Source organism: Hetaerina americana, unplaced genomic scaffold, assembly GCF_022747635.1.
Source record: "Hetaerina americana unplaced genomic scaffold, ioHetAmer1.1.p SCAF_2, whole genome shotgun sequence".
Lineage (NCBI taxonomy): Eukaryota > Metazoa > Arthropoda > Insecta > Odonata > Calopterygidae > Hetaerina > Hetaerina americana.
The window spans coordinates 66,543,554-66,687,732 of record NW_027286763.1 but is presented as its reverse complement, the minus strand read 5'-3'; the positions used below and the strand labels follow the sequence as shown (position 1 = coordinate 66,687,732).

General features: G+C 38.2%; 4 protein-coding genes across 4 annotated transcripts; all 4 read left to right on the top strand.

Annotated features, from left to right (window-relative positions):
• The first annotated feature begins 6,130 nt into the window (after positions 1-6,130).
• On the top strand, positions 6,131-19,602 carry LOC139688125 (uncharacterized). Its single transcript, XM_071585553.1, has 6 exons — positions 6,131-6,142; positions 7,579-8,388; positions 18,436-18,748; positions 18,782-19,141; positions 19,244-19,273; positions 19,385-19,602. The coding sequence occupies exons 1-6, from the start codon at positions 6,131-6,133 to the stop codon at positions 19,600-19,602; spliced, it is 1,743 nt and encodes a 580-aa protein (XP_071441654.1).
• A 9,196-nt stretch (positions 19,603-28,798) lies between these two features.
• LOC139688124 (uncharacterized) lies at positions 28,799-51,053 on the top strand. Its single transcript, XM_071585552.1, has 3 exons — positions 28,799-28,921; positions 34,951-35,283; positions 49,824-51,053. Exons 1-3 carry the CDS (start codon positions 28,799-28,801, stop codon positions 51,051-51,053), a joined length of 1,686 nt encoding a protein of 561 aa, XP_071441653.1.
• Positions 51,054-59,149: 8,096 nt separating this feature from the next.
• LOC139688123 (uncharacterized) lies at positions 59,150-73,114 on the top strand. Its single transcript, XM_071585551.1, has 5 exons — positions 59,150-59,161; positions 59,788-60,073; positions 60,524-61,138; positions 68,158-68,234; positions 71,744-73,114. The coding sequence occupies exons 1-5, from the start codon at positions 59,150-59,152 to the stop codon at positions 73,112-73,114; spliced, it is 2,361 nt and encodes a 786-aa protein (XP_071441652.1).
• An 11,163-nt stretch (positions 73,115-84,277) lies between these two features.
• On the top strand, positions 84,278-88,005 carry LOC139688122 (shematrin-like protein 2). Its single transcript, XM_071585550.1, has 2 exons — positions 84,278-84,289; positions 87,163-88,005. Exons 1-2 carry the CDS (start codon positions 84,278-84,280, stop codon positions 88,003-88,005), a joined length of 855 nt encoding a protein of 284 aa, XP_071441651.1.
• The last annotated feature ends 56,174 nt before the right edge of the window (positions 88,006-144,179 follow it).

Below are 144,179 nucleotides of genomic sequence, written 5' to 3'. Positions count from 1 at the left end.
CGAGCGGATTAGCATGAAATACAAGACGTGGTAACCTTAAAATGAGCATTAATGATATGGTTCACATGTAAAGAAAGTTTTAAATAATTTATATTTTATGAGATAAAAAATATCTCTGAGAACTTTGCCACATCACAAATAATTTTACTACCACTTAGAATTCATCTAAAACACGGTTTGTCAAGTGTGTTACAGGGACGCCCAGTGCATGGCAGTAGTATTGCCACATATTTAAAATAGTCCACTAACGAGATACTGCCATCTAACCTGGTCACCAAGGATTTAATTCAACTCTAGCATGGATAGGAGTAAATATTGTACCCACATGGGTGGACGTCAAGCGTCGGATTGTACTGGGAGTATTCTACCCTTACCAATAAAACAAAACTTTATCTCAATTACTATGCTTAGGACTGTAACTTACTTAAATTATTTTAGCCGTTAAGTTTCTAAAAGTGAAGAGAAGGGAAAAATACAAAAATATATTTTGCACGAGCGAATTTGGAGAAAACATTTGATGATGTATGCGTCTGACAGAACAGAATATTAAATATTCTGATAGTCATTTGAGTGTCAATTAATGGTAAAAAAATAGCGATAAGAGTCAGTATGAATACCACAGAAATGTAATTAAATCTGGTTTCAGCGGAGGAGCAGCAGAAAAAAAAGCAAAAGAGAAAGGCAAGAATGTGAACAAGTAACAAGAATGCCTCACACGCTTGCATCTAGAAGGAAATGAATGCAGCTAAATATGATGATACTACTGTTTGCATCAATGAAAAATTATAAATTGTGCTTTGGATGATATATGTGTGCATTGGTATTTGGAGAAATTGATTCAAAGAGCAAAGCTATTAAAAACCTACACACACTTCTGACCGTTCCCTTCCGTGGTAGGCACTTGCAGGAAAAACTCTGCTTCAGGTTACGAAAGGAAATACTTTCTTTCATTAATTCCCTCCATATGTTTCCCGTTCCAATATTTCATACTATTTTAACCTCCGTCGATTTAATGTATTTTTCATAGATGTTCCTCTATTCCTAAAACTATTAATATGGCTAATTGAATGCCTTCGATCACATTCATTTATTAACTCGATTAGTAGTAGTTTTAGGGGAGGCGACCGACAGCTAAGTTACTTAGCGCTATTAGGGAAGGACAGGAAATGATGAAGGGTGGAGGGAAACCCTACTCTTAACGAAAGGCGCCAAGGGGTCCGCAGCTTAACGCTTTTAGGTGCTTTGCAGAGACAAAGCACCTCAAGTGGGGATTGGGATACCACTGAAAAATATCTACCGCCTCCGGGATTCGAACCCGGGCCCTCAGGGCGGGAATCTAATACGTTAGCCACCGCACCATCCTGATCCCCTTATTAGCTCGAGAAAGGTGATTAAAGGAATTGCTTGAAGATAAGTACAAAACCTATGGGCTGCAGAGGAATGGGAGAAGGAAACACAAATATAAAATTAAGACATCAAAACATTTAAGATTGAAAGTTATATTAGAAAATAAGAAATATCAGCCACAGAAAAACAATGGAATGGAAACAACATGGGATGTGAGATAAAGGATGAAAATAATCAGTGAGAACAATTTTGGAAGCAATGCAAATATGGAATTAGAGCCAGAGGAGTAAGATGAATCGAACTGCTGACAAACAAATCCCACGAAAGTCTAAGACACAGGGGAAATGGAGAAGCCCATGAAAAGTTGGGAAGAATTGGGGTTACCAGATCCTTGGAGATAAATATAAGAGATTGATTTGTGCATAAAGGGAGGAATAATGTAATATAAAACAATAGGATTTAGTACTATAAATAGCTATGCATGGACCGCAGTTTAATGTTTCTAATGGTAATCGCTGCATGCAGCACGAGCTGAGAGCCATGCTTACGATTCATTGCGTACAAATAATGGTTAAAGACTAAAAAATCTTGTATATCAAACTATACTCCGCGACCGACTTAACCACCAATTATTCCGATCTTTTATTACCTCCGAGAAAGTGACATTAAACATCTTCAGCTTATATTCCTTATCTAATTTTCATTTTTTCCCTTACCGTAGTACAACGGATCTAGCACATTAGATACACGCTCCTGAATATGTCGGTGGAAGAGGAAGACTGAGATGGAAGGAATTAATTGAAACTGAGCTGAAATATCTCGAAGATGATTTAATGGTAAAACGAGGTCGAGGTGAACGAATACGATCAAATCCCAAATATATCAATTAGCCCAAAAAAAAGGCTCACAGAGAAAAGAAATCGAAAGTGGAGCAAAAACCTGCATCATGGTGTACACATGCCAACAGTGTACTTATTTCATGATTGTGCTTGGTAGTAAGACATCCTATTTACAAGAGAAACAATCGAATACAGTTATGAAAGTATAGCTATAGAGATTACCGAAGGATTAAGAGAAGAAAGGAATGATTTTTGACACGTAATTCAACGACAATTGAAATTTGCGAGTATCCGAAGCATTTCAAGGTAAACCAATACAAGGCATAAGACACAGACAGTGTTCCTACTCAGACTAAAGTTTGGGATTGTTAAAGACCATAAGAGATTCATTGAATGAGGAATTCGTGGAACTGGAGGTTTTTGCAACGTTGGAAAATACAAGATGTTCAGATTATTGGAATGGATTAAGCCAGGAAAATAACTGATCAACTCGTATAAATCCAAGTAGGCACTACATGACTGGATAGATTGAAAATAGAAGCTAAAATAAATAAATGGGATGAACATTGATACAGATTTTGTAGGCTACGAGATGTTACCGATTTCCATTATTTTCATCACATTGCATTATCTGCCGTCAGTGTGTACGACCATAAAAATTCCCTCGATGTCACGGGTAAACTAAAACCTCCTGGAATTTGTTTTTATTTTTCTTTGCTCATTTCGGCTTCGGGCGACCCATATCCAACCTCCTATACTCATAATCATCTCATTTCGCAGTATTTTCCATATTAGTTGCTCTTGAACTGATCCTTTAATTAACTCTCCCCTAAAGGTGTCACAACAACGTTTTTCGAATTACCCCATTCGATACCGCCTATAATACAGGTATATGTATATGTGTGCGTGTGTGTGTGTGTATATATATCGATGATATAGAAACACTCACACGAGCAGTATAATATTTGGACGGCACCATAGAACACAAATAAAATAGTAACACTTAAAAGGACACTCACATTGTAAATAGTTTAAGCTTTCGGCTTTCTCCGAGGCCTTTTTCAAGTAAGGCCTATATATATAATATATTATATATCATATATAAATTACGTATTGAAAGAGGATGCTAATGATAAAATTAGGAAAGAACGAAGAGGAAAATATAATATAGAGACATAAAGAGAAAGAGAAAACCAAATAGTTTAGGCACAGGTTTAAGTGTAAATGGTTTTCATAAAAGTCAACATGAGATGTAGAAGAGAGGGGAGGTCTTACGACAAAGAGAATGGGACGATTAAATAAGTGAAATAAAGAGGGGCGTCAGACGGAGAAGATTTTAAGCGCAAGAGAATCAACATATAATTGGGAAGAATAGAATTTCGCAGTCAAAAAGTGGAATCTAGCAGATGGCGAAAATAGCTGACACTTCAAGACATGAAAAGGAATTAACTTAACACAAAAATATTAGGTAAGAGAAAAGTGATGTACAGAGCTATGACGGTTGTATGAGGATGCTGACTAGTGTTGATGAGAAATATTAAAGCCTTTTGTAAGTCATAGGAGAATACTCTAACATACAGCCTTACTGAATAGTATTTTTCCTGATTCTATCGACGGAAAGTTAAAGGGCTACAATCTGTGGTCATAGCCGATACAACGGCGTTAGTGAGCAGGTATAACAAATATAACAGCAAGCGTGAAGTTTGAGCAAGATGATTTATTAAATCAAAACGGGATTATTAATGATCAATTCATTAACAGCTATCATGTTGGAAATCATATTTAAAAAATATTCAAAAGCGTTTGAATAACTACGCCGTTTTATTTCTTGGACCGAATCTCCCATCCCAAAATCATTTATATCCCTAATATTTCATAATTGGTATACCATCCTCGCCAGGAATAGCCAATTAAAACCCAAGTCATAAATATATACTAACGATGAATACATTAAAAAAATATCACCACAATTTCGACGTATTAGGAGGAATATAAACTGCTCTTTGACCCATGGTAGTCCATATTGCATTGGGCCATAAAAATTTAAGGTTATGAAATATCTACTCAATATTTTATAAGTATGATTAGAAATTTACACCAACTAAAGAATGAAAAACGCTTCCCACAAATTGGGAAAATTGAACAACAGCTTCTATGCAAAATTTCCAGCAATCTAAATACACTCGTATTTTCCGTGGGATGCAAAGGGATTATACCGAAATAAATACGTAGTATCAGAAGGATAGCATTTTTGAGTGATAGAAACTCTCTCTTCAACTAGATATCAACTGTAATGAATGACATAGTTGCGTGTTCCCTTAAAACTCAACCCTCATTAGCAGTCACCTGAAAAATACAGGCCGAAGGTATATCATGAATAATTAAATTAAAATCATTAAAATTCTTTCATTGGGCGAGTAAATTCTTTATAAAACCCTCTCTAGCGCCTTTCGGTAAATGTTAGTGTTACAGATGTAACATTTTGTAATTATTCCATACTTTACTCCAGAAAGAGCTTTTTATGAACAATCTACGTTAAACATAATTTCAACCAATGGTTTACTTTTGTTACCAAATATTTGACAGCAATCGTGCGACATCATTTAAATTACGCTGGCTAGCACCAGTGTCATCGCGAGGGCGGGTCAATGATTCCCGGGTGGAGAGAGAATAAAATGAGAGTAACTTATGAGAGCTAATTCGAATTAAATAATTATTTTAACCGATCGATATGGAACCACCGAGTCTGAAACAAGAGTAAACATGACGTAAAATCTTCCCACACCCAAAATGAATTAAAAACAATTTTTTGCGAAGATACTGAAGAAAATGACCATTCATGCCGTAGAGTGAATGTACATTCGGGTCCAACGACCATTGTTCGAATAGGAACAAGGTCGAAAGTAGCATCGTATGTCGCTACGAGGTAACATAAGGTACAGAGAGGGGCAAACCTAATTGTGTAGAATAGGGAATGACTCGCGGCGACAAGTGCGGCAAAGGTCAACTTCGTAATACCCGAGCTTTCCAAAACGAGCAGGTCCCAAGAGCTCTAATTCAAATCGATAGAAAATTCAGGTCATTTTTGAACGCCTCCTTAATTTGGTTTGGTCGTTCGTCGAGTTTTTACGAGCAGACCCTTGTTTTTTGTCCAAAATGAAAGCAGAGTGAGCCATTCTCCGAGGCCTTAACCTTAAGCATTATTATCCATGCAGCGTTTCGTCAGCGATGACTGACACCGCAACCACTTACATCGTACTATTTTTAGTAGTGCGAAGTTTCATTTAATATTTATCGGGGCGATCCACGCCACGAGAGACAAGAATCTGGTGACGGTGACGAGATTACCCGAAGTATCAAATATTTGGCATCTCGACGGGTGATTTTTACTTATATTCAGAGTAAAAATGTTTATCTCCCTGATAAGTCTTATTAATTTTTCCCCTACCATTGAGAACATGATCCACTGATACACTGGAATCTTTCTGGACTTTAGAAAATCAAATTTCACGCATTGATTTAACCAACTCCGTTCGTTCCGTTCGCCCTCGGATAATACTCGCGTACCTCTCGCGAAAGAAAGAGCAAGTGTGTTTTATCTTAACATAGCGCCGCTTGAGCGGAGGGCTATCACAAATTTATTTACCTAAATAGGTTGCATAATAATACCATACGAGAGAGAGAGAAAGGTGATTTGGTAACCGTGAAACAGCATATCTCGCCTAAATGGGAAGGGGTTGATGTCGGAGCGAACGAACGTCCAATGGCCATCCAGTGCGGGGACCGAAGGCGTGCACTTATGCCGTGGGTGACCTCGGTATTCGACGCCCCTCTTGTAACAACGGGAGCCCTATTTAAGGGACGGTTGTCTACCTATTCGGCACATTCACACCAGCACCACGGAAAAGCAGCCATCAAGTAGCGAGTGAAAGGATACCGTCAACATGAGGACTCTGGTGAGTGAGATTTATCGCAAGAAAATGATCGTTGTCTTAAAAAATATCATTCTTTTATTCCCCTTCGCTCCGCAATACGCACGCCGCGGAGCTCGAATCGAAGTGAGAGAACGGAATGCTTGAGTGAGCGACGGATAGTGTCGGTGCACTACTTCCCGATCTTGTTTTTGCTGCTCAAGTCCCACTTCTTACTTCCGTGATGTTATATTTCTTGAATATGCTACCACATTAGTTATACATAGCTAGCCGATTTAGTGTATGTATACAGTTTCACTGTCGAGAACAAACATGTACTAATGGAGATCACTCATCAAGCAATCAGGAATTGCATGATGCTCTCGGCCGAAATTTATTTTCATTTATTTAATCGAGGAATCACTTTTGCGCTTCTCCAAAAGCCTGACCTCATGTCTCAACCCAACACACAAAATAGTGATTTATAATTTTATTGTCACATCGATTAAAGTACTTCCATATGTTCACAGTATAATTTCCTCGCAAAAATGTACGGTCCTTCATGAGTCGTAATTTCTACTGTGTGATGAATTTCTTTCAGACTTTATCACTTTATGGTAGCAGAATACTTATAGCCACAAAAATGTGATGTATTTGATATTTTTTTGAATTTTGCAACTAGGATCGGAGCATCCTCCATGGATCTTTAAGTTGACATATTGAGGTCATACATAAATGAAATACCTCCTTATGGATAGTTGGATTGAATGTTAAAGGCTCAGGTTTAATAGATAGTTGAAGTTTCGAGACAGTAATTATTAATTGAATCAAGTATCGTAAAATTTTAAGCTTTCTCATGCCAACTGGATTTCCAATATTTTTCATACGCATACATTAAGAAAGCATGAGTCGTCACGTCTTCTGAAAACAATAAAAACTGTTATCAACAAAACTTCTTGGTCGCAAAAACCGCTGCAATCTTAGCAGTTGAAATAAAGTTTATTTACAAAAACAGTTTTATCTATGACTATTTCATTTAATAGACCATTACCAAGAGAAAGTATGATTGTAAATCAGTTCATTGTAGCTTAAAACCACTCACACCATTACGAGAAACTGATATTTTTAACCTTGGAATCAAAAAAAGGATAACTTGTTCCGTAAACTAGATTTATTTGAAGAGGAAATATTCTCTTTCCTCTCGCAACTTTCCTTTGACCAACTTCGATTTATTTTTCGAGACGCTACGCTCATATTGTAAGTAAATATCGAATCTTAACACGTGTATTAGACAGAGTAGCATTTATTATTACATTTTTTCTTTTGAAATACTTTACGTAAATTCCAACCGGCTTTTGATAATAATTACATAAAACTCTTATCGAATCTTTTCCATCTGTCGAGAAAGTAATCCCACGAAGCAACGCAGCTATTTTAGCAACATTTATATCACTTGAAACTTTCTCTCCCTTTCCCATTAGATCTGCATCACCCTCCTGGCACTTGCCACGTTGTCTCACGCCGAAGTTGAGAAGAAACAAGATAAGAGAGGCGCTTTGGGGCTCGGCTATGGTCTTGGCCACGGATATGGTGGCGGTCTTGGACTTTCTCAGGGAGTAGGACTTAGCTACGGTGGTCTCTCAAACGGCGCCGGTTACGGATACGGCGCCGGTTACGGCTACGGCGCCGGCTTGGGATACGGCGCTGGCTTGGGATACGGCGCTGGCTTGTCAGGAGCCGCGCTCGGAGGTGGAGTCGCCCTCGGAGGAGCGACCGTGCAGACTGTGACCGTGCCCCGCCCCGTGCCCGTTGCGCAGCCGTACGCCGTCACTGTCAACCGACCGGTCCCCGTGCCGCATCCAGTCCCCGTCCCCGTAGCCGTCCCTCGCCCCGTACCCGTCCACGTCCCCCAGCCATACCCCGTCGAGGTTCCCCGTCCCGTCCCCGTCGCCGTTCCCCGCGCCTTCCCCGTCCCCGTTCCCCAACCAGTCGCCGTCCCCGTCCCTGTCCCTAGGCCCGTCGCCGTCCCCCAAGCCGTTCCCGTCGCCGTCCCCAGCCCCGTCGCCGTTCCAGTCGCACAGCCGGTCGTGGTCTCCCAGCCCGTCGTGGTGGGACGTGTGGGCGGTGGCGGAGCTGCCCTTGGAGGTCTTAGTGGAGGTCTTGGTGCCGGCTACGGACTCGGTGCCGGCTACGGACTTGGTGCCGGCTACGGACTTGGTGCCGGCTACGGACTTGGTGCCGGCTACGGGCTTGGTGCCGGCTATGGAATTGGTGCCGGCTACGGCAAAGTCGTTGGTATCGGCTACGGAAAATTCCATTAAGCAGACTGAAAAGAACATTTCTCAGGATTCTCCAATTGCTTCATTCTTGTCATTGTACACAACATATTCGCGTCGAAAGTTTTACACAGGTTGTGCATCACCTTTTTAATTTAATTTTAATGGATAATGTTATTTCTTTGAATAAATAAATTTTTAATTAAAATATCAATTTGTATATTTTTCTCTTTCCTAAAATACCGAACGATCCCAGAAGAATAATTATTTTGAATAAAAAAAATAGTGCTATTATCTGCTTCCAATGACATGTTAATACATGTAATATTTTCTATAAAACTTCATCAAACTACAGGATTAACAAGGATTCATACGAGTACTAAACGCTTATGGCTGATATCAATTGACTTCCATCCACTTAAAATTCTGGGTAATCAAAGGGGCGCGTCATTTTGTGTTCCGTATCAGCCAATCTTACAACCGCGGAATCAATTCTATAGATAATGAATCTTCATGGAATTGTGAAAATGACTGAAAATTTTCATCGATACAACTTTAAAATCCCTTCCTACGTTTTAATGGCTACATACCCAAAAAAACAAATTCTACTGATGTGCGTCATATATTGGCCTAAAGTTAAGACTGATACAGTCACATCAAAGATAATTAAATAACAATTCAAATTACTTTAGTCTTGGTTTCAATTTTTAGGTGCCAATTACAATACATATATCAGAATGGTAAAAAATGAGATAATTATGCTCTAAATGTAAATATATCATTGTTTCGATCGGTTTTTCAAAGCGTAGGAAGGATTAGACTCTTTAACATTCATACCAACACTAGGGTGAGACAAACTAATGACCTTCAAAATTAATCTCTGATTCGGATTGAACAATTTAAATATCAATAAATTCATCTTAGGATGAAGGAACTCCAATAAATATGAGGATCTCTCTCGGCATTTTACATTTTCAAAAGAGTTCGGCTGTATTATTACTAGGCACGGAAAATTTGCAAATAACCTTGACTCACACCGTAATAAGAAATTTAAATGCATGGAGATGGTATTGGAGTCAGCACAAGTTCAAGATGAGCGCTTTCTATTCCATCAATCCAGGGCAAACTGGAATATTCGTGACCTAGGCTGATTGATGATCATCCAGAGACACCATGAAACGAAAAAAATAAAGTGCGTTTTGGCCGGTTATCATTGGACATCAGGTCACTTTCCTTCGTGGCATCCAAATTTCGTTAAGTTTTTATATTCTTAAAGCTTGCAATAAGGGCCTTTTGTGCTTCTTAGTATTATTAAATCACGTTCAGTATATTGACGTATCAGCTTTCACTAAACCAAAAACTTTCCCCAATACCTGAAGTATGGTATAAATATAAATTAAAGTAGAAGATTAAAACATGGCAAATGCTCTTATTCGGTGATTTTTCATTTGAAAATCCACAGTTTGGTTTCTTTATAATTGCTGATAACATAACACTCATTACATATTAAAATATATGCATGGTCCCTCAATGAAAATTGTGCCATTTGACATGAGAATTTTCAGCGGGCTTAGCATATCCCTAGATTTTAGAGTACGCATCAAAAGTGTAGGACCCGCATGAAGATCATCTTATTGCAAAATTAGAAAAGATACAGAGAGACTCTGCCATATATGTATTGGGGAAGCCCGCGAGGACGAAGATTGTGAAAGCAACGTTAAAAATACTAGGTTATACTACTACTAAGCTATAAAATAAAGGAGAAAAATAAATATAATCTGTAGAATACGCCATGTGGTTATGGGAGAAAAAGCTTGGGTAGAATAAAGGCAGGTTGGAAATGCTAACTTTAGATGGAAAAATAATCGTAAATACTTAGTGAAATGCCGGGCCCAAGGAAAAATATAAAAAACTTACATTTCTCAACAAAACGATTATTGACTGGAACAGTCTACCTGCAAGGCTATTCGAATCCTTCCCAAGCAATGTAAATACAATTTTTAAAAGTTTATGCCATGATTAAATGCGTGTGATATTTTATGCACAGATGTAAACTGAATATTTGTTACCACGTGGAAAATGCCAAATTATAACACTTTCCCAAATAAAAAAATACTCATTCAAGTAGTGCTAGCATTAGATATAAAAAAATATGGACTTAGGGCCGAAAATACCGACTAATTTAAGTGAGAATCACATTGGAGTGGTTAGTTGCAAAAATATTTTATTGGAATTCAAAAGAAACTTGTAAGGTATTGATAACAGTAGCACACCCCTGCTTTAGTAGAGAGTTAGAGGTGAGGGTGAAAGAAAGAGAAAAAACAACTTTGCACTTCCACACACTTATTTAATGTAACACGACCATGGTTTCGATGCTGCGCTTCATCTTCATTTCGATGCTGCGCATCATCTTCCTGTAGATGATGCGCAGCATCGAAACCATGGTCGTGTTACATTAAATAAGTGTGTGGAAGTGCAAAGTTGTTTTTTCTCTTTCTTTCACCCTCACCATGAAAGAATTCCACAAAGTTAAGCCTGAAACTGTTAGCTTTAGAGAGTTAGAGGGAAATACTTTCACATTTGAGATTATTATTCTTAGCGTTATCCCATTCTTTGAGATTAAGAGTATTGTTAAATTACAAATAAAATGTTTGATCACCGAAAAACAAAATGAAGACTATTGAATCGAATATATTCTATAAGCAGACAAGGTAATTCAAGAAGTTATTACATTTTCCTGTGAAACGCAGTTCATTGACGTCATATATGAAATATGATTATTTTTGGCCATTTTCCAAAATCTCAACTTTTTAAGCTTCATACTCCACAACTTGAGAGTCAGAATCTCCCTTCCGCTTGAAAAATTTTCTTTCACATTTTCCTCATCACAGCGATGTTCATTCACTTCCAGGCACATTACCCTTGCATTCGAACGGAAATGGTTACGTCTTAGTAATCTCGAAGGATTTGAGATATTCACGTCAGATGAAATTCGATGGTAAACTTCCCGGCGGAAGGCAAGGGATTCCTCATCCATATTTTCCCACAGACATTCCCTGTAATTTGAGAACCACCTTCCAGCATTTACAAATCCGTGAGAGAGTATGATCATTATCTTCAAGATATTTGGCTTAATCACAAAAATGTTCAGCTGCCGTACCCACAAGACAATTTGCATCCGGATAACACGTTAAGGCATGGTTACGTCGATCTGGTTGTCGCTAGAAATCATAAACACCGAAAAATTTAAGAGAGACTACGTCTTTTCCATGGAATTTCCTGAGTACTCTCACCTTCATGTGTAAGTACAGCGCATTTAAATATTTATGAAGGGGTAACAGGCATTCTTAACAGATAGGAGGGATTCTTAATCAAAAGTATTTTACACCACTCTGTCACCGTTTTCCTTTTAGGCATGGAAGGAAATTTACAGCGTACGATTAACTTTACCGCTACCGACAATTTTGGAGTAAATAGGAATACTAATAAAATATTAATTAAAGAATTGCACGAACTGGGCCACGGCAAGATGATTATCAGGAAAAAAATGAGTAAAGAGATGTAACACTTAGTAGTTGTAGCTTTGAGGAGGCGACCGATAGCTGAGGCCATTTTCACCCTTTAGGGATGGATGGAAATAGGAGTAGGGTGGAGCGAAAACCGGCGTCGGCATCAGTCTATTATTAATGAAAAGCGCCAAGGGGTCCACAACTTAACACTTCATCCGACAGATGGCATACTCAATTAAAGTAATATTCAAAGCACCTCTTATAGGGAAGGGGAAATCACTGAGGATGTAATACTTCTTCCTCTTTCCTGAACAATATTTCAGCATAAATTCACGATTTAAACACAAAAATATACATTATTCCTCGAATTCAGGAAATCTAATATGAATTTTAAAGTATTGAGAATTATGAAAAAAATTAAAAGCTAACAGAAAGATCTTAATCGACTGAATTATGAACGGGATAATCAACTATACCCCCGGGAAATAAATAGTGGCACTAGTGCCGTTGGGGGTATACTGTAAAAAGGGGTCGGAGGAATTCCAGAACGTGGAAAACGGAGAATTGCGGCAGGTAATAATTGCGAATGAAGCAAGAAGATAAGGGCAAAAGAATGACTGCTGCAGAATTGGCATCGGAAGAAAAGGCAAGCAACAAAAAAATTTTCTCAATATTTTCCGTTGTATTCAATTATCATTTCCCGTTGCCTCGGATGACACATATGTTGGGGTAACACGCTGAGAGGCCAACCAATGTCAACATACGTACTATTATGATGAAAATTTTTAGCACATTACATATACACAACAGAGAAAAGAGGGTAACAAATTATAATACCATAAGTCAGAAGAATCATGGAAAATGAGTTCTAGAGACAAGTTTGAGTAAAAAAAAAGTAAATTTCAATGAGGAAAGTATAAAGTAGATGGCTCTAGATAAAACTCTTGAATCCAATTAAACATGTAATGAATGAACTTTGAAACAGAAAAACTAATCACGTACTATCTCGGCACAGACTGAAAATATATTCGGAGATATGTCCAAAGATCAATGCGTCATAATAAACGTAGTTGAAAACTAAAACTGCATAGGAAGACCACATAAAGAACATAACAATCAGGTTTTGCGAAATGAGTACAGTTGTGACTATCATCTTGTGCTACATTTTGTCTTGATGATTAAGGTGATGGGGAAAAGGATCCCCTACGAAATTGTTGGAAACCAAGGCAAATATAAACAAATTGCTACAATAAATACCAACCAGAAAGTAACAAATATTATCCATTAGGAACTACACAAAAGTATTTCCATATTTAATCCTCTCGGTAATGGACACTAGGACTGATTGAAGGAATGAAATGGAACTAAAGAGGAACAGAAATGACACTGCCCATTTTTGCCTTCCAAGTACAACGCTTGTTCCAACGCCTAAGTATAATTATCAGCGGTAACAGGTTGCGCAAAGTTACTGAGAATTTAACCATGAATTCTGTTCCATTTCCATTCTTCATTTTTTCAATACATGCCGTTTCATCACATTGCTCCAAATACTACATTGCCCCAAATATTACATCGCCCCTGAGTTGATAAAGGAAATTTTAACATAATATGTAATTGACAATTATTAATCAAATAAACCACACCCCTATTAAAGTTTCCACCCGGGATTTACAACTGAAATTTTGGTTTATCTTTAGAATAAAATTACAAGTATGACAATAATTTCTCTTCACATGGGTACAGTACGCTACCCAAACGACGACCAAATCTACGAGCCAAGCAGTCAACATCGAAAAAAAATACTTATAAGTAGTTATTTCCACCGATTTAAGAAAACCGCACGATTTTAACTACACATACACTGAGTCTTCGTTATCCGTCTTGGTTCAATTAACACACAGTGCACATCCAAAAAAACCTAGATGATATATAAAACAGTAAATGCTTATGTCACTCCATCCTTGCCACCTCGATCCAACGTTACCACTTTATAAAATGCACTCACTCCTCTTTTTTACATCCGTTCAGTCATCGTAGCGAGCGCTAAAAGCAGTCGTGAACCACCTATCAGTGGCTCATTCACGTGAGAACAATAGACTTCGAGACTTCCAAACGAAAGAGTAGGAAATATGAGACGTTTTCACCATCATGATTGCCTCACATATTGCAAGTTTTCTTAGCTTGGGTGGGAAAGCAATTACATATCCAGAACGTTTTGAGGCACGAACGAAATGTAACTCTTGAGATTAAGAGACAGAGGAGGCTAGGAGAAGTCGAAGGGAAAGGGTAATGCTAACGTTTCCATTTAGCGGAAGGTGAGAAACTGACCAGCTCTAAGGAAAATCAAATGGAGAATCGATCACATGACGGATACATTTGTACGATATGGAGAACGAAATTACATGCGGTACCTACGTTTGAAATTGAAATAAATCGAAATATTCATGTTCATACAAACAACTTCGAGTGAGTAAAGATGAAACAGCGAGATATATACTTAAGTGATTATTATGTATTTACTCGTATTTGTTTTAATTCTGTCGCGCTCTTCCAGCTAAGAGTGTACTTTTCCGGTTCATCAAACTTGCTAAAGGAGAATTGAAGCGCACCTAAAACTAAAAATTTAAAATTACGTCTGCAGTATGTTTTAAGTTCAATTAACCTGCAAGATTTAATGCGCAAATTGTTCATTAATTAAACTATCACGCAAGCAATGATAAAATAATGGCGTATTGATTATAGACTACGGATGCTACAAGGGGGAAACACCTGGTATCTAGAAGGTTTCTCTAGTGTAGGTCGTAAAAAAAAGTTATCATTTATGCTCACAGACAACCGGAGTTCATTATATTCGTGCACGTGGCTACGTTTACTTGACACTTCTTCCCACATCTATACATTTACCAAAAGTAACCCTTGAATAAAAGAATGTTACTCTACTACATTTTGTGCAAAGAACACTACCTCGTGCAGTACGTCGCAACGCAGGAAGGTATTGTTTTATCTTCTAATTGGAACACTTGAGTGAACGATGAAGGTTGAGTATCGAAAAAGTTATCTGGGCATGAAATCGATTTTATCGATGGATGCGAATCGCCACATAAATGAACAATTCAAAGTAGTTATTACATCGCAACACCCATCACATTACTACATGTTTTTATTACACCGGTATTACTTGGCTACGCTACGTCAAGTAAAGCATTACATGATCTCGGCGGTAGTATAAACGACATGTATCGTCGTCATCACGATAATATTTGAGAATCGAGAAACGAAATTTAAAATATCGCATCTAATATTTGATCATCAAATTTGACATCAGCCATATTATACTACCCTACGGCTTATTTCTGCGTCCCATCATCGCTCGAATATCGAAATCCTATCATCATAGAGCATTGCAGGGGACAGAATTCGATATCCCAGTCATAGGATCCTAGACATCCTGTATCCTAGGCATACAAGAAAACCTTTTCGAGAAGTGCATGGGGTGAGCTTTTATTCTCGCGCATAAAACCTAGCCTAGAGTTTGATTCTTATGAAACTCCGGAGATGTTCTCGCCAATGTCTAGGAAAGAGGGCATGTTAAGCTGACGAAGTAAGTAATACAGTCGGCGGGTCGGCGTTTTACGTTAATCATTGGAAAATTGAGCTGATTTCATGCGCTGATTCATCGCTCATGGAATATCCCGTCGAAATACAAATCTCGAAGAGAAAGAACTATAGTCGTAACCGGAGCACATGATTTCAGTATGAACATGAAGTGGAAGCGAGTGGATAACATGGGAATGGTAACTAATAATTAGGTATTTAGAAGAATCCATTAAGACTCAGGGAAATTTGAAACAAAATTAAAATTATTTTATGACTTTGGAAGACAATGGCAAACGGTCGGTGAAACTTCATTCAGAGAAAACTACGAGTCTCATGAAAGCCTATCTCTGCAGTGGTTATCAACTTTTCAAAATGACAATAAATTTTCATTGAATTCATCCAAATTAATTGTTTCCATTGAAATGTTTTTCCATGTGGGTGATTTATATTATTAACCATTATTTTCTCTAGATTAATACATTTTGATAAAAACGCAAAATAAATTAAACAAATCAATTGCCAACGCTTAAGTACATGTACAGCTGTTTCTTATCACCAAAATGGCAACATTTTATTTTAATGAGAAAAACTATCACAACCGCGCCTGCTTGAGAATAAATGTTATCTGTCACAAAGATATTCCATTCCCCAATTTGAAAGCTTAGTAATGTCCATTATACATACATTTCAATATTCCCTCCTTAAAAAGTCGTGCAATTTGCGTTCGCCGGTCAATATCTGGACCGCAATAAAATGTGCTTCCCTTGATACTATCACCATTGTAACCCGATAGTAGTAAATTCTTTTCAAACAAAATTTACTCGGTAAATTGTTTTGAAGAAACAATGGAAAATTACATAAAATGTGATTTCACAATTGCAAAAAATCAGCATGATGAACCGTTTATGTCCGCAATGGCCATCTTAATAAACATTTCGTCACCACCTTTTCGTTCACGTTTGCCACCTTAATAAACAAATATTTAACGGCCATATAGAGTAATCAGCTCAGCAATTAATAATCTAACCTTAAGTTACAATTATTGAAAATTAGCACAGAACTGTCATTTGAAGATTTCCATGTTAATTAGAGCAACCCCCTAAGGTTCCACTCAGAAGTTCTAAACAACCTAGGGACATAAAGCTTAATTTAATCTTTTGAATGTATCTTATCTACTCAACTTTGGTTCAAAATTTCTCGGGGCATCGCCCAATAGGACGACAGAATCTTTCTTCTGCCGGACACGTTATGCCACGGGCATTAAAAATAACGTAAGATTCTGAAAGTTTGACATGGGTAAGCGAGAAAAAAAATTAAACTTGATCTACACGGTTAGCGGAACTTCGACATTATATTAGCAACATACAAGAAGTGGCAGGGAGAAATAGCAGTAGGTTCATCTATTAAACATTGTCTTCATCTTCTTGTTTTAGAGCTATGGTCTATCCTTCTGCGAGGATACCTCCTCCGGTATTTCTTCTTCAAAAGGAGATCAACGCTCTTCTTTACCAATCAAAATTCACGATCAAATGATACTTTAAAAAAACATTAAAATAAAAAAGGGCTGGGCTGAAATAATTAGAAAGTACATCGCGCAAAAAATGAGCAAAATAAAAAAACAAGGTAAAAGAATCAAGAGTCCGAATCGAATGGAAGCGGAAGATGTGTAGAGTCCCTTCTAAACTCTGATGATGATGATGGGCTGAGGAGGGCCGTGGTTTCCGCGCCGGCCCCCACCATGATCGCTACCGGGTGAGCGGGCGAATGAAAGTATGTACAGCAGAGGGCCCCTCCCACTACCGCCCCTCCCCCGCTTCCCACCACCCATTGCGATGATTTCAGCGAGAGCTTCCGTCCCTTCATTTTCACGAGCCTGAGGTATATAAAGTCCGATGCGCCGCTCCTTTGGCACAACCACCTCACTGTCTCTTCCGAGAACCTTCAACTTCGAAAGCGCAGGGAAACGGCTACGCCATGAAAATCCTGGTGAGTATTGCCTGTTGGGTGGTGATCGCTCCCTTAGCGATTATTATTGCATTATTCTCATATCTTTCAACCCTTTCATTCCAAATGGTACCATTCCATCCGAGGTTCCAATGACCTCGATGTTACCCCTTTCCCTTTTACTTTCGGCCGTTAACTCACCTTTTACTGATTTTAGGCCCCGTTTTCCCGTTTAAAAGTTAGTCATAGCTATCCTTTCATCTTTTAAGGCATTCAGTCTACTCTATTTACTAATTTAATTGTACTACAAACGCTCATGCTATTTCAAATATATTCTCTACCAAAATTTTTTCCCGATTAAAAAAAAATCAGTCGATTTCAGGATCGTGAATCGATCTATGCTTACCTAATTAGCGATTCCAGGAGAACGTTGTTTTCGGAAAAACAATGGCCACTAATTATGTTTCCAGAATGAGAAAGGACTTCTATTTCTATCTTGTTTCCGCATTTAGAAGTATTTTCCATTATCGAAGTAAGAACAACCTCGGCTTGCTGTTTAGAGTTCCATGCTAAATATACTGAGCTTAATAAATTACCTAATTCGTATTTGTTCAATTTTTTCGCGATGCTACATTTTAATCACATGCGCTAATACGTTGCGGAAGAGGACTCGTTTTATTCCGCTTTGCTGAACTTTTCTCGATTTCCAAATATTTCATCAGGATACAAAAATTCCGGCTAATATTTGTTAAGAAGCAACGAAGAGTGATAAATTTATGCCTTGGGTAACAAAAAATGTGGTTACTCGGAAATTCAGTCCAGTTCCTCCTCGGCATGTTAATGTCCGTACTTTCTTTGAACTTTTAATGCTCTAAATATTCAGATAAACGGAGATGTTACATAATTTTCATTAAATGCATTATGCGGATATAAAAAATCGTTTTCGGTTTGCTGAGCTTTACGACTTGGGAGTTCCTTAAAGCACTGAGATAAAAACATGGTTCACTTTCAGATCTGCATCGCTGTCTTGGCACTTGCTTCTTCGGGGCTCTCCGAAGAAGAGAAGAAACAAGAAAAACGAGGCTTGTTGGGACTTGGCCATGGCGGTGGAGGTGGATTCGGTGCCGGAGGTGGACTACTCCAAGGAGGTGGAGGATACGGAGGAGGGCTTAGCTACGGGGGCGGTTACGGCCATGGCGGCGGATTAGGTGGTTACGGCGGAGGACTGGGAGGAGGATACGGTGGAGGATACGGTGGAGGATTCGGCGGTGGACTCGGTGGCGGATTCGGCGGAGGACTCGGAGGAGGACTCGGTGGAGGATTTGGCGGCGGTCTCGGTGGAGGAGCCATCGGCGGAGGAGGCAGTGTCTCCGTGAGGACAGTGACCGTCCCACGACCAGTCCCCGTCCCACAGCCATACCCCGTCACCGTCAACCGACCCGTCCCGGTGCCACAGGCCGTACCCGTTCCCGTCAACGTCCCTCGTCCCGTTCCAGTATCAGTACCCCAACCGGTCCCCGTCACTGTCCCACGACCAGTTCCGGTAGCAGTCGAACGCCCATATCCCGTTCCAGTGCCCAGACCTATCGCCGTCCCAGTCGCCGTCCCTAGACCAGTACTGGTACCACAGCCGGTCCCAGTCACCGTTCCAAGGCCTGTTGCCGTGCCAGTGGCACAGCCCGTGGTGGTCCCTCAGCCGTACATTGTTAACGTTGGAGGTGGCGGAGGAGCCGGAGGAGCCGGAGGCGCCGGATTCGGAGGTGGAGCCGGAGGCGCCGGTTTTGGAGGTGGACTGGGAGGTGGTCTAGGAGGTGGTCTAGGAGGTGGTTTTGGAGGCGGTTATGGAGGCGGTTATGGAGGTGGTTATGGAGCCGGTATCGGAGGCGGTTATGGAGGAGGTTATGGAGGCAGTTATGGAGGCAGTTATGGAGGCGGTATCGGCGGAGGTCACGGACTCGGAGGCGGTCTTGGAGGCGGTCTCGGAGGCAGCCTCGGAGGAGGTCACGCTCTCGGAGGCGGTTACGGTGGAAGCATCGGAGGGGGTCACGGTTTAGGGGGTGGATACGGAGGTGGTTACGGAGGGGGATACAGCCTGGGTAGTGGAATTGGAGGTGGCCACGGACTCGGTGGAGGCCAGCTGTCCATAAGCAGTGGAGGGTACGGAAAATCCAAATATTAGTGACTCCTCATTGTCGACCATCTAAATGGCAAAGGAGCTGTGAGACTGAATCTAATAACAAAATAAGTTCCTCGTGTTACACGAAGCGCTTCTGTCGTTCCATTTCTAACAACTCTCATTAACTTTGTACATCTTTCGATCATCTCAATAAAAGTTACTATTTTTTCATTAATACATTCTCTTATTATTTCCAGCTTTATTATTGTACGTCTACAATTCCGATATTAAGGAATCAATTAATAAAACACGCTTAATTAAAAAGGCGCAACTCAACTGCTTTGGATCTCGGCACAAATATCCCATCATGCAGCTCCACGGCAGTGCCTCAATGCGCATTAATTCTCTCTCACTATTCAACTACGTTGGATGTTTTCTCCTCGAAATATTTCACGTTTGAAGAACCTTTCCCTTCACCCTCAGGCAATGGGGCTTTAAATTGCAATTTAAAATGGGCCAAAAAGAAGGCAGTGTGATTATTAAGTATGTCAGTTCCTCTCATGGAAAGTTAATGCTTATCAATACGTAAAAGAAAGCCAGTACATCATGGCATAATTTTTACTTCATTACTCAAATGATAGGAATGACGAATTGTTATCAAATATGCTGCCCTATTTTTAGGTCTTCTTTCATAATACGTACTGGAAGTTATCAGCAAAACTGAGAGTAGCATCATGCATGCCAAAAGTTGCTACCTATTAGGAAAATAATTTTGAATACATTCAATTAATTTTAGGTTCCAGGAAAGGAAACAATGAAATATGACTTCTTTCTTAAAATTAATATCAAAATAAAATAATCACAAATTGCTTATCTAAACGTATTACACAACTTTATTCGATTTTGTTGATTTTATAGTTTTCCAAAGATTAACATATTATATTTAGTGTCATTGCAGAGGAATTCAAATGATTACCCTATCTCACTTTGATCAGTGCCAAGAATTCTTAATAAGATGATTAGGAGTATTTATTTCAACTGAGTCTTAGTTTCTTCAACTAGCTTTGAAGTCTATTAGTTATAAGTCCTACAGCGTGTGAAATTCTCACATCAGGCTAGAGCTGTTAATTCCTTTCCTTTTTTCGTGACTCTCCTTAACAATTGGCAAACTCAAACAGAGTATGGTCTACAATTGAATGCAAAAAATGGCCATGTTAGATCCCTCATTGGGCATGAACATTTTAATGTTCTTTGATGAATCCATATTTTAACCATAATAAGGATTGAGAATCATTGTAGAGGAAACATTTACTACTAAAAAATGCAAATTCGCTGTTTTTAAATAAACAAAGTTTGATTATTTTCTGTTTTCAACGCAATGCATCACCAGCAATCATCAAAATCATCAGATCTAAACCCCAATATTTAACTTGGAAACGGAGTACCACCATTGAATCTTAAAGAAAACCTAATTTATGCAACGAAACTTAATCTATATTTACAGTAGTTTAACAGCGCACAGATTTAATTTCAAAAATGTGTATACATTCATGGGAAGGAAATGGTTAAAAAATCTAAATCTGCAGAGCATGTTTCTCTCTTTCAGCAAAGATTCTGAATCAGAATTTGATGAAGCTTAAAATGTAGTTCTAGTCACCAACGAAATTGTCGAGGTGTAGCTCTTTATTAGAGAAAGAAATAAATTCACTGGGCTTCTTTAAGCATACTAAATTTTGGACTTCCTTTCTCATAAAGCCCAGAAAAAAGAACCAAGTCCTGACCTCAGTTTCCCAATTTATTTCCAGATACTGTATTTTTTCATGCTTAAATGCTCTAAGGAAATATACTCAATAATTTAAAGAATAAACATTATTAAATATTTTCCGATTACATGTAACGACAACATAATCGTAACATTAAATTCACCCCACGATTCATCAACCATCTTTTCTTCTCTCCAATTCCGCTAGCAGGTTTCTCAGTCATTACCACCCAAATATTAATGGTGAATGTATCCCTTTGCAAAATTTTTCTCACGACCAATAGCTTCCGTCACAACCGTTTCTTATTCGAGGGACTAGAAACTTAACTCTTATGAAGCAAGATCACCTCCAACGTTTTTCTTCGCTATAGTGAGCATATGCGTGTGAAAACTTTCTATTTCATTCGCACAGAGTCCGGGTTTCCACCAGGCCAAAGGGGAGGAAAACGTCGAAAATTACAATGGCAAGTGAAAGAAAAAATTCCTTGAAAACACCAAGTCAGCAAGAATCCAGAGTAATAACTACCTTGATTTTTCCCGTTCGTTCTTTTGTGAAGATAAAGGGTGTTTCGAAAGTATATGTGCAGTCAGAAAAATCATTGATCTCAGTTTCTATCCGTGCTCAAGGGGCAAGAAAAATCACGTACCAAGAAAAATCGTAGTGATATGCGTTCTTTCAATATGCATCTTTCTCCACCTGAACACCATCATTTGAAGGAACAATAGTTCAATCCATGACAATGACATTGAAAAACTTAGATCCTTCATAGATGCAATTAAATATCCCCAAACATCACATTACACACATACACACCTAAGAGTCTCTCTGACAATGACGACAGAGTACCATCAAAGCATCGAAACATCGGATTACCTGGCCTGCTTGAAAACCCGCGAAGTCTTCACCTTAATTGTATTTTAAAGGCCTCATTTGGTTTTCACGCCCCTCTATAAGGTCACATCCAATATAGAATATAATGAGTTTAATTTAGTCCTATTTCATTCCAGCATTTTTTTTAAATAGCTTAAAGGCATCATATGTACATACTGACACAAGGAATTTATCAATGTATACTTCGTGACTAACTCAGTAATTCATGTAAAAATACTAGGCGTGCATAGACAAATAGAGTTGCATACGTTCCTTGATGGAGCTAATTCATTTACACTAATTTGAATAAATTCCATGGCATATCATCTGAATTAATTGATTTGGAACTCAGTCCACCGATATCAACCGACAACAATTCCCATTGATCTAACGCGTTATGATGGCCTGAATTCGATCCTTAGAGTAAATTGATCCACGCACAGAATCTAAATTACATCAATCGAATGAGTCATTGCTGTGAATTCATTTTAATAATTTTGTGTAGGAGTTTGAAATGTCTCGTTTATCACTTTTCTAAAATCATATTGGCGTCAACTTAAGTTTACTTACGAATGACCGAAAGCATCACGTTTCTAGAAATGACTCAAGATTTTTCTAAATGATTTAGGTAGAAGTTTGTACAAGGAGTTCAATAGTTTAATCGGTTGATTTTCAAATACCCGTCCATGAAATTTCTATATATTATTGGAAATCAACCTTTAATACTTAGAATAAAAATATGGAATTCAAGTTTTAAGAATTCTTTTAAATGGTGATTCTTTTACCCGAATTGAAGATAATGTTTCCGCTTTCCGTTGAAAAATAATTTGAAATATACAATGTCAGCAATGGTAAGGAAAACATATCTATGCCCTCGAAGGCGCTAAAGTATTTCCAATAAGTGTGAACTTAGAAAGAAATGAAATACATTTTTTTTCAATCAAACTTCTTGATAAGATTACTTCTTCGAAATGAATATAATTTTACTTTCGATGGGTGAAGTGTGATATACCGTAGTCAACTTCAAAAGAAATCTTTTTGAGTTCGACCGGACTTGAGCTAAAAATAAATGGTATTTATAAATTAATTTACTAAAGTTAATCGAAAATTTCAAGTATAATTATATGCGAAGCACATTATATGCCTAATCTAGGTAAATAAAAAAATTACAGTTAGTCCCCCAGCATGGTATTAGAGGTGACAGGTCGAGAATTCGCTGGACCACAATCATCACTCCTGACATCACCTGCAAAGTCAGGATTTCATAACGCATATCTTTCAATTAAATTGTGCTTACTTCGACCATAATAGCAAAATAGTTCCGATGAAAGTTAACAAATGCCAATCAGAGTCCTGAAGATTTCTCAAGCAGCTTATGCGTGTTAAATTTCATCTATTTCTCCTGCAAACTGCACCATAATTGCTTATAAACACGCTTTTGAAATTGTTCCTAGGAATGCGCCTGTAATCCTTGAAGAAAAAAAAACATCGTTTTCTGAATTCTTACTACCTGAGAAGTCTTGGCGTCACCCTCGCCGCTCTCGACTTTCCTCAAGAGCCGACTCTGCTTTGCGTGATATCCGCTCAAGTGGGGACGCATTCTTGAAAGTTTTTGAGAAAGAAGGAAAATCTGGATTGCATTTCAGTGACCAAGCCCGCCGGCTTCCACCCGTTTGCTCACTCTCCGTGATCCAAGCTGCAATTCGGGCACGATGGGGAACCCCTTCTCTTCGCCCTCCGTTGTTACTTCGATAAAATGAGGCTAGTAAAAGTGAAAGATTTTTTTGTCCAAGATAAACCGCTGTCCCACGAATCTCGTTTTCAAAAGCAAAGAAAAATCAACGTTAAGTGGCGGAAATTTATGGTTTCCCTCAAGAGTGATTTCAGACTGTGAAGTGAAGGGTATTTCCAGAATGAAGACCTTCTACGGAAGTTTCCTGCAGTATGATTTCCCACTTTCAAACATTCTGTCAGATGACCTTTGGTACCGGATGAGAACAATAGTTAGACATAAACCTGTGGCAGTGACGCTATTGACCTTTTACTTTTTCCATTGTTTTTTTTATTTCGAATAATGTTGAAAGTAAAATTTTTAATGGTATTAAATGGCAGACATTAGCTTACATTTTCTATTCTTCTTTCCCCTTTTTACTTTTAACAGCCGTTTTTTTTCGTTGTAAATGCATTTCCTTAAATGCTCACAGTTGCACGGCCTTAAATACAAAATAGATTAGCCAGGGGAAATATATGCTTAAGAAAAAATAATGTTCAATTTACGATGACTTACAGTCATTCCATTTAAACTACAGAAGGATTGAGTGTAATTATATCATCTGCTTTTGCAAGATTAGATTAACAACACACAATGTCCTTTAATGATCCTAGATCCACCCAGCCTGGAGAAAGCCTAAACTTATCCACTTAATTAAGGCAATCCACTATTTTAAGACAATGAAAAAAATCAAACTCTCCACCATTTGTAGACACTCGAACATCTTTGTTCATTATTATTTTTAAAACTCCCAAAATTCATAATTTTACAATTTTTCATAAAATCAGTGTAAATTCAAATTAGATATTTCTAAGTTTGCATTAATACCCAACCGCTATATGAATTAACAGACTGTTTTTCATCAATGAAAATTAAATATAATTTTCAGTTTCCACACTTCCTCAAATAATAATTGCAAAACAATCTTGGTAGTGGTTTTTCGTCAAGTCATTACGTCCAAAGTTAAAATCATTATTTTCAAATTATTGCTTAATTTTTTCTTAATGATCAGCCGAAAATAACCTAATATCAATTGGCTACATGTCTCCATAACGAATCTGCGTTGCTACTTCAGACATTTGCAAAAAAATTTGATTTACGAAAAGCAATATTTACATATATATTTATAATTATATAATCATAAAATATCCTCATTGATGTAAACGCGCGTTCAAAGGAAGTAAGCAGTGCATTAAATTTCTAACCAGATTCAAATTTTCTCTGCTGCTTTACTCCATTTAATGGTGAGGACTTTAAATTATTATTAGTTCTAATCCACGATTATAACAGGAATAATATTTGAATTTTTCAGCAAAATGAATGCCTCTTAACCATAATGTTTGCATTACGGAACACTTCAAGGTACTTCCGATTGTTATGATAATGGGCATATCAAAAACTTTCGCCGTCTGATACCAGTTAACATTTTGCTATTTTTGGATGAGCATTTTTAATAGATTAGTTCACGGAGGTTGAACCACCTGGGGAAGCATGATATTAAGGCATCAATTAAACTAAAAATAAAAGTAAACTGCTTTGTTGCCATTTCATCAATTTAGACTAAGGCGAAGATCTCCAATCCTCTTGCGCTTGCCGAATGAACACAGAACGGCCGCGAGAACCGAAGTACGAGTCGTATTTCATGTTAAAAGAGTGTCCAATTCCATCAAGATATTCATAAGAGAAAAAAGGACTCGAAGAAAGTGGGGAAGTGGGTGGGTGGAAATCGTTCGTGTGAGGAGGAAAGAAGAGGGAGAGGGAAGGCCTGTGCACTGAGAAGGAAAAGGGAAAGGTAGTAAAAAGGTAGGTATATAGTACATCATTGAAGTCACTTCAACACTCGAGATTTTAAGAAGTCATGAAAGACGGGGAGGATTCTGAGGGAGGAGGTCTGCTTCGCAAAGTGGAAGATCTAATACCCACCACTTATTTTGACTATTATGATATCCCTTATCAAGTAGAACTTTGAACCAAGTCAGCGGTTTCATTTTCATATTTCAGCACAAAATTGTTCTCTTTATCCATTTCACTTTCTCTAGGGTTATTGCACATACGGTGTACTGTTTTGGCGCTGGTAAAAGTCTATTTTGCACGGAGGGGTCTCCTCAATCGTAATTGTCTCACTCCATTCCAGCAATGCTCAACTATTTAGAAAGGATTGGAGAGCAATTATCAGCGTCAAGAAGTTTCTAAATGACCTTGTCATAGCAGGCAGGTTTATTTTGCATTAATCATAATGAATTTAGCTACCAGAAAGTGATACTGACAAGACGAATCAGATTTTTTAATTGCCATACGTATTTGAAAATAATAAAATAATGCGGGTCGCGGTAGTCCAGGGGTAGAGGGTTGGACTACTGACCGGAGTGTCCCGGGTTCGATTACCGGGCAAGTCTCTGGGCACCTGCAGCTCCACCCAAGCTATGTGATTTTTCGGATACCATATCTTCTTGGGAAACCATAACCGAAACAGGGAAAGGAACTGGCCCTCTACCCTGATGTGTGAATTTCACAAGCTGTTAGGCTCGGTACTGGGTGAACTCTACCATCACCTACCAAACCGACCTTCGGGTTGATTACTGCTTATGGCATATGAAAATAAGTTTCCCTTTACGAATGGCAGCCTAAAAATCGTTCATATATGAATTATAGAGAGTTCTCTCCTGCAAATGGCGCTAATCCGTTTGATATTATGTTTTAGAAATTGGTATACATTAACAAATGATATGTCATCAGAAAACTACAGCTGGTAAATGCCCTGTTAACGAAATATTTCAGCGTCTAACGTTTGAATCCGTAGGGATTTTTAGGGCACAGAATTTTCTTTCCTCTGTATTTAAGGCCCGAGTTCAAATGATTAAATTCCACTAAAAATATCAGAAATTAAAACCAGATTTGGTAACTAATGCAAATATCATTTTTCTTAACTGCTTTACGTACACAGTCCTTATGTCAATGCAGTAGTCCACCCCAAGAAATTGTAAAATTAGCGAAATGTAGTCCTAATTTGCAATATTTTTTCAAATTTTAACCTATTAACGCTTTATTAAATATAGTCCATTACCACTTTATTACCATTGCCATCATCTGCTTAACATCAACATTGACGAAACTTAAGAAAACCAATCACATTAAAACATGCCAAAAAAGATTTGCCTGGGGTTATCAGTCTAATAATGTTAACTGGATCCACAAGAATTTGCAAACAAAAATGTTTGTGAAAAAAACGTTGACAAACTTGGCCATTACAGAAATAATAAATCGACATTCCTCCTTTCGCAATTTAAAAAAATCCCAGAAAATCTGCAAACTTTTCTCTGCATCTGATTGTTATTTAAATTAAAGATACTTAAGGTAAAATGTTGACAACTTTTTACTCGTGCTCCCTCAGCCAATCTGCATGGTTTTCCAAGTTCTACTAGCCTTCCTGGAAAACCACATGCAATATGGAGAGAGGTATCGGTCGCCTAACGGTAATACGTAAACGTCACACGCAAGTGGTCTTAATAATGTGAGCTCCACCCTCATCTAGGAAACCAACCTTCGAGTTGATTAGCGTAAGGAGGATTCAGATTTATATATCCAGAAATTTCAACCAATTCCAGACTTTCTATGCTTGGCGAAATGCTATTACAAATATCCGCTTATATTCTTTAAGATTTCAAATTTGAGCTGATTACTCTCTCATATAACCAGTTTTCATTAATTGCTGTGACGTGAGTTGCCATTAAAATAGCATTTGTTATTAGTGATCTATGATGAATTAAGCTATCTAGGAAACTACAGGGTACAGAAATTTTTTCTCTGATAGAGAGACAGAATTCACAGCTTCTCATACATTTCTTAAATTTCCTATTTATCAATCTCAATCGATTTGAGGATAATGATTATGCACAAAAACACAAGGATGAGTATCAAATGAAAACTTTACAAAACGTAATCATGGCCTCCATAAAATGTATTTCCATAGATATCCGCAAGTGCACTTATTCGTGAATAACTCGCGTTTACCCATTACAATTATAGGTAAATCAATAACTGCGGTACAGTGGTAGATCTTTAGTGGATGTGAATAATTAATACACACATTTATACAGATATAAAAACCGAAATATTAAATCTTTTGTCTCAACCTATCAGTGAGCACCGAACAAGGATGGTTAATTTTTAATTTGGCAAAAAAGTATCTCCTGGATGATTGCAGCTAAAATTAACAAAAATTAATTGGAATAAACACTCACGGCTGCCATAATTGAGTCAACGCCGCACATCAACCGAGAACTCCACACATGACTAACCAGCAGCGGGACTTTCAGCACGAAGATAATGACTGCTTGGAGACATAAGCACTGAAAGGCAAAATTATAAGAGCAATGATAGTTCAGTTCACCTTCATTAGGGCTATGCTATACGCTGATTTTTTCAGATTCATTTTCAGATGATATTCTATAGGTTTTGAGGATCGACCAACAATGGGCGTGAAATTAACAGTGGGTTATTCTAGCCTAAACATACTCAAGATTCTCAGTTCTTGCAGTTTCAAATCACTGCTGTTGACTTCTATTAGGTTTCATTAAACCGTGGTTATTGCGCAACTGGATGGCATTAAATAAGTTAGGGAGTACTAAAACAAATAAGTAATAATTGATTTTAACTCTTCATCATACAAAACAAAAAACGCTTCCACTAAAGGACAACCTATTTCTTGGGCAATAAATTTAATTACAATTGTACATGCCTATCGGAAGGAAGAGGTGGATAATGTGAATGAACAAACGGAAAAAATAATTTAATATGTCACCATAAGAAACAAAAAGATGATGGGGGGTAAAAGAGATGATGAGCGCAAGGAGATATGGGTGTGATGAATGGCCATAGTGTACAGAAGAATGACAAGACGGTGGTGAGAAAACAATTGAATTTTGTGAGATTAAAGATAGTATCTGGCTCAAACATCAATTCACATGTTAAGTTCAAGGTGAGACAGAAATATATCAAATACATAAGAATCGTTAAAAACACTTCCTGACGAAAGAATACTTTTGTGCTTTATAAAATTTATCTTTCAATTTTCAAGAAAATGCAAAAGGAAAATGGTACAGAGATGAAAATTAAAAGTTAATTGCGATAAAAAGGGAATATTAAGTACTATTCGATTATGTACAGTTTGATAAGGAGGTTTTAAACAAGGATTAGAAAATCTATAAGTTATTTCTAAAGGCAAAAGGACTTCGTAGATATAAGGAGATTTAGATAACAGGAAGGCGTATATAATGCATGGCATATCATTTTTATGTAAATATTATTACTGAGGTTATTAATCTCATTGCTGAGATGACGCCAATAACCCCAAAAATTTGCGCAGGGATTTGGAAAGTTTTGGGAAGGGTGAAGGAAGTGATTTTAGACTAAATATTGCATTCAGTAGGAAGGTTTGTATAAAATATTTGAGATATAATTCCGATTTTTTTGATCAGTACTATTTAATTACTATTTACCAAAAATGTACCACTGCGTTACAAAATGTTAGTACTAAGTCCGTCTTCCTAACGCTCTATCAACAAGTCTGTACTCTAAGCGGCGCTATCTTAAATTAGGTCCTTAAGTCAAAATTCACATTTTTAATGCAATAGATTTAAACTCGGTTCAAATAACCGCCATTTAATCATGAATAATTGACTCCTTGTATTACTTTACATTTTGCACAACCGCGCATTATTGGGTATTTATGACAAAAGACACAGCCAGCGTATTCGCTAAGGAACCGTTTACCAAGAGGAAGGCAATAATAGTATGTAGTAGTGTAATAGTAAAGACGAGAATAAAAGGTACCTTGAGAGGTAGACAGTATTATTTTTATTTTCCCGAAATCCTGGTCTTCTAATGGAAGAGAATAAGCACAGACTGAAGTTTTTTGATATGGGGAGTGAAGAAGGACGCATGAAATAAAGTCTAAAGAGGGTAAAGCAAACGAATAATTTCCGTGCATGGTAAAAGGGAGGTTTTTCCTGTTGCTGAAGGAATTTCTTATAAAGAAGAACTGTATTCAGGGGATAGAAGTAGGAGGGGTAGCAGATAGCGGGTAATTATGAGGAAAATGCCACCTTAGCAGATGAAGAGGGAGTAAAATCATCAAAATTTGAGGCATAATCAATTCAAGAGACGGTATTAGGAAGAAGAAAATAATGTGCGATAAAAAGATTTTATGCCCTTAATGCTGTTTGAAAGTCCATTTAAACGTTAAAGCGTTGGGTAAGAGTTAATTAGGAACGTATAAAACAACCTCAAATTAACTGTAATAAGATGAAGATAAATATGTATGTACTCCAGGCTGTCGACGTACTTCTTTTTTGATACAACATAAAGTGCTTCTGTTAAGATATTCCTTATTGTTAATCGCAATGCCACGGCTGCCTACACATGTAAAATTTAGAACAAATACCTGTGGATTTACGGACGACATTTCACATTTCCTGTTTTACCTTTATTGAATATTTAAAATCTCATACATCGAACTATGAAAGTGTGACTTGGATAGTAACGGGATGCGATGCATGGTGAAGTGAAATCTTGCTGAGTAATTGCTTGCATGCGCAGCAATCGCTTAATTTGTAGATTTTCGTCATGGTAATGAGCAAATGATTTCCGGTCATTTCTCGAAAAATTTTGTGCCAGACGAGGATTTCTGATTCCCTCCCATGATCCCAATCCGTCTCATCCATAAAACGTCTTCCTGCGATTCCTCTTTGGGCGAGAGCAGGGTAAATGGAACGGGAAGGACTGCGGCATCAAGCATTGATTATGGCATCCGTGAAAGCGGAGGTAGACAAAGATCCAAAATTTTTATTAGCTAAGGCTCACTAATGAAACGACGCTTTAAAAAACCAACAGCAAAGGATTTATATGAGTTAAAATCTATAAATATAAGAGAAAAATTCATCAACAAAATAAAGAAATAATATTTCTAAATTTAAAAAAGTATTCTTTATTTTCTTCTGTCGCATTATTATTCCTTCCTTCCAGTAGAAAAATTAAACAGCAATATATTAATCCGCTTACAATTAGATTCCTTTTTCAATCGCCTCCAATTTTAGCAAAGTGAAATGCTACATTATTAATCCATCACTGAATTTTCGCAATGAAAATTTATGCAATAAATTTATTATGTAGGAAATAATTGCAAAAAAATGATAGAGCTGCAGACTCGCATTTAGATACTTTCGAAAATGTAGCAAGTCAACAAAGACCTAAAAATTTTTTAATGCGAGTTAGTGCCATTTTTTCAGCTAGTAAGTTGTAATTTATACCCATGATAATGTCCAATGATAAAAATTATTGATATAAATGCATGCACAAGGATCATACAAAAGGTATGCGGTACCACAATCTTATGAGCAGGGAGTCATTCAGCGGACGTCTAGCTGAACGTTCGTTCCTGAGCTAAGGTTGGTTGAATCCCAATTCATAATGGGGTAAAAATTCATCCTAGTAACTATATTTTCCTACTCAAAAGTAATAACGTTTTATCACTTGAGAAAAAATATGACGTTTTCTTTAAAACTTTTTTGCCTAAACAATACTAAAGACATGGCAAATATGGATTACTATGGCCTCGGAGGTCTTGATTCTCGTTACTGATCAGATGAATGTTATATATTTCTGTTTAACCGTCCATTGCTAAATTATTCACCATTTTCTCTAATTGTTCTTCTCATATCCCGATTCTCCGGGATCAAAAAGATAGCTTTTTTTCAAGACCCCAGTTTTTCATTTCACTCCTTATGAGAATATGGAATATAGCTCACATAATGAATTGTAAAAGGGAGGGAAGTTTCCATTCCTCAACGTCAAGGAAACAAATACAAGTATGCCTAAAAAATTTCTCAAATTTTGTTGCGTTTTCCCTTGATATATCTTTTAAGTTACTTAAGGAAAATATATTTGCTATCTCAGGGAAAAGGTTTTTCAGGAAGAAAACGCTTGATTTTCCGCGTTTAATCTTTTTCTATTAACATAATTTTCATAAATTTGTCATCATCTTCGCTCACAATCGAATGAGATCGACACTAAGATAACGGTTCTTTTATCCTCTTCATTTTGGGGGTGAACGAGGTGGGTTAATTGGTGATCCTTTCGTTGAGCTCCGTTTCTCTATTATCATCACATGCATCTTACAAGGTACGCCTTGGTCTTTTCTCTCTCCACCTACCGGATACCACCGCTTTCTTTCTGTTCAGTCTTCACTGATAATCTCAACACCACCGCTATTGTAACATGCTATGTCCCTTATGCTCTGGATGCCAGCATTTTAATAAGAAAACCATAATTGCTCTAACCAAATGCCTGTGTAATATAAGCCGTAAGATAGCATCAATTACTCTGTTTTACATCAACACGCTCGAATGATTGGCATGAAATATCGGCACCATCACACAAAAACAGAAAATTCCAATCAATTAAAAAATAATTAAAATTTCAATGACCTTGTGAACACTAAAATTCAATATCATCAAAACTTGGCTGGAAAAGGATCTAGAGTAAATCAGTTAAAATAACTTACATCTGTAGAATTCCAAAGGACTACGCCAAGATGTGTCTGCTGTTTAACCTGATCCATTCTGTTCCGAATAAGAGAGACGCATAAAAAAACGAAGGAAAGAATATAGCCGCGGTAAGTGACTGAAGTTAGCCTTCTCGTTGCTTTTAGCGTATATTATTATAATTGGTGAAAATACTTGTTTTAGTATAGGAACAGGAAATAAACATCATAAAGACTATGTATAGACATGAATGCATTCAATGAAATGAATTTCAGCGACTTGCATTGTTTTCTCGGCCGGGTGTTATCGATAGCCTGTGATCACTTTGATATCCCAATAGGCTTATACATCTAGGCAGCATTTATATGTTCGAAGCGTTGCATGTAATTCTCATTGAGAACTCCGTAAGTTTGGCCATCCAGTCCAACGTAATATCATTATGTATGTAAGTATATATAAGCCCTCATCTTCTTCATACATTCCAATTGTTATGGAACCCTTACAATTAGTTAAAGTGTGAGAACCACGGTAGGTAATCGCCGGAATGGATATCAGATCTATCCTAAGAATTCAATGGCATAAAGTTGTATATTGTTACTTTTTCTAATCAGGTTACAAAGCATCAGATGAATAAGTTTTTAACAATAAGCAGTGATATCTCGGAGAATATTTATAATAATTTGCGGGGTAAATGCGAGCGGTTATACCCCTCAATTACTTCTTGAAGTCACTTTTTTGACTCAAACTATTAGTTATTTTACCCCACAAATAGCAAAGCATGACACAGCCAAGAAAGCAGCAGCTTCGAACGGTCTCTTCGTTCCCAAGAGTTCATTTTCGTCCCAGGTCGATACCTCTCACCAATAATTTCGTACTGGGACGAAATGATACACATACCTACTAGTTTAGTTTCATTTCAAACCGGGCCGAAACGAAACTCATTCGTTCCGTTTCGATTGCCATCCTTGATTTATCAACGTGGCCGTCTCCGGTGAAGTTCCTCGGAAAGTAATACATAAGGCACGTGGGCTATAAACTAATAGTGATAAGATCAGAACCCACACAGAGTCACAAACCAAAATCTTTCCTTAAGATTAAACGCAATACAGCATCCATTCTCGAAGTTCCACTCGAAATCCTTCAATAACGCACTATAAAAATAAGTTCGACAGTTACAAATGGTTTTCTCTAGTTTCTCCCTTTTGGTGCTAACATAATTGAAATTATCGATAAATGATTGCAAGAAGAAAAGGTTCCGTTTCATTTACTAAGGGAAATTTGGCGTAGCTGAAGAAATTGTAGAGAAAAAGATCGAAAACGTGCATCATAATTTCAATCCAAGACTCAGGAGCGAGATTTTTCATATAACTTAATGATTTAGTTTAAAAAACACAATCACTCGCATCTAGTAAACTTCCTTTTAGCTGAAAGTATTTTTCGTGAAACTTTCAATTCAGTGAGAATTAATGCGGACGATGATCTAGGAAAAGAATTTGTACTAATTATAGGCATAATCAAACAATTTCGACGAGAAAAAACAGGCACGCTTTTTTTCCATTTCATAAACTGCAAACAGCTAATTACAAGCACAAAGATGACAAGAAAAAAAATGCTAGATGAAAAGTTTTTCTCATTGCCCATGGTCTACAAGAGCTATCGTAACAACTACCGAAAACCGATGCAGAAGGTCTGCAGAGATATGGATTGCGCACTCAGGACTATGTATAAAATTTATCCTCTCCATATTATTATTTTATATTCACAGTATCATTAATAGGTGCATATCTGTCTCCGCCGAAATAATAATCACTTACACCATCTTGTGTAACTTTCTGTAAATTACGCAAAAAATATCACACATTCGGAATTATATTCAATAAGAATCGAGAGAGAATTTCTTTTAAGATAACCAAAGGGTGATGTTTAATACTATAGTTACCAAAATGTCAGAAACCAAGGTCATCGAAAAATAAATTCGACTGAAAAATTCAGAGAATTATATTTTGAAATAGTTCAATTTGAGCACTTTTAATGCTGAAACCCCAATAATGAACACGGATGTGAGTACAAATACGAGAATAGCACGCCTAAACCTTTTATTATTATTATTATTAATGACCCATATGCACTACTTAACTGCTTGTAATAGTCAAAGTTCTTTAATCATTATCCATAGAGTGAACACATAATGTGTTGAACAACACCCCAATGCTCCAAATAAAAATCAATTAGGCATTTACAGAATTGTAGTAAAAAGCAGCTAAAGTGAGATACATTCACATTTCACTTTAGCTAAATTGCGTGAATAATAATCATCAAGTCATTCTACATAGGTTAGATAACCTATGAAAACTCACATAAATCCAAACGCTAGAAAATAAAACAATTTATCACTAATGCACGAAGTAAAATAGCGTAAATATAAAACAATGTGAATCGAAAATAAGAGGAACTATACTCATTCCAGATTTTCCTCGCTGTCTTAGCAAATGCCTCTCCAGGATTTTCCGGAAAAGCAAAGACACAAGAAAAACGAGCTATTCCGAATTTAGGCTCTAAAGACAAGGATTTGGAGCCGAAAGTGGCTAAGAACAAAGAGGTGAAGGTCATGGCTATGGAGGAGGCCTTGGCAACGGGGGCGGTTAAGGACAAAAGTAGCAGTTTCGGCGGCGGTGACAGTTTAGGCGGTTTAGGAGGAGGAAATGGCGAAGGATTCGGCGGAGGACTGGGCCAAGGACTTTGCGGTGGCTTCGGCGGTGGTCTCTGTGTAGGAGCCGTGGGCGGTGGAGGCGGAGTCAACGTGAGGACAGAGACCGTACCACGACCAGTTCCTGTTCTGCAGTCATGCCGCGTCACGATCAATCCACGTCCTTGTGCCACAGGGCGTACCCGTCCCCGTCGCTGTCCCACGACCAGTTCCAATTACTGTCGACCGCCCATATTCAGTTCTAATTCCCAGATCTGTCGCAGTTCCCGCCACCGTCCCTAGGCCAGTAATCATCTACATCAATACCCTGCGAGCCACCAAAAAGGTGAGTGGCAGGGGTTGCAGCACCAGGAGGAAATATTAGGGGATGAGGGGGTTAGGGTTTATCAAATAGGCGGGGAAAGGTAAGGGGAACCTATAAATATATATAACGGGATTCTGTGCCGATCTCTCAGCCATACATTGTTAAATGTGGAAGGCACAGGATTCGGATGTGGAGCTTTCGGGGGTGGCTTTGGAGGTGGTCTCGGAGGAGGTCATAGCCTCGGAGGCGGTATTATAGGAAGTCATGTTGTAGAAGGTGGCATCGGAGGGGGTCATAGGCTTGGAGGTGGAATTGCCCAGAATGGGGGCAATTAGGCGACAGTCATAGATGTGGTGGTGGATTCAAGACCGACTACAGAGACGGGAATAGGTCAGGAAATGGTATCGAAGTAGCTCACGAAATTCAATTTGTACAAAGCGATTCTGGAAAAACAAGCTCTGAATAGAAAACAACCGATCTTTCAAATAATCACGGCTAATTCATGAGATTGAAAAAAACTCTACCCAAAGTCTTGTTTTATTTAGTCTCATAAAATAGATATATGTAGTGTATTATCTACGCATTAAGCTAGTATTCGGTTGTACCATAGTTCAAATAAGTGTTACCCTCTAAAGGCATAATTGCGTCAATCAAATGTGGTGCTATTTATTTGAAATCGATGTCTGCCATTTCCCATTTATTAAACGTCGGCATTTATTTGAAAAGCAATACTTGTTTATTGAAAACTTAGAGAACGTTGAAGACAGCAGTACATGCAAGGTGCACAATATATAAATGGAAACCTGATATTACTGAATTCAAATTGACAACGTACCTTATACATTTTTGGAATTTGAGGATATTATTTATGGTTTAAAAATAGTTTTATTGGTGATATCAATAACAATATTTTGATTTCCAGAAGTAATTCCAATAATTAGTTCAAATAAACTTTCATTAATTCCATATGTTTTTCTAGACACCATCTGCCCAATCAATGTTCCATCTAAGGTAGTATTCAAATCTGCACTTATCATTTACCTACGGGGGATGCTGATTTTCGAAGCATATGATATTCCTGATGGAGGAGTTTCATGAAGCATTATGTGATAACATAAGGATATGATTTTCGCTACGGAGGAGGGAATTGGAAGGCATAGAAGCGGTAGGTTTCTAATTCCGAGGTAAAATGTATAACTGATTTTAATTGTTTAAAAATGATTAAAATGTAATAGGATATGTTAAAAATTAAACATGCTTCTTAAGATTTTTCTACATTTCATAGTTCCCTTCAAGATGTTTTATTCTCACCAAATCTTACATCCTGAAATCATCTCCCCAATACTGCTTCAGAACTCATACGAGGGTTGCTATTTATGTTTTCAGACTAATAATGAAAAGAAGGAATTTATTGTGGAAAATGGCTTCATTGTTTTTCGAAGTTTTCTCCATGATAATCAAATAAGACATTTGCATGCGCTCGGACCAATTTTCGTAACACTTTTTCTACTCCCGGTTGAGTTCCCTTCTAAACATGGTTTTTGGATGTATCAACGGCTTCTGCAGGCAACGTAAAACGTTGGCCACGCAATTTTTCCTTGATAAACGGGAATAAAAAGAAGTCATTTAGTGCCAAATCAGGGCTGTACGGAGGATGGCCCATCAATTCGACGTTTTGGATAGTCATATAGGTAGTTGTTTCAGCGGATCTGTGAGAGCTTGCATAGTCATGATGAAGAGTGATCCTTCGTTGCCGCTTCTTTTTCTGTATTTCACCAAGCACTTCTGGCACACAAAAGCTCGTTTACCATTCAGAACTCACGGTTATACGTCGCTCTAACGGTACGGTGGTTACCTGTCCAGTTATTCCGAAGTAACAGGCGATCATTTCCTTCGATTTACTTTGCGCACGAATCACCTTTGTCGGATTTGGCTCGTCTTGGAACACCCATACAGTGGATTGCTGTTTTGTTTCGGGCTCATACGCATAGATCCAAGATTCGTCACCTGTGTACATGTTGTATACTCCTTTTGATGCACCGCGATTGTATTTGTTGAGCATCTCTTTGCACCAATTGACACAAGCATCTTTTTGAGCTTTTGTCAAATTATGCGGGATCCAACGCGAACAAATTTTGTTCACAGATAAATGTTCATGTAATATCTTATTGATACTCGTCATACTAATCCTCAAGGATGCCTCATTCTCACGATAAGTAAAATGAAGATCTTCATTTACTAGTTCTTGCACAACATCAATGTTTTCTGGCACAACAATTGATTTTGGACGGCCTTCACGACTTTCATTGCTGAGCGAACGGCGGCCATGATGGAATTCGCTTTGCCAGCGTTCTCCAGTGGCAAAGGATAGAGCTTCATCGACAAAAGTGGAAGTAAGTTGATCGATGCAGTCCTGTCTTGATAACCCACGTCGAAAGTCGAAAAATCATCACGCGAAAGTGTTCACGAGTTAACTCCATTTTTTTCGTTGAGAAAAACGTTTTGAGTCACTGAAAGCAACACAAGTTATGATCAAACGATAAAAAGTGCTGTAAAAAGGTTAGCGTTAAAAGGGGCAAACTTTCAGATGGTAACATCAGATGGCGCCTAAAGCACTTGTTAGTGTTGTTAATGGTCAAGATGTAAATAGCAACCCTCCTAGGATTAATGAGCTCAAAGGCATCTCTGAAAACACCTAGATTCAATCAAATTGTGAAATTTTCGGTTGAGAAATCATCCCACGGAAGCAGAAGCTATACATGCGAGGGAAGTTTTGCCCACATACTAATCTTAGGGGGCACGCGGCTTATTTTAGCACGAGCAAATCCGACCTATCCTAACAAATAAGCCTTCGTCTAAGATTTCATTACATTTCCCCTGAACGATATTCAAGCAAAATAAGTAAGGGTAACACGAAGAAAATACTTAGGGCATCTACTATTTATAACTATTTGCAGACAAGTGCGGTGAATTAATTGGAGTTATTTTGGAATATCCTACAGAGTCCGAAACCTTTGCCTGGATTGAGCTGGCATGATTTTGCAGATGAGACAATTTCTTAGGTGGCGATTTCTATCTTTTTTACCCCTTGTGACAATAAGTATTGTAAATAGTAAAAGTGAATGAATTATTACATCCAAGTCTTTGACGTTGTGCAATGCTGAATGCATACATCTTGACCACGTTTTACGATAGTTAAATTGAACCATTATTCAACCAACCAGGGAAATTCCATTATTCAAGACAATGTGATCCTCTACAATGAATGCAGAGTTATTCACTGAGATTATTCCAATAATTTTTCCGATATTTATAACGTAATAGAAATTAGGTCAAAACTAGCATGGCTAAAGTACTTGAAAATCCCTTCTCCTTCATTGATGTAGTCTTTGAAGTAAAATCGGCAAATTTAAAATTTCTACTATTATTACTAGCGTTTAAAAATAATAAATAATTCTGAGGTATATATGCTTAGAATGGTTTGCGGTGTCACTTTGTGGAAGCGATTCATATCGGAAAAGAAAATGCTTTGTTCTTCCACATATATTTTATTATTAACGACCAAGGTTTCGACTAACAAACCCATGCACCAGGCACACCTGATGATGACTTTGTAAGTTGAAACCTAGGTCGTGAATAATAAAATGTATGCGGAAGAACAAAGTATTTTTATTTTCCGTTACGTATGCTTTTACAAGCTGAAATTCGAGGCAGACCACTAGAAGAGTTGAAGTTTTTATGATGCTAGGATATACATCATTTGCATAAAATAATGGTACATTTAGCGGCTACAACAAGATAGCTAACAGAGTTCAAGTCTCCTTCTTAGATTCCACCCTTGTTTAATAAATACGTAGGACTCATAGTTCGCATAAGTCCATAATCCGTGTTACCACAATCTTGGCGGGCTTAAGAATACAAAAGCAGCTATTTACGTTGTCCATAAGCACGCCATGTTAAATATTTCGAAAATATTAAGTCCATGTGAAGTACTTTTATCCCGAAGGAAATTTTTATCTTTAATGACCGTTATTGTGCTCTAAAATTCTGGTACTGTTTGGCGCGTGCTTGCTTGAAATAATGGCAGAAATCATGCAGTAATTAGAAGAGGCAAAGAAGTGACGCAAGGCGGAAGCAATGTACTTATTAGTGGTGAAGCGTTGCCAGAGGCATCTGAACTCGGCAGCTATTTTCACATTCATTATGAGGAATCCCAAAAAAACGAGACATTTATTTAAAATCCTTTATTTAGATCCTGAAAGATCATGCAAAGTCATTTTTTATAAAAAAAGACAACTTAATCCTTGAAATTATTAGACTTTAATAGGACATGGGTTTATTTCATTACTTTTAGCAGTAGTCTACCAGCATAGGATAGACTTTTGAAGGAGCACACACTGCTGCGCTCGTAAACCCTGACTCACATGGCACAAAATATCTTTAAACCTCACAGAACATATAAAAATAATTCATTTTTAAGCTCTGCATACTTTCTGCCTCCCTTGATTCCATCCAAAATGCAGGTTTATATCCTCCCTCTACCTCGTTTTTCCAGCATCCTCCCCTCTATTACTGCCTTCAGCACCCCATTTCCTCTCAGTATCTCCGGTATCCAGTTTTTCTGACTCCTTCAATTTTCTTTTCACAAATTTATTTCTCTCCCTACTATACCTATAACTTCATCATTAGTTTTTCTTTTCGTATTTTATTTTTCCTATTTATCTCCACACCAATATATTATTTGATTTGCATTGAAATGGGAAAGGAGTTACATAGATTTTCAAAATGGCTATTCAATGAAACAATTTGAAGAAGTTTAATTGTTATATCTAATAGTGAATTAACTTCTCAATTTAAAATTCAGCCACACAAAATATTATGCATGTCCGAGTACGTATTGATATTTCACTGCGTCGCTAATTTTTTCCTGAAATTTTATATTTCTGATTCCTGCTAATCATCTGTAATTATTTAAGATTTTATCTTCTTGAGGGCTTTGAAATGTTTTCCTAAGCTATTTGTAAAGATGGTACATGGATTTTTCACGGAATAGGTTTATAAATTATAAATCAACAATACGTTTCTCTTTAGTCTAGAAAATGTAAAATGCATATTTGTCAGCCAATTTATAATTACCATTTCATACAATAGTAACATAATTTGAATGGAATGGAACAAATGCCGGGAGAGTACTTAGCAAGAAATGTTTTACCTCATACAGATAGCGTGACACCATACTTTGACACTCGCACGTGCTGCAAAGGTTTCTACTTAGTAACAACTTGTGTCACGTTCAACGAAATCCAAAATAATCGAGGACTCAATGCATCAAAAGGGTAAGAGACATTCTCAAAATACATTTAACTATTTACACAGTAATCCAACCAACACTCTTTAGGAGGAAAAGCCAAAAGACCAGTTACATACTGAGGCCATTACAGGTAAGTGGATTTTTAGGTCTTGGTATCATTAAGGTGAATGTTGTAACGAAGTAACAAGTAGAAGAAAGGAAAAAGTTCTGTCTCGGCAAAATCCTGATTTCGAGTCATAGTTGTTTACTATCATATGACGTACTGAATTATGAGCAACCAAGCTTATATATTTTGCGCTGCATACAATTAAATAATATTCATAAAAAAAATGAAATATGAAACGTTAACATTCTTTTCACATATCGAATTCCCACATACAAAGAGATTTAATTGGCCCTATGAGACGTTTAATAAAGAAATAAACGGAAAACCTCTCAGAACAACGAGTAAGGTGTGATTTGTTCAATACTTTCGGAAACATAAATAAATAAACCATACCTATCAAACGGAAAACCTCTCAGAACAACGAGTAAGGTGTGATTTGTTCAATACTTTGGGAAACATAAATAAATAAACCATACCTATCAATCTGTAGACTCTTAAATTATCCGGCTTAGAAGGGTGATCGCGCCAAGGATAGACTCGAGATTACGCATTCAATGTTGAAAAATGTTTTGCACTTAGAGACGCATGCTACAAAATAAGGGAATAACGGTACGAATTTTCATCACTACAATGGATATTCAAAAACAGTGCAAAAATTCTTTCATTGCCAAAGAGTACATGTGACCACTTTAGTGCAAAGTGACACTAGACAATATTTCTGTTGAATAACAAAACAAATACTTTTCGAGGAGACTAATGCATTATTATTGGATTTAATAATTCAGGTACCTGAGGTCACTAGCATCAAAATATTTCTTATTGAGGGCAACATCAAAATATCCACTGGGCAATAGAATTAAAAGTGTTATAAATAATTGTCTAGCTATACCTATGGATATATGACATTAATATATTATCAAAAACTAAAATATCGTTACCAAAAACATTAAAATCCAACGCCGTATTCAATACTGCATACTTAGATGAGCTACTTCTTTAGAACCGGACTAATTTTAAAATATTTGGGCATCAACTGCGGTAAACCAAAAGCCCATATACACTTCACAACTGAAAGAATTTGGGCCCACCTTATCAGAAAATAAACAGAGGATGCAACCACGTATTTCAATAGTAAAACTGTGGACTCATAACATAAGGGCTTATCGTGCTCATTTTTAATTTCATATCAACATAGTTTTTACTCGAGATTTGTTTGGACGAAAACGATGACCATTTATTCAATACTTACAAATGATGGCAATGCACCTTTAATACAGAGTACTAAATAATTCATAACCTAGCACTAAACAAGAGAAACGGCACGGGCGTTAAATTCATGGTCATACCAGTAAAGGTTTTGCCAATTATTAGAACTTTCAGAAAATAATAAAAAGAGTATAACATCGCTACTTTGACGAGTCATTGGAATAAACAATAGTTACAAAGGAAAATAACTGGAAGGAATAACTGGAGGAATATATCTTCGAATTATAAAGTAGAAACGTCGTGACCCTTACTAAGGTTTTTCATTTTCAGATATGATTACGTATCTACATCCAGGATCATTTCGCTAACTTATCCGTAGCAAACCAAAGTGATGTAGCCGTCCAGACAGAGGAACAAATTTGCCCTTTCGCCCAAATTGGCAGGAAAGTCAGGGAAAAAAGTCCAAGGAATTCATACCGCCGCGTTGCGGTATGATCACGAAAGGCATCGGTCTTCTTGTGGACAATGCACTTGCTCACACATCTCGAGATGCGGTTAAGGAATCAAAGCGATGTGGCTGTCAAATTTTGCCACATCCATTCTATTCTCCGGAACTCGCCCCAATTGATTTTTTTTTATTCCCAGAGCTCAAAAAACCATTTCGTGGACAGAGATTTAATAACAAAAGGACGTCATTCAATAGGTGTAACGATGGTTTACGACGCAATCTGCCGAGTTCTACAATGATGAGCTTCGCACAATAAGACCAAGAAACTCTGGGAGAAATGTTTAACTCTGGATGGTAACTATGTTGAGAAAATTTAAGAATAAAAAATGAAAACTAAGTTTCTATCTAGATCATTCTAGGGATAATCAAAAGTTTACAACACCCCTATTATTAGCGGTCTCTTAGCACGCTGGCTAATGTAAGAAAGACCCCCATAAATTTCACAGCCAAATGTTTTACAAGAATTTCTTCAAAAAATCTGTTTCATAAACTTTGAAAATAATTGATGTCGCAATAGCATCTTTATGCTATGGCATAAAATAAACTAAAGATATAATATTTGTACAACACGCGCGAAAACATTAAAATGCTGGTGAGTAATGTGTACGAATTAAATGCAATTTGTATAATAAATATCAGGGATCCATTTTATGTACGTATTAATACAAATTACTATTCTCTCACTTAATTGCATAATCTCTAAGACAAAAAAATGTATTTTCTTTCGGTTCTACTCTCTCTTCTCTCATTGTGCATTAGCGTCCACAACCAAGTCATTATTCTCATCAACAGATTCTTTGACGTAGTGAAAGTCACCATTTAAGTCTACCGCCACGCTAGGTCGAAACGTAAGATACTTTCTGGTCAGCCCTCGTTTATTTGCCACAATATTGCATTTGATGCATTTGCGTGATAAAAATACCACTTCCAAATGCATAATTTTATACACTTTAAAAGAAGCTGACCACGTCCTTCAGAGCCCTCGAGTCACGACGAATAAATGAGCTATCGCAATATTGTACAGATATCAGGAAACGTGTCCAAAGGTTCAAGAAAACAAAAATCTTCTGATCACAAGACTTGGATTAATGATATACAATTTTTAAATATAGTATAGTCAAATGATAATCTACCAGAGGATCGTTTTGTATTCCCCTTTCCTCTATCATATTAGATTACGCGTTCATGTTTCTTCACTTTCACGACTGTCGTAATCTATTTCGAGCATCTATTCCAGAGAGCTTTTTACGTATATACGTACGTAGTTCCTCCACCATTCTTCAGCGAACTACACGTGTCATGTCAAATTATGCGTCAGGTGAGTTCATTGACTTCCCTCAAGGTTCCCCAAATACTTCTTACTTCATGCATCTTCTACACTCGTTTCACTTTTGCGCACTCACAGCATACGCTACACTTTTACACACTCGCTACACTTTTGCGCAATAGCTAAATAGTTGCAAAAATTTGGAGGCAAAACAAGACGGTATTGAATATTTTGAAATTTTAATTATTGGCTGGAAACAATCATAGAATAGCAAGGGCGCTTGGAAAAACATTTTTAGTCGCTAAATATTTAATTTATTATTAGGATTATTCTTTTTCCATTATTTTACAGATAACTGCTATATTTATGCATTAGGAATTATTTATCTAATAGGACTCACACGATATACACATGCTAATCCCAACATTGTTTAATTCTTTAAAAAAATCCTTAACTTCTCTAACGCACGAGTAGTTCTTTTCAGTACCAACGTTTACATCACCTCAGTTTTCCCTCTCAAATATTTCCTTACAATGAGGTGAAAGGAAATTGATATTTTGAATAAAGAATTTCTAGAGCTTTTAATTTTTGCTAAAAATTCTTGCAACGATGTACATTTTAACAGTTGATGTCTGGCGGGAATATGTAATTTCCTTGAAATACGATGTAAACCTAATTTCTATTTCCCCGCCTCTCAAATTCTATACCTAGACTCTTTTTGATTTTAATATGGTCGAAACTCTGTATTCCGCTATCCTTTGCAATCGTTTCCCTTCTTACCCCCCTTTTAACCCTTGCTCTGCCCTTCTCCCTCCCTCTCTCTCTCTCTCTCTCCCTCCCCTCGTTTCCTACCACATCCACTCCCCTCCTTCCGAAATGTCAAATTTATATGTTACACGGCAAACAACTTCATTTGGTTACCTGATGATGACGTAATACATCGAAACCCGGTCGTTAAATAAATTTTATCAAGTGGAAAAGTACTACGCTAAGTTATTCATTAAATTCTATCACTTTAAAAAATATGTTTGGCTGAGACGCGTAATATTGGTCGTAGTCAAGACCCCGTAGTAACTTCATGGTGCTCCTTTTTGCCAAATACGTGGAATAGTTCACTTCGTTAATTTCCCATCCTTGGTTGTGGTTCCATCCCCACCCAAGTTTCAAGGACATTTCTTATCTCTATATTAACAATAAAAAAATAAACACACTGGACTGAACAGAAACTGAACTTCCAGATGCTGAAGTAGCTCTGTTGAAATATAATTATGATTTTTGATGAGAACAATACACTTAACCTTTAGTAAGAACCTCTTCAACTTGACCTCTTAATCTATTTTAACTTAAAAAGGCTGCACTTTTTCTTCGGTAGAAAACGCGGTTTTATATCCCAGTTTAAAGTCCGATGAAGGAAATCGAGTCACTTCCCTGTAGAAAAGAGCAAACTTTTTTCTCACTCTTCTAATTTCATTCGATCTAATTTTGCTGCATTAGTTGGCTTTTCTTCATTTCGACCGCAAAATGATTGAATATATTTTATCGGAACTGCTATTTGCGGGTCCCCGCCTCGGCTTGACTTCGGAGTTAACTGAGTTTGATATATCATTTGGTCTTCGATTAATGTCCCTAATAATAAAAAAGTCCTCTCATTGTCAATCCGTTTTTTTCATAACCCCGATATGCTATGGTTCGTTTTTCTCTTTCGCAAATATTTATTTACATCCGTATTACTAGGTTTCGATTGACCGACGCTCATTCAAAATCGGTGGGTAAAATACCTGCTGCTCACCTACGGTCACTTCAATTTTTCTATTGCCAGTAAACTCGTTGAATTTTTTTCCATTTGCAGGAACCTATTTCCATCAGTATGAGTTAGAAGGTATGGAAAAATAAGATTTCCAACTGGTTTCGTTGCCTCTTTCAACATCGAGAAAGAACATATATGTAAATTCATTACTTTTTTATAAAATGAATCAAATATTCCGTCAATTATTGAAGAAATGGAAGCAATGGATGGAATGAAAGAAAAATTTACAAGTAATAAGCTCAGACGGGACTCATTTGAATTATTTTCCTTTTTTGGCTCTTAAGTATGTCTGATGAGAGGATATCGCTGATTGACAAATATGAAATAACAATGATAATGATACAACACGAAGTATTTGTCAATCAAACAATGATTTTATCCCGGACAGGAGTTTTTGATACATAAAATGAATATGAGACTATCGCAGATTCTTAGCACTTTATACCATATTTAAAATACCACGAAAAACAAACGACCACTTTCGTTTCTTTTTTAGATTTACTATGAAAATGATCAAATATATCCACCCTAGCGAATGCCATGCCATGGCTATTTGAGAAATATTTAATTCCCCCTCCTGAATCAAACACAACTACTTAACCATCGTGTATTGTTCCTAGCAGTTGAATCATTGATATAATTATATATTGGAAATCCCATACCTATACCTGGCATATGGACTGCATGAAGCCGAACGGCTTCGAAGTGGTGAATGAACAAACGTTAAATCACCTGGAGCTGAATAAGAATGCCTAAATTCTATATTCATTACTTTTCCCCAGAATTTTTTACATTTACGACTGATTTTCAAACTTTGGAATTTGTGTATTTCAATGCATATGCATAAGCGAGTGAAAATGTACTGTCACTGCATCTCCCGCAGTTCTTTGAATGGTGTCTAACAATTATAATATTCGGTAATGACGCACAGTTCCTCTTACTTACAGGTATTTCATCTATTTCAAGGCCTTCAAGGTAAATTATGGCAGCTGCCGGCATTGGGCCCCTTTATTCTTTGGAAAAATTGTGTAAGTGGAGAGCAATAGACGGGAGTTGAAAACGAAAAAAAATTGCTCATGAGAAACTTTTGTGTTATTCGCAGAAAGTTTTAGGGATTTTAAAACATGAATGTGTGTGTTTGAGATTTGAAATGTGGCTTTCTGATGAAAACAAAGGTTTGAAGGGAAAGGGCAACATTAAATGTCAATATTAAGCATCTGAAATAGCCATATAATTTAAGAGTACCATATTTTATAGAAATTTCTTCGCCATTACCTTTCCAGAGTTAATATAATTGAAATATACAAACCCTACAACTGAAATACACAAACCCATGCCGTCATCAGTGTAATCTTTAGGATAAAATCACTTTTACGATAAAGCCCACCCGCGAAAAAAAAGCATTTTCATAGGAATGTAGGAAAGTGATTACTGTTATCTACAGAGGGCCCCAAAAGTAATGGCAATTATTTTTAAAAGGTAACTGAGATGTTCATTTTTCATATTTTTTCTATCTTCGCCCTTAATACCTGGTTCACGGATCTGTGGAAATCAGAAAATTCTATTCAATGCCTCTTCTATTACCAAGAAACCAACTGTTTTTCCCAGATAAACTCTGGTTGTAGAAAAGGGCAATAACATCATGACTTATTTTTAAAACACTGTATTAATCATCAACCAATAAGCAAATGCCTATTTTCAAGAAAACCTGACGGATGCTATTTAAATATATCAGAAACGACTCGAAAATTCTTTTCAATTATAGCTATGCTTCTATTTCTTAACATTTTAAGTTTCAGGGATAAGATCAAAGTTTTAAAAAATGTAGAATATTGAAAATTTCATTTCACTAGCACAGGTCATAGTGTTTTGTTAAGAATAGGAAGTGAACCTGATGAAATACTAAACTCTAATTTACATTCTTCGCCCATGTCCAAATACCCTGGGTTAACATGGCTTCCTCTAAAGCTGGATTATAAACTCTCAACTCTGCTTCATCAGTTCTATCACTATGCTTCAATGATTCAAAATTTGAGATTTCTTAAATTAATGCCAGAGATTTTCTTCATGAAATCAAATAACTGGCATTCAAAACTGAAGGTTTTACGAGAGTGAATTTGAGCAAATATCGAAGCAACCCGGATACGTGACATATTTCAATTGCATCCTTAACAAATATATAAGCAGTGAAATTATTAATTATAAATTGTAAATTATGCATGGAGCTTTATTGTTTCTCCAAAAACAAAAAATTTAGAAAAAAAACATCTTGCCATTTTGGAGATCAAATGCTAGCTAATCAAATGGGAATACCGTTAGTTAAAGATGTTTCTTTGTAATTTAGAGTTAAAATCAAGGTCACATATACCAGATATTTTATCAGGTAAACGTTTTTCATTGCGTTGGTGAGTCTGACAAAACGAGGATAATTGCTTGGGAGAAGATTTCTCGGTATGCCCACAGAGTGAGCGAGCGTCACTTCCGCTGTACATTTGATGGAGTAGTCACTCACCGTGCCCCCTTCTTTAAGGCGAAAGTATTGCTCCCAAACTCCCCTCGTTAATAACCCCCTCTCTCGACAACCCCTAAAATCCCCACTTTAGAGCATTCTTCCGTTCCTTCCGCCCGGTCCTCCCTCTTCTTTTCCCTTCCCCTCCTAATTAGTTGAACTCACATGCCGGTATATAAACGGGCAGAAGGTATAGTGTTACCATTACCACCCCGGAGTTCCCAAGTGCGATTGAACATACATCCACCGTCGTAGCACGTGGATACATCAACGCCATGAATACCCTGGTAAGTATGCTCTACCACAATCGGTTATATGTTTGTGCTTTCCCTTAAACGGGAAATTTCGGACTAAAAACCTTAGGATATTTTGTTCGAACAATCAGAAATAGAGAACACCACCGTCAAAAACTATTAAGAGTACCAGTTTTTTAAGACATTTAACGAATTATTATCTTAGATACTTTCATGAAGTGGTTTTCTCAATTAGGTTTTCCAATCGTAAATCTGCAAAGTTACTTAGCTCATGCTCTTTTGATAATAACCCTAGGAAGTGTAATGATTTCAATGACATTTTTGTCAACCTACACAAGTTAACACGATTTTATAAGGGAATATTCAGGGGAATATGAATATAAGCACCAAATTATTCCAGTTTTCAAGGTTTTCCACATGGATTTCTTGATAAACAAACATTTTCTTACCTATTATTGGACTGCCGAACCCATATGTTTTTATAACGAAAGGTTTTCATAACATGCACGCACAAAAACTCGACTTCGAACCTAGTCATCTCAAAGGGGTGACCAAGTCCTACACCTGAGAATCCGCATCCTACATCCGCCGGTTCTTTCAAGAAAACTAACTACGACATCAATAAAATCAGTAAAGTAGAGACCTTCATTTTCATTACCAGATATTTCCAGTGGCAATATTGAGTTTGAATTGAAGTGCATTTACACCAAAATTATTTCATCATGAGTAGGTTCTTCATTCGAACCAAGTTAGATTTAACTGATAGTCATACAATGGTTGAATTATCTGCATGCCCCTAGTCCTCAACTAGAAAAAACAATGAATTTAGATTAACGCTGATTTGACACCCAAAGGAATATTACCGAGAATTATGCCCACTTATAAAATAGTACACCATGAAAAAAACTCAGAAATATTTCCACTTATACACACGTAAGACTCTTGGCTCCGTTTTGATGTAAATCAATGCTTGAGAAATGAAGAAAAATACTAGCTATTTTCCAGGAAAAAAGTTTTCTTCGGGACTACTAGTTTCAACACTCAGCCAAAAAAGTCTTTCTGTAAAAACAACATAATTGTCCTCTTCCATTAGAAAATAAATGTACAAATACTCAAGCATGATACCTTCGAATGTATCTACTGCATTGGTCTAAAATATCAAGCATGTAATTGTGAACATTGCGGATGATATTTGCAACCACGCTGGTGGTAAGCTATTAACTACCAATTCATCAGTTTGTGATATTTTGTGAAAATCGGATTAAAATAGAATGATTTATGAGAAATGTATGGATAAGACATTTACAAATAAGCAAATAAATAACTAACTAATCCGACGCTAATTTCGTTCTCCTTTCCAGATTTGCCTCGCTGTCTTGGCACTTGCTTCTCCGGCGTTTTCCGGAGAAGAGAAGAAACAAGAAAAACGAGGTATTCAGAATCTGGGCTCAGGACACCAAGGATTTGGAGCCGGAAGTGACCTGGGACAAGGAGGTGGAGGTCATGGCTATGGGGGAGGCCTTGGCCACGGGGGTGGTTACGGACAAAGTGGTAGTTTCGGCGGCGGTGGCCACGGCGGCAGCCTAGGAGGTTTGGGAGGAGGACATGGCGGAGGATTCGGCGGAGGACTGGGCCAAGGACTCGGCGGTGGATTCGGGGGTGGATTCGGCGGTGGTCTCGGTGGAGGAGCAGTCGGCGGTGGAGGCAGAGTCAATGTGCAGACAGTGACCGTACCACGACCTGTCCCCGTTCCGCAGCCATACCCGGTCACCATCAATCGCCCCGTCCCCGTGCCACAGGCCGTACCCGTTCCCGTCAACGTCCCTCGTCCCGTTCCAGTGTCAGTACCCCAACCCGTCCCCGTCGCTGTCCCACGACCAGTTCCAGTCTCAGTCGAACGCCCGTATCCCGTTCCAGTGCCCAGACCTGTCGCCGTCCCCGTCGCCGTCCCTAGACCAGTACTCGTGCCACAGGCGGTCCCAGTCACCGTCCCAAGGCCCGTAGCCGTTCCAGTGGCACAGCCAGTGGTGATTCCTCAGCCGTACATTGTTAACGTGGGAGGTGCCGGTGGAGCTGGAGGCGTTGGTGGAGCAGGAGGCGCCGGATTCGGAGGTGGAGCATTAGGAGGAGGCTTGGGAGGCGGTCTCGGCAGTGGTCATGGGTTCGGAGGTGGTAATGGAGGGAGCCATGGTTTCGGAGGCGGTGTTGGAGGTAGTCATGCTGTAGGAGGTAGCATCGGAGGCGGACATGGCTTCGGAGGTGGGCATGGTATTGGCGGTGGGATCGCACTTAAAGGAGGACTCGGAGGAGGTCATGGTCTTGGCGGTGGATTTTCGGGTGGATTCGGCGGAGTGCAAGTTGCCTATGGAGGTGGACATGGTTTCGGGAGCGGTATCGGAGGCGGCCATAGTGTTGGAGGGGGCATCGCTCTCAAAGGAGGATTCGGAGGAGGTCATGGTCTTGGCAGTGGATTCGGGGGTGGATTCAATGGAGTACACAACGTTCAGGGAGGTGGATACGGTCTCGGCGGCAGCACCGGAGGTGGCCACGGTGGAGAAACTTCGCAGAGTGGTTTTGGGAAGGGCCATTGACCATTGCTCAACCAGTCCATCTAATAAAAAACCGATGAAGACTATCTTTAAAAGGGTTCCCATTCTTTTGTATTTCATCCCATTTACTTCATTTCATATAACTAGTACTCGTAAACAGTCATTAATATGTAACACTTACTATAGACTCTCAAATTAAACACTTAACACTAAATCTACACTGTTTAAATATTTTTCTGCTCCGTTTATCTAATATACTAGAGTTAAACGGCTAAATATTGCAATATTCACCACGTTCAAATACGTGATGAAAATTGATGAAGGCACTTGATCATGTCCATTACGTGGAAAGTTAATACGAGAAGGACACTACTTATGAATTTTCTTTAAATTGATTGAAGTTGAATTTTATCTTAAAATACCTTTGTTCTACTGTTTTGCAAAATATCAAAAGATATGGAATTAGGAAGTTTTAACGAACGCAGGTCAAAGTATTCTTGACCTCTATATTTTGCAATCATTTGTTGCTTGCAGATGGCTAACAACTTCGAGTGAAAAATGATGAGACGATTAGACAGCTATGACGCAAGCTATTTATTCATAAAATGAATTTATTTTGCTCAGTTCTGTTTGAACCTTCAGATTGGATCAGACGGCTATCACTTGTGCATCAGAGAGTTGAAATTAGCATGTCTAATTTGGCTTCTAATCTCGTGTTTTAGTGGCTATATCTTATAATTGAAGGATAAGAGTGGGAAAACTATTTCTTTTTTATTTTTCGATTTTCTACGATTACCCTTCGATCATTAAATATTTTACATCATATTTTGTGCTCAAGGCGATTCCCGTTATTGCCTTGTAAGATTGCCTTAGCCAGGGGTAAACAAAATGGCGGGATGTATTTTCGCCGTAAAAGACTGCAACATTCACATCGAATTTGTTAAATCGCACATACTGAATACATTGCTGAGGATGAAGGATAGTAACTGGATATTTTTAGCATAAAAATAGTCAAAGTACTAAATTTTATGCTCGTCACATTTCGTACAGAAAAAATGTTAACATTGATCACTGGTTTACAAATAAAACTATAAACTGTTACATTCAAAAGAATTTTAATGTTTTTCGTATATCTGAATATAGTATATTTCAAGCTAAGAAAGATAAATTTTAAAACGCACGATGCACGGCCATCATGGGTTCGCAATCTTAATTACAGAAGTGAAACGCGATTGCAAACCCAGAAATATTCTATCATTTTATTCACCCTCGGAGAAAGAGGAGAGGGCCACGTGATGGCTACATTGCGTAGTACGGCATTGGTAGCCAGTGTTCACGAATATCCAACATAACTCCTGCTGATGCTCGTAGTCTTTACAACAGAATAATTTCAATGTGGAACTGTAAGTTTTTTCCACCATCGGTCGGTCGTTCTATTTTCTATTCTATGTGATTTTTAAGCATAGTCAGTGCATTTTTGAAAAGGGACTAACTTATCGAAAAAAAATCGAATATGGGGCATAAAAAGTAGTGTATAATTTTTCGAATATATGGGAAATAACTAATGAGCTTTACTCTTGAAAATCAAGTTAATGACATAAGTAAGAACAGGTATGCCTCTCTACATTAAAATATACTTGGATAAACACTTAAGAGAAGAAATTAAAATGCTTCTTAACTGCGTACAAGAGAGGAAAAAGCTTTTATCAACTGAAAATTTCGTGTAACTACTGAGTATCTGTATACCGAGTGAAAGATTGAAACACATAACGTCAATCTAATAATTCAGAAGTTTATTTACATCTACTTTACTGTTTACTGTGCCTACTTACAGATGAGGTTAAGTAGGAAAGCATGCATGTCCTCCACCAACGAGAAGATAAACTATGATCCATTATATCTCTCAAATATGAGTATGTAGAGCCGAACGGATATTTTTTTGTCATAAGATATACAGGGTGAGTTCCTAAAATAATGCAATTAAATTTCCCGCGCCGCTCCAATTAGTTGGAGAGGAATCGAACCACTTCACGTAGGTGGGGGAATGCTAAGCTTTGCCACGAAACCGGTCTCAGTGCTCTACAAGCTGTGGAAGTGGCAAGACATCAGTTATTGTAAGCCTCTGCGCGCCGACGGTATCACGAAAAAAATGGAATCGACGATCGAGCAACGTTACGCGATTAAGTTTTGTGATAAACTTAAAAAATCTATCGAGAAGACAAACAAAATGATTCGTGAGGCTTATTGGGTATCTGCTCTGTCCTACTCACAGGTTTCGAGGAGGTTAAAGACCTTTAAGGAGGGAGGGTCAAGCAGCAAAACCGACAACAATGTGGCTCGTGTTCGGCAATTGCTGGACTCTGACTGTCAATTGAGTATCACGATGGTAGCCAATGAACTGAACTTGTCGTCGACTGTTTTTTTTCGCATTGTTACCAGTTAAAATGGCCATCAGGACGAGAAAATACATCCCCGCTACCTGGCAATTCCATCACGACAACGCGCCTTGCCACATCGCGCTACGAGTCCGCGGATTCCTGGCCAAATACCAGGTGCCAACGCTGCCCCCCCCCCCCTATAGTCCTGAGGTCGCCCTAGCAGACTTCTTTTTATTCTCTCGGATTAAGGCAGCCCTGAAAGGAACCCGTTTCTCATTCATAGAAGAGATTCAATCAGCCGTGATGAAGACCTTGCGAGACGTCCCCAAAGACGCCTTTCAGGGCGCGTACCGGTCATCGCAGAGTCGCTGAAAAAATGTGTAGAGGCCCAAGGACAGTATTTTGAAGAATTTTAAGTGTTTTTGCAAATATGTTCCATTCATTACAAAAAATTAATTGCATTACTTTCTGAACGCACCCAGCATAATGTAATACTCAACAATTACACATAATTTAAATTCAATCAAAATAATATGAAACTCATGTTTTTTCATGCATACATATTCGGAAAATGTGTCAAAGTAAAAGGAGAAAACATTTTGATACATACTAAATCCTCTCCATGAAATATTTGTCTTCCTATCAAATAAATTAAAGCTGTGGACTTTTGGCCTACCCTTTTTGAAATATTCTATTGCGACGCAAAAGAAGCGGGCAGGAAACAGTAAAGAGGCAGAGAGGTAATCCGAAACTGTTATAATAAGAACTTGAAAGCACAATACTGAGTTCATAAAATTTTGAAATCATCATCCAAGAGAGAATGTAAGGGTTTGTGAGTATGTGATAGCACTGGAGTGATGGGGGTTGAGATTGTGGAGGTATAACTGCGACAAATATACAGAGTACTATTTATCGGAGAGCAGTAGACTCAACGTTTTGTAGACGGATAACTGAATACGAAAGCAAGGAATGGGATTGCGACTAAGAAAGAAGAGTGTGACAGAAACTTTTTAGTGCACATAAAAGCACCAACTAATTTAGTGTAAATACAACTGCAGCAGAAAACAAGCAGACATAGGGAGGAATAGTGATGAAGTCTATTTGATCATCTAGGCGAAATATTGTGAAAGCTAACGAGAGAAACGCTAAATAATTTCGCAAGATTGGAATTCAGCAATATGTAAATGGAGTCGTATGGTTTAGAAAGAGGAATGACTGCGGGTATAAAGCAACAGAGTGTGCAGGACAAATAACTTCATTTTAATTACAGCTGATTTGAACAAAAACAGGCGTTGGCATACGCGAAAAATGCATGCATTATATGCGTTTAGATTACATCATAGTTATGATGTAGATGCAGCCTTATCAATGCGCTCAGTTTCCTGGGAATTGATGGTAATCTGACCATAATTTAGTGCTCAGGAAGTGTAAAGTCAAATTCAAGCTGATAAAAAAGGAATGCGGAATAGAAAAGGGAATGGAAATCAAGCAGTACCAGAAGGCAATTGATAAACTTCTGAGGGAAGACAGGGGATGTATACAGTAGATGAAATATGATAATATCTTAAAAGAAATGACTTAAAACTGCAAAAAAATGGAATTGGTTTCAGAACCCCGGAGGGCGATGACCGAGTCGGTTTTCGACACCTCGGTAGCTATGGCGACACTAACTCGGTGAAGGACCCGAGAGGATTTCACCCAATAGAATTAGTAAATGGAAAAAGATGAAGAAGCCAAGGATTACAGAAGAAATTATTAGATATATAGATGAGAAAATTAAATGGAATAATATAAGCATATTTTTTAAAATTAAATACTAAGAACCAAGTAATAAATAAATGCACTAAATTTATAGGTGAATAAAACGAGGTGAAAAGCAGTTGCAAGGGTATAGAGAGTTTACAGAGGCTACGCGAAATAGATGCACTGTTCAGGAAGGTTTGATATATCTCAGGAATAAGAAAGTAAAATCGGTTTACTCGATAAAAGATCCACAGGAAACGTTTAATTGAACCAGAAGAAATTCCGGCTGGATGGGAAGAATGCAAAGAAGAACAGCATGATTTGAATATTAGGGAAAAGAGATACAAACGTTTTACAGGAAATTTGTTAAAAAAAATGCTATGATTAGAAATAAAATACTTGCAGAACTACTCAATAATTCAGAATAAGGGGAAGGGAAGAGTTGTAGGCTCTTTCGTAGCATTTATGAGGACTGATTTTGGTCAAAGACTTTTAGATAAGTATTTTTAACAATACGAAAATAGTGAAAAGCAGCAACATGTGAGGAATATAATACAAAAAGTATAATTTCGCACGCATTGAAGTTATTAATTAGGATCGTCATTAAACTGCAAATGAGAGCAAATGATTTCTTGAAGGAAGATCGGCCTGAGTTAAGAAAGAGAACAAATACCCGTAATGCCACAGAAATTAGAAGAACACTTACAGAAAAGAAAAGAGAATATAACTAGGATGCATTTATTGCTTCTAGTATTTCTTGAATGCATCCGGTAGAGTAAAAGGGTACCATTGATGAACGTGTTTTAGTAGATAGAAAAACACTGAATCGTTTGGCAAAATACCTGATATTACACTTCTTTAATTTAGAGAAGCGAATGAAGATTTAGGATGGGCAATGATAGAAAAGGGATAAGCCATGTTTCTCCATCAACATTTGTGTTTCTCAATGAAAACAGGTAAGAAATTTTGAGAAGGCATATTCATATGAAGCACTCGATGCAAAAAGAAAATGAAGTAAAAAGTTCATCAAAAATATTATATTTGCATATTATCAACCTTAATTACCAGGTCATCCTAACGCTTGCAAGCAATGCGTATACTAAGTGAGCGAGAAAACAGTTTGATAGGTATGAAATAAAATAAATGATAAAAAAATTAAGGTAATGTCGCTCTCGAGAAAAAGGAAATGAAAGTAAAATATTAAAATTGAAGAGATACATCAAGTAGGACACTTCATTCACATAGAAAGTGCTTCAGATGAAAATGGAGTGCAACGATACGATTATCCAAAGAAAAATTTCGTTAAGCAAAGTGACTTTAACCAAAATGATCGAAAAAGATTGACTAGGGATGCTCTAAATGACCAACAACTGTGAAGCATGGAGAGACAAAGGAATGCATGAGGGAAAAGTATGGGTCAAACAGGAATCGTAATAATGTAGCTTGGTCACTCGCTGAAGAATCTGTTGACGAAAGGGGCCGGCAGGACTAACTGGATTTTGATAATCGCCTTTTTTTAGGGTCACAAGATAACGGGTCGTCGGAGATTCCATAATCATTGCTTGCTTGATGAAACTGGGTTGCACATTTCTTATCCCTTAACACGTTGCCTACGGCACCTTTTCCCCCGCATACAAACACACGCACTCCCTCTACCTTCATATTCCTTTAACCCCGATAACCACCCATTATTTTGTGTCGCTCAACAAAGCCTAGGTGTGCTATAAACATCCAGCTGGTCCTACAGACGTCAATGGATTCTCCAGAAAGTGACCGAGCCCCATGATTTACCCATCAATTTTTAAACCCGACTGTTCCTTCATCCCATTTCTTTATTTCTCCCTGCTTCCCTAAGGATGATCATAGATAACGTTCCTATGCAAATTTATTCCTCATAGGCCATAGCTGAGGTCCCTTTCAGGCAAAGAGGCGAGACCTTTTGTCAAGTGCTACGAGTAAAAGTATAAAGAAAAATTAGCAACAAAAATAGGGACGGTTACTTCCTAAGAAGGCAGGAGAAGTGGACGAAAGAGAAACTGTGAAGCAATTTAACCTGATGGCTCTGATAGAGGAAGAATGCTGGGTAAGCGCGTTGAAAGGGAGAAAAGAACAGGCATACTGGGTTAAATGGAGGAAGGCAGACATTAAGTGACTTAAAGATGGTTTAGTACAGTATGAGGCTTCAAGGTGCTCAGTATCGTATTTGACTGGGTTTAGAAAAGAGGCATTGGCACATCGATCCATCATCTGCTTACATTAAACGATATATTCATGCTAATAATAACAATAATGTTTTCTAACATAAAACCTGAGAAATAATTTTTTATTGTGAGCCTTCAGCCAAGCCGTGGCACAATTCACGATGCCATTGCAATGGGATGACATCAAGTATTACCATTCATATCTCATGCTTACAGACAGGAGATACGTCACTACGTTACCTTTCAAGACAGACGTCCTAACTCATATTAAGGTATACCCTTTAGGTCAGGCGCAGAGTCATTTTTTAATGCAGGTATAATAAAAAGTAAAGTAATAATTACTGAGCTAATTTGGAAGAGACTTTAATTTTTCATGCATATATTTGGCAATAAATTGTGATAAGGAACAAAGCGAAATGTACATAGAGCATAAGTATACAGGAAAACTACTGAATTACAAAATGAATTTTGTCATCATATAGTTTTCTAGATTATGCAAGGCGACTAAATAAAACATAAAAAACTAAAATTTTGCACCATGTTAATTGTATGTATTTTGGTGTGAAAAACTTCAAATTCCAAATGAGAAATCAATCATGGTGAATTTAGGCTTCCATAAATCCACGATGAAAGATGACAACGCCAACAAGTATGGCATTTACCAACCGACCGGCGGTACCTAGGTCAAAATACAATGGATTTATCTAAGCATCAGCATATAAGTTAAATTTCAAAGTGAATAAAAGCTATAGGCGAGATAAAATAACAATAAACCGCAGGTGGCAAAGGAGTGTTAACTGGTCTTCTGAATAATATGCGTTAACTTAAAAAGCCTTTGGGCTGAATCTCGACTGGACTCTGACTATTCACGGCAAGCTTCACTGGTTACTCAAATGGAAATACAATTCTTTAATTGAATGTTTTCCATTATTATAAAAATGAGTGGATCCATATGAAACTATATTAAGGAAGAATTTACTAACATTTAACGCGCTCTACGAAGTTGTTTTTATTCCTCCGAAACTCAAAAAACACATATGCATATCGGTTCCTAACTTTTCAAATTCCTATCCCCTAATATGGAAGTATATTACTTTATTCTCTTCATTAAAACTGTAGCATGATTCCATAAAATAAAGATACCATATTCATTATCTTTATAGTCAAATAACGCATTGTACATATACCGGTAAATCCTAGTTAGTCGAGGATATCTGGCTGGCTAGAAACTACTCCAAAAATATGAAAACGTTTCTCCATTTTATTAATATTTTTCCCTTATTATAAAAAGCCATTTCAGCCTTCTAACATTAACTTAGCCGTATATCAAGAGCAAATTAGCCCTGGCAGATTTTAAATTAGGTTTCATAAACCAACAATTATTGCTGTTGCCAGATATTTAACATGAAACATATATTAATCTGAAATTTTTTGTAAGTTAGAGATTCAATGAATGTTAATAATTATATTTATAGCTCTGGGAAACAAGTTCATTTGTGAAAAAAATTGTGACTAGGCTGCCCAAAGAGTGAACGTCACTTAGACGGCGTGATCACTCACCGTGCCCTCTTCTTTTAAGCCGGAAGCATCGTCCCAAAACGCTCCTCGTTAAAAACTCCCACTCCCCCTATCAAATGCCCTCTTCGGTGCAACACATCGTCCCTTCCGCCTGGACCTCCCCCTTCCCCTCTCTCCCCCTCCCAATTAGTTTACCCAGAACGTCGATATAAAAGAGGGCCGAGCAAATCACAGCGCCATTACCACCTCAGTGCACCCACCTACATCCACCGTCGAAGTACGTGGATTTTTCATCGCCATGAAGACCCTGGTGAGTATTTTTCCCGCAATCCGGGAGAGTAGAAACATAGATCTCAAACTTAGTCCAAAAATTTCTCCAAAAAAATAAGGATCGCCAAACAAGGTCCTTGAATATTTCTTCAAAGTGACTTTTTAAAAGACTTCACCATTGGAATTGATATGATCCAAATTAGCACAACGAATTAAAAATTAGAAAATGAGTGTGCCTCTTGCGGTGTTCAGAGACTTCTAATAAAATTGGTTTCACAAAAGACACATTCCATATCTACATTTTTAATCGAAGCAAAGGTATGATACAATTGTTCAAAAAAGAGAAAACATCTATTCGATGTTTATTACAGTAAATAAGCGGCATAAACAGAAATACCCCAAACAAAGTAGTATGTGAAGTGGTTGTTTCAGCTAACATGCAATAAACGATTTAAACAAAGAGATTTTAAAGTCAAATCATTTTATTAACTCATAGGGTATTTTAAAATAACCAATTAATACGAATAATTATTATTAGCAGTAGTCCACTGGCTTCTTTTTTAAGAATTCCAGCGCTATATAAGTTTTATACATGTGTATATGTTATTATTTATACCTAAAAAAAGCGTACATATAGGTAACTGGTTACTTGATTCTCCTTTCCAGATATTCCTCGCTGTCTTGGCACTTGCTTCTCCAGCGTTTTCCGGAGAAGAGAAGAAACAAGAAAAACGAGGCATTCAGAATCTGGGCTCGGGACACCAAGGATTTGGAGCCGGAAGTGACCTGGGACAAGGAGGTGGAGGTCATGGCTATGGGGGAGGCCTTGGCCACGGGGGTGGTTACGGACAAAGTGGTAGTTTCGGCGGCGGTGGCCACGGCGGCAGCCTAGGAGGTTTGGGAGGAGGACATGGCGGAGGATTCGGCGGAGGACTGGGCCAAGGACTCGGCGGTGGATTCGGGGGTGGATTCGGCGGTGGTCTCGGTGGAGGAGCAGTCGGCGGTGGAGGCAGAGTCAATGTGCAGACAGTGACCGTACCACGACCTGTCCCCGTTCCGCAGCCATACCCGGTCACCATCAATCGCCCCGTCCCCGTGCCACAGGCCGTACCCGTTCCCGTCAACGTCCCTCGTCCCGTTCCAGTGTCAGTACCCCAACCCGTCCCCGTCGCTGTCCCACGACCAGTTCCAGTCTCAGTCGAACGCCCGTATCCCGTTCCAGTGCCCAGACCTGTCGCCGTCCCCGTCGCCGTCCCTAGACCAGTACTCGTGCCACAGGCGGTCCCAGTCACCGTCCCAAGGCCCGTAGCCGTTCCAGTGGCACAGCCAGTGGTGATTCCTCAGCCGTACATTGTTAACGTGGGAGGTGCCGGTGGAGCTGGAGGCGTTGGTGGAGCAGGAGGCGCCGGATTCGGAGGTGGAGCATTAGGAGGAGGCTTGGGAGGCGGTCTCGGCAGTGGTCATGGGTTCGGAGGTGGTAATGGAGGGAGCCATGGTTTCGGAGGCGGTGTTGGAGGTAGTCATGCTGTAGGAGGTAGCATCGGAGGCGGACATGGCTTCGGAGGTGGGCATGGTATTGGCGGTGGGATCGCACTTAAAGGAGGACTCGGAGGAGGTCATGGTCTTGGCGGTGGATTTTCGGGTGGATTCGGCGCAGTGCAAGGTCCCTATGGAGGTGGACATGGTTTCGGGAGCGGTATCGGAGGCGGCCATAGTATTGGAGGGGGCATCTCTCTCAAAAGAGGATTCGGAGGAGGTCATGGTCTTGGCAGTGGATTCGGGGGTGGATTCAATGGAGTACACAATGTTCAGGGAGGTGGATATGGTCTCGGTGGCAGCACCGGAGGTGGCCATAGCGTGGGAGGTGGAATCGCTCTCAAAGGGGGATTCGGAGGGAGTCACGGCCTAGCCGGTGGATTCAATGGAGACCACAGTGTTCACGGAGGCGGATATAGCCTAGGAGGCGGAATCGGAGGTGGCCACGTCGGAGAACTTTCGTCCGGAGGTTTTGGGAAGGGTAAACGGTAAACACTAATCAAGCATTCCATCGCATAATTAACCCTTGAAGACGATGTATAAAAACGTTCCTACTATTTTTTATTTCATCCAATATAATTCACTGTAATCATTTTGCATTTCGCTGTAGTCATCGGATATGTAAACTATGTACATTCAATTATATTAAATGATTTCTTTAAAAACTATGCTAATTTCAATATTTGAACATACCTTTTACAATATTATAGAATATACGTTAATTGTAAATCGTTTTAAGAATTAAAATCACTCCCAACGGAATAATATTTCCAAATATAAATCTTATATTTCCATAGAATTGAAATGATAAGAGGAGGAAACTTCACGGCTAATATCAGCGATTGACAAGGTTTATTTTTGCCATCTCCTATTGATATTTATCATCGTGCCTATGATTCTATTTGCTAATGAATCCTTCTAACCGTCGTCTAAGTATGTTAATGTGGTTATCCCACATTAGGTATGCACAATAAAACTTCTATATGAAAGTAATATCAAAACTTTATGAACAGATGGGGAAGATATGTAAATAAATCGATAGATTAAACTGGACAGCCAGTTTAAAATGTACATTTCTTTCTTGGTTACTGTAAGTAAGCATGCAAGACGAGCATGCTAATTAAATATTCAATACAATACAATTAATATAGAACAATCGCAACAAGGCTATAAATACTACTAAAATGTCACAGTAATCAACCCAAACGTTGGTTTGCTAAGTTAGTGTTGAGGACATCAATCCATAAACAAATACGGCTTGTGGAGCAAATAAATTAGGGTAGGAGGATCAGTTTCTTGGGACTGTGGTTCACCAGAAAGATCTAGTACCCGAAAATTCTTAAAGCTTGGGGGAAGCATCAGGCACCCTTAGGCGTCACCCTTAATTGAATCTGGACAGTTCTGTCTGTTGCTGACCCAGTGTATTAAAATGACCACAAATAATTAATACCCGAGGGACATTGTTGGTAATTTTTCCGATCCCCTATCGTTCGAGAGAGAAATGGCCTTTTCAATCTGTTTATCGTAATTGCAGTTTATCTGTCTAAATTAATTTTTTTATCTCACGTACCGCATAGCGACGGGATTAGCATTATGTTTTATTTTAAAAAATATTTATAATTAATTTAGGAGACCTAAGCAAATATTTTAGCATAATTCGTCTCTGAATGAATGAAAATTAGTGTAATAAATCCAATCGCAGTACTAAAATTATCATGAGATAGTTTTGCAAATCTGACTCTTTGGTGAACAATAAGAGTCAGGCATTTAAGCCGTCTTCGTGAGATTATCGTTTACTAACAGTGTGTTCTAAGTGAAGCTTAACAGCAAACATTGCTCTTTTAACTTTTCGCCACTTTTTAAGTTCTCTTTTCATAGGCCATATTTTTCTCGTAGCTTTTTTTTGCATATCTTCCTTATATGCTCCTCAAAATTCCTTGGAAGAAGAGTGAAATTGAAAAAAAGTATTAAATACATTTAAAAGCTTCGCTCCTTATGCGTATTGGTTTAATATTATGATGAGCAAGGTACAATAATTTCATAATAGCAGGAAAAGAAAGACAACACTTGGACTTGGACTACAGCATAATCAATTCTTAAAATGCATATGTGAAGGACAATGGGATCGGGGTGGTGCGATGGCTAAAGCACTGGCTTCCCACCCTGAGTGTGGGTGGGTCTGAGTGGGATTTTTTTCAGTAGTATCCCGATCCCTACTTGGACTGCTATGTAGAGTACACTTAAAGTGAGTTGGTCGTCTGTCGGATGGGACGTTAAATTGTGGGCCGTAGGCTAATCCCGACGCCGGATTTCCCTCTACCATTCCTACATTCTCTGAAACATTCCACTTAAATCAAATTACCCACCTATCTGTTATAACTACTACCACTACGAAGGACAAGTGGAAGGGCAGAAACCAAGACGAAATTCCCGGGATCTATATTCTGCAAAAAACAGGGAGAAAGTCTTTCACATCGTGTGGAAGTTTGAGTAAAGCAACGGCGGAGGAAAGAGGGGGCTATTACGACAAGGTATTGGCTTTAGAAGCTAATGAAGATGAAAACTTCATATTTCTTTTTTAATAATGCATTTTAATTCAATGATAACTTCGAAAGACTCTGATGAATCATTCCTAGATCCGAAGAAATTTTGAAGGTTTAGGAAAGATAAAGAGTTAATATTCTTCCTTCTTATGTCGCCACCATTTGTATAAATTTTAAGCAAGTATACTGAAGGCGTTCTCTAATAGGGTACAGAAAATAACTGAAAAAAACACTTGCGGTAAAGTATCCATGACAAAAGAAAATAATTACTTAGAGTAAACTGGGTTTATAACTATGTAGAAAACATTGAAAAATTCAATTGTAAACATGCATGTGTACAAGAACAAAATCTTACTGAAGTCGGATAAGAATAACGACGAAAATTCAAAAAAAATTGAAAAGTAAGTATGTGAAAAGTGATAAAAGAAGGATCAATAGCATAGAAAAGATGATCGCTCAAAACCTATTAAACAAGAATGGGCAATGAAAATCAATACGCTTGGGTGATTGAAAAGATCCTTTTCCGGTGTAATGTACTGTATAAAAATTTAACATATATAAGACACATGTCAAGTAATACAATACTATATAAACAATAAGATCTCTTAATTATTAGACGGGTTATGCTCCTTTATAAATACCAAGCACATATCATAGTGATCAACCGAAACTTTGGTCTTGATAGGTGAAGGCACGGGTAGACCTCACCAAAAACCATTATATGTGACATTCAGGAGATGGGGTCAGTTATATATGCCTTTGATTTATCACCCAGCTCTTGTAATCAGAATACAGTATTCCTGATATTCGTTATTCGGTTATCCAAAAACATCGCAACCGAATTCAAAGAGATCATTTCGTCAGAAGCTAGCTTTGACCTTTGTAAAAGCGTACTAATGACTGGCATAGTTTTAGGCGTGGTTTGGTGGAATGGGAACATATTAATGGCTAAATAAAAAAACATTTCCCTCATTCAACATATTGATTGCCATCGACCAAGTTTTGATGTACTACATGGCATTCAGAACATTAAGATATTAATCTCAAAAGCATGGTGCCCTCGCCGCTGAATAAGAATTTGTTCCTGCTAATGATATGGTGTACAGCCGCATGAGGCCTCATGCGGCTGTACACCTCTTGCACTCATTCTTCACCAAAAAATGATGAAGTTTATAGAAATCTTCCGATAATATTTTTTTTAACCAGAGGAGAAATGCTAGCATTTGGCGATTAATATATAGTCAGGGAATCGAATATGACCAAACAAATTAGAAAGATCGCCTGTTAAAACACGGACACATGAGAGCTTCGAGACAGAATGCAAAATGATAACAGATCACAAAGTGCTAAAGGTTGAGACAATGAAATATTGGTTTATACTCTCAGTATGTGATGCCCTGATTGGGATTAATATTAGGATAATATTGGGATTTTTACTAATCGAAGTGATCGGAATCGCCAAAAAGGACCGAACTAACTTTCGCACTCATGCTTTTAAAAGTGTATCGTATACATTTAGTAACGCACAGTGAACTGAACAATTAAAATAATGGAATTAATACTGGTAGCATCCCTCCTTGAATAATTTTTCCCCGTTCTAGCATGAATTTACAAGTCAACTTTAAGTAGAGTAAACAGGACATTTATTGAACTCTTTCATCAAACAGAAAATAATTTTTCTTTGTATTATCTATTATGCTTCTTCTAAGCTAAAATATACTGCCTCCTAAAAATGTGATCGTTTAAATACCGTATGTTCAGTACACAAATAACAGTACGGATAAAATCTATGCCGATAATATAACCGTTCATTAAAATACTGCCTTATTTAAAGCTTCTTTTGAATAAGAGCAAGGTCCGCTGCATCAGTGGCTAATTTTGTAAATGTAGTATCACCACTAATAACATTCATGAAATAATCATAGGATATTATAATGCGTTATTATGAATTTCCTTCAACAATAGCACGAAGACAGGGTACCACAAGGAAAGTAGCATATCTATATACTTTAGATACTATATATTTCATCCCTGGTGTCCCTACATTTGCTGTGTAATTACCGTGCGGTGGCTTTCGGTGAAATGCAAAGTGTGCGCATAAGAAAATGATGAGCTGCTATTCTCATTTCTTTTAGGGTCCAGGTGACTTCAATATTTCACAATCATTTTCAGTGCTTAATTATGATTAGGAATCAATAGAAGAGTTGTTATATAAGGAGCATCACATCAAAATTCGCCATCTTCGATTCTTTGAGAACAAAGTTTAATCGAATTGAACAATCCCAAAGAAACTGCGGGAGATGCCGCAACAGTCACTTTTAACGGAGTCATCCGCTAATATGCATTTCAATTCAAAAATTTCAGAGTGTAAAAATCATTCGCCTTGACCGGGATTTCTTTCCAAATTGAAGAAAGTATTAAGTGGTAATTTTACAGTCTTCAACTTCTGAGTTAGAATGAATCAAACATCAAATTCTAGATGAAATTCCATTCATTTTATTTTCGCTTGTTTGAATGAATGAAGGAGACTTGTTAACAGTTAGTGCCTCTCAGTTTAAGTATTTGGCGACGGATCTGATAGAGCCGGTTTAACATAGAGATAATTGCTTTAAATGGCCATGCTCATTTAATAATTCCAAGCAGAACATATACTTATCTGTTCAAGATGCCATGAATTCATAAAAAGCTGCAGGTAGCAAAGGAATAGTAGCTTGGCTTCTGAAAATGCATGTGTCAAATTTACAAACTTAAAGGTCTATCGGTAATTCAGCCGCAACCTTACCTATTGAAACCATATTTTGGCTAGCTAGAGAGGTGGAAATGGACTTTGATTTCTTTGTATTATTGAAATCAGTCGCTACTAAAATAATTAATGATATTAAACAAGGTTAATCAATAGGAAAATGGGTTAATTGGTTGGATAAAAAGGTTACTTGATAGGATGAACAGGTTATCTAATAGGAAAAATATGGTAATCAATATGAAAACTTGTTCATCCAATAGTGAAATATGTTAATCAGTAGTAAAAATCATTCACTCCCATGGCCATCTACGCTCAAGGGATGTTAGTAGGCCTCGTCAAAAGTCTGCTCCCACTTCTTCCGGTCTCCACGTCTTACTCCACTTTGTCTTTCTGCATTTTTAGGTCTTACCCGACTCCTTCTCCCTACTGGATTTTCTTTCCAAACATGCTTTATCATTCTGTGGTCCTTGAATCTTCTTACGTGGCCCGCCCATCTCAGCCTTCTTCTTCACACTTCTGCTGCTATGTATGGTACTTAGATACATTCCTTTTCTGTGCTGCACTTTTTCGTTCAAGAGTTGTCTTCCGTTTGTAATATAAACATCTTTCTCAAGATTTTGTTTTCCAGATTATTATTTTTTCCACACTTATTTAGTATCCATATTTTAATTCCATACATGAAGAGGGTCAAATTAAGATTCCGTGGGCTTCAATTTTTGTAGGCTATGATAATAACTTTGATGTTCACAAAATGATTAGGGCGCATGGTATTTTACTTCCTGTATGAATTATATTTTTATCTCAAAATTTTCTCTGTTTTGCAAGGTAATAATAATCCCAATATGCCAGAACATGTCAACTTTTTCAAAAACTCGATTTCAACAGTGAGCGTCCCACATTGCTCATCACAGTTGCATCCAAAATGCGTGAATTTTATTTTTGCGTTATTGACTTTCAATTCAACTTGCAGGGATTATTTATTAAGTATTTTTTCGGTTCTTTTAGGCTTTTTTCAACATTACCACGTCGTCAGCACATGCATAAACTATTGTCTTTTGTCTAATTCTTATATCAAAGTCTGTTTTCCTTACTTCTTTCAGTGTTTCTTTTATTGTATGGCTAAAAAGTAATAGAGGCCGTGTCTCCATCTTATACCAGTGTTATCTTTAAACGATTAAGAATACTCATTCTCATCTTCAATCTTGCACTTGAAATCCGTGGAAAACTAAAAAGCCAAGTTTACATTCATGAAATCCGCAACTGTTTATTTTACTGGTCCCATATTTTTTTGGCACGATATAGCTCTTCATAATTTGTCTCTGTCTACACTGTCATAGGCTTTGTTAAAATCTACAAATAGACCATAGAACTCTTCATTGATTTCCCCGTATTTTGAAATAGTTTCTTTAATCACCCTTATCTACTCTGTAATCTAGTCGGTTGTAGCCCACCAATTTTTAAAACCAGCTTAGGGTCTTCCTTTTTTCCTTGCGTGTAAATTTCTATACTATACTGCACTATTTTTAGCACTTTGGTACGTCGAATTCAAAAGATCTCTCCTTAGGTACGTGCCTAATCCCTTTTGAACTCGATGGACAAAAGGGCTATCCCTCAGTAATTACAGTACTATACAAGACTATACAATACTTAGTGACACTAAGGACTAAGGTCTAGGACTAAGGTCTGGCAAACGAGGGTAATAGGTAAAATGATGATTTGTTGTTTTGGCGTAACTAAACAGAGTTTGCTGAACATACCGAATTGAAAGCAATCACTTTGAAATTCCACACAAACTTTTATTAATGACAAGAATTAGGCTTCGACGTTCGACGACCTGATGATGACGTCCAACATCAAAAATTAGGTCGCGTCCTAAATAAAATGTTATTTGCGTCAAATTTCATAGTGATTACATTCAATTCAATTAGAGGTAAAGATTTTTCGGTGCACCGAAACCATGAGCATAATTTCTGCAGCGAATTCAATGACGCGATCGCTCATCAACCCCTCTTTGAAATGGCGAAAGTATCGCACACAAACGCTCCTCATTAACGACTGCCTCTCCTCATCCCACCCCTTATAGAAATCCCACTTCAGTGCATTCCCTCAAACCCTCCACCCAGACCTCCCCCCGCCCTCCTCTCCCTATCCCAATTAATGAAACCAGAGTACCGATATAAAAGAAGGCTGAACATATCATTTTAACATTACCAGCTCAAGATTCCTCACGCGCGCTTCCATCTACATCATCCTCCGCAGCGTGTGGATCTCTCTCCGCCATGAAGATTCTGGTGAGTACTTTCTACCACAAACCGGAAACGTACGAACAAAAAACCTTACGTGAAGTTTGCATAATCATTTTTCATCAAGAAAATGTGATAAAATGTCGTTTGATATTTCCCTGAGAGATATTTTTCATTTTTCAGTTTTGGAAACCGTTCCGATTCAAATGAGTGCACAGAGAAAGATAAAGAAAAATGCATTCAAATTGTTTTGGCTTTAGGAGCCTATTTCAAGTAATAATACCAAAGGATAGCATTTTTAATTGACCCACATTATTTTTATACTGGTAGAAAATATGCATAGTATTGCAGCATCACAAACAGGAAGTCTTAACCAGAATATTCTTCGAACTCCACTTGAAAATAGCAACGTGGAAATCAAACCTTTATGAAATCTTGATAATATCAACACTATTTAAAACATAGTCTTTAGATTCTTGCTGTTTTAAAGGTTTTATCATTTGCGGGGAAGAACCATAAAAATACTTTCAAAAAACCTGAAGTTCCTATAATCTTGAATCCTATATCTTTGAATCCTAATCCTTTGGGAATTATTTTTTTATTGAAACAGCTTCGCCTAACTGGTAACCTAACCCTCCTGCTACACATCCTAGCAGTCTCTTGCAGGGTTAAATGTAAATAACATATATTAATTCTCCTCACTGAAAATTAGACTTCATTAAACACGTAACATTTAAGGTTCATTTTTCAAGTTTGTCATTGGACTATGCCAATAAAACGTATCATTTCGATCATATGCTGTGCCTCTTGCTTTCATTAATATTAGTCAATTTTAATGTACAAACAATCGTAAAATACGATTTTATAATTACTGCACAAATATTAAAGTCATATTGATACAAACATCTAAACCAGTGTAGACTTTCTCCCAATTAAACACATTCGCAGTTTCCCGGCAATGAATTCAGATCATCATATAGTATTAATGTCATCCAATTTCGTATTCCGTCAAATTCAAGTGGTTAAAACAGGGAATACGGTAAAGGAAATTGTATGCAAAAAGGACGAAATGAAATAAACCGGAACGAAATAAAGGAGGGCCAAAAATCAGTAGAGAAATTTAACGGTGACAACAGGGTAACGGGTATATAGTACATGTTAGACGAAAAATGAGAACATATAAAAAAAAGAGATTTCAAAAGCCACAAAAACTCTGCAACCGAAAATCATAATGCAACTATGGATGTATGACTGGATCATTGAGAAGATTAATGGTAGAAGGAAATGGAAGAATACAAACACATATTTAGGTAGAAGAGTGTACGAGGCTATTAAGAACAAACATAGACAGAAAACTAATAGGGCGAAAGAAGTGTGTTGGAAAACTAAGTGCAAGGATGTAGAGGCATGACAGAAGGAGTGAGAATTTTATGAGCTGTACAGAAAGGTGAGAGGTTTGGAATTGAGAAAGACACACCCGTTCACACTCTTTAAAGATACGTCAGGAAAATTATTAATTCAACCAGTAAAGACTCGGGAGAAATGAAAAAATACATAGAATATCTAAATGGTATAGATATTAGGCCAGAACGGTAAGACATTGAAAGAGAATATGACATAAATGGTTAAGACAAGGCATATTCGACTGATACATAGAAAGGGTATTAAGGGCATAAAAATTAAATAAGACTGCGCGGATAGAAAATCCTCCCGCAGCACAAATAAGGGTCTAGGAAAGCGAGGTAGTAAGAGTTTTTAATGGACGCATTAGAATCATTTATGAAGGAAAATTTGACTGGTTGGTCATGAGATCATTGTCAGTTCCCATCACGTGTAAAATGGTCGAGGAGACTCTCTAGCCAAAGAAAGATAGATGACTTTGGAATGGATGCCTATTTATGAAACAATCCCTAAAAGTGATGGTGGCGATATAAGTATGCGAGAATACAAAAGATATGTATAAGATTTTTTTTTTAATTCGAAGATTTTGGAAGTTGTTGAGAAGATCTTTTAGATAACTTGAAATCACGCTATTTTGACTCGTTACTTACTCTAAAGGCTGCGGGTTCAGATATGTGTTTATTGAAGACTCATGCCTAGACAAGAGGATTCATCATTTAATAAGATTCTATATTATGATATCATATACGGCTGAGCCAATTTCGCATAGCTATATCGATCACTTTGTTCATTCAAAAAATTTCTAGGTTGAGAACGTTTCTATACACTTTATTGATGAATATGAAGCAAAAACAGCGAAACTCAGTAGGCTCAAAACATATGCACCAACTCCATCTACCCCAGTAGTAATTGGTAGACAATAAAAATAAATAAAGCTAAGTAAAATTCCAAAAAATCTAATTTTTTAACATAACTGCTTGGCAAGTGGCTAACGGCGAAACCGTGTGTCGGGACAAATTTTATACACACTCCATGCATGAAATTAAAATTGAGTACTCTTAGTAGTAATTGCAGCAGTAGCAGTGCTCTTTGAAAGGGCAAGGGAAGTTGGCTTCACCAACCAAGATATTTAAAAAAATCCTAACTCGAACCTGTTACAGACCGGAGTATACATGACTGAAGGCAGGACAAGCAGCATACGAGCCTTGTTCCTCGTACCCTGTTCCTCACGCATCCCCCGCCAAAGCCATTAGTTTTTACTGTCACAGAAAACTATAGGTATCGATGGGTCATGGCCGTCATAAGCCAGAATATACTAGTACAAGCAAATTAAAAACACGAGTGAAAAGTAAAACCCAATTTAATCCGTGAAACCAATTGCTTCTTTTCGCATTCAAGGAAAAAACTTCAGAATACTGCTGGATGGTATATGCCGAGCAGGCATATATATATATATATATATATATATATATATATATATATATATATATATATATATATATAAACACAGTAATCAACCCGAAGGTCGGTTTAGTAGGTGATGGCAGAGATCACTCCGTACTAAGCCCTATACGGCGTGTGAATATTCACACATCAGGGTAGGGGGGCCAGATCCTTTCCCTGTGCCGGTCATGGGAAACCATGACCGGCACAAGGAAACCCTGGTCCCAGGGTTTCCTGGTACCCGAAAAATATCACTTTAGCTTGGGTGGAGCTGCAGGTGCCCAGAGTACCCTGCCCGAGAATCGAACCCGGGACCCTCCGGTCAGATCTCCAACGCTCTACCCACTGGACTACCGCCCTACATATATATATATATATATATATATATATATATATATATATATATATATATATCTTCGAAATGGAACGCTCTTCGGCGACGCACAAATATATAAAAACACAGATGTAGATTTTTAGACTACAGAGACACAAAGAAAGGACACTCACAATATGTTATTTGACGTTTCGACGGCTCGGCTGTCGTCTTCAGAAGGTTTAATTACTATGCAACTATGCTAGAAAGTATTTCATTCAAAAAATACTAGTTTAACAATCGATGATTAAGGATGTATCTTTAGCAGCAACAAATAATTCCTGAGATTTAAAATATAAAGTTATATGACGGCAATTAGAGATTTCATTACCCTTTCCAGATTTTCCTCGCTGTTTTGGCACTTGCTTCTCCAGCGTATTCCGGAGAAGAGAAGAAACAAGAAAAACGAGGTATTCAGAATCTGGGCTCAGGACACCAAGGATTTGGAGCCGGAAGTGACCTGGGACAAGGAGGTGGAGGTCATGGCTATGGAGGAGGCCTTGGCCACGGGGGTGGACACGGACAAAGTGGTAGTTTCGGCGGCGGAGAGCACGGCGGCAGCCTAGGCGGTTTGGGAGGAGGACATGGCGGAGGATTCGGCGGAGGACTGGGCCAAGGACTCGGCGGTGGATTCGGGGGTGGATTCGGCGGTGGTATCGGTGGAGGAGCCGTCCGCGGTGGAGGTGGAGTCAACGTGAGGACAGTGACCGTCCCAAGACCAGTCCCCGTCCCACAGCCATACCCGGTCACCATCAATCGCCCCGTCCCCGTGCCACAGGCCGTACCCGTTCCCGTCAACGTCCCTCGTCCCGTTCCAGTGTCAGTACCCCAACCCGTCCCCGTCGCTGTACCACGACCAGTTCCAGTCTCAGTCGAACGCCCATATCCCGTTCCAGTGCCCAGACCTGTCGCCGTCCCCGTCGCCGTCCCTAGACCAGTACTCGTGCCACAGGCGGTCCCAGTCACCGTCCCAAGGCCCGTAGCCGTTCCAGTGGCACAGCCAGTGGTGATTCCTCAGCCGTACATTGTTAACGTGGGAGGTGCCGGTGGAGCTGGAGGCGTTGGTGGAGCAGGAGGCGCAGGATTCGGAGGTAGAGCCTTAGGTGGAGGCTTGGGAGGCGGTTTCGGCAGTGGTCATGGGTTCGGAGGTGGTAATGGAGGGAGCCATGGTTTCGGAGGCGGTGTTGGAGGTAGTCATGCTGTAGGAGGTAGCATCGGAGGCGGACATGGCTTCGGAGGTGGGCATGGTATTGGCGGTGGGATCGCACTTAAAGGAGGACTCGGAGGAGGTCATGGTCTTGGCGGTGGTTATTCGGGTGGAAGCGGCGGAGTGCAAGTTGCCTATGGAGGTGGACATGGTTTCGGGAGCGGTATCGGAGGCGGCCATAGTGTTGGAGAGGGCATCGCTCTCAAAGAAGGATTCGGGGGAGGTCATGGTCTTGGCGGCGGATTTTCGGGTGGATTCGGCGGAGTGCAAGTTGCCTATGGAGGTGGACATGGTTTCGGGAGCGGTATCGGAGGCGGCCATAGTGTTGGAGGGGGCATCGCTCTCAAAGGAGGATTCGGAGGAGGTCATGGTCTTGGCAGTGGATTCGGGGGTGGATTCAATGGAGTACACAACGTTCAGGGAGGTGGATATGGTCTCGGCGGCAGCACCGGAGGTGGCCACGGTGGAGAAACTTCGCAGAGTGGTTTTGGGAAGGGCCATTGACCATTGCTCAACCAGTCCATCTAATAAAAAACCGATGAAGACTATCTTTAAAAGGGTTCCCATTCTTTTGTATTTCATCCCATTTACTTCATTTCATTTAACTAGTACTCGTAAACAGTCATTAATATGTAACACTTACTATAGACTCTCAAATTAAACACTTAACACTAAATCTACACTGTTTAAATATTTTTTTGCTCCGTTTATCTAATATACTAGAGTTAAACGGCTAAATATTGCAATATTCACCACGTTTAAATACGTGATGAAAATTGATGAAGGCACTTGATCATGTCCATTACGTGGAAAGTTAATACGAGAAGGATACTACTTATGAATTTTCTTTAAATTGATTGAAGTTGAATTTTATCTTAAAATACTTTTGTTCTACTGTTTTGCAAAATATCAAAAGATATGTAATTAGGAAGTTTTAACGAACGCAGGTCAAAGTATTCTTGACCTCTATATTTTGCAATCATTTGTTGCTTGCAGATAGCTCACAACTTCGTGTGAAAAATGATGAGACGATTAGACAGCTATGACGCAAGCTATATATTCATAAAATAAATTTATTTTGCTCAGTTCTGTTTGAACCTTCAGATTGGATCAGACGGCTATCACTTGTGCATCAGAGAGTTGAAATTGGCATGTCTAATTTGGCTCCTAATTCCGTTTTTTAGTGGCTGTATCTTATAATTTATTGTTTGTATCCGTTATCCGTTATTGCCTTGTAAGATTGCCTTAGCCAGAGGTAAACAAAATGGCGGGATGTATTTTCGCCGTAAAAGACTGCAACATTCACTCGAATTTGTGAAATCACACATACTGATTACATTCCTGAGGATGAAGGATAGTAATTGGATATTTTTAGCAAAAAAATTAAAGTAATAAATTGTATGCACGTCACATTTCACGCAGAAAAAATGTTAACATTGATCACTGGCTTACAAAGAGGACATGGCTTTGGAGGATGGCATGGTATTAGCGGTGGAATCGCACTCAAAGGCGGACTCGGAGGAGGTTCTGGTCTTGCAGGTGGATTTGTAGGTGGAATTGGTGGAGTGCAAATTGTCCATGGCGGTAGCCATGGTTTCGGGAGTAGCATCGGAGGCGGCCATAATGTTGGAGGGGGCATCACTCTCAAAGGAGGACTCGGAGGAGGTCATAGTCTTGGCAGTGGATTCGGGAGTGGATTCAATGGAGTACACAACATTCACGAAGGCGAATATTATCTCGCCGGCAGCATCGTAGGCGGACATGGTTTTGGAGTCAGTATTGGAGGGAGCCATGGCCTCGAAGGGGTGTTGGAGGTAGTTATGCTGTAAAAGGTGGCATCGGAGGTGGGCATGGTATTGGCGGTGGATTCGCACTCAAAGGAGGAATTGGAGGCGGGCACAGTCTTTAGCTGTGGATGCAGAGGACGACTTGTTTAAGTACAAGGTGTCCATAAAGACGGATATGGCCTCGGGGGCAGCTTCAGAGCCATCCATACAGTTGGAGGTGGTAACAGCCTCAAGGGAGGAATCGGCAGCAATCATAGTATTGGCAGTGGATCCAATGCGGGGGACAGTGTTCACGGAGGAGTTTATGGCCTTGTGGGCAACATCGGGGGAGGCCATGGTGGAGAACTTTCGCACGAAAGTTTTAGGATGGATAAACTGTAAACTCGCATCAAATGAACACCGCTTTGCAAAGGTTCCTATACATTTGTATTCGTATTTCACCCCATATATTTCATTTTATTCACTTTTCGATGCTGTATTATACTGAAATCTCTATAATATATAATTAAAAGTCTACCTTGCTTTATATATGTAAGAATTCTGCTTAACTGCTTACTGTAAGCAAGCTTTTAATTTATTATTAACTATGGGTATAAAATTCTTGATTTGTCAGCAACAACTTCCCTATATGAGATCAGAAATAAAAAGTCCATAAGGACAGCTCACTGTTTAAAGAGTGAAGAAAAAGAAATATAATGGCTTGAAATGCATGTTATAGAATTAATTTGTTATTTTTAAGGAAGATAGTAAACAGCGAATCATTGAAGATACGTGGAATCACTTTCTAAACATCACGCGGTCAGCAGTCAACAGGTTCATTCTGAGTAAATTTATAAAACATTACGCCAAATCTAAATGGTAAAACGCGGATGTTAAAAAACCGTAATGACGTCAAAGGTTATACCATACCAAGATTAAAAAAAAAATAAAAGGAATGATAACTCTAGCGCAAGAGCAATGAGATCACTTATGATTATAAGATATCTAAGGCGTACGTCTAGAAAGAATTTCTGAAAGTGGTAAACTAATTGAAAAGGAAAAGGTTAGCAGAAAATACATACAGGGTTCGTCCGGAAAATAAGTGTACTGATTTTTTCCCGCCGCTCCAGGCGCGCCCAGCACCGCTCTAACGGGCTGCGATTGGAGGGGGGTATGTTGGCAAGCGACGCTGAAAAAGGCAGTCGGCTCTGAGCTGTGGTGTAGTGAGGAGCTCTGTTAACGCGAACCTCCACGCTCGACCCACGTCACGGAACGCGATGCCGAAGTTTTTGGAGCAGCGTTATTCCATCAAATTTGCGGTAAAGCTTGGGAAATCGTCTACCGAAACTGTCGGTATGATTAACCAGGCTTACGGGAAGTCAGCCATGTCCAGAAACATGATCTTTCGGTGGCACAAGATGTTCGTGGAGGGCAGAGAAGAGGTCGACGACGAACCACGGCCTGGACGCCCATCAACGACACTCACCGACGAAAATGTGCGAAAAGTTCGCGATGTACTGAACTCTGATCGTCGTCTTAGTGTTCGGATGATAGCAGAGCAGTGTAATGTGCCAAAAACAATAGTTCACGAGATTATTAGAGAGCAATTACAGATGCGAAAAATTTGTGCAAAGTTGTTGCCGAAAGTGCTCAGTGATGATCAAAGACTCAATCGTTTGGAAATCGCGACACAACTTGCGGATCACTGCAAAAATGATCCACACTTTTTAGAGAACGTTGTTTCGGGTGACGAGACGTCGATCTTTGAGTTCGACCCGGAGTCGAAGAGACAAAGTGCGAGTGGCACACCCCATCATCACCCCGTCAAAAGAAAGCTCGCATGAGCAAATCTCGGATCAAGGCGATGCTCATTGTCTTTTTTGACAAAAGGGGAGTCGTCCACTACGAGTTTGTACCTGAACGACAAGCTGTAAATGCTGCATTTTACGTCCAAGTGCTCGACACGCTTCGAAAACGAGTCGCCCGCGTCCGGCCAGCGATCAAAAACATCTGGCGGCTGCATCACGACAATGCGCCGTCTCACACCGCGCTTGTCGTGTCGGACTTCTTGGCCAAGCACGGCGTGGCAACGCTGCCGCACCCGCCCTACAGCCCGGACTTGGCACCACCGGACTTCTTTCTGTTCCCGAAGATAAAGAGGAGTTTGAAAGGAACGCGATACGGGACTTTGGACGCCGTCAAAGAGGCCGTGACGACGTGTCTTCGAGAGGTTCCCGATGATGCCTTCGCGGGAGCGTTCCAGGAATGGGAACGCCGCTGGAACAAGTGTATCGACTCACAAGGGTCCTATTTTGAGGAATATTAGCTTAAGATATGTAAAAGTGTAATAAATATTTTTCCTGGGCTCAGTACACTTATTTTCCGGACGAACCCTGTAGATGAGTCATTGCCGTTACCTCTTTGCGATCCATGGATAGTAGAATGCCATCTGTTATTTTAAGGAGAGCGGTAGCTGCACTGTGAGAGGACCGAAAGCCTGATTGAAGAGGATCAAGTAAGTCATTTTCATTGAGAACTTTTGATATTTGTTCATGTATGGGTCTCTCGAATAGGACATTTAAAGATATGAGTTATAATAGGAAGCACATTAGGAAATAATTTGTGAATTAGAATCGCTGAAATTCCGTCCGCTCCATCTGAGGAGGAGTTGGGTTTTTTTAAGGGTCTGCAGGACTTGCATTTGTGTAAGGGGAGAAATTTTGAATGAGCTTGCAGCAGAAACTGGAGTTGGTCAAGAATTATACAATTTTTTTGCATCAAGATCAGTTTTCGTCGGCGGGTGGTGAATAAACGGTTTTGATCGTCTGGAGAAATGTCAGCAGGTGGGGAGCGTTGATTCTTAGTTTTGCCGTCACCAAGGTGCTGCAAGCTTTTGCAAATATGTGACGGGAGGTCTTTAGATATTTGGAAGGCATATCTGATTTTGGAATTTCTAATGACTTGCTTAGTTTTGTTATGCAGTTTTTTGTTGATATTGAACAGATTTTCGTTTTAATGTTTTTTAAGTAGGCTATAGGCTACGTCACGCTTGCGCATCAAGGCTTTTATTTCATCTGTTATCCATGGATTTTTCTTAACGGTGCATGTTTGTCTCCTAGGTCATTAAAGAACGAATGATATAGTTCTATTTTTTTATCTACGTCGTCGATGAATTCTATTGACTGCCATGGAATGGTAGCAGCATCGGATACTAGGTCATCGTCGTCTATGGACTTGAAATTGTGAGTAAGAAGAAATTTCTGCTTAAATTTAGGAATCTGAGTATTTTAAAAATAATATATCATGCATGGATATTCCAGGGGCAGAAAGTTGCCGTTATGTTGTGATTTTGTCAGGGTTGGCTGTAATAATTTCATGAAACCAAGTGGCTGGTGAAGATGCATGATGGGTAGGTTCTAGGGGAGGTATGCTCAGGCCAAGGTATGATATAGAGTTAGGAATCGCTTTAGAGTAATTAGTTGATGAAAAAAAGTTGGCATTGAAGTCACCGGTAGTAATATCATGGTCAAAGTTCTGAATGTGGGAAGATGAGGCTTCTTCCAAGTCAGAAAAATAACCCACCTAGGGTGGGCGGTAAATGATGCCTAAAAGAATGTTTTGTAGGTTTAAGGTCATCTCTATGAATGCAAACTCAGGTCATTTGCAGTAAATTGAAGAACGTTTGGATATAATTTTGAATGACTGATGTTTTCTCACGTATACACCTACGCTTCCACCACCCTTGCCGATACGATCATGTTATTAGAAGTTGTAGCCAAGGATGTCGACAGACGTGGTAGACATATGAGGCTTAAGCCAAGTCTCAGCGATGGAAATTGCATGAACGTCATTGTCAGGTAAACGTTGACACAATTTCGGAGACAAGGAGGCACCGAGCAATTACAGCAATAGCAATATCATGCGCGGTCATGCAACACATAGTTGTTAGTTCGAGAGTGGGAGACCGGAATAATTAGGAGTTGTTGATGAAAAACCAGAACGGTTACCGAAAGGGTAAATCCTGTGAGACACAACTTGCGCTCTTTGTTCACGATATTCTTATTTCGGGAGAGAGCAATGTCCCAGCGGACGCGGTTTTTCTAGTTTTTAAAAAGGCTTTCGACCCAGTACCCTATTGTAAACTACTCACAAAGCTTAGCATATGGCATAGATAAAACATCCTGGGTTGAATTAAGGACTTTTTGAATGGTCGGGTGGAAAGAATAGTCATAAATTGTGTTTTCTTTAGTGCAGAAGACGTCACTTCAGGTGTTCTTTACGTAAACGACATTAACTCCGTATTTAATGGAAAGATAGGTTTATTTGCCGACCGCTGGAGGGACACTATTTAACTTAAAAAAGTGTGTGGTGATGAATTTGGAAAAAGAACAATTGCCTACCGTACGCCAGTACATCCGGAACACCGAATTAGAAAGTGGAGATTCGATTTAATACTTAGGCGTTACGCTCACTCACGACCACTCCTGGGTGAAAAATATATGGGGAATATGTGGACACGCTAACAAAAAAATTAGGATTTATTTGAGGAGTGTTGAAATGTGATGAAATGGTTAAAGAGGCGTGTCATATTTCGCTCCTTAGGCTTCATTTATGCTGCTAGTATATGTGATCCTCATGAAGTTGGATTATTTGCCGAATTGGATTGCATGCAGCGTAGAGGCGCTATATTTGTAAAATATTGTAATCACAGAGTAGCGAATCACAATCATTAGTGTCTCCAAGTTTAGGATAAGGTTAAAGTACAGATGAAATCACTTGTATACATTGAAAGGATATATCTTTAGCAATAATGTAGAAAATGTATTATTAGCTCCATCGTACCACGGCAGGAAGTATCATATCAATGAAATTCGAGAGTTTCAGCGTGGAACAGACAGATTAAAGATGTAATTTTTCCTACGAACGATAAGGGATCAGAATAAAATAACGTTTTCCCGGCCTCTCTAGGAGGGAAAGGTGTTTTGAGTCATGGTTAGCCTGGTGTGTTATCACCTCTTTCCACACATCCTACCGGTGGCTCGCAGGGTACTAAACAAAACTAAAAAAATAAAACTAAGGGAAATTCATTTTTCACGTACACATGTATTACCCAAAACACCTAATGATGAAAATATATAATATTTAATCGTTACATTATTTATTTTTTAAGTCCCAATAATTATGTCACATCTGGGAAACGTGCAAATCTTAAATCATATATTTTTGCAGGTGAAATGCTTATACACACTTTTTTCCATTCCCTTTGAATTACCTTAACTTCGCCACAAGGAGGTGTCCCATGCCTTTCCAATGCCATCAGGAATGCAAGATTATTTTTTTAATAGACATTATAAGAACGTGAAGTCTGTAAAACGTGTTCAGGAACGGACTCCAATTACGGGAAAATGCCAATGACCAGTAATTTTCTCTGCAGCGAGGAAATTGTAACGTGAATCAGAAAATCAAAATGTTCACATTACATAGATTTATTTTCCATGAATAAATTTTCCGCCACTTCTTCACGCTTTTGTCTATCCTTTTTGTTATTTTTCCACTCTGAAGAATAGCTTATCCTAAAACGGGGTTTCTGTTATGTTTTTGATATTTACTTTAAAGTTTTATCACTTTTTTCGCTGTATATATTCATAACGGAAATAAAGGCCTATAAAATCGAAGTCAGGAATGAAATGTGATTTAAAGGATTATCAGCCAGCTGTAGAGGGAATCACGAGCGAGGAAATAGATCTGGGTGCTATAGATGGAACATGGCATTATATCAAAAAAGGTATATCGAAAGACGCATAAGAAACAACAGAAAGAGTAAATTGGAAATTGTCCCGGAAACCATGGATTACGGACAACATTATTAGTAAGATAGGCAGGAGAAGGAAATGGAAGCATGTACACGAATAGGCAAATAGAATGCAGCATAAACTCAAAAAACTTAGGGGGGGTAAAAATAGAGCGAAAGAAGCGTGGTGGAAGACGTAGTGCAAAAATATGACAAGTGTTTACAAGAAAGGTGAAATTGGTTCGCTGCTCAAGAAGGTGAAAGCAATTCCCGGAAGCAAGAAGGGAAAATCACTGCAAACAGAACCAGAATGAGTATTCAATTCATGCTACTATTTTATATGATGAAGATTTTCTGTAAATGTATTTTGTATTGAAATATTCTATTGTATAAACGATCAAAGATAAGTGAGGAAAAATATAAATTTAACCTAGGAAGATACAAGCGAGATTAAAGGAATTAATAATTATTTGTTGAAGACATCACACAAGCAAGCATAGGTATAGAAAGAGAATATAACGCACATGAGTAACCTTCAACATATTATCACAACCATCAACACGAAGAATTGATGACTGTATCCGTCTATGCCTCAGGCCTACAGCTTGCATGCTAGAATTTTCGTTTTCTTTATACTGACGTGGATGTCAATTAAATAATTGACGGCTCCAGATTTTCTGGTCTTGAAGCTATCACTATAATATTATCAACTCATTGAAACATATTAATCTTGCTCCAATTTCCATTAATGGTCATCTGATATGCATTCATGTAGATGCTTATAATAATTTACAACAACACGGGCAAAAAGTAGTCCCACATCATTGAAGCATGTATAAACGTATGCTTCTGTATCGTAAATGGGCTCTACTTGACATGAAGGTTATAATAGTCACTCTTCGTTTAGAAGTTGGGATCAACACAGTTGACCATGCAACAGTGGATATTTACCAAGAAAATGATTTCACGAAGTGTTTGCCAAGTGTAATTATGAAAACATTGCTCATCATGTTGCAGAAAAGATGAGAAATTGGCTTTGTGCTCCCAGAGCATTATTTTTCCTTCTTCACTTGGGAGTGAAAGCATTTCTTGCTTAACGTCCTGCGCTCCATTTAATTCTTCCATACCGCATTACATTTGCACTAGTTTGTCATTCTCTCATCTTCAATTTCCCTAACACGCTTGCTCTTGGCGGCACTGCTGAAAATGTACCCGTGCCACGATATTGGATCACACTATTTAATATGCATCATCAAGTAGTAAGTATAACAAGTTATTAAGTTTAAGTGATGATCTTGCGAGGGTTGTAGCGAGAGGTGCGAGAGACCGGTGCATTGTAATAACGCTTTCTGATCCAAACATTTTTTTTGTTGAAAATCGCAGTGCGCGGATCATTTGAATTAGCACCGTGAATTTTTATCATTAAATTAAAAAATTATTTTTCAGCCAATATAGCGACCGGTATTTCTATATGTTCAACCGGTAATTTGCGGACAGGGTTTCCAATACACAGGCACATTTTTTTTTGAAGCAAGGGAAAGGCGGTGAAGGAGGATATTTTTGGAGTCAATATTTTATCCATTTATCTTTCGATTAATTTCGGCAACCATTCACCTGAATTGCAATCAAATCAAGCATCATCAAACGCTTGCATATGCTCAATGCAAAATCGTTTAATAAATATATACTCTTCGAGTGGCGAAGGCAACGACGAGATTGAAAAACAAAACAACACACATTCAAAACACACCTAAGGTACTTGAATCGTGAAATTACTTTTTCAACGATCTATATGACAAGGAAATTTTTATTAAAATAAAAATTAATTTTTGCTATATCCAGCATTATGATTTCATTTTATATAACGTTTTCCAAGACCATTCATTGTTTCCTTTCCCTAATTCAGTAATATGGGGACATCTCTATCGAACAAAAACCGCTGCTGAGAGCATGAGTGGCCCTGAAAAGTAATAGCAAAAAAACACTGAAAAACTAGGCTTGTTCTGGTTACGTAACCACTTATGACTTTAAAAAATACATACCTGAATCTTTGAAAGCAAGAGCGGACCGAATTTAAAAAAGTGCGAACAAATGAAGACAAGAAAATATTCAAGATAACAGCCACTATCTACATTCACATCAAAATGGTTACTTACAAGATTATAGTTTCAAATAGGCATGAGATATTAATTAGGAGAAACAAAAGAAAAGCTTCGTGCATGAATCAAAGGTGGGCATTCGTTGAAGAGAATGTGGGAAAGAGTATGCGCCATTATGTGAACATTTTTTCAGCGTAATGCATTAATAGCTGGAAATAAAGATAAAAAAATGTATTAATCCCATTTTAGAACGAAAATATTTTCATAGAAAATGTATGAGAATTAGATTCGATTTCAGTAAAATGAAGCTGGATAAAATTATTTCATTAGCATTTACTAATTTCTTATCACTATCTTCTATTTATTCTCAGTATTGAAGAAAAGCAAAAATATACAGATCAATTGTGAAATATATCAGAGTGCCTTAAAGAGCGTTGGTTATTCCGTTAGAATTTCTCTTGAATTATATTATGCACTTCATATAATAGCGCAGAACGATGGGAAAAGTTTAAGCAACCACGAAATGGTACTGGATGAGATGCATGAAAAAGTAACGAGAAAAAAACCCAAGATATCAACCTCAAGGTTGCGTTGATAGGTGAACTTCACCCAGCACAAAGCTCAACGGCGAATGAAATTAACACAGCAGGGTAGGGGAACCAGTCCCTTTCCCTGTGCCGCCTTTTATTTCCCAGGAAGATCAGGGGCCCGAAAACTTACAAAGCTTATATAAAGTTGGGAAAGCCCTGAGCCATCACCTATTATTGAATCCCGCTCCCCGGTCAGTAGAGCAGTTCTCCATTCACTTGGCTACCAAGTACCCCCTAATATAAGGGATGCGAAGAATTAGACCAGAAGATTAGACCAGAAGCCTTTGAAGTGGAGATCTACGTGAAACGAATCCATTAATGCCATTATGGCCATTGTCATAAAGGCCAATGACACTTTTTTACGTACATAAAAATCTATTGTAAATACCTTTTCATTCTAAATTTACTGTGATGTGTACGTACCTCTATAACAAATACATTCTGCCCTGCAATTCATTCTGTACTCAGCATTAAGTAGGGTATTTTATAGCAAATATTCCTTTCACACTACTTGTCACTTTGAACTATTAATTAAAAATCTTGGGCTGCCCATCTCGGCATTTTACAGCAAAAAAATGGTTCAATTTTATAAATGCCGATTTCTAGGAATTCAAAAATATGAATATTTAGACTTCCTGAAAGCTCCCTCGTGTCAGCTTCATCGTCCCCAATTACTCAATGTTTCTCCTAGACCAATCCCCAGTAACAGTAACTTAGCTAAAAACAGTTAGCCAAGTTTAATTATTCTCTTTCCACAATACGTAAAACTTTAAGAAGTTAATTTATGCCAAATATAAATTATAGCGAAAGAAACATGGGGAAGAATTTGAGGGTTACACAGTAATCATCCTCCCACACCAGTTGTGAAGCAACTACGCTTTTTTGTTTTTTCTCTCGAGCCTTTGCATAAAGGTTTGTAATCGTAATGGAATGTAAAATATTCCCTCATAATAAAGTCACGACGCATATATAGGGGCATTCCATCGGATCCCCCGGCGAACGAATATGTCCTTAGCCGTCCCATCTCTGGCGAAAATACGACTCTTCACTTCCGTGGAATGATCTCCATCGCGGGGACTAGTGTGGTTTTCGGTCTGATCGTATGGATGTGCGTGCTCGTCTGGAAAGGGGAAACAGGTTGAGAGCGCCTGCCTCTAGCCCGTAAGGGTAACAACCGGAAGGACGGATAAGGAAGTTGTCATCAGAACAGGGGCAGCAGAGGCAAAGCGTAAATGAGGGCATTCTATCATGCAGCAAATACGCCCATCAGAAAACATAGCCCGTACAGAGAAAGTGATCATGGGACGGATAGGCGCGCTGCATCCCGCGTGCATATAGTATAAAAGTAAAGCCATGAAAAGTTCTAGCATGCACTCACATTACCAAGCCGTCCGAGCCGGTCAGCAGCACCTCCGTTTGCCATGAAGCTTTTGGTGAGTTGTCACTCCAAAAACTAATTCTCTAAGCATCCGACAAAAAAAGGGAACTTAGTGATCCGTACCATTTGGGATTAGAAATCTGATGTGAACAGTGATTTTGTTCACCAAAACAACGTTATTTTAAATTGAGGCATCTTTAACTAAATCATTAGCTCGTAGCAAACATACCTTTATATTATTGTGTGCCGAAAACCCTAATAGCGTTTGCTAAAGAAAAATTCTGCCCGCACTCGAGAAAAATCTTTCATGAGGAAATTTTTAGCGAATGGAGGAATTTTTAAGCGCTGTGAGAAATGCTTCATAGTTATCGGCAGTCAAAAAAGGTAATCGATTCTCGAAGCCGAATTGCGGGCTGGATTGAATAACTATTTTCGTGGTCAGTCAGACAGCCTGAATTCAATCGGCAGCAATCACTTCATCTAATCATATCATATATTTTAGTATACGATTTTTTTCCAAGCCTGCCGGATATTTACTTGTGTTTTATATAGAATAGTATATTTTAAGGTACACAAAGTGACAGGTAGAGACACGATTTATTATTTTTTAACCAATTATAATTGTTATTTGTTTATAAACAAGGCTCTAAAACAGACGTTTTCAGAGGTTGCTCATAAAAAATTTGTACTCCAGTTAGTTAACGGTGATTGCAAAAAAATACGAATTGTTGGTTATTAATTAACCTTATATACATCTCTATGGAGACATTCTGCGACACAATTTAAGGGGCTTTTTAAATATCCGCGAAGGCTAATGTTAACTATGCAGCGATCTGTTTTTGACATTATATGATCCTCTCCGACATTCCTCCATTCCTAAAAAAAATATCTCCGAAATTCTCACCCATACATAATGATGCATTTTACTTCTGCTGTGGTCTGGTCCCTAAAATCACCCAACACAAGCAGGAAGTATACGTAGGGTACATCGCGGAATCAGCATGAATTCTGATGAGCGAATAAATAATATTTAATCGACTTTTCAGCGTCAAATATCTTCGGTCTGATGGCTAATTTACTGGCAATGCCATTATCCAAGCTCACAGAATAATATTTAACGCCCAGAATAAAAATTAAAATCGCTCAATAAAGTCAAGTATTCGAGCGTGAAGAATTAAGATATGCAAATAAAAATTAGCTTGCTTCATAAATTACCGGTACACATGAAAAAATATATTTATTTGAGGAGAGCACATGAATAGGCTGATCGTGCTTTAGGCTGGGTCGTTTTTAGGGAATGTGTCTACAACGTGCGGTTTTCACTCTAAGGGAATCTTACTACATGCTCAACGCGTAGGTATACGTTTTGATTCATTAAAGTTTTAAATCTTTTATGGAGCAGGTTCAGAATCATTGTAAAAAACTTAGTCGAACCATTTATCAAGTTAGTTAATCACATAAGCAATCATTAATGCCTCTATAAAATGTCAGATAAAAACCACACGTATTCATGGAAGATAGTTCAGGAAACTCGGCATTTCTACCAACTTTGATGTGAGATTTATCGTATCTAATCCCAGTGAATAACAAAACGACAGATTAAATTTGGCAATTTAAATAATAATGATAGCATACGTGCTTCGGCATCTCTTTAAGTCTAGAGTAAAGAGAAAATAATTAAAAGTTGGATGGCTAGACATTATAGCGTATTCCCTACGGAGGACATTCGCGATTTTAGGACTAATTAACAACTTATTAATGAAAAACCATGCGCAGTCGTACGGCGGGAGTTCGATTAAGAATAACTACAAGAAGATATCATATTCCTTCTTCTAAAACAAAGCCCCAAAGTGTTTACACCTGAACCTACAATCCAATTGTACTTCTCCACTCTAATGTGGATAGCAAGAATACGAAAATTCCGAAAAAAGTTGGGTATTAAACATTAAACTTAAGCTAGGTATATCAGCACATTACGCACGTATTGAGAAAATAATAGGTGCTACGAATAAAGCAACCAACTCCCAATGAAATTGAACCCGTTCGAGTGAGTTATAAGTCAACAAATATAATACAAATCGCATGCTTTCACTGCGAAAAGAGTATTTTACCAAAATAACGAACTTCGACCCCATGATTATGGATTACACTTCGTGGCGTGGCATAGCCATCCCAACTTCTTCCCAAAATGTAAATTTAGAAAGCTTTACATAGTCAACCATTTATAAGATTACAAATTAAGGAACTTTATTGAAAACATACGATTTTATAAATATTATTTTCTCTAACATTTTTATTTTCGCATATTTAACGCAACATAATTCGTCCGGATAAATGTAATGCGTAGGTGAGTCCACAAGCTATTTTGCTTAACATTGAGTACAAATTATTAGGACATAATTTTACATGACAAACTTCCGAGCGCCATCTCGATATGCACAGTAAGGCTCACCAAGTGTATCAATAATTCATTAGCACTTCGCGCCGTCCAAGCAATAGTGTTATCTTACACCTGTCTACCAGACTGCTCTGGCAATCTCTTTCAGGAATAATAATCAATCATTAATAATAATTGTCAACGCCCAAATAATAATACCAATCGATTAGAGTTCTCGTTTATTGGAACAAGAAATTATATTATATTTTTAATGCAACTGCTTTCGATCTATAAATATTTTTCCCAAATTTCATTTACAAACGTTACATGTGAAGTACGAGTATCTTTCATTGCTCTTCAACTTAATTACCCCGACATAGGTAGTTGTTTTTTTGTACCATATATTATTATCGACCGAAATATAGGAATTACGTATCCACTCGCAGCTTTTAATTGGAATGCTATTACAGGTGAATCCTCCCTGCTACGTCTACTAATATTTCGTTTTTAGCACAATTTGCCCATAGTGAAATTTGTTTCGATTTCAACAGGGCCTCACAGTCCTCGTGTGGCTGGCCACATGTGCCACAGCAGCAGAAGAGGCTGACGCGAAGAAGGAGAAAAGAGGCATCTTTGGCCACGGCGGTTTTGGCTACGGTGGTTACGGCTATGGACACGGCTATGGATATGGTGGAGGTTTCGGCGGAGGCTACGGAGGTGGTTACGGCGGCTATGGTGGTGGTTATGGTTTACCCTTCTATGGCGGTGGCACGGCAGCAGTTCGCACTATAGCCGTTCCGCGTCCCGTGCCAGTGGCTCAACCTGTCCCTGTTCCAGTTAATCGTCCCGTGCCTGTACCTCAACCCGTCCCCGTTCCCGTTCCCGTCCCCAGGCCTGTACCGGTCATCGTCCCACAACCAGTTCCCGTCAACGTGCTAAAACCCTATCCTGTAACAGTGAACAGACCAGTTCCCGTCCCCATTCCTAGTCCGGTACCTGTTCCTTATCCGGTGCCAAGACCCGTGCCCGTTCCTCAGCCAGTAACCGTGCCTGTACCGGTACCCAGGCCCGTTCCAGTGGCACAGCCCGTTGTGGTCCCGCAGCCAGTTGTAGTGGGAACTGGAGGCCTCTACGGCGGTTACGGCGGATACGGTGGATATGGTGGATATGGCGGATATGGCGGATATGGTGGATATGGTGGATACGGCGGTTATGGATATGGCGGATACGGTGGATATGCCGGTTATGGTGGCTATGGAGGTTACGGTGGATTGTATGGGGCAGGATTTAAGGGTAATTATGGAAAGTTCGGCGGATACGGGCTCTACGGTGGATCTTTGGGTAGTTATGGAGGGCATAACTACGGTTATGGCTACGGAAAGTATCACATCTAAGATATTGGGCGCCGTAGGTACAGCAAATATAACGGAGCTTCAATCGGTAGAATGATCCACTATGGAACGAGCAGATGACCCTCGGCAGAAATACCTCCTATCTATCTGCTATTCTTCCTACCATGCACTTAACTTAAAGTGAGGGCTTATTACACTTCCCAAGGAGAGAGAACAAAATTAGTGGAACTGGCCTCTAATGTCAAATTTTCTCTCGAGTAAAGACGGCGTTAATTTTTTTCAAATCCGTAATGTTACGCCAAAGTCTGTGTAACCAATATGTATACTGATATACATATATGTGTGTGTGAGTGTGCGCGTGTGTAACATCACCAAAGGTCATTATTATGTTTAATAAAGTTTCTTTACTTCTTTCATAAATCGTCTCTGATATTTTCTTTGGTAAAAACCCAAGAGGATCCAGAGTAAATTTAAAATAGCCGCTACACGCAGCGCGGTGTTTATTTGAAACTGATTTCTATGGTTAAATATAAGTAATTAATGAAAATTAATTCACGATACTTCCCGCTAAATACTAATAAGTCACACTAATTTAGAATATGAAAAGAATTATATTATTTTTTAACAATTTGTTTTATTTATTCTATTAATTAACCTCTTTCATAATATACTTCATTACTTTATAACTTAATTTTTAGATCTGCTTATATGAATGCAGCAAGATATTACTGTGTCAACGTATTGTATTTAAATCATTTCAAATAAGAGAACTAATTTACAGATTGTGAATTGTAGTAAATTGATGTAGTAAACATTTATTTATGAATGTATTAAATAAACATGAAAAATGTAAAAGATTTCTATACAGTCATAAAACACGTGCATTACATCTGAAAACGTAATTAAACAATATTAATCCCTAAAGAGAAGTTCAATAATTAATTAGCCCATTCACGATACCGAAGGCATTCACAAACCGCAGCCCTTAGAATACGAATGAATTCTTTGTGTCAATTATAGGTCCTACATAAAACTAGTCCTGAAATTTATAAGTCCGCTTTTGATGTTGGTGTTGGGCTCTGATTAATTCAGTCAACCCTGACCATTTTGAATATTGAAACCCAATTCTATTTGGAAACAAATTTCATAATTTAGCAGCCGACCCTCGTTTCTTCAGCTGTCTCTAATTGTAGATATTGACTCTGGTTGCTCCTAGGCGACCTCTAATTTTGATTTTCGTCTTCAGCCTTCATCAAAATGTACACAACTTCTCAGAGTGCACCTACTATAAGCAATTTTAATGTAAAGTAACCTAATTTCATATCGACTGGATTGACAATTTCATAGTAAGCGTGCTCACGGCATTTCCATCACATGAATACATGCATGCACACAAAAATAATTTGCACACGCATAACGGAAGATATTAAGGTTAGAAGGTCCACTCAGTCCACTTCCTCGTTTTCCTCCCATACGTAATTCTTCCTGTTCTTGTTTCGTCCCAAGATACAGTTTTCTTATGATAAAATAATAATTACCTCATCTAGTGTATTTTTCAAATGACACGATAAAATTTACAGCTGGGTTTGATTTTTCGAGAAAAACTTCATTGGACGTATTTTAAAAATATGTAAATACCTCTTTAGCTTTCTTTTTTCCAAAGAACAAAATAAGTTTCATCCGATCTACTTTTCCTGAATCCCTCCTGATTTCAGCTCAATTGTTCTTGTTATAGAGATAGATCATTTCATCACACGCGATGTTCGGTACAGATTGCGTTTAACAAGTTGATATATCTTCAAATCATTGATTCTGCATCGCAGAAACGCTTTCTAAGCAGTGTGGGAAGTTTCCAGAAGGCTACGTTATTATTCTTCCAGGTCTTTTTTTTACTAGCTATCAGTTTTAATTCATTTGTAAAACCTGAATTATTGTTCCAGTAGGCGTTTCTTTACGTCTATCAGCTTTATTCGTACAGAATGTTTTAGTTATTTTGAGTACTTTTTGAGTTCTTTGCTGTTCCTATCGGTGGCATACTTATGCCACTCATCTCATATTCAAAATATTTTTCAGTGTAGAAGTTCTGAATATATTGATGTTGATTTCATCCGCATAGCATTTGATAAAAAAATTGTTCTATTATCAATTCAAAATTTCCAGAATCGACTTCCTCTTGTATTTCTTTGACATAATACCTGAATGGTCTTTGGTTATCGAAAAAATTCGGAATTTACTTCAAGACTAATTTTAATAAGAGTTTAGCTCATTACACGCACTGTTCTTCTTCGATATCCTCTAATTACATTATTTAAGGATATAAAACATGTTGCTTTAGCAACTGTGTCGTCCAGAAATAGTATTTATCCATTTGCCCCAAAGATATCCAAAATGTGGCCAGAAACCTGTCCTGTATTAAGCTTCAAGGAAAAAAGGTCAAATTTTTATCTTAAGCGCATTATACGAGTATCTTGCCACACCGTAATATTATTTATTTTATAAACTCGAGTGTTTTCTAAACATCGCATTAAGCAACCTGTAAGCCTTCTGTGATCTCATAAAAGAATATGTTTCCAGAAAAGAGACTAAATTCTCAACCTCGCTCCGAACAACAAATAGAACTATGAATGTCTATTTAAATGCTTGACAGTCAATAAACTATGAAAGGGGCCTGAGTTAGATGCAAGAACTTTCTAATGCCAATAATTATTCCAAATACCTTAATTTCTATTATCCGTAAATTCATCGATAACTCTCAATAACCACCAAAAAAATTACTAATGGTGCATTGATTATATTAACATATTATTTGCATGTCTTTCGACTGTAAAAGGTATCAAGGAAAAACATTAAGAAACATGCACATGGAATTTATAATTATGAATTTCATTAAGAATTTCTAGGTAATTTAACAGATAATACATATGATATACCTTAAACTATATCATTATAAAATAGACAATATCATTATTATTACTCTTATTAAAATGTGCATTTGCAGTCAGGCATCGTCAGGAGGCATAAAAATCGCGAAGCTCACAATGAACTTGTCTTTCTGAAACACACACCTGAACATCTAAATGACGATCGCTATTACAAAAAGACATTAAGTGCAAATTAGAATAATCTTAACTAAAATTCTATGTAAATTATATAATTAACCAAATAAAAGTAAGTAATACAACATCGGGAAACATCAAAACACCTATCCCCAACTCAATGAAATCCAATCTCATTAAAAACATCCTCAATCAATAATAAATCAGGACTAAGATTCTATAGTTATGGCAGATGCTATGATAAAATAGACCATACCTTTGGCGTCCATAATGAATGCCAATTTGAATACTAATCACATTTAAGTGTAATCAAAAGTCATAACCCTGGAACTACCAATATCTTATGAAAATAGTCAATAGGGAGATTTTTTTATAATCTCAGCAATTAAGCCCTTCCCGAGTCAATAAGAAGTCACATCACTCCATCGCTTTTCCTCCGTCTTCATACTTTCTATCCGCCAGCTGTCAAAATAAAAACCGGTTGGATGCCCATGAGAATGACTGACTGGTTCTCCTGTTTGTCAATTTTTATCTCACGGTGGTACCTTTAGTTGAGATTGGAAACCACAGGAGAGAAGTGGCGATTCATTTAATTAGATTAAAGTGACCATGATTCAACTTAGCTTGACGATTATTTCAAGAATTAACAAGAGTATATCGTAGATTATTTAAGTATCAGATCTCATTAGCGCAGTAATAATTTGGTTGTAAACATATTTCAAGTGAAAAAATTCCAATAATCAGCTCAAATACTGCAAAAAACATTCCCATCATAACCGGTAAAGTAGCAAATGAATAGGATGAGTAGTCGTAGTATTAGAGTAAGTAGTAGTCAAATAGTAAATAATTGAAAAGAAATAAATCTGGAAGAGTTAATCGTGTCGCACTTCACTTCGACATGTTCATGCATACAATTTGTATAAAAAGTATCGTCACCAAATTTTTCCTGACGGATGCGTGATGTGATGAATTTAGACCGTCGTTTAAGTGTGTGCATGATTGCACATCGTATTAGCGTTGATAAGATGACAGTGCGCACTGAAAATTTGGCGATGCGAAAGATCCGCTATAAACTCGTCCCGAAGGTCTTGACGGGCGAACAAAACCAGAGTCGAGTGTTTACTTGCAAAGACCTTCGGTAACGTCATCGCGACGGTTTCCCAACCTCCTTACAGCCCCGACTTGGCACCAGCAGACTATTTCCTATTCCCTAAAAAGAAACCCTCTCTCGAAGGACACCACTATAGGACCCTAAGTGCCGTCAAAAAATTTTCACGCGTACCCTTTAGGAATCTTCCTATCGGGTAACCTTTGAGTCACAGAAAAGCCGCTGGGCAAAGTGTATCGAAGCTCAGGGGATGCAATTTGAAGAATGTTGACGCATTGTAACAATATGTGAAATCTATTTTTCCGAAAAATTTTCCGATACTTTTTATACAAACCATGTACAGGCAAACATGTTCATGCAGAAGTAAACTTCAACCTAAGGACAGCATAGTGAACGGCTTTAATATATATGCTATTTTGCGAGTATATGGCATGTTAGTGCAGCATGCCTAACATAAGACGGATGACGTAAAAACTCTCCCCAGAGATTGTTTCTGGAATTTTTAAATTTCAACGTTTAGATTGTATGGGACCGAAAGAGACATAATTTCTCCGGTTAAACCAGTATATCAAGAGGCAATGGAGGTGAAAGCGAGAGCGTAACTCGCAAATTAAGCAATTGGCATGCACAAATAAAAGATGTGGTCATTCGGAAATAATCTTCCACTGGCCAATATTCTTCCAGTTGATGTTAATTGAGAAAGTTTTAAAAAATCAAACGTAGTTCATGACTGGTAGGTGTGAGTTACAAAGCAACCAACGAATACATTAAAACTCCCCTTACTTCCTACAGTTAGTTCTATTATATTGCAAGGTTCAAGATGACATTACCCTTGAATCATTTTAAAGAGAGAAATTCAAGAATAGTCTTTATGATATTGAAACGCTGTCGCCTTTATGAGATTAATCAAAAGCGAATTAATTTTCATGTGAAGATAGCAAGGATACTACACATTTTCCACAAAAATATTGTCATATTTATTTAGCGGCAATATTTCCATGATAAAATAGTGGAGGGAAAACAGATGGCTTAAATCGTCCCACTAATTTGGGTAGGGTAAGGAGCTGATTTAAAATACGTCCTGGCTGGTAAAACGTCATTATTTAATAAATGATTTTTCCACTTCATTTTAACACGAATAGTGATACGAATAAAATTTCATTGTAAAAATATTTTCAACTTGGAATTACATTCCTACCCTAGCTCGTCAGCCTGATCGTGCGAAATATCAATTTTTCCCAATTCATGTCAATTTCATTATAGCAGAGAAAAATAGTATTGACCTTGATTGAACACTTGAAATCAAGGTCAATTGAGAAGACCTGAGAAGAAATGAAATTATGTAGAAAATAGATGGAATATTGGGACAATCAGGATGTCCCTTGATTCTATTAATTTTTTTAATTGCATTTCATCAAAAAAAGTCGTTTCTTTCGTTGGAGACCAACTAGGAAAATTCTCCCTCCCTTCGCCATCGCGACATGTTTTATTATATATAAATAAGCAACACAGTATATATTTTCTCTGTGGCATAATCTTACAGACTTTGATTTCAACGTTTTTAATCATTTGAGCATATAAAAGAAAAACTAAGCCAAACGGATTAATTTTAGCCGACTTCTACTATATGTGTACTGTCTTTACCAACCTGTAACTGGAAATTAAATTTCATGCTTTGCACAAATGTGCATTTCTCTAAGAGAAAATCGTATCCCTTCCATGAAATATTAAAAGGATTATATATATATATATATATATATATATATATATATATATATGGGGACATTTTTACTATATATATATATATATATATATATATATATATATATGTCCCCATATATATATATATATATATATATATATATATGGGGACATTTTTACTATATATAGAATATAGATATATATATATATGGGGATATTTTTACTATATATATATAGTAAAAAATATCCGCAATCGATGAATAATCTGACGAAAAACAATTTTACTGTACTAAGCCGAAAAATGCCAAGTACTCACTATGCCGAAAAATGCGAGCGTATTACTCCAATGATGCATACGAACGTTGTAATCGAGTTAATTTTTCATGTTTATTCCATTCCCAAAATTTTATCACACAAAAAACTAGAAAAGTATAGAAAGTGCTTAGATAAACATAATATGGCAACCATGTTTCGAAAATTCGACGATTTAGTTGCCGGTAGAACTTCCGGTATGAAACACACAGGATGCAGACCACAATTAATTTCAGTGAATGAGGGAAAACGATGATGGGAAATAAAGGAGTGATTTGATGATGGACCCCATGTTCACTGCCTTTTTTCTCCAGGCGATGAACACAGGATTGACTATGAGGGAGCGTCGAAAACTTATACCCGGAGAAAGTATCGCCGCATTAATTTCCTCCGAACTAGTTCTATTCCCCATTCCTTTTCTTCCGAGCCCGATTTGGAGATACACGTTCCATCGAATGCCGACCGTCAACCCGCCAAGCTTCGGAAGCCGCCCATCAGAGGAACGCCCAGCGGGATTATAACAATCGACCTTTTTTTTACAATTCGGAGAAGTCCCCCAGGGCGCTGAAATTTGGAATTCAACGGTTTCACTCTCGGAAGGATGCCTGGAGATTCGCAGCGCATCAAAACCTGCGCACAAAACGCCGCCAAGCCAACGCTTAGTTGAGTGGCAAACATATTTCAGGAATGAACAGTGAAAGTGGAAGAGGCGCCTGGCCCCAGTTTTCGTCCGGTGACTCCCGCATATATAAAAGAAGAAATGTTCTCTTCCTATTCCATTCCTCAATCATATGTTTAACGCCTCACTGGGGAAAACATCTCGTGGGGCACCATGAGAACTCTCGTGAGTACCTTGAAACATTTTTCGTTTTTCTTACATCCATTTACATACTTAACCAACTTTCGCATTTCATAAGAATTCAAGTTTACTTTCCGAGAAATGAAAGTGAAGGGCTTTGCTTGCTCTATTACGTTGAGCATTACGTCGATCGCACCCAAGGATATGAATTATTATTTTTGGATATTTTCCGGGGCATATAGTAGATGATTCGATCCACAAATTGTAGTGCCATGTTGTTTGTAAAATTACTAAAAAGATAATTTTAAAAATACTCCTGGGCCAAATTGACTGTTTATAATTGCAGTTTAAGCACTGACATAAAAAAACATTCAATCGAGGACTCATCAATCACTTTGCTCCACATATTATTTGTAATTTTGCTCTTTGCACTTCTAATGCCTAACGTCGCCAAATAGGCGATGAGCATAAATAGCATGACATTGACAAAGGAAGGCAAGGGAAAGAAATATATAAACTATACCATATTTAAATTGAGTCGCATTTTTATAAACAATTCATATAAGCGCGGAATTTTATGGTCATATTTGAATATAAAATAACGAATATGTTGCGGGCAGTCAAGATTGAAGGCTACAATTGACATTATTGAGTTTACGGTTTGAAATAAATATGACAACATATAGGATATAATCCGAGTACATTTTCTAACCGTCACAAAAATTTATTTGTTGCAGGCGTCCATACTCTTTCTGAGTATCATCGCAGCTTGTCTTGCCGAGACCAAGGATGAAAGTAAGCAGAAGCGAGGGTTAGCCAGTCCTATCGGCCATATAGGACCGACCTACGGACCACCTCATCTGAAGAGCAATGTCGGCGTCGCAACGTCTTCAGTGTATAGCTTTGGGCCAGCTTCCAATGTAGCCGGTGCAGGAATATCTTCGAGGATCGTCGCTAAGGACTACTCCTCTGGGCCTGCTCCCTCGAGCGTAGTTTACACTCAGCCAACCCTTGGCCATGGTGCAGGAGCATCTTTGGGAATCGTCGCAAAGGACTTTTACTCCGGGCCTGCCCACAGTAGCGCAGTTTATACTCTTCCAGACCTTGGCCATGGTACAGGAATATCTTCGGGAATCGTCGCTAAAGACTACTCTGGACCTGCTCACTCAAGCGTAGTATACACTCAGCCAACCCTTGGCCAAGGTGCAGGAATATCTTTGGGAATCGTCGCTAAGGACTTTTCCCCTGGGCCTGTCCACTCTAGCGCAGTTTACACTCAGCCAGCCCTTGGCCACGGTCACGCTTCCTCAGGATATATTTCCGGTGGACACTCCCTAGGAGGGCGTGTCGTCGCCGATCATGGATCGCTCGCCCTGACTTCAGGACTTTACTCTGGAGGGGTCTCTTCAGGATTGCAATCCAATATAGCCTCTTCGGGATTTGATACTGGCCTGGGACTTGGATATGCTTCCGGATTCGGATACACTGCACCAGTTCTGCCCGCTACAAGCACTACTTCCCACATATCAATAGAGCAACCCGTTCCAGTTCCCGTGTATCACGCCGTAGGAGTCCCCGTGACGAGGCCCGTTCCTTATCATGTGGCACATCCCTACCCAGTCCAAGTGCCCAAACCCGTACCTGTTTCCGTCCCTCACCCAGTCCCGGTTAACGTCCCACGACCCTACCCCGTGGAAGTGAACAGACCCTACCCTGTCACGATTCCCAGGTTGGTCCCTTTCCCGGTAGCCCACCCAGTCCCGGTCGAGGTCCCAAGCCCCTACACCGTCCCTAGTCCCTACCCGGTACCTGTCCGACAGCCGTACCCTGTCGAAATCCCCGTCGCGACACCAGTGGTCGGTATCTCCGCCGCGACTTCAGGAGTCACTTCGTCTGGTTTCGTTCCTTCCGCAGGGTTCGGAGGTTTCTCCTCCTTCCTCTCTGGCTACGGCCAGGCCGGGGGTTCGTCCTACTCCGCTCCCATCACAACATCCACTTACCTGGGAGCTTCCTCATCTTCCGGAAAGAATTCGGGAAACTTCCAAGGGGCCCCTCTGAGAGTGCTCTCGGGGGGCCCCTCCGGGGAGAAATGGACGGGACTCCTGACGAACAATTACGGGAGTACGGCGGCTCTGAGGCAAGGGTACGGAGGCAGTCTTTTGGGGGGATTTCACTCCAGCAACTCGGTTGGCGGCTCCTACAGATCGGCAGGAGGCTCGTTCGGCAGGGTTGGCGCCTCATTCGGAACCAGCTCGCACAGAGTCAAGCTTCAGGATGACGCAGAATATTATCCCTACCCGTAGAGAGATTACCAAAGCCGTAATCCAGTATTACAATTAGTCTGTCTCAATTGTGTGAGTCTTGTATGCACTGTTGATGTTGAATTTTTTACCGCGTTTTATGTTACAAGATGTTATACATCTTTTTTCCTCTAATAAATTTTTTTTATATAAATTAAAAATCCTTAAACAAATTTTGCTTCCTATTTTTATTGCCCAGAGTTAAAACATATAAAAACATGGGAATGTGATTAAGAAAATATCCATGCACATTCTTGATGCTCCCATAAAAATTAAATATTCGTACCTTTAGTAAAAAAATATATTGCAACCAAAGTCTATTCCAATGAAAACATTATATATTAGTTAAATAATAAAAATTTAAAGTAACATTATTACTCTAATCATGTAATAATAGATGATAAAATAACTATTTTCAGTTAATAAAGAACATAGGAGTTTAAAGCAAAATATATATACGAAATAAATAATTCTTCCTGAGTATACCATATATATTCTAAGTCAACGAACAGGAAACGCCGGTGCCTATTTTCATTTATCAATCAAGGAACCATCGGCATGCATATGATGCATTAACATACACATCATATTAAGAGTAAAATAACTATCAACTGCATATGGAAAATACATTATTCCGTTTATTCATGGCATTTAAACTTTCAAAAAGTATTTTCACGTCGCATATCGTTTGTAGCTTTTTCTTTTATAAAAGTTGCCCGGAGCACATATCGTGTGAAATCCTTTTCTAGTGATCCAACTTGAGCGGAGCATCAATTTTAACTTCTTAAATTGGCCCAAATTAGTTAATTCTTTTGAACAAGAGTGGCCGACTAAGTACCTAAAACTTCAGAGAAACTTGTATAAAACATGAGGAAATTTAAGATAATCATACCTAATTAAAAAAACACTAAGGTCTCATCAGTAGGATAGGAGTACACAAGCGAAATCCTATAGGGTCCTTCAAAAAGGTACAACAAAATCAACCAAACTCCCCGAGAATTAACGGAACCTTCCGGAGCGGAGTTTTCCAACCGTTTGCTCGGCTCAAGAAGCCACGCCCATACTGCATTTTCACTTTCCCCCGCAGCGTCCCTCTCCAATCCTCTGGATATACTCCCAGGGAAATGCAGACGCACAAAAGTAGGTCGAAGCAGTCACACTATATAAACAAGAATCGAAATAGCCAGTTCATCCAATGCAGTGGATATCTCGTTCATCGAACAGGGTCTTTGATTCTCTTCTTCCGCAAACCTTTGCAAGGCACGGTTAGTTACTTACATTCAAAGTAATTTCTAGAGAATATTTTAGATACTGTCTGATATGTCCGATTACTCCAAAGTGAAGCATTAATCATAAGTGCGTGAATAGGGCATTAAAATACAATATACAAATCGAATATAAACACAAATTTGTTTCGGATAACGTAAAGCGAGAAGAAGTCCCTTAAATTACAAACTCTGAAAACGTACATTGAATTTATTTTCCTATATAGATAAGTGCAACTATTACTTTACTTTTCATTCAGGAATTAGATCAATTTATAAGCCAGCAAATAATCATAATTATATCACAACTTTATCAATATAATAACATATTATGGTGGATGAAAAAGCCAAGCTAGAAAGGCTTCGATTGGTAAAAATAAAATATTCGCATTAATATCGCAGACATAATAAAATGGAAATGTAATGCGATTTACAACAATATGAAGGCGTTTATGATTTACTATTTGAAAATGTAGATAACATTCACTGAAATTTGGTGGTTTCAATAATGAAATAAGTAAAGCCCGAAATATTTTATGGAGTTGATCATGTTAAATATGTCCCCCGCCACACGCCCTTGCGGCGGCTTGCGGGGTATTATGTAGATGTAGATGTAGAAATATAAAGAAAAATTGTTCAGTGAAAGGCATCTAGCATTACTCTACTATCCCAATTTTTCTCATGGTTAAAAAACTTGAAAAAGTAATTTTTTAGGAATACTACTTTATTGAGTAACATTTTTCGATGAAAGTTGGTAAGAACTTTGCCAAACACTTATCGCCTAAGGCAGCGGAAAAACTTAACGCGTGACCATATCTATTGACTAGTTCCCCTTCTATGAACCATTTTCATGCAATGTTTTAACCCGTTTACGTATGAATAAACAGAATTTTTAACTATTATACACTGAAAATGACAAACGCAAAACTGATTAACGTTAGCATATTTTTCTCCGGTTTCAACGGTACGTATTATGATACTCAAAATAGGACGTCATTTTTTTACACGTCTCCACAAAAAACAACATATTCAAGTAAAAATTTCGTATTATCACGACGAAATTCATACATCCTACAATTACATGTGCTGTAGTATTAGCTATTGCATCGATGATAAGCAAAATAAAGGGCTTAAAAAATTCTGTCAAAAACATTATTAATGATCTAGCGAGAAAAATCCTTAACGATAATTTTCATCATAAAAGTCACCTTAAACAACATCAAATTTCGCTTAGATTTGAGGTTTACTCACAGCCTATATCCCATCAGATTAAAGATACGATGAGAAAGGTCATTAACATTTGAATTTTATTTTCATGCATTAGCCTAACTTAGAATAGTAACGGAATATTTTTTTACGTTTTGAAATGAAATGAACTAATTTACTTTGTAATTCCACATACTTTCAAAAAAAAAGTGTGTGGGATTACAAAGAAAATTATTTCATTTCATTTCAATATGTTATGCAAATTCCATAAAGTTACTTCTGAGACAACAATAATTTTTTTTACGTATTTCGCGCATTTAATATAAGTGATATTGCTCACTATCAATGGCGCAATAGATGGACCAATAGCTCGGGTTTATATTCAGAATATTGAGTAACTAGGACGAACCTTTGGGGAAAACCGACTATACGAGTTCCCTATTCGGGGGACCATCTGCAAACGGCTATAGGGTAATTGCGGGGCTAAAATGTGGTTTCCGACCCCAAGAGCTCGAGTTTGAATTGCAGAGGTGGAAGCATTTTCCAGGGGTAGGTATTTCGGAATAGGGGTAGGCTACTTCTGCTTTGGGTACCGCATGGAAAGCACTTCAAGAGCAATAAGCCGTCCGTCGTCTTGGACGTTACATTATAGACCAACTAGCGGATTTTGCTTAGATAAGACTAATGTCGACGCCGGGTTTCTCTTACCCTTACCCGTACCTTGAATAGCTTACCTCCACCAAATAATGCCTAAATATCCCTAATGGCAAACATAATTCGGCCGTCAGACATCTCCCATAATAACAACTACCACAATGATTGTATTTTAAAATACTCTTAAATTCTAAATATTACTTGGCAAGTAATTTTCCATCCATGATATTAGTTACTTCCAGCGAAATGGAAATTTAAAGCTGAATGGAGATTTTCAGTTCAAATGCTTATATACCGACGGTGATTTTCTTGTAGTTACGAGATCATGAGTACCAGTCTAAAAAAAATTTACGAGTGAAATGCTAAGCAAGTGTTTCGGTTAATTTTCGGGATGCTTTTCGGAAAATAACAACGATCTCTTTCTTTATGACTGACCTCAAATGGAAAGAAAAATACCAATGCAAATTATCGACCCTCGCTGACAGCAACTTGCCCTTTCAAACACAGTGATCCAAATAGGGCGTAAGAACACTTTCTGAGAAAATGGAGCAAACTAGTGGACGGGTTTCGGTATACTTATTCGGTAGTCATCGTCGTTCTGCAGGTTAAGGAATGCGCGACGTCAAATAAGGACTGCCTTTCCCAACGCTCACCTCTCTGGCAAATGACCCCATTAGTATTGTCTCCCGGTGGGTCCTATTCAAATCCGTTCAAACATATACAGTGGAGCGACCAAAAAGTTAAGTACTCGCTGCCGGAAATGTAGAACGAAAGGTTTCTCTTTTCCTTTGACAGCTTGTTTCACTCCATTTTTAATAAATGGTGTCTGTAATGAAAACACTCTGTCATTACATCACTACAATGAGGTACATATATGTCAAACCCTACTTTCATTCATCATTTTATTTTACCTTTTTCACGAGGCTATCCAATGCCTACACAAACTACTTTCCCCTGATTCTAATATTACCTATGGTTGGCAAATGAGTGTAAAGGAAATACACGGAGCGTTGATGCGCAAAAAAATTATTTCTATTTTATCATCAGACATTTATTTGGAACTTTAACTAAAATTCTTTACCAACTGACTAGTTAAAGAGTAACTGAGTGATAATAAGGTGAGAAAAAAAGGTTATCAATTTTTTTCAAATCGTTTAAGTTACCACAAAAGTTAATTTCTTATGCTCGAGTTACCATTTAAGTAGAGTTATTATTTTTTTAATATAATTACCGCCTTAGCTGTATGTGCTAGCAGAGTGCTAGAAGCTTTGATCGAGTTTAGACATACGATATGGCATCAGAGTCTAAAACCCACGCAGAAAATGGAAGGGTATACTCGTAAATTATGCAACTGTGTACCAGTTCAATAAAACTATTTATTTGCAACTAGCAAATATATTTTTCTTGCAATTTAAGTGAGAGGAAAATTACAGAAGGTTTCCCAAAAAATTGAAATTCATGTAAATGCCAATTAAACACAAAAAGTTCATCACATAAATGTTAACAATTTGATTTCATGTCCATAACGCAAACCGCATTGACTACGAACCAAATAAAATCCTATGGACTCATTCAAGTTTTTCACATATATGTGATTGATTTATTCGGTGTTAGCTCATTTGAACATACAAGGTTCGTATAAAAAGTATCGATATCAATTTTTTTCCTGACGTATTCGTGATATGATGGATTCAGACCGACGTTTAAATGTGTGCATGAATTCAGATAAGGTGACAGTTCACACCATTGTCACTGAACATTCGGCGATGCGAAAGATCCGCGATAAACTCGTCCCGAAGGTCTTGACGGGCGACAAGAAGCAGAGTCGAGTGTTCGCTTGCAAAGACCTTCGGCGACGACATCGCGACGATTTCCCAACCCCCTTACAGTCCCGACTTGGCCCTAGCACACTATTTCCTATTTCCTAAAGTGAAACACTCTCTCAAATGTCACCACCATAGGATCCTAAGTGCCTTCAAAGACGCTTGCACGGACACCCTTATGGACCCTCCAGAATCCGCCTAGCAGGAAGCCTTCGAGTCGTGAAAAAGCCGCTGGCAAAAGTGTGTCGGTGCTCAAGGGATATACTTTAAAGAATTTTAAGACATTTTAGCAATATCTGAAACAATATATATTTTTCTGAAAATTTTCCTGATACTTTTCAGTCAAACGGAATATATACTCTTACTTTCGGGTTACATGAAACAACAATTATTCAACTGAAATTTAAGGTGAGCACTTATAGTTTTCTAAATTTGAATGGTTCATTCAACCAAAAACATTTAGATAAATGCCTAATAGATGTTAAAAGTTGTTGAAAGAATTTCTAATCGCGCAGAGAGTAAATTCAAGTCAATTCTGGAGGGTTTGCGAAATAAGAAGATTTTAAACCATTGACTCCATTTACTAGTGAATATTGCAGCATTAACATGCTCCATGGTGATCGCTCCCGCTCCTATTATATTTTTACTTTGATTGAGAAGGGCATTAGGATACAATTTACCGAGCTATATGCGAAGCGATGATAGGATAAACTGGGTGAAGGTCAACATTCTATGCCATGGACTAACGATACTCGTTAAAGGAAAACTATAACAGCAATGCTGAAAAACGAACACGTAATGGAATTTAAAAACTTCAACACACGGTAACATCTACCTCAACACATTATCCCAGAATCCGCCGTAAAAACCTTTGGTGGAGTGTGTTAGGACACAAGCCATAAAAAAAGAGAGGAAAAAGCCTGTAAAGAGGAGAACTCGGAAAACTTTCTATCATGGTACTATGCTCATGAATGTTATGAGGAAGAAACACACCTTAAATTCATTTGACATTAAATATATCTCTCTCATTTTTTCCTCATTGTCTGACCTATCGAAGTTTCACGAGAGTTTAATTATGTCCTCGATGCTACAAGTAAAATTAAGATTACTGATCCGATTTTACAAATGCTTCCTTTAACTACCTTAGGGCTTTAATTTGCAATAATGCCGTGATAATGTGACTCCAAGTCTCCTTTTACGACGCTTTTCCGTAGATCGATTACATTTCCACTTTTTTTAAATCTTGAATTAATACTGTATGATGTGGATTCCTTATCCTGGAAACAAATTTGTTACTGCGTCTGATGAGAACCAGGATGCTTCCACCACTCCCTCAAACTTATATCGCTGTTTCATCCAACTTGAGTTTCACAGATGTTGGCGTTCTTAACGCGGTACCGCATATATGTACATATGTACTGTGCATATGTTTTTGGTAAGAAAGGAACAAAGGATGTGTCACCACAAGGTATTTTACGTGATCATCAATTAGCATTTGAACTCATTTTAGCACAAGTCTAGGTCTGTATGCATGGACTACTATACCAGAATAAGGTAGACTAGTATAAGGTGAGGATGGTTCGATTGATGCAATCCGTTGGCAATGCATGCCTACTCGGGACGAAGGGTGCCACTGGTACAATTATACCTATACACGATTACATAGCGTGATATCATGAAATTGTTCCAAACTCAAATATAGAACATAGGATAAATTGATCTGATACCGAGAAAGAAAATTGCAGGCTCATCTTATTACAGCTATTAGGTGACACAGGAAAAATTATAGGGTACCATTAAACATTAATAAATAATTATTATTGACTACAATATCTCAAAGGAAAACTGAAATCCAACAATTTCATTCACATAACCTATTGATAAAATAACTGCTTTAAGAGAGCACAAGTACAAGTAAACGGCTTTGTTCAAATTGAGCAATGTGACACGATCTGAGGCTCTTTTGCAAACCTACGTCGCCACTCTACTCTTCGTTGAATGCCACTTAAATTTCGAGTTGACTGCATTTTCGGCTCTTTCCCCGAAGCGTAGAGTATGTAATACATGGCGCATTAATCAGCCTCTAAAGTACTTTTTTGCCACACCCTAAGTTTTTGAGCTTGATGACGAAGTTATTACTGGATACGATTTCACCTGAAAGTTCAACGGAGACAAAATAATTCGTTGGGAGGGGGAAAAACCTCTGGCGACGCACGCCGTCGTATCACAGTTTACGAAAATTGCAAAAGAAAGTTATGCCCAAAACCATTCCCGAGGAAAGCGGCATTGGTGATTGCGCAATGAAACACGTACGAGATACAAGGAAATGTAGGAGAGCAGACGAGATGATATGTCTCGAGGTACTGAGCCGTGAAGTAATCATTTTGCGTCATAAGTAAGCCCAAACACGAGTGAACGATCGCGAATTTTCAACGACTTTCTGAAAAACTAAATTGGGGGTTAAGTTTTCAAATTATGTCGGGAAACATTCACATCTCAGATAGATATAGATCCTTCCTCTGCATCTTATCTGATCCACCTAACACACACATTTAGAGGCATGCAGCACTCTCTTCGGGAGTGCTGTGCTGTTAAAATTTCTAACGCCATCTTACCAACGATTTGGCTATTAAAAAAATATGAAATAATATAATATGAAATACCCTGACAAAAGAAGCTAAGGAGAGAATAGAAATGCTGGCACAAAATCAAATATTATTCAAGATAAAATATATCCAAGAGCTTCTGATAGCAAACATTCGAATCCATTCCCATGATCCTGAGCATGATGTGAGAATGAGATAATCAAAAACTCCACCTTGTTACCAAGGAAGCAACTTTTCTTAGCTCGAGTCCACTACAACCTGTTACTCTCGTCCCGACCAATAGCGAATCGGGTGCTTCATTCACAATGCCGCCAAGCGGATTGGAAATGTATGTGTTAGCTCACCAAAGAATGATATGCTACATGCGGAGTGCCAAACATTCTAATTCATTCGCAAGATTTCCCCCCAGCTACCTGTGAGGTGATTAAGTTACGTAATTGGATCGTCGCAACCATTTTAATATTTCTTTTTAAAGCAAATATTTGGCAAGAGAGTGATGAGAAGCGGGAGCAGAAGGCATGCCAGATTTTTCATCTCTGTGGAAATAAAGAAAAACAACGTGTACAAAGAAGAATGAAAGAAGGTTGCGTCTCACTATCTCAAATCTCAACGCTTTCCCGGGTCACTGAACTCTCAGTCGCATAATATTTTTTTCCTTGCAGATAGCGAGTCTACATTTGGATACATCAGGGAACAGTTTAGTGCGGACGTTGGAAAAGGAGCCAACATCCGTGACGGACGTACAACGGGATGGTATTAGAAGGGGGCTGCAGTTTTGCAGATAATTCACACCGCTAATTGGTTCTGAATTTTTTTTAAATCAGAATATTCTCCGATGAATATATCCTTCGACTGCAAATGGAAATAGGCTTTGTGGAATTTGAAAACTCGCTAGAGTACATTATAAGTGCTTCCACGACCAGCATTCATTCACATTCCGTTACGGCTGCCAATAGTGTTCATAATATTTGAAGAATTCTTACAGGAAAATATTCAAGTTGATAAGTTTTGAGGAAGATATTCTATTTGAAAATGGCCAGATATTTTTATAGCATAACATGCAACGTCGTACAGTGGAAAAAACTGGAAGGTTTATCTCAGATTTTCCAAACTCTATATAGATTTCTATTTATAGATTATATATTTTATCCTCAACAAATAAAGTACTGTATTTTCCTTTTTTCTTGGAGTACGCCACAATATATTCATGGGAGTATTGGTTCTTCTACTCTCCTTGAACCTATATCAAAGCTCAATGACTATTCGGTGTAGAATACGTAACATATATAGTTTTATAACACACGACTATGATCTCCTCACCGTAACGTCTTCAGGTGAAAATACCCGTAAATTTAACTTTCAATACTTGGATGCGGGTGAAGAAGTAAGGCAGAAGGGTTGAAAAGGTTCCGTCTACATTCCCCACACCCACTCAAGAATTGATGTATCGCGTACCTTCCAATAAAAACATCATGCAAGATAATATTTCATACCTTTACAGGAAGGTGAAAATTAAGTTCAAATATCATTGATAAATCAGTAAAATGAGTTGTCGATCTGGCAAACTCTGAGGTAACGATATGGAGTATGAAGTATTTAGTAAGAATATAAACATCATCTCACATAAAATAAACTGCCATAACTTTTATCATAGCTATACAAGAAAATCTTTGTGAGTTGCAATGATTTTTCTTTTGAAGCTTAGCTGTTAGAGGGAACTCCATGAGTATTTTCAGATAAAGATATCACCACGTACTAAAACCACGGTCTTTAACTGAATTAAGATATGAAAACGCAATATTGCTCATTCTATATCTTCTATGAACAAACTCCACTGAATTCTTCCAGAAAGAATTGTATATTTCAACCATTTATCCATTCACCACATACTTTCTCATATAAAATATCATTCTCTTGCCCTCATATATATTCTATTCAATTAAGTACTGCCTCCGATTCTTTCATTTCGAATCGCAGAGTCTACGTCAGACACAAAACGTTTATATTCCTATCGGGTGCTCCGTTCCAGAGTGTAATAATATCTTTTTCCCTTTTGAGGGAATACATTCCGATTCCTTTTAAATTCATCTCTTCCCGCATTTTCGGTGATTTTTTTAAATTTTATTGATCAGTTTCCCAATTATTTCACTCTGTCAGCAAATGTTCTAAAAACAGCATTTTGTTGGATGAGCATACGGTCGAAGTCCGTGTATTTCACCTGCTGAGCCATTAAATGCAAAAAAGGTGAGAATTTTTACATTAATTCAGTGTTGTTAAATCATCGAGTAGGTTTTTTCTTAAAGTAGCCTAACTTGATTGCCGAAAACTCGGGAATCTAAGACTAGATAATGAATATCACCTCAGATCGCAATCTTAGGATTCACGGAATTTCAGCGTCCTCTTTGAACACAGTGGCATACTTGATACATAGCTGTAGTTTCGCCTACTTTGATCGGAATCATCTCAATCAAAACAGTGCCGCTCAACTTCATATAGACGGGATTAAACTCAATAACTTATTATGTGCGAATAGCATCAGTTGGGATTGGATCAGCTCACATGGGCTGGTCAACAGCTGATAGCGAATCCTACACCATGGGATAGTAAAAAAAAACCAAAATTTTATTGAATAATATTTAAATGCCGATTTGGTTCTTTTTTCGGAATAAAGGCACTACATACCAAATTATTATATTTAGAATATTTCAAATGTGTTCACCATATAATATTTGGGATTTGTCGCTCAGACGAGCTTCGTCTGTTTTACACTACATACTTTCAAGTCCTGATTCCACCGAGGCAGGACAAGGCAAAGCGTGTTCTGCAAACACACAAGTTTTCATTACGCACGTCGAACGCAGTTTATATCGAGGCGACATACTGCCAGTGAGACGAGGCGCAGTTATAATGCATCACGTGGTGTCTGGTTACTTGAGTATCAGTGAGTAGTTTCAAACGATTTTACAGGAATTTTTCCAGCTAGCATGCTTGAAGATACTGTCGCTTCGCAGCTGGAATGTTTTCAATTCTCTTTGCTTGCGGTCGCTATCGGTTGCGGAAAATAAGCCACCGGAAGTAATTAAGTAATTATGCTGAAAATGTTTATATATATATATATATATATATATATATATATATATATATATATATATATATATATATTGGTTTCAACACAGAAACCTTCTTAAACTGTCCAGAAGGGGGTAAGACTCGTCATTGAGACCAAGTGTTGTTGCATGCGTCTTGTTCCACTAAGGATGTGTTGCCAAGTCCTTTATTCCGCAATACCACTTGACATATGTGACCTTGGCTTGGACGGGGAGTAGAAAAATGTTTCCCCTATGTAATTCTGATTCAAACGGATAAAAATAATTCACGCGTATTGCAAATACTGTAGAGATTACTGCACGAGAAACTTTTGAAAGGTTTTTGGCAGTATTTATTCCAGTACAAATTGTAGTTGTTTTGCCTCGAGATGGTCTGCGTGAATTATTAAATTAAGAGCCCATGGATCGAAAAACAGTAGTACCTCAAAGTATATATTCATTTGGATTGCTTCAACTCTTAATTTAAAGTAATTAGCAGCCAAAGATTTGGCTCTTATTTTTTTTAACCAGAATTAAGGTGACTAAACCTGGGCTATACAATTTATTATATTTAACCCATAATTATAGACATTTATAAATATCAAATATTTTTTATGTAATTTTTCGTTGATTTATTCTGATTTATTCCCAACGAGTTATTTAAATTTTGACAACGCATGTATTTATAAATTAAAGATGGCCTCAAATCAGGCAAAATTTCAAGTGCTGCCTAAAGCTTCCTTTTCTTTTTTTTCAATATGTTTTTAGAAATTAAAAAGTTACCTTCGGTGGGTAGTAAAATACATATTTATCTAACTTATCTCCTCTCTCATTTAAGTTGAAAGATCACCTGGGACCCCAGTTTATCTGTCTCACTCCATTTTGATTAATTTTATGAGATAATCTTTATTTTTAATTATAATTCTTATTTGCAGTAGTTTACACATAAAACTAAAGTTAAAAGGATAAAAAACGCCATTATATTGGCGTGAAAGTTCGATGCACCTCATACGATATTACTATGCTTCTCGTGTTTCTTCAACTGCACAGTTAGGAGCGGGAATTCACTTCCTGTTTACGCTGAAGTTCTAAAATGTTAATTCAGTGTATTAAAAAATGATTTCATTTTCAGTAAAACAGTTCAGGAATGAAAATTACTTCCGGCGGTTAACTTGCAAGAGAGAAATACCGAAAGCTAAAAAAAGAAACATAAAACCCACAGCTAAACCAGGTTGGATTCATAAGTGGCCTGGATTTAAATTTATCCCCTTTTGCCCCACGGGCGGAAACAATAGGCCATGTCGCATAATATATGACTGAAGAAACTATTTGTTTTCTACAAGTGGGAATGGGAAAATCCATTTTGCTAATTTCACCCCTTTCCAGTCCTTGGACGCGACGACCAGAAGAAGGGTCCTGGCGGAACGTTTCCGCGCTCACGAGGAGAAATCGGCATCCGTGACTAACGCGCGGCGGAAAGCGGAGGCACACCAAAAAACCTCACTAATCCCCCTCACAAATTGCTTCCTGTTGCGCCTTGTTGCTCAAGTCGTGACGGATATCCAAACAATGCGTGCGCAAGGGCTTATTTGCTTTTCTTCGCAACGCGCTCCAAATTATTTATTTCGGCAACGAGATGGGACGAGGCGGATGAGTCATGAAAACAAAAAGATTAAAGAACGTATTCCACCTGGGGAATTTATAACCCCCAGAACTGATAAAAGCATAACAGACGAGTAAAAGTGTTTGTATCATAACACACCACTTGGAGGCCATAACTTCGAATCATTCTGCGAAGACTTAACACCTTGGATGAAAGTCATCTTCCAGCCGACGTTGAGGAGACTGGATAGTAACCACGCCCTCTTCCTCCCCCAGCCTCCGCACAGTTGGCTTGTTATCATAAGGAAACCGTAAAGTTAATTAGCAAATCTGCATTCCACCACCAGCATATTCCTGGAAAAGTCTGCATTGAAAACACTTACCTCAGCATCTTACCAACGAATATCATTTATTACTTGGCAAGATGATGAATTAATTAAAGTACCGAGACATCTCATAGACGACGGATCTTAATATATCTAACCACGAAAGAGATCGAACGAAAAAAATATGAAAAGGTTAAGGAATGGATACGAGTGCAAATTTCAAATATACCAAACTCTATTCATATTGCCAAATTCTCCGCAGCAAAATTTTTTTTTTACATATTGTACTAATCTAAGTATTGTGAACACAAGACGAGATTGCTTTCAAGATGCATTTGAAGGGTCGAAGTGATGCATTTAAAGTGAAAGAACGAGGCTTATCGGGAAAAAATGTACATTATATTAGGAATTTACGAAGTCTTGGCACTGAAATGCATACAAGGGAAATTTATGAATGCATTCAGCTTAAGCTCTGACTCTCACTCTTTATCCCCTCTAGCATTTACAATGAACCTTGAAAAATATCCAATCGCCCATTCAATACGGGTTTTTACATAAAAATAACTCTTATTTAATACTCTACCTATAAAACAAATTGTTGGCACCATTGTAAACTGAATACTGTAGCAATGTACCGAAGTACACACTCATTTCAACAACGACCTTACCAAGGAGAATATCTAAATCTAACCTATAACCCGCAAACCCCCTCAAGGGCGTATGGTGGGGATCGGAGGTAGAGCAATAGCCATGAATGCAAAAATAAGATTGTATGAATATAAACGAGTAAATATTTTCTCGTAGACACAACAACACGTTCATATGATCACATGCATACCTATGTACATCATAAATCGCGTGTAGCGTAGAGGAGCTAGATTTGAAATACGTTGTTAGGATTAACTGAGTAGAGGATCAAATGATAGGATCTGGGTTGGGAGTCACTCACGGAACGAAGGCTAAATTACAGATTAAATCTCTTGCATAATTTGGAAGGCTGCATCATTGTCAATTATGTTGAATATTTATCATTAGCCTCATCGCACTAAGGGGTCTTCTTTAAGGTGGACCCCCATATTCTTCTGCACTTTGAAACCCCTTGAAATGTCGGATGCCAGTATAACACACACGTATTTGACCTAGTCTTGGTTGCCTTAGTAGACCCGTCTTGTTCCTCTTTTTCATTCCAAAACTTCAGCGCTGTACACTCTGTTATTCCTAATTATAAACTTCAATCGACGCACCACTCCGATATCTGGTCTAAATACGTAGAGTAGTCCACAAGCTACCGGTGTAATTTCTTTGCAAATCAAGGTTTCGTATTCATATAATCTTAGGTTTCCGCTAAGGAGACAACTTAAGTCACTTTTTACGCAAATTACGAGTTAAACCCAAAGAACACGTTCCTGTGATACTCCTAAACGTATTTCAGCCGCTAATGAAATCAATCCATCAATGACTATTTTTTGTTTAGCCTTAGTTAGCAATTCCCTAACTCAGTTGGTCACTTTCTCATCAATATCACAATATCTTAGCTTGCGTATCTATTTATTGTGAGAGACCTTCTCGAAGGATTCCTTTAAAACTGAAAACAAATTATCCACTGGTATAGTTCCCTCCCATTGTTTTAGGATATCAATAAATGAGTCTTATTGCGTTCCGTATTATCTGGTTTTCCTAAGTGCGCGCTGGTTGCGGAAGAGTATGTCACTATTGTCGAGAGAGGACATGAAATTATTACTAATGAAATGTCCACAATTTTGCGCCATCTCTATGTTAAAGAAACCGGTCTGTAATTACTGGGATCCTATCCAACACCGCTTTTGCGGAGTAAGGGCAAATTTGAGATGGCTTCCCGTGGCGAGGCAGTGAACCTACATTTATCGACTTGAAAAAAGATACTTTTAAATAGATTCAATGTTTGCAGCAAATTCATTTTGTATTCCAGCAATTTTTTCCTGATATGGATCTTTGTTGGTGTTATTTTTATAGACTTTTTTCTATTCATTCCTGGACAACAGCACCTATCTCTCTCATATGCTTTTCATGTGTGTGAAGGGTTACCTTTTTTTGCATCAACATTTGTTAAAGATGATCTAAACAACTGTTTAGGATATTGGCCTCCAATATGCTGCCTGTAACAATTTTGCCATATTCTGCTTTAAAATAATGTATAGTTGGACGTTTTATTAGCATTTGGACGTTTCATATAAAATTATTTTTCTTGTACATGAAAAGGTTGAACTTGAGGCATATTACGCGGACGCTTGGGACATAAGATAGGCTTTCTGATAAATTAAGCATGATACCAGTGATGCAGGATGTACGCCATCAATAAACATTGTTTTGAGAAAAATATAGAAATATGATTATATTATGGATACAGTTAATTCTGTAATCAGATCTAACTAACAATAATAAGGATGGCTCGAACGTTGCCGCAATGTTATGTGACTGATATACGAGCATTAAGGCACTATTCATGATAACGAAGAGGAAAGAAGGCGTTAAAGAGAGATTTATTTTAATATGCAACTGTTTTCTTCTTTTTTAATTGTTTTTAAAGATCAATTAAAAGAAGAATAAATTCCAAAATAACTCTGCTCAATGCCCATCTATCTAATATTTCAAAAAAATTCAAAGCCTACCTTTCCATGAATGTGTGATGTCATAGTGGGAAGAACGTTCGACCATTTCGGAGGCAAGGGATTCAAATATGGAAACTCAGATATAACACCTAGACTCCCCCATATTTAAAAATGTTTCTCTCCGACGTTCCCCAGGAAATTGTTATAAACTGTAATTGTAAGCTGATGACCTTAATTTTATACAACGCTGGTGCAACACTTGGCAATCAGAATTAAACTTAAAGAAGTGCGCAGTGATGAATTTTTGGAAAAAGAGAAATTCCTTCCCGAGCACCTGCGGCATCGAGAACACAGAAATGGAATCTGTAGACTCGATTAAATACTTAGGCGTTACCTTCACTCACGACCTATCCTGGGTGAAACATAAACGGGGAATTAGTGGACACGCTAACACAAAATTAGGATTTCTTGGGGAAATGTGATGAAAAGGCAGAGAGAAATGTTATCTCACGCTGGTTAGGCCTCATTTAGAATATGCTACGGGTAGATTCTCGTGAATTTGGACAGATTGCTGAATTGCATCGCGTGCAGCGTAGAGGAACTAGATTTGTAAAACGCTGTTATGACAAACTGAGCGGAGTATCACAATTATTAGAGGATCTGGGTTGGCAGTCACTCACGGAACGAAGCCTAAATTACAGACAAAATCTATTGTATCGATTGGAAGAATGTCTCTCTGACAATGATGTTGAAAATGTGTTATTAGCCTTTTGTTTACGGTAGAAGAGATCATTTCAATAAAATTAGAGAGATGAAGTGCCGATCGGATAGATTTAGGATCCCATTTTTTCCACGGACGATGAGGGATCAGAATAACGTTGTCCGACCGCGGTACCGGTAAAAATTTTCGGGTCAAAATTAGTCTGGTGTGTATTCACCCCCTGCCACACACCCAAGCAGTGGCTTCCAGGGTACTACAAAATATAAAAAAAATGCGAAATACTATCGCTCGATACCGTTATTCAGGATTTAACGCGTAAAAAGTGCGTTCTAACCCCTATTTTAACGTATATTAGGCATAGACATTTCATTTTTCTTCCCGCCTGACTGGACCAAATTACAGTGACTATTATGCCTAGAAATTAAAATATTTGCCATCTTCTACACACCAAAGCCGCTTACTTATTGAGCAAGTAATATAGCTTACCGCTAGCCCAGGACTTATTGTGGGGTGATACAAAATGAAGTAAAATGTAAATACAAGAAAAACTAGAGTCATTATTTATTTAAGAAATTAGAAAGCACCATTGAGTGCAAGATTAAAGTTTTTCTGAGAGTAAAAAGTGAAATAATTTAGTAGAACGATAACATTTTTACATTTTTGACGAATGATAGTTAAATATAGTAAGATACACGCAAAGGTTAAAAAGTGCACGAGTGCAACAAGAATTACTGTTGGGAGTGTATGAGTAGGATATACGTATATGAAGACTAATGTCAAAGATGAAAAACGTCTATTGGGTAATATTATCACCCACTCTAGTTTCATGGAAGTGAAAGTTGGATATGTAAGGATACGTACGAATATTGGATACTTTCAGTAAATATGGGGAACTGGAGACTTGTTTTTTTTTAATAGTATAGATTGGCGAAAAATAGTGTTCTTGAAAATTTGTGAATAGAATAATAAGATAATTCACTAGAATAGAGAATAGAAAAATTAGATATTGCTGGTTTACTCTAGCAGTGAGAATGAGAGTCAAATCACCAATGGAAACGAAAACTAACAAGGTAGTAAATTGCTTGGAGAGGAAGGGTTAGCCCTTGGATGATCTACATGAATGACAGAATTCGTGAATAAATAGCGACAATTAAGCATTTTATGATTTCAATGGAGGCGGGAATAGTGCAGAGGGTAGCGACAAGAAAAGATTAATAGAGCAAAGAAAGTAAGAAACGGAATACTTCTTAAACATATGAACCGTTACCTATGGAGGTTATCTAAAAAGAATAGTTGATAATTGGCACGGAATAGTTTATATAGGGTGTAGAATCGACTCGTAGTTGTGAATAGGAAACTGAGTAAAGGGTAGCGAGTACAAGCTTGTATAGCGTGTGGCTGATTGAACATTTTTGAGTTAAGAGAAGTCCCGACTGATCCAGTGGTAATACATGTGTACATGCCTAAATTTAGTCGTCGGGAGAAAGTGGAAGGTAGTTTTTATGAGCACTTTAAAAAAATAAGTGGGATCGTCACGGTAAGGAAACACCTAATAATGATAGGGGATTAGCATGAAAATGTGGGAATGAGGGAATGCGAAGAGAGAAGTGGAAGGAAGGTATGGAACGATTTCTCCAAACAAACGATGAATTACAGATGAAGTTAATAGTCAATAAAAATTAAAAACCCCATAGTGTTTAAAAGATTCAGTGTTTCTCCTAACGTAAATTTGATTCAAAGATAAAATTGAAAATTTTCAAAATCGTAAAACTTGGTGATCAAAATAAATTAAACCATGGCATAAGCATTTGCTGTTAACGTCTGTTAAATTATATTTAATACTATTAAATTTTTATTAAAAGTCGAGTTTACTTTTATACCATTTAATAACGCATAGTTAATTACATAATTTAGTACAAAATATGAGGTGGCCTAAATTTTAAATTTCTAAACCTATCGAAGTCCGGTTTAATCGCATTTTAATTTGATAAAACAACAAAAAATGGCCCTCTTATGACCACTAAATATTGCGAATTAGGTAACGGCAGATTTCATTAATATGACTATTATCATATAACATACTGACAGCTGAAAAATCTCTTACCTCTTTCATACCACCAGTATCTTTTGTAAAGCCTAAGATGAGAGATATACTCGTATATATCTCTGAATTTATTAAACACTATTATTGGAATAACATTTTACGAAGGATTAATACAATACTCATCAAATTAAATGCGCTAGTCACGTTGCACATTAATGATTTATTATTTACTTTGTAACAAATACTAAATTTTTAAATTTTGTGTTTCAAAATGATTCCCAGTAAATGAATATTTACGAAACTGACCATCAATTTGGTATTTAGCTCAATTCCTATACCAATAAATCTTCCATTTTATCGCAAACTTAAAAAGCATTTGATCAGAATGCTAATGAAGCAAGTATTAAAATAACAAGAAAAAGGAATCCTTTCCAGCCCATTTCCTTTCACACGATCTTTGCTGAACTTTATTATAAACCTATCGTCAATGCCCCATCTCTTAGGGGAAACCCATTTACCTATGACCTTAGAAGGACAAGGAAAGTGGCACAGGATCACCTCCGAGTGAATATAAATTACATGACCAGAAAGAGAATCCTTGAGAATCAAGGTAAAATTAAGGACATTATTACCTCGCGCAAGAGCGTGACATTTTTTCCATCGGCTTAGAGGAAATAATGTAGGTGAAAGTGCGCGGTCACCCAAAGTTATCGCGACATCGGAAAGAAGACTTATGAGACGCTCATAATGGATGTAATAATTTAACTTTTCCATTAAACAGGAATTTCGGAGCCCGTCAAGTTAAATCTTGGGCAAGATTTCTAGAAGGGGCGTCGTTTATTGCACACACTTTTTTTGTTCTTGGAACAGTTTCGGGAGAAATTTTCGAGAAAATCAAAATTGACCGTCAGCATTAAAAACGCGTCAAATGACGTCACTACTTCTCGGGACTACCTGGCATAACGCGTTTAGTGTTTTACTTGACGATAAGAATAATAAATAATCCATCTGAACGGTAAAACTTTGAAAATAAGAACAAGTTTCACCAGAAAAATTCATATTTTTCTCTCGTGGCTTGAAGCAGATTGCCTATAGAATTAGACATTTTGAAATTTTTCCCGTTTTGGGTGAAATTCATAATCTTTCGTACAGTTTAGGACGATTTTGAAGACCAACACTAACCTCCAATTCAAACGCTTTAATTGATAATTTATTAAACAGATATTATTCATCCTTGAAGTAATTTGTACTGTATTTTGATTACTGCATACATAAAAACAAATACATAAAGATTACACAGCTACTCGTAGAAGTAAAAAAATAATGTACCTTTCCACCGAATTTTTCATTAGGTACAATTAGTTTAACGCATCAACTATGGTTTAGTCGCAAGGCAACATCATCAGATCCATTGTGACGATATACCACCATAATGCGCCAGATGATATTGCCATCCGACAAAACCATAGTCGTGAAAAATAAAAACTCTAGTGTAATCTGTCAAGTTAGTTTTCCCTCATTTACGCTAGGCAAAGGTAGTCAGACTAAAAGGATTGTAAAAGGCGAATGGCAAAAATTCCCCGCTAGCATAAACATAACATGTGATAATTGAAAGGGAGCAAGTGCAAAGTTGAATAGTATGGGAGAGAAACAGAAAATTCAACCATTCGACCACTAGCAGCTGAGACGAGTAGCATCAGAGGTGAAAAAAAAACATTTTCAAATCCAGGGAGTGGAATGTGAGGCAAACTCCCTTCTAGTTCACAGTGAAATGAAACCAGAGTAAAGGGTTAACCCACCAAGTTTAGTTCTTACAAATAGAGAACACCAAGTATAAGATGCGATTTCACTTTTACTTTCACTTAAGGTTGAGATTAATTATCTATGACTTTTTAAAGGGCAAAATAAGTTATACATGCGTGTTTAATTAAATTTTCTCTATAAAATGTAAGCTGTGATACAAGCTACCCAGAGGAGAATGTTCCTGAGTGTGGCTCTAACCTAGGATCACCAATAACATGTGTAACCTTTATACAGAAAAGGTCAATGTGTTTTTTCAAATCCAACGAATTGTCATGGCCACAGGGAATGATATTCCATGATAATTAACAAAAATTATATGTCCAGCAACATGAAATAGTTAAACCGACGATGCTGCTGATTGAATGAAGGATGCAATTAATGTTATTAGCAAAATTGAAATCTTTATTCGTGAAAATGTTAGGTCTCCCACATTTGATCTTATCTACATTAAGGGCTGAACGTTTCCGAACATGGGTGTTTGAACGCGGAATAGTATTTTAATGCACCTAATGATTCTCCTCTACCTATCGTCCTTTGTGAATTCTTCTCAGTTGCAAAATATTCGTGAAGTTAACGTTCGCACCATGCAATGAAAGTAATTTAGTGAATATGCGAACACCTACCTGGTATGGCATGTTTCTTATCCATGCCCCATATTTCCATTAACTTGTAAAAATGTAAGTATGTCTACCTTAGTTTTAGTTATCCAGTTACAGTGGTCACGTTTCGCGTGATAATAAATCTCAAATGAGGCAGGTATACATTTAAATAATATTTTATGTCACAATACAGGCGCATAAGTCCTAGGCAGAATACAAGAATAAGATTCAAACGAGTGCACATATAAACATCGTGACACCCTGTTTCGGCATACATCTTCGCTTACATCCTGCGCATATGGGGCCGCTCGTTGAGACGAAGCATGATTGGAACAAACATTCCATTTTTTTCTATTTTTTATTAAGGACGTTAGTGTGTGGCAAGAGAATTTTATACTCGTACACATACCCTCAGTCACATTTTCCAGAGAAAAGGGAATGGCATGCCATGCCATGATGTCACGGCCGAGTCATAGAGACTACCGCTGAAACTCGACTTGTGTTTTCTTCTGCAAATGGGAGTGAAAATTGGTTTGAGGAATGTCCGGCGCACATATTAAATGCTCTGGATTTAAACATGACTAGAAAAACTATTTCAAACACTTTTATTGAACATCACTATTCCTCTTGCGGAAAAGAAAGGCTAAGGGGTAAGCTCTTTATCATTTCTTTTTTACTTACCTGCCTTGTATATTCAGGATTAACATAGTAAAGAATACATTTGCATATGGTACATATAAGCACATCTCTTTACGCTGGCTGTGGAACCAATTCTTAAAAAAATAGAGACGTTTCGGAAATGTTAATTATTGTGTTTTTTAGGAGAATTATATGCTGTAATTTAACTTCTAATACACTGAAGGACGCTACATATTTCTTTTCACGATTTTCCCATAATTTGTTTATCTTTGCCTCTGGAATTCATCTGGAGAATAGAATCGATATTTTCCCGGCTTTGATTTATTGTGATGATCCTTGGATCTCATCCAAATTAATGGGTGCATATGTAGACCAATAGCGTAGTCATATGGATGAGGAAAAAATGATCATCTTTGAGTTTTTCGTGGTTTTTCCGATTTCCCTGCTTTCAAAGTAGTCATTAACGCTAGTAGGTACGTAAGAAAAGAGAAGGATGCTTCGTTGATTTGATATGAGCTGGAATAAGCGTGACCATTTTCGACTATAAGGCGGTATACATGCATTATGTAAAGCCAAAGATATTTAAATAAAAATTGATAATTATTTTAGAAAAATATTCAAAACTCTTTGCAACTAAAATAGAAAAACTGGTCCGACTTTTAGCGTACAATTGTATAATTTTGGACAAATTTCGAGGTAAATGCTTTCCCTTTGAAATTAGGCAGTCCATCGTCATCCTCCTCCCCTCTAAAACAATACTGACGGGCAATAAAATACGGACAAAATATTAGTATTATCACTATTTTCATTATTCACATTTGGACCACCAAACACGAATCAAACCTAAGGTTGGTTAATGATTGAAAAGGTTGACCTCACTACATTACTGCTAAACCTTACGGTGCGTAAAACAAACATCAGGGTAAGAGGGGTCATTCACTTTCTGTGTGCCGCCTGAAGTTCCACGGGAACTTCTAACACTGGAAAAAACACAGCTAAAGTCACCCAGGTTGGAAATTAGGTCCTTCCGGGAAGTAGTCCTACACTCTGGCCACTAGGGGGGTCAAACTCTGCACGTTTATCGAACATTATTCCCCTTAGTGAGAAGCTTGAATGTATGTAACGGAAAAAACTGGTAAACCAGAGTCGTTTCAATACTCTTCACCGATAACTTGCCCAATTATCGTGATTCAGAGTAAATGCCTCAACGTATAATGACATGTCATGCGGAGATTACCTAACTTTCACAATTGCTGTTTTCGGACTGCAATTTGTTTCCCATAGCCGCCCTAACTTATTAATTTTATGGTTCGTGTACGTGTAATAATGATAATAATAAAACGTCTTTTTTGCGGCGAAATTGAGTACATATAGTCCCTTCTCCCACCTAACCGCTGAACAACTTGATGAAAACAGAATCACTGGAGACATCCCATGAATATTACCTTATATATTAATTGAACTGAACAAGCCACTATTTTCACGCAATGATAATTGTATGTGGATAAGACTAATTAAGGTGGCAATGGGGTGGATGACAACTAATTAACTTTTGAGCATTATTTATCGCATACTATTCAAAATTACCGCCATTCGACGAATATTGATGAGAACACAATGAATATTATTGAGTAAAGCAATTAAGCACCCTAACTAGACGATACAATGCCTATTGCTAGATGGGACCGGATTTCAATTTTGTATTTATTGGAAAAACTTGTTTTTTTCACAATCTAGTCCTCAAATATCCTTTCTTGAGAAATGGAAGTTCCCGAAAGCAATCGGCATCAAACCGAAAAGAGGTTTAGCCTATTAGTTCCAGATGGTTAAAGCAATCGCGCTTGCGAGTAAACGGCACTCCTGCATTAGCATAAAAAAAGATTAAATTGATGAGAACGCATTACCATGTCGCATTACCATAAAGCTCATTATTTTATTCTAAGCTCAACGCTGAAAATAAAAACCGAAGTACTTTTGAAAAACGATTAAATTTTAATTGAAAACAAGATAATGGAATAAATTATTAATTTTTCAAATGATAATTAGTAAGAATTTTGTACATTGAGGCTTACTTAGGATATGCTTCAGGAAAGAGAAAAATTCCCTTACATAATAAATACTTCAGAAAAAGAATGTGATCATTGTGAAGGAACCTGGCCCTGAGTTGAGACACAAAATGATGCGGTATAGAAATGTACGCCTGAATCGTCCTGAGAAAATTAGACAAAATTTACTTTCGTTCAGGACATAATAACGCTTCTCCGAAGTATTATTCCACCATGAAACACCGTCTTAACCCAACCACTTTAAAAGTAATTCTTTGCCAACTTCGAAGATATTTCTTAGCTTTGAGGTCACCTTTCTCTCCCTTCCCATCCGATTGATCCATAAATGTACTCTCAATCCCGCAGCTTATCCTTGAAACAATAACATCTCTCGGGTAATAATTATTCCGAGGTCGAATCGGAAGGGTGAAAACCGTTCATCGCCTGGCTCGAAGGAGCGTCGAAGTGCACCTGAGTCCTCTCCGTCACATTTCATTCGAGAGCACAATCCGACCAAGGGCGGGACCTTCGTGAACTTGGGGGTGGGGAGGAATCTCTTTTTGAATTATCATCGGCAAACGTATGGACACGCGTGGTGTAAGGCGAAGGCACGTATGTGCTTTTGGAACAAGATGTGAATCGTGACAAACTTGATGAGAAAGAAGGAGAGAGAGAGACCTTCAAGTTATCACGAGAGAGCGACAGAATTCGCGCAGCACGTTCCCAACACCAATCCTCCCTTCCCTGACGGAGGCGTTCAAAGCCGTCGATAACGGTTCTATCCATCCCCCCAACTCTTCCTTCTCCAGCCGCCTTTTCCCTCTCTCTGCGAGCGCAACTGTTTCGTAGGTGTCGTTCCCGTTTCTATACCCCCGGCCCCTCTGTAGGTCAGCGGCTGGAGCAGGCAGCGAAGACCAGTTCCAGAACAACCTCGCCCCGCCTCGACCATTCGGCCTCTCCCTCGACCACCCCTTCGCTCGTTGCCGCCCCCGCCCACGGCTGGGTGCGGGCGAGACGACGAGACTAGGAAGGGGCTTCGGGAGGAGGGAGGGATGGCCTGGCGTGGCTTCGTGAGACAGTGGAGACCACGAAGAGGAGCGGCTGTTGGTCTTCCAGTCATCCCTTCTCGTCCGAATCCAGTCAACGGGTGAAAGTGGAATTATATGAGAGACCGACTGACCCCGACCACAGCCCACTCCACCTCTACTTCACCTGCCATCACATCCTCCCGACTACCTCCGCAGACCTCCACCCGTCTCCACCCCCTCGGTCGGCCCCTCGCCACCTCCCCCACTCCCCGCGCACCGATCGCCATTAGGGGGATGGGGTAGGGTGAGGAACCTCCGTGCCGAATCCCTCACGTCCACTTGGGGAAGCCTACCTGGCCGTCCGCGGCTAGGAAAATGCAGAGCGCGGCGCCTTTGGGGAGGGAGTGACTAGATAGGTGTCGGTGAGTTGAGGGTGGGGGAGGGAGTACAGAGGGGTTGGGTGGGGTGGGGCAAGCCGTATTGCCGTGGTGCGCAATGGCGCACGCCATGTGGACTATTGGGTCCCAAGGTAGGAAGGATAGCCGCACGCACGCACGTATAAAAGGCGTATTACAGCTCGCCTATCGATACACAGTCGAGCTAAGTGTCCAGCAAGCTCACGTCAAAGGGACAAAGAGACACTCCACAAGAAATCCCCCACATCCATTAAGAAACGCCACCGAGACGATTGGGATCATGAAGACTCTGGTGAGTCGCTGTACACAAACGTACTATCGAGTATTTTTTTAAGCCTCTCGCCGTGGCGAAAATATAGCAATCGCGCGCAGACGGATGAGAGATGTGACGATCAGGTTTCGTTCCCCGTGGTTGGGCGCGCGCGAGTGTTTTCGTGTGCGTGCATGAGGGCGCGCGTATGTGTGTGTGTGCGTGTATGTGGGGTTTTCGTCCGATCCGCGAAACGGGGAAAGTGGTAGAAAAAGAAGGAGAGAGTACGTGATGAGATGGCCTGGGCGGGCAGAAATGGAGGGCGGGGTGAGCTGCGTGGGGCGCCTGGGTGGTAGGGGGTTGAGGATGGGCGGCGGAGGCCGGTGGAGATGAGAGGAAGCGAAAGAGAAAGGGGTACCGGGATTCCCAGCTTCACTTTCTTCTTACGGCATTTCGGTGGGCGGGCGGGCGGGCGGGCGGTGGAAGTAGGGTTTAAAGTTACGGCCTCCTCTCTCCATCAGCGTCCCCCAACTCTCCGATTCTGCCGGCGGTTCGCAACCCGGGGACTAAATCGAAATCCTTCGAAAGCGGCGCGGTAGGCTTTGGCAATTTTTTTTCCGATCGCACCAAGAGTGGGCGGTGGAGAGGTGGCACTGGAGCACCCATAGATTATTTCCGGTTATTGCGAGGGCAGGGGATTCGCAAAGTACCACCTCTCTCGCCACGAAAACGTCAATTAACGACAATACTGCCCGATAAACACAAGTTGCGATTTAAACAGACAGAAAATTATATTTGCTTTTATTCCTTCTAGTTCGACTAGTTTCAATTGATTGCCGGTTCAATGGGACATTAAGGGTCATAATAAAAAAGCCATTGGCATGAAAGGTTCACAAGGAATCGGAAGACTTAGGTTGAAAACCAAAAGAAGGGAAAATAAATCGTAAAATTGGAATGATTCAGGTAAATTACCAGTAATTCTGAAACTAATACCGTTGTAAGGAAGTTTAGGAGGAAAAGACCGTTACCAAAAGAAGCCATTAAAAAAATCAAGGAATTACATCCTGAAGATTAAAAGTCGAGAGATAAAGTAAATGACTGATCAAGAGTAATGCCTAGTGTAGCGTAGTGAGATTCAGAAATGTAACCTTTGAAGGGAAATAATGAGCGTAAAATGGAATCTTTTGAAAAGAGAGTATGAGTATCATAAATAAAATAGGCCGTATTTAGAGACGAGAAACGTAAAAGTACTTCATGGAGTTAAAGAATAGAGGAAGTTGGCTGGAGAAATTCAAAAAGGACAAAATGTTGATAGGCGATATATTAATATAAGGTTGTATTATACTGAAGACCGTGTTACCGAAAGAATATTAGGTAAGGGAAAATGAGGGAGGTAAATAATAGGCATTTTGGACTGCAGGATAGGTGGTGGAAATTTTTAAGGATAAAATAAAACATAATATATGACAAACAGCGAACATAGTAATACTCAGACGTTTTTGAAATTACATAAGGATCTGCATTTATTTTCAGAGAGTTGCGCCTAAATTTCTTACATTTTTAGAAATGTTCAAAATGTTATATAGCAGAGAAACAGTTGGGTATAAAAAGATAAATTTAATATTCCATTAGAAATATTGTAATTAAATTTGCATGCATTATACCTAATACACTACTTTATTTTTTAGCTTCGAATATACTTATATACAATTTCTCCTTGGGGGGAGATTATGTTTGATTAATGCATTGTTATGAAAGAATTTCCATAATATTGCATCATAATGTAACACTGTATTAACTGCAGTGATACCTAAAATATAACTCTCGTCCGGAGATTCGGCACGCCGTGAATTTTGGGTAAAAACTTAATCACAATGTATAGTAGTCATCCAAATAAATACTTTACTAATATTTCAAGTATTATGGATAATAACTTCACTAAAATCCAGTTTTCATCTAATAGTATATGAGATAGATATGGTTATCGTTAAACTCCCATAGTCCATTTAAATTCATCTGGAAGAGCCGAGTATCAGAAATGACTATCTTAAACTCGCTAATGAAATTCTTATGGAAAGAACGAAGACTACGAAATCCCAACATCCAATACACAATTGGTAAGAAGAAAAGTTCAAGGCCGATGATTTTCTTGCCATATTTTCTAATCAAATGGTATCGTTGTGAGAAATTAAACCTTACCACTGAACGCTATGTACATATTTTTGATTCCATGTCTGGGAAAATCCATCTCTTGGAATCACTTTTAAAGCTCTCTCGGACCCTTTGAAATCTGATATTCACATATAAAATCCCCACCCAATCTTGGTAATCCAAGATCGGGTGGGGATTTGGATAATTACGTCTTATTTCATTATTTACTGCAGATCAAGTTCATATTACTACGAAAATTGAAGTAATTTCTAACAATTTAACCTTTCTACTTCACAAATATTACAGGAATAGTTGTTAGAAATCTTAAAAAGTAATATTAATGGAAAGGTTTCCCTGTTATAATTAGTGTATTATCTTAATTAAACACTCAAATGAGGGAAGTTATTCGAGAGCTTTAGGTAATAATCTTTCGTTATGTATTTGCCCGAATACCACAATTCTGCTCCGGAAGCGATTTTCCACAAAGCTTACTATTTTGTTTTATGCAGGGGAAATCTCGCTTTTTCTTCACGATTCCATCGTATTTTTATACCGATTCATTTCCACTCTCAGTACGTCCGTCTTTTCGCTGTTTCCTACAGTTTACACGTATTTTTTTTAAAGCACCTGCATTTCTGCACGTGAAAGAGCAGAGCCTCGCTAAGTAAGCACATGTATTTTCTCTTAAGCATTTAATACATTTCAGTAACTTACGTAATTCTTTATCTACTTATATGGAATGTCGACCACATGTTCAGATAAGGAAATAATAGTAGCTAGGTTAAATAGTAAAAGAGAGTCATGCTAAATGAGCGGGGGCACTCTGTGTAGGCTAGGAAACTCAATGGACACTTATTTGAGGACAGAAAAAATGTTCAAATGGCATAAGAAGAAGCAATATCAATATTAAATGGTGTCGTTTTATGACCAAATTGATGAGAATATTGATGGTGAAGGTTTTTTTAAGATTGGTAGGGATATTTTCCGATTTATGTCACGCGTAATCAAAGTTTAAGCAGGTTAAAATGCGATGCCAACGTTAGCTAGAAATAGGGAACAAAGTTTAATCAAATTAGTGCCATTAATTCCGCGATATATATAAACAAAGGGCAGGTAAAATTGTAATCAATGGGTGGCAGATTAATTAAGCTTACCCAAAAGTACTGCAGTTCAAATTAAACACGTTATATGAGATTAATAATTAATCTCAAGTTACATGAGAATCTCATATTTCTTATTGTTAACTAATATTTATGTTTTTCAGATATAATACTGCAGTTTATCTTATATTATTATCGTTCTTAAAACTACGTGTGATAGTAAAAACTAAATACGACAAAATCCTGGATGAACAAGATGGTTCCGAATATTTTAGCTTTACCCATAATTTGAATATAGGATATTATAAGGGAGCTACAAGTCATAGCTTATTTTCTTAGGTGATTTCAACAAAGACATTATCAGATGCAAATACCAAACTAGAGCAGCTGTGATTATAAGATATAATTAGTGCTTTTGCTGCAAATGATGTGCACATTCGCTTCACAGGCTTCTAGAGACTTGTACGACTATCATTACTCCCTTTGCCTTTCGGTTATGCATAATTTTTTAGAAGATGGCAGGTCTATCAATAGATGACCCGTAGCAAAGATTCTCCATTTTCCTGATGTTAGACTGCCGTGATTAAATTAAGGCCAAGGTATAAGTCCACTATTAAAGGTGGCAAAGTGTACGCTTACTGCAAATATTCTATGTACGCACCAAGAGATTGATAAGGAAACATTAGAATAAAATGCACGCAATTCCACCTAAAAATGCAAACCTCTTTCGTTCTCAACATTTTTAAGAGTCAAGACTGATTCCGGGTGCATCAATTCATGTAGTGATTATGATCAATCCTGTACTTGTACAGCAATGAAAATAATCACTACATTAACATTACAAAGGACTGGCTTCCAAATACAGTCATTATCAACATCCTCTTCGTTTACTAATCCTGATACCCATGGAAAAAATTTGTGCTGAAATAATAATATTCACTTTATCCAGGAAAGAATACGAACAAAAAATATTTACACGATGAGTAAAAAAACTATAATAACTCCATACACGGAGGTACAAAAAAAATTATTATATTTCTTCAATATGAGCGCGGTAACCTAGTGGGCAGCTAGCTTGTGGAACTGTTCAGGGTAGCTCTGATATGAGGATAGGCCTAAAAAGTATTAGCTTCATCTGAAATATGTGATTTTTAGGGTACCAGATCTCTCTGATAAACCATAAGCGGCCCAGGGAAAGAAAATGCCTCTCACTCCCACATAATTGTACACACCTATGGATCTACAAGGTGAGTATCGTGTCAATACCCACTCCTATCAAACTAGCTATTTAATGAGGGAAAGTATATCAAATTCTGCATTTACTCCTGCCAGCCAACACTTAGAAAGAATTCTCATAGAAAAAGTATGCATGGAATGGCAAAAATCATTTAAGTCTAATCGCAAGGACCAAAGTTTCAACTGACTTATCAAAACACTTTGGTATCAGTTTTTCAAAAAGCTAAAACGACAGAGTCAAATGCAGATTTCCGAACAAAAACGCTATCAATTTAACTATGCATACATTGCTCGAGGCAGTTTACTTTGAATATATGAAGAGCTAATAAAGAAACAGAATAATCAATTATCTAAGAATATTCTACGAGTAATACTGATGTACGACTTGGGAGAGGTGGTGGAATGCTTTATGGTGCAAATATATACGTTATGTAGTAACATCAGCGGTAAACCTGCGCTAGTTCACCTTCATGAAATTTCTTAGTATCTCAAATTCATCCAGGGTAGGGCCAGAGTTTTCTTTATTAGATTTTTGATGCGAATAAACGAATGTGGTAATATTTTAACACAACAACTTCAGAGAGTAAACAGTATTCGCCTTAACCGGGATCTCGGTCAAGGCGAATAATTTTTACCCTCTGAAATTGTTGCATTGACATTATATTAGCGGATGACTCCTTATAAGTTACTGTTGCGGCGTCTTCCGCAGTTTCTTGGAATTTGGTAATATTTTGTTGGCAATTTTAAATTTAAATACTAATTCCTAGTTTTCTGTATACTTTGCTGCTGTGCTCGATGTCGCAACATTTAGGTGGTGCTAGTATTCCTTGCCGTCGGCACTTTTGCGGACCCGGCGGAGAAGAAGCAAGAGAAGAGAGGGGTCTTTGGCCTAGGAATTGGCCATGGATTCGAATACGGACACGGGGTCTCAGCAGTCAACACCGTATCACTAGGTCACGGCTTGGCTTATGGATCTGGCTTGCAATACGGCGGGGGATTGGTCAGTCATGGTGCTCCAGTGCTTGGAATCGGTAAAGGCATAGCTTATGGATCTGGCTTGCAATACGGCGGGGGATTGGTCAGTCATGGTGCTCCAGTGCTTGGAATCGGTAAAGGCATAGCTTATGGATCTGGTCTGTCCTATGGCAGTGGACTAGGTCTAGGAGTCGCCGCAGCCCCTGCAGGTGCTGTCGTCACCGGATCCGCATTTGCAGCCCCTGCAGGTGCTGTCGTCGCCGGATCCGCATTTGCAGCCGGACCCGCATTTGCAGCCGGACCCGCATTTGCCGCCGCGCCCGCAGCCGCTATCGCAGCTGCACCAGCCGGTGCTGTTCTGGCCGCCGCACCTGTTGCAGCCCCCGCCTTGCCTTCAGTCACCGTGCAAACCGTCACGCAACCCATCCAAGTCAGGGTCCCTCAGCCGGTTGTTGTCAGGATAAACAGGCCAGTTCCAGTTCCAGTACCCCAAGCCGTTCCCGTAGCAGTTCCAAGGCCCGTTGCTGTCGCTGTTCCTCAACCAGTTCCTGTCGCAGTCCCACGGCCCGTCCCAGTGTCAGTCCCTAGGCCCGTTCCCGTCGAAGTACCGCACCCCGTCCCCGTATCCGTCCCACAAGCAGTCCCTGTTGCGGTCCCGAGACCAGTAGCGGTGGCACAGCCCGTTGCTGTACCAGTTCCCCAAGCCGTCGCCGTGTCGGCCACACCAGTGGTGGCAGCACCTGCAGCCGTCAGCTTTGCTGCCGCACCCGCAGTCGGCATCGCCGCAGCTCCTGCGGTCGGAATTGCTGCAGCTCCTGGGTTCGGATTCGGTGCTGGTTCCGCCGTGGGCCTAGGAGGTCTTGGGGTCGGAATCGGTGGAGGTTCCGCCGTTGGCCTAGGAGGTCTTGGGGTCGGCTACGCAGGATCCTACGGCTACGGACTCGGTGGTGGAATCCGCCTAGCCGCACCCGCCTTTAAGGTGGCCGCAGCACCGGCCGTCAAGATAGCTTCCGCACCGGCAGTGAGCTTATCTTCATACAGCCTCAGCCATGCGCCATCCATCTCCTACTCGGGCGGCTACAAAACCACATCATTCGCTCTGCCCGCAACATTCGCATCTCACCCGCAATTTTCATACGGATCTATCGCTCTGAAAGGTTATTAAAGACGTTTGAAAAATAAAGTCACTCCAGAGGGATTCGCTGAATGATTAACTTCTGCTCTTTTGCCTCCACAAAGATATTGGAGGTGTCTTTGAGAAAGAAAATGCCAGAGAAGCCGTCCCTACACAACTACATAAACTGGAATATCACAAAAGAGAGATATATGAAAGCGATCGCTTTAACCTCTGGAGTTCTGTAGTCACACAACACGTGAGTTCGCCAGGTGCGTTGGTGGTCATCGGAATTGGGAACGCAAGGTCGGGGATTGTTCATCAGGGATAGTATTCACCGGAGTCATGAGGCCTTTGAGCTACACGTAAATCACTAACATCGCTTCGTAGACGTCGAAGAATAGAAGTTCCATCCTTCACGTTTCAGAATCCATTTGCTTTTACATTTACACTTTACATTTACAGAGAAGGGGAGGTCATTACTCGAGATTCCTCATTTTCCTTATATCATTCTCAACTAAAATATCACGGCAACTGAGTTCAATGTTGTCAAATCATTTATTATCATTATTATAGGGTACATTTTCTCAGTCATCATTTTAACGTAATTTAGTTCTACAAAATTTATCTCTTGTAAATTGTATAAATGAAATAAATTTCCGTTTATACCCAACTGATAAAACATGCCTATTACTTCTAATCTCGTAATATGATATATTTATTATAATTAATATTGAAGAACAAACTTCCGAGAAACCTCTCCCTGAAATTCTGGTGGCCATGAATGTAATATATAATATATCACAAAACACAATAAAGAATTTTCGATAATTTAATTTATCATATTATTTATATCCTTAAAACTAGTCAACCTTCAAAACGAGTTCTTAAATATATAGTATGTACGTATGTGCGCGCAGTGAATATGAAAAAAATCCATTTATGCGGTTATATTTGTACTAAAACCTGATTGATAAAATAATTTGAAAATATTAAATGTAAGTAAAACATCCCAAACCGTATGCGTAGTGAGTTGCATTTAATGCCTCATTTTAGATCCAACCACAAAGGCTTTTTCATACAGGAAAACTATTACCGTTACGAATCTGAGGAGCCAACGGGGGAAGTTACTTTCTCTGTTCAGGTTTTCTGGAAGTATCCATATTCACAATTACTCCAAAGAGGTTCACCTAATATTTAAACTAGCCTTTACCGCATCGTCCCCTCTTACTTTAACTCCCAACTAAAATTCTGAAAGGACTTCACTCGTCTCTTTCATTCATCCATGTAAGTGAAGAAATAAATTATCACGATATTTATTTTAATCACATTATTATCAAGTATATTCTTTCGAAATACAACTCGTTTTTGCTAATGTGTCATTTTAGGCTACATGAGCATGTAGGGAGGTATCTGAAGATGATATACAGGCGCATTAATACCTTATATTTAGAATAGAAGGATGATGAATACAAATGATGTTCAGTTGATCTTATTTAATCTCGTTAATTACCATCTCCTAGTCAAATTTATCCGAATAATGCATATGATTTTCAATAAAAAAGAATATCACTCGACTGCATATGTTAGAATTATATACTCAATTACTCACCTTCTTATGAAAATACTTAACGTGCAATTATTTTGTAATTCAAGCATATCCCTCAGGACAAGCAACTAATGTTTAAATTTGATTGACTTGGAAAGGTGATCGGTGAAGTACTCACATCTAAGTCAACGGAAAAACCATTACATGAGAAAGCGAGGGCCATTATAAGAAAACGACAACTGACACTAGGAATACTAAAAATATTAACATTGGTATTTTCTACGTGATTTTATAATTCTCTAAGCTGTAGAAACAATAAATTGTTTCTTGCACACCTCGGGGAGTTCAACCTAATCAGTAAATCAACAGATTTTGGAAATTGGAAATTTTCATCGAAAAATAGGCAACAGTTGTTTTTATTAGTAATGTAAAAAAATATACGCATGCTGCTAGACTTGCCTTTTTAAAATTACTTCCAAGGCAATTAATAGCTTGTTAATTTTCAAGCAAGACCTTAAAAACACCTATTCATAAAAAAATGCGCACATATGATAAAAATATCTCCAGCAAATTAGAAAAAAACGAGCGCTAAAGAGTGTCCAATTTGAACTGCATGACACGCCATGAGTAAATATCTATATTTCTTTTCGAAATATCGATTTTTCTCTCAAGAATATTTTCTTCTATTGTCCCTCGTCTCTACACGAAGGAGCACATGCAACGCGTATCAACTTCCAACACTTTGAGCGGCTGGGAAATCACAGCCGCCGCAAGTGATGCATCCCAAACGGACACACAATCCAATGATTTGAAAACGTGAAACTGTATCTTCAACAAGCGTCGCATTGTCATGAAAAAAATATGCCACCTTGTGCCTCCTTCCTTCGACGGCCTTAATCCGTGACCGTGAAGTGAAAGCAACACGGTGAGCGTCTGCCCATTGATTCAAGCGCATCAACTCACCCCCCCACAAGTTCAATAACTCATATGCATATAAATGAAGACGATGCACCTCAATCCTGGTGAGTTGAAAGGTCCCTGTCTCAGAGCCACTGCCTACCCATACGAAGGACGTCTTGCCTCTTCTCAGATCACGGCGTTAATTGGATAGACGGCAATCATGAGGTGGGAAATGGTGAGTATGACAGTTTAAAGAAATTCTGCTTCATAGTAATAATAAATTAATAGACTAGCTAAAATTATACTACCAACAGTATTATCATTACAATTATTAAATTCAATCAACTGTCAAATTTATCTGCTTTGATTTCTCTATTTTGAATCGGGCTTCTACGTTTAAAATTTCAATTTCACCGATCATACGTTGGAAAATGAAAGAGGAGTATATTTGAAATAATCAAATTATTTTTATCATAACCTTGATAAAAATGAGTCAAAGCCTCTTTGCGGTCCTAAATATTATCCCAAACTTACAATGAAATAGCATTGATGTAAATTAAGAATCAATAAGCACTAAAGAACTTCATATTTTGTATTAATTATTAGGGGTGGTTGCTATTGCTAGCAAAAAATTAGTACTTTACCAATTGTATACCCTTACTCCCTGATGCAAATATTGTTACACTAGCACGTGCGTATATTACTACCAATAGCATCCATTGAAATTACTACAGAGCAAATGCAGAGAAGACTTCATGTAGATAAAAAAATAAATTATATTTCAATCCTTCTTTCTGCATTAATTATGGATGAAAGTCTATAATTTGACAATAAAAACCTATAATTTTTATGAAATTTACACCCAAATATATATTTGTAGTTAAAAGAAGTTATTCTATCCATTTACAATATTTTTTCATGATATCCATATTTTTACGACCCCAGTGACATATTTCTTCAGTGTATTTCATTGTTGCCATTGTAATTAAGTTTTCCAATTGCCATACCAATTATGAGATATGTAAGCCAAAAATATAGGCTTGTGTATCTTCAAAAGAAGTACCTTAGACATCGGTCGACGGCTGGAGCTTTCGCAATCATTTACTAGCATAGTCAGTAATATATAATATCAATATAATCAGTATTTCGATCCTAGGCTTGGCTTTAGCTTGGCTCCTAGGCTATGTTTACTGCAGCCCTTCATTCGCCTCTATTTAAAGTCAATTCCCTCAATCCTTGATACCTTCTCTGTTTTACGTCCTCCATAATTTGTCCTATGCACATGTCTCTGTGGCGTTCCTCGTGGAATCATCCCTTATATTTTTCCTTATATTATATTCCTACTCAATCCATTGTGCCTCAATTTGTGTCCAATCCATGTATTTTTCCGTTGCCGTAGAATTCTCCCCATGGTCCTATCCTCTTTAGCACTTCCTCGTTCCTTACATTGTTTGACCATTGAATTCTCAGCATTCTCCTCAAGCACCATGTTTCAAAGTCGTCTATTCTTCGCTGGTCCATTTTTTCAATGCTCAAAGTCTCAGAACCATAGAGCGCTACGCTCTCCACGAAAGTCTTGATGAAGTGCTTCCTTGTTTCCAGCCTTTAGTTCTTTGAACAAAGTTATATATTATAACCATCACCTCTATATTCCAATTATGCCCACCGAATCCTAAATATTTTAGAAAGCTAAGTTCACCCGTTATCAATTAAAAATAATTTCCGGTAAGGAGATCATTTGCCCTACTTCAAAATGATATTAGTTATTTCACATTCCGAAAAATCAAAATCCTCATGATGGTTGATTTTCTTCCTAAAATTTGATCTCTTTTTTCCCAGATTGGAATTATCTTATGCATCATGCACTGTTTAGCAGCGAAAGAAAGTGCAGTGGAACGGAATATGAAGGATATGTCTGAAAAGTTACTGGGGCCAATTGGAATTGCAAGAGACGAAGAAATTCCGGAATCCCTCGAATCACCTCCATCAAAGATGCCTTTCCTCCCACCAAAGCTCGACGTTCTGAATCTGAGTTCCCTAGGCTTAAGAGGGGATACAAGATCATATCGTGGCGCCGTCCTCGGGGGACTTAGTTTGGGTTCATTGGGCGGTTTCGGAGGCTTTGGTGGCCACGGCCTCCTCGGTATCGACACTTTTAGCAACTTGGAAGGGCTAGGAAATTTTGGAGGCCTGCATGGAATTAAAACGTATGCTTTACCCCCTATTCACCTTCCAGTGACCACGAAAATTCACCGTCCGCTAACGAGAACGATCAAAATCCATAAAAAGATTGCCGTTCCGATACCACACCCCATTTTAGTACCGGTAGAGAGGTTGGTACCAGTGCCCAGCCCGTTTGCCATTCCGGTGGAGAGACCTTTCCCAGTCCCCGTCCCGACTCCAGTACAGCTGGCTACAATTGAAAAGCCTTTGGTGCTGCCGATCGAGAAGCCGGTTGCCATCCCCGCTCAGCCAGTACACCTCCAGGTGACCAAGGTAATCCCGCCGCCCCAACCCGTCGAGGTTCGGGTGCCAGTGCCAAAGCTAATCCCTACTCCCGTGATTCAACCTATAATAGTTCCGGAGAAGGTAATCGTTCCGAAACCTGTGCCAATACCACAACCTGTGATAATCTCACAACCTGTGCCGATTCCACACCCAGTGCCAGTTCCGCAACCCGTGCTAGTTCATCGGCATGCGCCAGTTCCTCAGCATGAACCAGTTCCACAGCAGTTGTATGTTCCACAACACGAGCCAGCCCTGCAGCATTTGCCACGAAATTTTCCAGGCCCTCATTCGTCAGGTTTCCCAACGCCTCACCCTTTTCAGGGTCCGAATTTGATGGAATTTCCCGACGGTGGATACCAGGTACACCAAAAGTCACCCCATTATGACATTCCTTCGGCAGGGAATATGAACTTTTATCAGTTGGCAGGTCATAGAATAGGCCGCCAGATTTTCAAGGAAACAGAAACCAATGAAAAACCTGATGAAGAAACAAAGGAGCAATCTATGGTTGTAAATAATGAGTGACATTGTTTAGTTGATGACGGTGAATGGTTCACTTTGTCTGGAAAGGGTCCTAATTACAGAACCTGTTTCCAATTTGTTATTTTGTAAAAAAAAATCCGTGATGCTTTGTTCAATAGACGTTGAAGTGCTGAAGTTCCGTTGAAGACATTGATATTTAGTTGCACAAGAAATGTACATTTGTTTTCATTTATCTGTAATTTATTTCCTACGAAGCAATGAAATTTCTATTAACTTAGGTTGAATTTGATGAATAATGATTGTTTATATTTTTCCTTGAATTCAAATTATTTCTAAATGCCTAAGTGTATGAAATATGTTTTCAATAATAAAGTACGACGGTACGTTATCTGTTATTCGCAGATTTTCTACTCCTCAATTATAAACATAAACAAATAAATAATTATAATAATCGCTTCAACGTTAATAGTACTATTAGTGAAATGGAGATTTCCAATACATTTGTTGAACCTAACATGTTACTACCTTCATGTGCCGTTTGTGGAAGTTTTTGCATTTTTTGTGATCATAGATAATACATGACAATAGGAGAGCCTGTTCCGGCCTAAAAGCTCAATCATTCTATAAGATAACTTCGAATAAGAAGCTATGAAAAGTTAATGGTTCTGTTATGTATGCAACCAGATTTGGTGAAAAATACTCTCAAGATCAGTGAACATGGTACTACCATCGTATCCAGCAAAATATAAAAACATTATAATGGTAATCACGAGTGAAATTTTGAAAATGTCATTAAATATAATTTAGTTGAGGATGTGTTAGGTGATATTGCCTAAGAAATAAAATATTTACAGAAATAGTTTATCCTAAGAGGTTACGAAGAAATCGTTGGTTAAGGTAAGAGGATACAAGAGTTGGGATAAGGGAATGGAAGCAAAAGAGAAGAAAGGCTTTCAGAGTTCTGTGGACAGAATTAACTTGTTAAGTTAACACACTACTTGAAAACCACTAACGAAGGACAATATGTCGACAATATACCACATTCTAATATGTACATATGTCATGCATGTATATAAAGGAGAGATTTATAAATCAACAATGGACGATAATACATAAGCGGGAGATATTACAGTGCCCATAAGTAAGTGCTAATGTAGTTTATTAGAAGAAGCCTAACAATTTAGGGAAGGTTTTCAATAGGCTCTAACACAACATACTACTATGCTGATGAAGTGCTATCTTAAATTTAAAATATAAATTAAAATAATCGAAAATCAATGACATTAGGAAATGCTGAAGGAAACTGCGCAAAGCAGGATTCCCAATTGGCAATATAGAAAGAAATCCTTGTAACACATTAAAGCTCGAAGAAGAGCGGTAAGATGCGAAGTGGATTTTTGGAATTCATGAAAAATTATAGGCTGTACATTAGTGAAAACAAAACCATGGATCAGAGAACACAAAAAATACCCGAAGGATTAAGGTAGGACACAAATTATTTTAAAAAGGTTAAGAAAGGATATCAGCAAAAGGGCGAGGAAAGGCAGAGAAGATTAGATGAAAAACGTAGGTGAACAACTTCTGCAAAAATTTCCCATAAAAAGTAAACGTTGCGTAGAAAGTTGTGATACTTCAATTAAATGAAGGGAGAGCAAATGTTAATGCCATTCGGAAATGAAGAGGTTGCATTCGCATGGAAGACGAATATAAAACAAAGATAATGAAAAATTATTTGAAGAATCATTACCAAGGAAAAGAAAATTACCTTAGAGCACTTTAAAATTGACATATTTGATCATGATGAGATAGGTGACAATATTTTTAGGTCCAACTTTGATGCTGCAGAGAGGAACTTACGGGTCAAAAGGAACCGAAGGCATATCTTCAAAAAGAATGAAAAATCAAAATATAAGGCATCCGACCTAGTATGTAACATACATGAGAAGAGAAATAGGTGGTAGTGATTAGATATAGAGAGAGTAGACAAGTCAAAATTAATAAATGAGACAGGGTTGTGTATACTACCCCTTATCAAATGTGTACACTGTGTACAATGTGTGTGTTGAAGAAATAAAAGAGCTCAAGGAAGAGGTAAAAAGCAGCGTGAGAATAAGAAGAAAGACTGGAAGAAATCTGCAATTCAGGCCGCGAGATCACTGAAGAGGCAGAGTGAAACGAATAAAAAAGGCGAGGACTTTCTGTCAGATGACATGCCATGTAAGCCAAATATGGTAGGAGCAATGAAGAAATTTAAGAATTAGCGGGATAGCTTGGAGAGCACAAACCTATTCTAAAACTGATTGCTCATGTATTACTTTTATTTTTAAGGTCTATATTTACAACCTGTTTTTCAGATAACTCGGCAGTAGGATAAGCTATCCAAGCGCTCGTCTGCTGTTCTACAATCAATAGTTCCGATGTATGAAGTGCAGGCATCAAAAAGTAACACGTTCAAGTCAGTTAAAAATATCTGTAGCATTCCGACCCATTGCAAAGACTATCCTTGTGTTTTTCGTCTCAAACTGGCATTTCTGATTTTTCGGGGAATAGTTTTAACATGCGCGAAAACATTTTTGTTGCTTGCATATAACGTACTTTCCCTATCCTTTTCTGCTTCCCTTTCCGTTACCCACTTTATTTCCTAACGCACACATATCCCTGGGATGAACTGACTACGTAGCATTTTTCAATCACTATTTTCCACTCTTTCTTTGTTGCAAGGTCCGTGACATACTGATTTCACATTAACGCTTCATCGTCAAACAGCACAAATGTTCCTATCACTTTCGTACGTCAATTGCACTTCCTGCTATATGGGATAAGCGTAGGGATAGTTTCACCAAATATTTGCCGAAGGAAATGAGTTTCGTTTTATTCCTGCAAGTGCCCAGGAAGAATGATTGTAATAGAGCTTTGGAGCCTTTTCTGTCAAAATATATCTGTCAGTCGAACACGAGCGGATTTCCGCGATCGAGGACAGAGAGGGGATTTGTTTCCCAATCCCTCCTCCCGTGGGGCCCTCTCTTTCCATTCACAAATTGAAATTCTATCTTATAAATTTAAATCAATCTAATTCGATAATTCTTATTTGATCACTACGTGATCAAAGGCTCAATGAGCAACAAATACATGTAAGGAAAAGACTACAGCTAATATTTATCTACGTCTTTAATCCTTTTTTCCACATTGCCTCTTTTCATATTGATTATCCGATGAATTGAATCGGGGAATATTGAATAGTGTGAATCGGTTGTAGAGAGAAAGGTTCAACGAAATAAGAACGCAACGCTGGAGCTATTACAAAAACCTTATAATTCCACGTTCTCTAGGAAGTTTACGCAAGCCTGACACTTGACGAGCTGGTCATTACGGTATTGCTCAAAACGCGTCCAACGGTGTCGTTTGTGCAATAACAGTCACATATTGAGGTTACATGGAAAACATACTAGGAATTCAGTGGAAGTAACACTGGAAGATGTTTACTCTCGGTAAATCAAGAGTGCCAGTTATATAGTGGAAATAATGAAAAACAGGAGGGATGAGGATATCGAGATTTCATCACGATGTATTAAAAACTATTTTTCAATGTAGAAATACATTTAACTGAATCCTTATGCTACCTAACAAAGACACCTGTACGCTCAAACAACTCATTTTATCACGTGGAAACCTGAATTTCTCCTATCAATGAATAAAAACGACATAGTAAGAATTAATTTTTCGTCATAATTAATTATACAAATCAGTGATGATGAAATAAGTGAGCAGATTAATAGATTTTCACATCTGGTCCAGAATACCAATTTAACATCTTAAAACGCCCGATAAGAGCTCGGCAAGTTTGCTCGAATGTCAAAGTGATGTTGACTGTGCTGCTTTCGATGCAAAGGGGGTTTTACATCAGGAAAAGCTAACTAAAGGCTAGACAGTTGACACGGAGTACTACCTGGGGGTTATGAAACGCCTAAGAGAGAGGATCAGGCGAAAACTAACCTAACTTTGGAGGAGCGGCGACTGGTTTTTTCACCACGACAACGCGCCGGCTCATTTGTCTCTCAGAATTATTGAGTTTTCAGCCGAAAACAAGACGGCTGTGCTTCCGCAACCATCCTACTCACCAGACCTGCCCCATGTAACTTTTTTCGGTTCCCCAAACTAAAAAACCTGCTCAAAGGATTAAAAATTTCTCACCATTCCAGACACCGAAAAAGTCGACGGAGGAGCTTATGAGCATTCCGGTAGAAGCATTCCAGAACTGTTTCAAAAAGCGGAAAAACTTTTGGGATAGGTTTATACGTTGGGGAGGAGACTACTTTGAAGGGGACCCCGGCTGATAATTTGTTAATTAAGTACTTTTTGTAATAAAAATCTTCGATAAATTTTTTAACAGACCTTGTACAGATGATTCCTTTTTGCTGATGATAATCTGCGAATGAGGGTTACAACTGAAATAACATGTACAATGGTAACAGAGTTAGAATCATTAAGATGTGATTCAGAGGAAAAATCGTAAAAGAATATATTGCTTAATGTCCGTAATCACCAATTTTTCTCCGATAAATAGCCAATTGTTTTTACTAATACTTCGGTGTGTTACTTTCTTTCCAAGTAAAACTGCATATCAAACGCAAATACTTGAGTGAATCCAGAAATGCCATCTATTAGTACTTCCTATCAGGTACTTCCTCTAATTCAATCTCATTCACATTAGGTATATCACAAAGAAAGTATGAATTGAAAAAAAATCAATGCATTCTATTTTAACCAACAACTTCGACACCGATAGATTAATAAAATAAAAGTATCGCTATAATCAGCTTGAAATAATTTAAGTATGAAGAATACCTTCAACAAGGACGCTTTGGGGACGAAAACAATATTTATACATTAGCCATTATGTTTTATTTCAGGTAAAAACTAAAAACGAAGCGTTTTTTACAATGAATGAACAGATTTCAATCAATAATAAAATTGATTATCATTAAAATAACATTAGTATAATCGAATTAGAATGGGTGGAGAAGGCAAACTAGATATTAATGCAAAGTTAGTATTGCCGCTATGCACAGAACTATATCCTTATGATGCCTATTTCAAAAGTATAAAAGTGAAATAAATTTCAGGAAGTTATTTTGATTATCACTATCCAGTTTTCTGCGTTATTTATTGAAATTGTACAATCAATTTGAAAATGTAAAACGCCCGTCAACTGTAGCAAGAGACCTTCCCAAGCGAGACATTGCGGTTATAAGAGAGCCCTTAAAGGAAGACTCATAGAACCGTTTTCCTTCACGCATATTCATAGACTAGGGTCGGTTGTATCGGTATTTTGGGTTTAGGAAGGGGAGAGGTACGCGTGATGCCATTACGGTAATTAGATCACTAATCGAGAGGAATATAGAATACAATCAGGATGTATTTGCCTGTTTCGTAGATTTTGAAAAGGCGTTTGATAAAGTAAATTGGAAAAAACTAATGAGTATGTTGCAAAAAATAGGAACAGATTGGAAGGAAAGGAGGCCAATCCGTAACCTGTACATGTCTCAGACTGCTCGGGTGCGTGTGGGGAACGGGGAGTCCGGATGGGCAGTGTAAGGAAGAGGTGTAAGGCAGGGTTGCCCATTATCACCGTTGCTGTTCAACCTATATGTAGAGGAAATGATAAAAGAGGCATGGGAAGAACTGGAGGTAGGAATGAAAGTGGGTGGGTAATTCGTAAAATCAGTTAGGTTTGCTGATGACCAAGCTTTAGTTTGTCAGTCAGCCAAGGGGTTGCAAGCATTGCTTAGTGAATTGGAAATTCAGTGCGACAGGTATGGGATGAGAATCAATATTAATAAAACAAAGGTTATGCGATTTTCTAGAAAGTAAACGGCTAAGCTAAACATTAAAATAGGAGGGCAAAAACTAGAGCAGGTAGAACAGTTTACGTATCTCGGAAGTGTTTTGGACCAACACGGCCAATGTAGTAGAGACATAAGGAGAAGAATTGCGCTAGGCAAAGAGGCTTTTACAAGGAGGAGGGAGTTTATGACAGGGACGTTGAGTAAGGATGCTAAGAAAAGACTCGTAAAAACTTTGATATGGAGCGTAGCTATGTACGGTGCGGAAACGTGGTCATTGAAGCAGGAGGATAGACGTAGATTGGAGGCTTTTGAAATGTGGGTGTGGAGAAGAATGGAGAAGGTGAAATGGACAGAGAAGAAAACAAATGAGGAAGTACTTGGAGTGGAGGGCGAGGAAAGTGTTTTGCTAGGAGAAATCCCAAGCAGGCAGGAAAAATGGATAAGGGCTTATTGATCGGCAGTAGAATGTTGAAGACTAATAGAGGGGAGAATGTTAGGCAAACGAGGAAAGGGCAGGAACAGGATAGGGATGTTGGACGGGATGAAGGGAGGAAGGAGGTACACAGAGATGAAGAGTAACTTGATGTAGATTGAGTTGCTGGATTGTGTTCTGTTGGGAGTCACAAAATCTTTGTTTGGTAGTTGTGTCCATCCAAAAAAAACCTACCTTAACCGGTAGATTACCTTATAATAATATATGTATATTTAGGAGGCACACAGATTTTGTGCGTAACACCTAATTCAGCCCACGGTCTATCTTTCAGATTCCACTGTTTTTCACAATGGCTTTCAATGATTTGATGGAATAAATGCTATAATAATAAGTTAAGGATAGTTTCTTTTCTAATGCTTATTGATCAGCACGTATTACCGAATGTGGCTGGTAAAACGGGACCAAGTGGAATGGCCAAGTTTCTCGCACTGATCACGCCCAATATGGAAATAGTTTCTACGCATTCCATTTCAGTAGCAACATTATATTAAGGCTAAATGGGAGGTTCACGGTAGTACCTCTCTATCTTGCTATTCCTCCTCTGCCTCTGAAGTCCGTCGGTGGCAAGGGAAGATCAATAAGCGACAAATATTTACTAATTAATGGAGTGGAACGAAGTAATTGGGTCACTTTTAAGCAATTAAAATCATTCAAAGGTTATGGATGCCATTTTATTTTTCTTTTCCTCCTTCACTCTGGAAATAACCTGCAGTTATCCGAAACGACAAGTCATGTTTCTAAAGAATGTGGAATGCTGTAACAGGGCAGGGTTTATGAATGCGTCTATGGGAGTTCAGGTGGTATTCTTACGCACGAAGCACGTAATTAGTTAGCTCGGTAAATCGTGTATTGAATCGAATTGATTTCCATTTAGGGGAATATTGTGAATTGAATGTACTTTGCTTAATCGGTACAAGGAAAATTAAGTATGCCATTTAAACCGTAGCATTACCACAAAGTCGCGCTAAGCATTAAAAATAATTAATGCTACAAGTTTTAATTTTGGTGTGTTTTATTGTATCTATTACCTATTTGAAGAAAAAATACTCAGAACCTACCGTTTATGCCGATGCGAGGAAAGTATTGCACGCGCAAAGAATGGTTCATCTACTAGCATATTTTTGCCTCTGATAGCCATGAATCATATTTTCATACCCTAACAATTGCAAAATTAAAATTATTCTTCGACATTTCATTCCTAAGATCAATACAACACCATAATGACGAGCCAATCAATCAGGAACAATCCTAATCTCTCTTCTTGGCAAAATCCTAAGGAAGAGGGATTTGACTTGAAATGGTGACTGAAGAGTAAGACGAGGAAATTTTCATTCAGACCTCTATGACAATTCCAGATTTTAATGACTGAGAAACTAGATTCTTCATTACGTAACCAAAATAATAGAACCAAATTCGTCAATTGCTCTGCAATAATTAATCATATTTTAAAAATGAATTACTATTACAAATTTTCCTACCCATCACTGAAAGAAACTGAAATAAAAAGTTTCATGTTCACAATACTATATATAAGGTATGAAACACTAAACTTATAATACAAAAATATCTCACCCGCTAAGGCATTTGAACTCATTGTTTGGTATGAATCGATACCACCAAATCATTCTTCTTATAATCACGTCCGATTTGAAATGCAGCACACGCCAATCAAAAGTCAGCAGGAAACTATCTGGCAATAATAGTTTTCTAAGCATTTACAAAAGGTACCGCAGATGGCTTTCAGCGGTCTTCTGAAGCTGACATGGCAAAAGTGTTCCCACCGTCGTTAGGAATGTGATGGTATCGTTCACCATCTAATCATTATTCATCTAATGATCACTCTTTGCGGCTGGGATATACGTTTCTAATCAAGACAAATACGAGTTCTGTCCGGGAAGGATCCATCCACGAAACATTTTGAGAAAAATAGCCATTGGGAACTTAACCACTTATCACAGAATCTCTTCCCCCACGAATCGTTGATCTTTACGCTGACGAGTTAAAAATGGATGCAATGAGGCAGCTGATGGCCATTACAGAAAAGAACTTTGCCTCATGCTTTTTAAAGTGGAAGAGTCTCTGGGATAAATGCATAAGATCCCAATGGTAGTGATTCAAAGAAGACTAAGGCCTCATTGCTATGGGTAGGCTATTTTTCTCAAAATATTGCATGACTGGATCATTTTCAAAAGAACCTCGTTATTTTGATTTCCGATTTATCGCATCGACTGATTTTGATTAGGCATATCATTAGTATTTCATTTTTTATGCAAACATTTTTCTAGAACTTGAAGCTCGAAAACGAACGACTAATGATAAAATACTAAGCGATAAAACGTCTCCATATTTCTCAAGGTCGCTAGGTTGAAACGTACGAGGGTGGTCTGAAAAGTTCCCGACCTCAAAATTTTCAGAAAAAATGTCTTGTATCTTTGTTAGGTCGGAAACTTTTCAGACCACCCATGTAAAATGACCAACCTTTTTTGTCTAATTTGGTCACAAATATTCTGGATGGAAAAAACATTTCTAAACGAGCTTACAAATCAGAACCTCCATTTAACATGTGGCTTTCCACAGGGCATCTACCCAGAGTAATGAATAGGTACACACAAGAAAGGTTTTCTCCTTCTGCCTTGAATTGAGATGAGAGATGTGAATAGGTGACGATTTACTTCCTAACAAGAGGAATATTAAATGTGGGAATCCCAATTTCTTTATAACAGTGAAAGCATATTTGACTTATTTTATTGTTGGCTGAAATAATTTAAGGAAAATAGGATTTAAAGTTATTTGTTTATTCTTTTTAATGACTGATTTAATCTCCTATAGAAACGTTATCAAATTGTTCCATTAGCATGTCAACATATACCACGAATCATTTTACTAAATAAAAATAGGGTTATGCGGTCGGTTATGATAATATTAGTAATTATGGCAGATGGGAGCCATAGACACATTGGGCACACCTGAAAAAGATCATGTGAGAGTTTATGAAGACAATTTATATGACCAACAATGTCCTACAAAATCGTGTTAAGGTTCATCGATATCTGATCAGGAGATATTATCAAGGGCTTAAACTTGCACTCCTGGAACCCCATGCATCAGTTATCAGAAATTAGTATCTCTTAGTGATAAACTTATTTGACTCTTATAAATTAAAGAAATATGAAAGAAAATTGGCAGTTTTATGCGAGAATAATTTGATATCTGCATTGATTATCTACGTCTAGAGACATGATTTGTTCCACAACGAAGCAATCTGTTGGATGGTTCAACGATTTCCCAGCGAAAATCAAACTAAATTCCTCAATACCTACATTTATAATTATTATTTAGGTATTTCAACACTGTTAATTCCCCCTCTATTCTGGATACGATTCAATATGTATATTTCGATAGGTTTTCTAGTATCGCATCATTCGGTCTTCTTATCATCATAGAGCCAAGGCAATTAGCCATAAATTGACTAGGACTAGTTTATAGCTTTAATTTTTAGCGGTAAAGATAATTATCAACCATCACAACATTAAAATATAAATTACTAATAAATTTTACGGTTTCATCAACAATCCAGGCATTTATCGAATTCTACGGCTTATATTCAATCGGATGATGTAATTCATCTATTAATTGCAAAATTCAGGTACACTAGGACATATAGGAAGTTTCTGAATGCAAAGCCTCCTGCCTGACGACAAATAATACCAATTTAGCTAGCAACGCGTTCAAAGTGATGTTGATTCAGCATTCCCTACATCCGGTTATTTAGAGAACAAGGCCAAAACTCCTGGCAACAGATTTTCTCGAAGAAAAATCTCGCATTTACGAGTTGTTTTTATGCAATGAAAAACGTTTTAATGGTTCATTTCTATGATGACGGT

What these genes read in the sequence shown, in the direction of transcription:
- LOC139688125 (XM_071585553.1), top strand. An exon ending in GTGCCGGCTACGGCAAAGTC is followed by an intron (nt 8,389 to 18,435) that starts GTTGGTATCGGC and finishes GTTCACTTTCAG; the next exon opens with ATCTGCATCGCTGTCTTGGC. An exon ending in AGGACTCGGTGGAGGATTTG is followed by an intron (nt 18,749 to 18,781) that starts GCGGCGGTCTCG and finishes CCATCGGCGGAG; the next exon opens with GAGGCAGTGTCTCCGTGAGG.
- LOC139688124 (XM_071585552.1), top strand. Translation starts at nt 28,799, where the DNA reads ATGGGTGTGATGAATGGCCATAGTGTACAGAAGAATGACAAGACGGTG. An exon ending in ATTCACATGTTAAGTTCAAG is followed by an intron (nt 28,922 to 34,950) that starts GTGAGACAGAAA and finishes TACTCATTCCAG; the next exon opens with ATTTTCCTCGCTGTCTTAGC. An exon ending in GCGGTGGAGGCGGAGTCAAC is followed by an intron (nt 35,284 to 49,823) that starts GTGAGGACAGAG and finishes TCTCCTTTCCAG; the next exon opens with ATTTGCCTCGCTGTCTTGGC.
- LOC139688123 (XM_071585551.1), top strand. An exon ending in ACTGGGCCAAGGACTCGGCG is followed by an intron (nt 60,074 to 60,523) that starts GTGGATTCGGGG and finishes GTGGAGCAGGAG; the next exon opens with GCGCCGGATTCGGAGGTGGA. An exon ending in GTCCGGAGGTTTTGGGAAGG is followed by an intron (nt 61,139 to 68,157) that starts GTAAACGGTAAA and finishes TAACATTACCAG; the next exon opens with CTCAAGATTCCTCACGCGCG.